Raw genomic sequence first — 141394 nt, 5'->3', positions numbered from 1 at the left:
CTGTTCCAGCAGCTTTTTTCCAGAAAGAGATCTCTATAGGCTTGGAATGAATTTGGGGATGAACCTGCATAGCTTTTCAAGAAGTCCCCATATTGTGTGGGAAAACTCTATTACCAGAGTGGGATAATAGATAATAGTCCTATTACCCAAGGACTCCGAAGCGGAGAGATGAGACCCTGCTCCTCTACTTCTTCACTGCTCCACCTGCTTGTCTATAAATATCAGATGCTCTGATACAGTTTTCTATCATGTTGAATAAAATTGTCCCATGTTTACTTGTTTTCCCCCATGCCTGTGGCACATTCCTGTTTCTTTCTTTATACTTAGATAGCAAGTTGCAATTTTATGGGTCAAAGATGATCTATTGGTAATGGTTATGTATATTGTCAAGTAAACTAGGATCCTTGTGCCTGATTAGAGATAAACAATATGATCAGTCAGTTACACACCTCGGTCTGGCATTACCCAGTTGGGTGTAGACTTTCCCATGAAGCCTTCATGCAAGCAGTAGGTTTTCACTGACTGCAGACATCTGAGCTTTATTTTCTTAAGTAGACAAGTATTCCAGTCCAAAATGAATTTGAAATATCTCTGAAGTGTCATTTAGCAGCCTCCTACTCATGTTATGTACTGCTGTTAATGGCAAGAGAGGATCAGGCCTAGTGTTAGCTCCATGAACCATCCAGTCATTTATCAGCTGTGCCATTTCAGAGCAACATGTCAGCAAAAGAAGGCAAAAATGACTGAAGCGTTAAATATCTCAGTGTACTTTTGCCAGAAAATGATCCCAATTTGAATAACTAAATGCAACATGTCTTAATCAGCTTTGAAATGTCTACCATGCCCAACAGGCATTCTTGTCACTAGCCAATGTGACAGAGGGCTCTGACTCACATTCAGAGAGCAGACAGCTGCAGCAGTTCAAGATGTTATCATTCCCCTCGCCCCCCCATTGCTCGCTACCACGCCTCTGCCTGCGGTTAACACCACAGCAACAGATTTGGCAGAAATGAACATGCACCCGCATTTCACCCAAGCCGCAGCCTCATGCCTTAGCATAAACTCATCTTCATCAGTGACTTAAGCCATGACATCGCGTGAGCAGTGAGGATGGGCACATATCCCTTCTGCCATTTTGGCTACTGTGACATCCAGCAAACAGGGCAGTTGACATCCCAACAGGGCAGTAGGGAATCACGATCAGATTCAGCAGCTGCCCTATTGTACCTCTAATAAACATACACTTTGGGGTATTACTGAGATTATTTAACACAGTTAAAGGTCACGGCTCAAAAGTAACATATTTTGGCTAGAATGTCCAAGGGTAGAATTTCAGATACGTTTCTTGTCCACCTTTCTTACTGCACAGAACAAACTAAAATCAGGCCTGACTTCCAATAATGCATAAGTGAGTCTGACTGGCAAAATTACATAGATAGGATAAAAGATTTCTTTTTCAAAACTCCACTTTGTATTGATTTTCTTCTGGTGTGTTATCAAAAGTCATAACTCACCCAAAATGCTTTCATGCAGTGCCAGTCTACAGGCTCCCAAATTAATTTCCTCATGGGAAATTTTACATCTTTGAGGGTAGTTAATTTATGGCTGCTAAAATGATAGGCATTCTTGGCAGATCTGGATTAGCTTTATGTCATGATTATCGGAGATCTATATTTAACCATACAATAAGGGTGTAATAGCAGCCAGATGAATATAGAAAATGGTCAATAAGGAAGAGAGAGGAGAATTACACCAAGAAAAATTAAAAACAATATCTGTGACATAATTTTCATATATAATTCTATACTCATGTAAACCAAAATGAAACCTTACAATCAAGGCTTTGAAGATGCACAAGTGTTACAAATTAGAGACTAGATATTATTTATAATATCCTGAGGTTTCCATCACACATCTTTTCAGCATCTAGTAGTGGATCAGATCATGTTGTTTTTACTAAGTTATCCCTCAGGCAAAATTCCTGCTGATTAATGACAGAATAAAGAAATTCAGGTTCAGTTTGACAATATATTAAAGAAATGAATGGCCTGCACAACTTATTGTACTGACCTGATGGAATACTATGAAAAAATACATGTCTGGAATACTAAGAGAACCAAGATTTAGGCATAGAACTAGATGTGCTGACTCTTTAATCTTTCCAACCATGCAACACAATTTAAAATGTCTGGGCTGATTTGCCAAGGTTACTTGCAATTAGAGTAATCATTTTTAAAAGAAAATTTGATATTCAAGTCAATAGTGTTCCTTTAAATGGACAAACCCATGCCACCACCCTCAGCCACACACAAACATATGTGTATGTAACTGTTGGAGAACATCATGTGAAGGGGCCACATTTTAGATTAACTCAATCCTCAGCAGTTCCCACTGGCCATCACAGAGCTGTTGGATGCAGTGCAATTCTGTCACTTCACTTTGGTGCTTCAGTGGCAGCTGTAATTTGAAAAAATCGCTCTCATAAATGTCTGAGCTGTTTGGCCAAGTTCCTGGTATCCTTTGCCTATGCAAAACTGCCTTCTCCTCAAACTCTGTTAATCCATTAAAATGTTACCAGAGATCTCCATTGGTCTCACCTTGTCATGCAAGAAGTTTCCAAAATATTTCCTGCTAGATTTTGGCTTTAACTGACATGTGTCACTATCGTTTCATTTGCCCTGAAGCATTCAATGTCTGTCTCAAGTGCAAACCAAGGATCCTGCGCCAAACTCTTGCCATTCACATGCAAAGAATTTTTTTGAGCTCAAAGGAGCAAATCTGGCAGGAAGGCTGGTCTGAAGGGTGATATCACCACTAACCCTGTTTTATTTTCTGCCTAGTGAGAATGAAGAGAAGAAAGCTTTATATAACATACAATATAAATGCAACAGAGGGCATGAGCCTGTCAGGCTATCATTGACATGAGACATGCATACCTGGATCCTGACAAGGATATTTTGTGAGCAAATGCAATAATGAGGCTTTTAAAAGCACACATTTAAGAATGGTGAATGATTTAGTGCTGTGCTTGTACAAGTTGTGATTTAAAAGGCTGGAGGCCTCAATTTGAGCCACTAAAATTCAAAGTGACAGAAACTTACAAAATTTTATTGCTCTGCATTTAATAAAATTTACATTTACAAGCTGTCAGTTTGAAACGCCGAATAACTCGTAGTTTAGAATACTGAACACCAGTTTGGATTGTGCTTGAGGTTCACTACTACCTGCTTACAATGTTTCTCAGATATTCAGAATAATCCTTCAATCCAAGCACTTCTGTTATCTCCATTAATTCAACTCTGGACCCTCAAACATACTGACTTTACAAGAAGGTCAGGGAAGGACATGTATCTCATTGCCGTAAAATAAGGCATAATTAAAAGTTCCCTTTTTACTTGTTTAATGTGCTAATATGAGAACATTAAAGCTGATGTACCATCTACTGCTTGGTTGCTCCAGCTGTCTGGGTTTTTTGTTAATTTACGAACTCAATTATGTAAACTCTTAAACCCACAGCATTGGTGGGTGGTAAGGTAGATGGTTAATGAAGAAACGTAGGGTAGGAAACTCCTTTAATGCCTGTTTTATATGTATCTTGGGTAACATTTTTTGGAGAACAAGGATCAAAGATTGTAACTTTAAGAAACTCTCAAGACAGGAATAAATGTACATGGTTTTAAGGCACCCCTAAAAATTATGAGATGGCTAATATCCCCATGATTCTGTGGTCTGTTCTAAAATGAAAATATTAAACCAAATGTTTGGCTCTGTATAATAAAAACAGATTATCTAATGGTTTCCAGTGAGAAATATGAGAAAGACCATTCATAAAGGCTCCCTAATAGTTATGAATTATAAAGACTTCCTCATTTTCAGTATAAACTGAGACCCCAGTAGAAACTATTAGATATTTATTCACATGCTCTCAAAGGGACTGCACATGGACATTTTTAATTAACATTATTTGCAACACCTTCCTCGAGTTGTTTATTATTAATTTGATGTGTTTTGAAGTCCTTACCAGAGGGTTTTCATCACATACTCTAATTACACCATTCTTATATGACTTTAATACCTTTAAAAGGATACAGTGATTTGCAATCTGTACTTATTTTAATTAAAAAAGAAAACTGTGCTTAAGTAATCTAGGTCTTAACATACCAAAGAAAAGTCAGGAAACATAAAATAAATGTTGGGTCATTCTCTTTTACATGCCACTATGCCTTTGCTTTGAGAGGGGAAAAGAAAGAAAGAAAGAAAACGAGCTAATTTAAAAATAAAGCCACAGTTTGACAGACGTACATTTCCAGACATGTCTCGGTTATTCCCAATTTACCATTCCCTTTTCAACTCCCCCAAATCCTTCTGTGTTTCATAATGAGTATAAAATGGTAGCTATCACCCTCAGTTCACCTTCTGTGGTATAGAAGGAGGTTGTCCCACACTGTGCAGATGTTTATGCCAGTATGTAGTGAACTCCCTTGTCCACGTGCACCTCAGCAGGACAGTTCTCTTCAGGATCAGTTTAGAGTCAAGAGTAAGCCAGGGTAAAAGCTTCCTTGTCTTGCTTTATTTGAATTATTTTCCTTAACATTTCTCTGTCATGCAGTTTTACCTATTGAAGCCACACACCAAAACTGCATGGTTAGCATGGTCAGTCTGCAGATACCTGTTTGAGGTTATACTAGTGGTAGCAAAGATAGAAAATACACAGAAAACTGTTGACATGACCTCATGTTCTTGTCTACAAAGGATAAATAAACTTTGCCAGTTTCTTCCTAGAGAATAGTAAAGATGAAGAAGAGTCCTACTGTAGAGATGTGGGAGATCAGCAAAGCCTGAGTTGGACCATGATGGACAGTCAGACCAGCTCATACTCCAACAGAGATCCAAAAGGCTCAAACTATGCTTACACTCTGTTTAGCTAGAGGCTAATATGTTGAAATTTAACGTCTCAACTAAAATGAAACAGGCACCTGGCACCTCCCTTTCAGAGCATGTGTTAAACTGTCTGCAAACTCAGCTACACTTTTTCTTTGCAAATTACCACCTTGTCACTGAAACTAAGTGACAGAGAGACTGTTTTCGTAAATAATAGCTTAAACTCTAGAACACAAGATGGCAGTGTCAGACACAATGTGCCAGCCCAACAGAGGACTGTAAGCTGGTTCAGCTTGGCCTCCTGAGAGTGCTTGCTAGAAGCAAGCAATGCAAAGGATTTGGTGCTTTCCTTGATACTCACATGGAAGTCTAGCTGTGAAGTTCAAAAGAAAATGCCCTGCATAAGGAACGTAATATAGTAAAGAAACAGCATTCTCTGTAGAACCGGTGTTGCTCCCTTGCAGGTCTCTGAGGTTTGAAATGGTGTGTTAAGACATTAAAATAGTATGTGTCTTCCAAAGTTAGACAGGAAACTGACCTGCTGTTGCTGGAATCTTGTTTTTCTTTTTCTGGGATTATTTTACCAGAGAACAGAGATCTAGGTTGTTAAAAATGTATTTTTTTCAAATTCATACATCACCTATCTCTGTAGCTGTCCTATTTTTTGTCAAAAGCATACAGGAAAGACTATTTTACTAGATCTGAAATGTCCTGGTTTTTCTTTTTGCTTTCTTTGGGAGGCTCAGTACAATAAACATACGAGCATGACCATGAACACATGAGCATATGAAGGGGAGGGTGGAGGAGGAGAGCATACCACCTAGAAAATGTGCCAGAAGCCCCAACTCAAACCTGGCAGAAATCGAAGTATCTGGAGTCCAGACCCCTGCTGCAGTCTCAATGGGGACACAGACTCTGCAGACCCTTTAACGATACCAATATGTCCAAATCTCATTAAGATAATTAACAGTTGCTGTTCTGCTGACTTTGGGGCCTTCTCAAGGGACGTTGTTGATGACTTCCCTAACACTACAGAGCACCTGAGCCCCAGTCTTGCTCCCCTTGAAGGTGATGGGAATATTTCATTGCATGATACAGTACTAACCCTCAACCCCCCCAGTTCCAACCAAGTAAAACTTTCCGAGTTTTTTTGCCTGAAAAGGGACTGATTAGATTTCATGTTTTCCTTATGCTGATTTGAAGGCACAAAGCCTGCTCCTGCAGAACCTTACATGAATAAGGAAGACCTTTGACAAGAAATAGAGGGTCAATCAACACAAACTCGCAAAAAGTATGTTGTAATTAGAACATAATCTCACCCTATTCTTCCCTACACTAAATACAAGGGATTTTGCCACTTCAGAAATCTGCCTGTGCCTGGAGACCTTATTCTGAACCAAACATGAAAGTATCATGTGAGTGTTGAATAGTCAATGCCTAAACTTGGGTGCAGACCCAGGACCTTGTCTTGCTAGATCTGAGTGAGGGGGAGGGAGTCAGGGTGCAGCCATGAGTGGCTGCGGGCCGATGGGTGAGCCAGTCGCTGCTTTACTTCACCCCAGGCAACACTACCATGGCTCCCGTGAGATCGTTTCCCTAAAGGATCCCAGACGTGATCTGTGCTATCGGTGATTGCTACTTGAGAGCAGATTTTGCTGGGGCCGTTCCCATCTGGAGCCCGTGCACCCCCCCGGCAGGCAAAGCAGTTCCGCCCGTCCCGTCCCGTCTCACAGGGGGGAACCAGGGAGATCCGTGACTTGCCCAGAGAAAGCTTCACCCCGGACGCCCCGCACCTCAGCCCAACTTGCAGCCGAGCTCCGCGATCTGGGCAGACCCCCACCCTAGGGCAGCACCCTCCGACGGGGGCTGATGCCTACACGCAGGTGGCTCATCCGAAGAGCCACATGCTGCCCCGGGCTGTGGGCTCGACTCCAGCTAATGCCCTTCTCCCATTGCCCTAAACCCGGCAGAGCGGCGGCGGGAGAGCTGCGTCGTGAAGCGCAGATGGGAGAGCTCAGAGCGGTCCTCGGGCCCTGCAGAAGCAGGGGCCGGTGGGTGAAAGCACCCGGTGGGAGAGGCGAAGTCCCGGGGAGGGGGCCAGCCGTGCGTGCCGGGGGGGGGCGAGTGTACGGAGGGGGCAGCCGGCTCCGCGGCTCGCCGGCGGCGTGTTTCGGTGTTTCTGCGGATCGGCGCGGTCCGGACCAGCCCTCGCTCCTGGCAGTCGCTCGGCACGAGCTGACTTGCAGTGCCGTGTTTTTTGACACGCGACGGGCTGATTTTTTCCTTTCTATCGAACTCCAAGGCTGAGAACGGGACTTGTTCAGTTCTTGGGAAAATCGCAGTAACACCTCAGACGTGCCGTGAAAGGGTACGTAGAAATAAACCTCCTCATCAAAATACCTTTCTGGGATCCGAGAAACCTCAGGCAGGCAATCCCCGCTAGTCTTAAATGGACTATAAATGGAGAAAGCCTTCCTCTTTCTTCGTTAAAAAGACTAATACCAGGGCTGAAGGACCACATTTCCTCCCTTCCAGGTGCCCGAAGCAGGGCTGCTTGCGGGGCCCTTTCGCAGGGCTCCCCCGGCGGGTCGCGCGTTGCTCCGCTCGCAGCCTGGGCGGGGGAGCCGGGCCGGCGGCGCGCAGCGGGGAGGGGCGGCAATCAGCCAGGAGCCGCCCCGCCGATGCCGATACCTTCCCACCAGCCTGGGCTGTCCTCCGACCATAAGTACGTGCCGGGTAGCCCTCCCCTCCTCCAGCACCGTCCGGGAGTTTCGCCTTTGAAGGGGCCTCTCGCCTGTTCGCCGCCCGAGGCTTCGGGCAGCAAGGCTGCTTCTGCGCGGGTGCCGCCGGAACAAGCAGCAAAACAAAACAAACAACTAAACACAAACACTGACCAGGAGCTGTCGGGGTTGGATCTGTTTAAAGCTGGTGCAAGAAGGGGAGATGAAGGGAAGACGTGTCCAAGCCAGCGGGGAAGGGCTGGGTGTGGGGAGCGGCGAGCTGCCGAGCGGGTTGGTAGAGGGGCTCCGGGGACGCGACAGCAAGGCAAGACCCGGGGACCCGCGGCGACCCCCGGGCCTGCTCGGAAGGGGCGAGCCGCAGAGCACCCCGGGGACCCGCAGCCCTCGGCCAGCTCTGCCTGTCCCACTGTAAACACGCGTGTTTCCACGTGGCCTGGGGCTGTGCCTCGCCGCAAATAGGCCTTGTGCTGCCCAGGGAAGCATTGTACCCGAGGGGGAGGAAAATACCACTTCGGCATCTCCCCCCGTTTCCTCCTTCGTTGCCCCTCTGTGCGGTGGGGACTGGGATATCCACGGTCAATTATTCCTGCCAGAGAACATTTTCCATCTAGCTCTTTCAATACTAATGCAGCGGAAATATTCGGGGGCTTAAAAAGAAAGCGATGCAATCCCTGCAGATCTTTGGAAAAGCGACGTTTCTGTCTTTGCAACCCTCGGCGCGGACGCTGCGCCTAGCTGCTGCAGTGCTCCGGTTGGGTGGCCGCTAAAAGAGACACCGCGGACTCATTAAAAAAAAAAAAATCACCCAATCACCCGGTGTAAATTCTCACCCTGTTGCGTCTGGCAAAACGTGCTGCGGAGGGGCCGGAGCCCCCGGACGCGTGTGCCGCCGCCTCGGGGCAGGGCCGCCGCGACGGCCCGCAGCACCGCGGCTCCGCGGGGCAGCGCCGGTGCACGGAGCCGCTGCCCCCTTGCTCCGGTGCGGTGCCGCGGCGGCGGCAGAAAGCCCTCGCAGCGTGTGCGTCAGCTCGCCAGGGAAATGGGCGAGGTGGGTTCCCCGGGAAGTCTGATGTGCCTGATGGAAAGTAGCTCCGTGCCCTTTCGGTTTACTACCGGTCCTCCCCGCCATCCTCTCCTTCCTCGCCCGCTGTAGGACGGTCAGGGCCCTCATCCCCACGTCGAGGAGACGCAGGGCTCGTCGCCTGCGCTGGGAGTCCGCCTCCCTCCGCGCTGCTGGAATACCGGCCTTTCCCGGCTGGCGCTGGGTAACACCCGCGGGAAGGCAGCACAGCCCGCGGGACGCCGCTGACCGACGGACGGACGCGGCTTCCTAGCCGGGGCTTTCTGCGGGGTTTAAACTGGCCGCGCCGTCTGCCAGGCCGGCGCTGAAGGCGAGCCGGGTCCGCGGCGTTGGCTGGGGTCTGGCGTTCAGGGGGGGTGCGCCGGGGCGGCCCCGCGGGCTGTGCCGTGGGGCGTCCCCGAGGGGAGCCTGGTCTGGCCCCGGCCCCGCGGGCTGTGCCGTGGGGCGCCCTCGAGGCGAGCCTGGCCTGGCCTCGGCCCCGGCCCCGGCCCCTGCCCCGGCGGGCGGCCGCTCGCTACGGGGGCCTCCCTGCGGGGCCGGCCCGGGAGCTGCCGTCGGGGGGGAGCTGCCGTGCTGCCGCGGCCTGGGGAAGGGCCGGGCCGGGGCCGGGGGTGGCGACATCCCGGGGGCCGGCCCTCCCTCGGAGCAGCGGGGCTGGCTGCAGATGCCATCAGGGCCTCGCCGCCGAGCCCGGCGCGCTTCAGCCACATATGGTGGGTGGATTTAGGTGTCAAAAGCCGGCGAATTAGAAATGGTAATTGTCCGTCATTATGGGTGAAACGCGATCTATCACAACAACTGGAACATGTCTGGGCGCTAGCAAAAATAATTTGAATGATTAGCGATCATTATGGATGTCAAGCAGCGTCCATTAAGTTGTATGAAGAAATTATCCTTGACGTGCGAAATCAAACTACAAATACACAGGCCTGGCATTGAGGAGCGCCTCCCCGCCGGGCCGCGGCGAGGCCGCAGCAGCGCGCCGGGCGCTGCCAGGGCCGCGCGGCCGCCCCGGCCCGGCGCCCGCGGGAGAGGCGCCGCGGCTCCCCGCGCTCCCGGGGCCAGGGCCGTGCCGCGGCCGGCGGGGCCCCGCTCGCCGCGAGGGTCGGGGCCAAGGCAGGGCAGCGGCGCTTTGCCGGTCAGGGCAGGTTTTGCTCGGAAAGGGAGGCGAGGGGAGCGCGGCGCGACCCGCGCAGCAGGCAGGCACCTTCCAGGGGAGAGAGCGGAGGAGGGAAACGTGGGTCCCGGGCGTGCCCGGGGGGGCTCTGGGCGTGCCCGGGGGGGCTCTGGAGGGTGCCACCTCCCGGGGACACCTCTCCGTCGCCTGCTGCTGCTGCAGTCCCTGGCAGGAGCAGCCGCCCGGAGCCCCGCTCCCTCCGCGGCTCTCGCCACCGCGCCCTCCTCCCAAAACGGCTTCGCCGCCGCTGTGAAAACGAGAATCTTTCCGAGACGAGATCGGTTTACGCGCATTTCCACTTTTGCATAAGTTAAATTTATTTTTTCTCAGATAAAATACTGTTTTTTGTTCTCTTTAAGTCTTTTTCTCTTTACTCTTCTTAAGGCTAGGGTCTGCAGTAGGATTTTTTTCTGCACACTCTCCCTTCGATCCTAACGCTTCTTCAGCAAAATCGTTTGCTCACACCACAGTCAAACCGGATATTTCGGTAACGTTGGGAATTATTTTTGGTAAAACTGGGCTGTTCTGATCTGCCGGGCCACAGCCTGGCACGAACATTCAAGCAGAAATCCCCAGGGTCCTCAGATCCACAGCGCAGACTCCGTTTTTAAAGTGACGCACAAAAGCTTTTTCCTAAGAGTGAGGGAAAACGGCCGTTTCCAGACATTTTTTTTAAAACCCCAGAAATGAGACAAACCTGAGACAAATTAAAGGCACCTTCAGAGACACTTGATAAAACGACAGGCTTCACCCCAGCATAGTAGTGTTTAAAACCAGAAAATGAAGGCATACATTATTTTCTTGTCCCTAGTGCTGGAAAAATATAAAATGTCCGCAGAAATTTCCCGTTTGTGATTATTGTTTATTCTTAACTGCAAAAGGAGAACCACGAATCATCCTTATTTTTTATTGTTAGACATGGCTAAAATATTTCTTTGCCTTGTTCGGTTTTAACTTCTGTGCAGCCGTGCGGAGCAGGGATGCAACACGGTCACGTCGGTGAATCCGTTCAAGACATCACCAAGGGGGAAGCGGTTCCGCGGCTTCTGCCCGGGGCGTTTGGAGCAGGGCTCCCGCCGCCCACCCTGCACTGCCTGAATGCACCCTGCGGCCGCGCTCGTTTTGCCCATGCGTTTGCCAAAAGACAAATCCCCGGCACAACCTGCCCCTCGTTTTCCTCCTGGCTGTCCCACGCCCCGGAGCCCGGCGCAACCTCGCCGTAAAAGCCAGGCGCTGCCGGCACGGAGCCGCACTCCCTCCCCTTCCGCCTTTGAAGCGCGACGCAGCGCAGGTCCAAGGGCGAAGGGTTTCACCCTGCCCGGGAGAAAAGCGGGGCGCCTCGCCGTCGGGAGGCTTCAACGGGGAGCTGAGCAGCGGCGCCGCGCAGGGCTGTCAGGGCGAAATCTCCCGCCAGAGCTAAAAGGCAGCGTGAGCCCTGAAACGGCAGCGAGCTGAAACAGCGCCTTCCCGAGCCACTTGTCAGATTTGCTCTGCCCACAGAGCGATTTGGGAAACGAAAGGGTGACCCGTGCCCCCGGGGAGCAGGCGCCGGGGCAGGCTGCCCCCCCCCGCGGCCACCCGAGCGCCCCTGCTCCCCGCGCTGCCGCCTGGCCCCGAGGAGCTGAAAATCAGCCCCCTGTCTGCTTTTCCAGCCTCTCTCCGGTTTTCCAGCTCCGGTTTTGTGCGCGATGAGAACCCGTTTTATGGCCATTCTCGCTACGTGTGAACCACTGTTTTGGTTTGCAGTCGGCCGTGTATGAAAAGGCTGCGTGTAGCGTTTTCAGCTCGATGTCTCGGGAAAAAAAAGCCTTGTTTGCAATACAGAAGACCTCTATTACAGAGATTTATATTTTATTAATAACTTTGTCCTTAGTCTGGCGGGAAGGACATCAGCCCCGGTCCCGGCGGTCCCTCGCACCCCTTCTGCAGGGGCAGCGAGTCGGGGCAGGAGCCCGGCGCCGGGCAGCGGGTTCCGCAGCAGCGGAGGCATCGCCCCGGCCCTACTCAGAGGCGTTTCTATTTAGCAGAGGATCCGTTGCTGTTTGCCAGCAGGGTCTTTCGGGAGCCCAAGCGTCAGCATCTTTGCTACGGAGTCAGATTTTGAGCGAAAAGCCCCGGGCACACCTGAGAGCCCGACACCAGCGTAACCGGCGGCTCTGCAGCCACCGCTCCCCGGGGTGATTTTCAAGCACGGCAGCAGTGCCCCGACAATTGCAGTGATCGCCAGGATCGCTTGTGGCCAGCTTCGTGGCTGACGCTTCTCCCCCCTGCAGCACGGAGCCGGGGCCCTGCTCGCCGGCCGGGGCAGGAGGCAGCGGTGGCTCTTCCGCCGGCCCCGAGGGCTCCGGGCACTGACGCTGCGCAGCTCCGCAAGAGCAAAGTTGTGCTCTCAGCAGCGCTTTCCCCTGGGTCCCCGGGAGCCGGCTGAGCTCTGGGCCGAGCGGCGCTTGCAGCAGCCCTCGGCCCCGGGGAGCCCCGGGCTGGGCCGGCCCCGGCCCCGGCGGCCTCCCGGGAGGGCCGGGACGTGAGCTCGCCCCGCCGCTCGCCCTGCGGGCCTCCCCCCGGAGAGAGCGGGCGGGTTCACGCGGATTCTGAAAAATGAATAATTCTACAAAAAGTGTTAAAAAAGGACAAGTCCCACCTGCCGGCGAGGTCGCCCCCGCCCCACTCCCGCGTTGCCTCGCAAGGCAGCGGCTGCAGCTCGGCCCGGGGCCGGGCAGACGGGGCCCCTCGGCGCGCAGGGCCCTGCGGACTGCGGGCCCGGCCTCGCCGCCGGCGCCCGGGGGGGGTCGCGGTCCGCCTTGCGGGGCACCGACCCGGCGCAGGCTCCGCGCCCTCCCGCGCCCCCGGAGGAGGGATCCCTGCCGCGGCTGGGCGGACTTGGCACCGGCCGCTGCGGGGCTGCGGCTCTGCCCCGCGTGGGACTCGGCGGGGAAACGGTTAATGGCCTTGTGCGGGTCGGGGATGCTGCTCAGCACAGCAGCCAGCAGCGCGCAGGCAGAGCCCGCTCCGGGGGGCTTCGGGCAGGGGAGGGTTCGCCGGACCGGCAGCGGCAGCAGCCCCGGGGATGTGGCAGGGGCCGAGGGAAGTGCCTCCAGCTGTTTCCATCACCGTGGAAATCAAGATCGGGCCGCCTCGTTGGAGCCACTGCTGCCACGGCCCAGGGCTCTCCCGACCTCCCCCGTCCCGGCAAGGCCGAGCGGCGGGGGCGCGCTGGGTGCCCGCGCCCCGCAGCCCTGGCCCAGGCCGCTGCCCCCCGCCCACCTCCGCTCCCTGCTCCGCGGAGCCCAGGGAGGCCGCGCAGGTGCCGCGCCGGCGGGCGGGCGCGGGACTGGGGGGCGGCCAGCACCTCTGCTCGGCGCGGGGCTGCCGGTGCCCCCGAGCGGCTCTTCTCCCGGGCAAGCGTCGCCGGTCCCCGCCTGAGCAGCCGTGTGTGCGTGCGGGGTGGCGGGGGAAATCTGCTTGGGTTCCCGTTTTATTGCCCTGTGAGCGAGCAGGAGGAATCTAAATATAGGCAGGCTGCTGGCTGCAGAGTTAGCCTCTACGCCTGTGCGAGTGTTTAATACACAAACACAAGCGCCTATGGCGACATATGCAAAGATATACACAATTTACATTATATTTCAACAACCGAATTTCTCCTGGTTGCCGTAGGTCTCTCTCCCTTTCTGTTTTTTTTTTATTTCATTGCAACTGTTTTCTCTTCTTTAAAAATGTAACTTGTCAATGGCCGGATGGAAATTCATTCCCACGGGTTCTGTACGTATCCGAGGTTTGGAAAAGAGACCGGCGTTGGGATATATCGTTAGGAAGATTATTTCCATTTTGCAGCTGTGGACGTGTTGATGAGCTGAGTGTGTGTTCAGAGGGGGTGGGGGGAATGGAGAAAGGATGCTGGAGTCCAGATTTTTCTGTCAATTTAAACGGTGAAAATCCAGAATAATTCCTTTGACCTTGATACAATTACACAGGGTTTACTGGGTATTTTGTCTGGTAAGAAAAGACAAAAAATTCAGAGCGTTTGCTTTGTATTTCAAAATGTAAAGTTATCGATAAAAACAAGAAAAGAAATGCCCCCGTACGCCTGTAAATTTGCACTAAATTTATCAATTTATTTTTTCCGATGTAAAATAGCGACGTTTCCCAGATATTAGATACTGTCAATGTCAAACGAAATCACTCACGGTGTTTAAATATTCGATAGTAAAATAGTCCTAACTTCCCAGTAACTTCACTAGGGCCACCTTTTTCAGCAATTGCTGTCTTGAGTAAAATGCATCTTAGTTTCACAGGATTCAAAGAAAAATAGTTTGACGCTCTATCCTCCGTCTGTGTTATAACCCGAAGAATAAAACCCCGGGGAAGGTCTAATGATCGACGCTTTCTTTTCATATCAGGCCATTTCCTACAGGGCTACGTCCATCAGCAAGCACGAACAAAAATAATAAAACGCGGTGACCAACAGGGAAAAGAAGCCTTCGAAATAATCCTCTCCCTGGATCACGGAGCCCAATGGCACCGAGAGCAACCCCCTTCATCCGGCCTCCCCATCCCTGCCGGGGCCAAACCCTTCGCTGCTGTAAATCGTCCCAGCTCATCGAAGCCATTGAAGGCATCGGCTCTATGTCCCTCGGGTCGCAAGTCTAAACTATTTTGGGATGGACACGGGGGTGCAGGCAGCGAAACAGCCCCGGGGGCAAGAAGAGGAGCAAACAGACCTTTCTGCGGGGCAGCACCTTCACAAGTGCACAGGGGGCTTGGTCCTTTGATCCCAAACTTTCATTTTCCCAGGAGGGAAGCGATGGGAAAGGCGGAAGAAAATAACGAGTGGAAAAAAAAAAAGAAAGAAAAAAAGGTTTCAGGATCAGGCCTAAGAAATGTCATTCCTCCCTGCACCCGCCAAGATCTTCGCTACAAAACACCCTTCCCCCGGCTTCAGATCCACCAGGACCGCTGGATCTTGAGCGCGCTCCTCTCGCGAGGGAATTGCCCACACGCCCGGAGTAATAAAAACAAAAACGAAAACAAAACAAGCCCCGAGATGCCACGAAGACTGGCGGCTTCGGAGGAAAAGCGCTCGCCCCGAGGCCCGCGGCGGGGCCGGGAGCCCCCGGGGCGGCCGCCTCCGCCGGCGCGGAGCCCGCGGGCGGGCACGAAGCGGGCGAGGGGGCTTTGCGCGGAGCCGGGGACGCGGGCGCGGGTCTCGCCCCTGCAGGGCAAAGGGCCGCGGGACAGCCGGGGAGGCCGGGGGCGGGGGGGGCGGGCCAGGCAGCAGCTCGGCGGCCCCCCGCAGAGGGTGCGAGTGCCGCGGCACAAGCCCGAGGTCTGCCGCGGCCGGCGGCGGACGAGGCTTTAACGTGCCGCTGGCGGCAGCGCCTTCCCCCGCTCCACTTCCTTCCGCGGAAAGTCCGCGCGAGTCAGCGAGAGGGGCAGCGCGGGGCGGCGGAGAAGCGGCAGCGGCGGGGCAGCGCGGCCGCCCGCGGGCGGGGACCGCGGAGGGCTCGGTCGGCGCGGGGAAGCGCGGAGCGGGGCCGCGGCCGCGCGGCGGCTCCGGCCGCTGCAGTCGCAGCCGCGCCCGATCCGCCCGAGCTCGGCCGGCACCGCGCTCGCCCCGGCGGCGCTGCCCCCCGCCGCCCCGGCGCGCTGCTGCGCTCGCACGGCGGCCCCGCTCCCGGCGCCGGCAGCACCAGCGGCGGGGCCGTGCGGCCGCCACCGCGCCCGCGGCCCAGGTTTGCTGCAGACTTGAAGGGGATTCAGCTGGCGGCGGGAGGCTGCCCCAAGCGGCTACCGCAGCTCCGTTTGGATGCAAACGGCGTTGGCCGTTGCGCGGAGGACCGGGAAGCCCCAGCGGGGGCGAGGCGCAGCCCCGCGGCAGCGCCCGGGGCCTCCGCGGCGGGAGGCGGCCGCCCGCGGGGCCCAGCCCGGGCCCGGCCTCCGCGGTCAGACTTCGGCAGAGGAGCACTAAGCCGCCGAGCCACGCACATCCCCCGGGAGCTGCCAAGGTTTCAGACCGCTGCGGTCTGTGAAAGCGAACTCAGACCAGGGCAGCCGCTGGGCCGCCTGCCCCGCTCGCCTGCAGCGAACCCCCCCGTGAAAACCCGTTTGCTGTGCCTCTGCCTCCGACCGCATCGCCTCCTCCACCTAACTGAAGGAGCCGTAAAATAAACCCACGGCTCCCTCTCCCCGGCAGAAGGAGGAACCTTCTACATCCCCAACACACATTAGCAAATGACTCCTAACACCACCGGCCTGCACGTCCAGCCCGAATCCCCCCCCTTCCCGCGGAGCCCAGCACACCGGTGCCGCACGGGGTGGACGGGGAGCGGGCGAGACCCGCCGGGGCAGCGCCATGGTCCGAGCTACGGCCTGAATTCAGCTACCAGAGTCGCCGGGGAAATCCGTGTCAGCTCTTAGAAACGACACAAGCGACAGAGCTAGGTGTTAAACTAAAGTTTATAAATTAAAAAAAAAAAGTACAGCGGGTAGCTTACAAACATTCACAATTCATTTGAAGTAAATAATCTAATTGAGTGCACAGTGCCATTAAAAGAGAAAAGGAGAAAAAAAAGCGATGAGTTAACTTGAAAAAGAGACTGTAATTACATTGCTGAGCAGATCAGAAATCCCGCCCCGAAGGAGAGGTCTGCAGAAAAACTGTAGAAGGCACTGATGGCATTAAAACTCCCTATTACATCGATTTCTTAAAAAGCCTGACTAGAAATATTCACATTGAATATAAAAATAATAACAACAACAACTTTAATACAACTGGAAAGTGCGAAAAATCTGTAACTCCTCCCTCCCCCAACACGGAAAGATCTCAGGAAAGAGAAAAAGAAGTCTTGAGTTTCGATACAAGTCTCACCCTTTTGTGACATATTTATCCTTTGCCAGGGATCATGGAGTACAGGAATAACATGGGCAACGAGAGCAGGGGGGATCTGAAAGAGCTTCCTTACATTCAGCACCATACAAGGCACACTCAGTCTGCAGCGAGTTGGAAGAGCAAGGACTCGGACATAAAAAATAATCTTCCTTACAATCCGCCGAGGGAGTCCTTGATCTCTTCTTTTGAGCTGCTTTTGGTTTGGGGTTTTTTTTTCTCTCTCTCCTTTTTTTTTCCTCTCTCTCTCTCTCTCTCTCCCACATAAGATCGAGTCTCTACCAATCCGAAGCGAAACGAAAGAGACAAACAAAAGTCTACACCGAATACACCGACAACATGGATACCATGAACGAGTTGTGCCGAATCGCAAGAGTCCTCGGCTGGCGGGCTGGGGAGGGGTGGGAGCCGCGGGGGGGCTGGCCGAGAAGTCCTACGCTGGAGAGGAGAGGGTGAGGAATCATCCAAATAATATTAATAATAAAAATAACAATAAAATAATAATAAATACTGTCCAAGGCACCGAGAGCTGCAGCGGGGGCTCCGGATCTGAGGAGCCGGGGGCACAGAGGGGACACCGGTCTCCTGGCCGCCAGTGCGCGCGGGGGGGCGTGTGCAGGGGGGGCCCGTCACTGGGTGCCGGCGGCTGCGGCGCAGGTGGACAGAGCCCAGCCGGGCAGGCAGTAGTAGGGGTAGTAGTAGGAGGGCTGCAGGGAGAGCAGCGAGGGCGGCCGCAGCACCTCGCCGGGGTGGTACTGTCTCTGGTCGTCGCGCACCAGCACCTTGACGGCCACCTTCTTGGCGGCGGGCGCCGCGGCCAGCAGGTCGGCGGCCATCTGCCGCCGCTTGGTCTTGTAGCGCCGGTTCTGGAACCAGATCTTCACCTGCGTCTCGGTGAGCTTCAGCGAGGCGGCCAGGTCGGCCCGCTCGGGCCCCGACAGGTAGCGCTGGTGGTTGAAGCGCCGCTCCAGCTCGAAGACCTGCGCGTGGGAAAAGGCCGCGCGGGAGCGCTTCTTCCGCGGCTTCGGCGCCGCCGCCTCCTCCTCCCCCGGCAGCAGCTTCCCGCACTTGCCCGCGCCGTCCTCCTCCTCCGGCGGGCTGCGATCTGCGGGCGGGGCGACAGCGCGGCGGTCACGGCGGGCAGGCACCGCACCCCCCGCCCGCGAGCCGCTCCGCGCAGGGGCCGCGCCGGGGCGCGGGGCCCCCGCGGGCCCCTCGCTTCCCCCGAGGGCGACGACGGGCTCTGCCCGCCCCAGCCCTCCCGGCCGCGGCTTCGGCGCGGTTCTCGCTCCCTTCGGCCGAGTCCCGGCCGGCGGCGAAGCGCCCGCGGCAGCCGCGTCCCGCCGCGCCCGCGGAAGCCCCGGCCGCGCGTGGGGGTCCGCGCCGCGCCGCGAGCCCTGCCCGCCCCGCCCCCCCCGGCGCGGAGGGGCCGCCGGGGCCGCCCTACCTGAGACGGCGGCCGACATCTCGCTGTCGCTGAGGGCGGCGGCGTCGCGCTCGGGCGGCTCCTGGCGCGGCGCCCCCGGCGCGGCCTCGGCGGGGCGGGCGCTGCCGCCGGCGCCCTCCTCCTCGGAGCGCCGCTCGCCCTCGGGGTCCTCGCTGAGCGCCGAGTCCGAGTCCCAGCCCGCCGGCGTGCGGGCGGCGGCGGCGCGGGCCGGGGCGGGCGAGGGCAGCCGCGGGCCGTCGGCGGCCGCCGCCGCGCCGCAGAGCCGCCAGCCGCCGGCTCCCCCTGGGGGCGGCGGCCGCGCCGCCGAGTGCCGGGCGCGCTCCTCCTTCTTGTTGAGGATCGCCTGGATGGAGAAGGGCGTCAGGGCGCTCCCGCCGCGCACGGCCATGGGCCCGGCGGCGGCGACGGCCCCTCTCCTCGGGCAGCGGGCGCCGCGCCTTCAGCTGGGCGACCGCATCGCCGCCTGCAGCCGCGGCCGCGCCGGTGCGGGGCCCTTCTCCGCCGCCGGGGGGGCGGGCGCCAGCGGGGGCAGCCTCTGCGCGCCGCTCCCGGCCCGCCCGCCCATAGGGCCAGGGCCGGGGCCGCCGCCGCGCTGCGCTGCCCGCTCCGCCGGGCGCAGCCTCCGCCCCGCTCTGTCCCGCCCCGCCGCCCTCGCGGCGCTTTTTCTGCCGGCCGCGCCGCCAGCGCGCACCTCGCGGCGCCGGCGCCGGCCCGCGCCTCCCCATTGGGCCGGCCGCGCGCACGCCGCGCGCTGATTGGCTCCCCGCCGCGGGGCGACGCGGCTCCGCGGGGCGCGCGGCGGGGAGCGGGGGCGCCTTAACCCCTTGCGCCCCGCGGAGCCGCCCGCGCCCCCGGGGCGCTTCTCCGCCGGGGCGGCGCGTCCCGCCCGGGGGGCCGCGGAGGGGGTTTCGGGGCGAGGCGTGTGCGCGCAGCCCGGCCTGCGGGAAGGGCGCAGCCGGGACGGGAACCTCGCCGGGGAGCGCGGACAGCGCTGCGGGTGGGAGAGCGACTGCTGCGAGCGCCGCGGGGGAGAGCATCGCGGAACGGCCCGTGCCACGGTCCTGCGGGGAGCGTACACCCGCCGGAGCTCGGGCTCTGTGTGCTTCTCGCTTTCACACCGCGGGGAAAAGCTTTCAAGGCTTTGGCCGCTCGCTTTGTAGGTGCAATTCAAAATACCGTCAACTGTTTTCTAAAATGGGCTTCTTACTATTTCATTTGTTCACAGATTATGGTCTTTTTGTATTAGCTACGGTCTTTGGCCAGTGGGACTTTTAACGTCCGTTTTATGATGGCAGCTTCTCCCAGATAAAAGACTGTTCTTTTTCCGAAACGATCCTTTCCCTGCGAGAAAGTGGCTCTGAACAAGAACCTTTTGGAAACTATTGCGTGCACGTGATTTGTATAAATGCAGCTTATTGCGAAAACAACACTGTGCGCCAAGCATCGTGCTTTTCTTTATTTCAAACACTCCTGACATTCTGCTGAAATAGTATCAGCGAGGGAAGGTGTTAAGCAGGTACCTAAAAATGAGATGCCAGCCCTTGACGACCTTGATTTTTCGGGGCCGGGGAGACGAGGCGCCGTAACGAGACAGAGCATCCCAAAACGACACCGCGCACCCCGGGCTCGGCTTTGCTCCGTGGCACAGATACACCTGGTCGTGTACCAGGACACCTAAGTCCTGCCGTCTTAGAGGCACGGATCCGCCTTCAGCGCCTCCTCACCTGATCGAGCGGACATCGGCGGCTGTTTGCCGTCGGCCACGAAGCCACGGTAATTGATTATTAACGACTCTGGCACGAAAGAAACGTTTTCGAACATCATTCTTACCAGAAAAATAAATAAATAAAATAAATGAGCTTGCTTTGATCCACAACATGAAGCCGAAGAGCATCTTTGCTTGATTCAACGAGAACAGGACTTCTCCTTTTGAGCGAGTTCAGCCCGTTTCAGTAACCTTCCCTGGGCTCATTTATGACCCCTTTTTTCCCACCCAGGGTTTCCCCGGGTAGGAATTGGCTCTGCCACGCGGGACGTCGGTGCAACGATCCACTCAGGAAACATCCCCAGGGGATTTTTTTAAAGGGATTGGGGGGGGGGGGGGGAAAGGCACCTGGGGAACCTGCGGGTGGGACGTGTTGGAAGGGTGCCCAGGGTGCCCTGTGCGGGCGTTTTAAGGGGCGCTGGGGAACCGCGACCCGAAATTGGGAGTGTGACCGAGGACGCGCGGGTGGAGCGGGGCAGAGGGAAGGCGGCCGCGCCGCGCTGCGGGGCTGAGCGGGGCCGGGCGGGACCGGCCGCGGCAGCCCCCGCGGCGCCGCGCAGCTTCGGACTATCCTCAGGTGCCGAGCCGGAGCGGGGGCAGGCGGCTCCCTCGGGCTGCGTGGAGAGGAGAGGAGGAGGCAGAGCAGCTCCTTCGGGTGCAGCTTCCCTCCGAGCTGGGGCGCAGGCAGCTTCCAGCCCGCGAAGTCCTTGATTTACAAGGCTCCGCGTCCAAGCCCGTGGAAATACCTGCGGTTAGTTTACAATGGCTGTAATTCTCCTGCGCTGATTTCCCGAGCCTGCCGCGCAGCCCCCCCGTTTGCATCGCCCCTTCTGCCTTCTCGGTGTTAACCTCCCCTCCCAGCACCCCCGCCCCCGCGTCCCGGGGCGAGCTCCGCGCCCTCTTCCCGAGCGGGGAACAAGCGTTTGGAGCAGGAACCGCGGGCGGAGGCGGCCGCGAGCAGCGAGCAGCGAGCAGCGGCGCGGGGAGCCGGCAGGCGCCAGGGCCGCCGGGCCCGGGGCTGCGGCGGCCGCGGCCCGGCTGGGTGGTCCCGGGGCGGGGGGCGCCCGGCCGGCCCCGCGCCGCCCTCGGCCTGGGAGCTCCGCGGCAGGGCCGGAGGGCCAGGGCGCCCGGCGAAGCCTTCGCGGGAGCCCCCGTGGGCGGGCGCGGAGCTGCCCTCCGAGTGCGAGGGAGGAAACTGGACATAAACCCTCCCCGCGGGAGGAGGCCGGAGCGCGGCAGGAGGAGGCAGCGGCTGCCGCGCTGGCCGGGCGGCGTGAGAACAGCGCTCGTCCGCGGGGCGACGGCCCCCGCTCGCCCCCACTCCTGAGACGGGCTCGCCGCTCCCTCTGCCCACCGTAAACATGCGTCTTACAGATGTGAGCGCTAGCAAGACCTGTATTACACCGTAATGGGGAAAACCCACGCCCTGCCATGCCCCGTAACTGCGTCTCCGGGGGGCTCCGCTGGGGACCCCCCGGCGCCCCCTGCAGCACTTCCTCCCACACCCGGCCGAGCAGCCCGGCTCGCCTGCCCGCTCCCTCTGCCTTTTCAGACCGAGAAGTGCGGGGGAAAAAAGCGTCTGGTTTCGCAAGGGAGCGGGCAGCGCCGCCGCGGAGCCCGGGCCGGCCGGGCCGGCAGACGGGCTGCCCCCCCTAGAGGCGCCTCTGCCGCACTGCCCGGCGCCCGGCTGCCGCGGGGACGGGCGTTGAAAGTACCACTTACATACGTGAAGAAGAAGAGAGTTGCAGAACTGTTTAGAAGAGGCTTTGCAAAGAGCACATGCAGTATGATATTGTATAAAGAAAGCTAGATGGTGCCCTGGGTGGGAGCAGCCCAAGCTGGGAAAAGGAGATGTTACAGCCTTCCCTTCAGGGTAGGATTTGCAAATCAATTAGGGATGTGGCCTGCCGTGCCCGGCTGCTGGGCACTCCCAGAGCCAGGCCAGCCAAGGAAGGAGCCCTGCCGCAGTCCCAGCTCTCTGGCCCCTGCAGCCCTCTCTCAGCTCCAAGGGAGGCTGTTTCGCAGCCAAGGGCTGCCCCACACTGAGGCCCTCTGTAGAGGGAGCAGTACCTATGCCATGCCTAACGAAAGGTGAGATTTTTTTTTCCTGTGCAGAGGCTACCTCCCAGACTTGTCCCCAGTTTGTCTCCCGATATGCACACAGATGGAAATCTTTGCAGAGTCTCCTGCGAGGTCCCACAGCGGCTTAGGCAGAAGATGGCAATGGTGCAAACAGCGCTTCCTCCTATATGGATTTTTCATCCTCTGTGACTCTGTCGGTGACAGGAAAGAGCTGGTTCATGGTTTTTTTACCTCAACTGCGCTTCTCTCTGACTGTGCAGCAAAGTAATGTAAAAGTGTTTTGGACAACTCACCAGTTTCACAAGAAAATCTTGGGTCATCTTTTTAGAAGGATTTAACTTTATTTCTTAAATAATAACTGATTTCCAAGTGAATGTCACCTTAGCTACAGACTGGGTCACATCTGTACATCCCTCAAATGACTCCTGAGAACGATTGCTCCTGGCCCTTCGGGGGGCCTCGCGTGGGGAACTGCTGCGACAGTCAGCCTTCAGATTGTTTTTTACGACTGACGCCAGGATCCTGAGATGTCAGCTGTAAGATGTGTCTCCTTCAGTGCGAGGAGGATATACCTCCTGCAGCTATGAAGAATGCTTTAATGATTTTTAGAATCGAACTTCATGTTAAACCTGGGGAACGTGCAAATATAATGCTGACAATGAGAATTTTAATCTTACTGAATTAAGAAAATCTTACTAAATCAGCTCGGTAGGTTTTAATAGCCAGCATGCAATCCCCTTCTCTACTCATATACCTTATATGGGGAAAAACCCATGTTCTTTTAAGGCTGGCAGACTCAAACACAAACATTTCTGTAGAAGTTTACAACCAAACTGAAAGAAACAACTGAATCTTACTCATTGTGTGTGCGTAGGGTGACAACTTGGGCCAGTTTTAGTGCTAAGAGCTGCTGTTTCTGGGAGAAAAAACCCAGATCTCCTTCTTGTTGCTTCATCTTTGGAATAACAAGGGAGGGCCTGGCATGCAGAGTACCAAGAAAGAAAACAAAACTACCAACATTTCATTTTCAGCACTGCACGGCAATATTTCTTCCATATTATTCCTCCCTGCAAGACCCTGAAAAGGAGAAGAAAATACAAATTATCTATTTAAAATCACCAAGCTCCCAATAGAGAGGGGAGATGTATGTTCATTTCTCAGCTTAGTGCCTCAGAGGCTGCTAACTACAGACATACCAAGAGCCTTGTTTCCACTATATTTGGGCAAGACCATCATTTGAAATAAATCTTATTACTATGTTTCCTACTACTCAAATAAATGGCTGCATCTTCCTTACTTTCCGATGTATTTTTCTGTAAGATAGAAATGCAACTTTGGGAAGATTAACCTGACATACTAATAGAAAGCAATACAGCATATTCAAAGTGTCAGATGCATTTTGTAGTCATTAATTAAAGCTTTTCCATTTTTCTGTGAAATAACTATTCTGATATTTAGCTCCTGCACTTAGCTTTTCATCTGTTCCAAGCAATTTCAAAAGGAAAGGGAGTAGACTATTTATTTGCACTCTCTAATAGAAAAAATAGAGACAGAAAAAATACAAACAGATTAAATGACTTTTGCCAAATTCATATATGTGTGAGAATCACCCACACAGACTGGCTCTCAGTCTATCTACTGGTCTATCTACTAGCTCTGAACTCCCTCCTATAATTTGCTAGAACATTTTAATGAACAGTCGCTACATTATAGTACATGCATTTGCCGTGTGCAAGTGCCTGGGCTCCTGAGAGTGCTCGTAATAGAGATTAATCCTTCACTGTTTATTAGGTGCAGTGTCCATGTTTCCTTTACCATTGCTCCTCAATGTATAATTAAGTAATAACCTTTCCTTTTTTCTTTTTTTTAATAGTAGAGTTCACTTTTCACCTATGACAGACTAATTGGGTAATTAAATCAATGGCTATGTTGGGGCAATTGCTTATATGTGTTTATTGCTTCTGACACGTAAGTAAATCTGTCTTCCTCCCAGGGCACTGGAACTGTTTGCATTTATAAGGTGCTTTCAGATATTTGTGTGAAATCCATATCTATTGACAGTAATTCATTTTATGTGATTTTTTTTCTCTCTATTATTCATATCAGAAATAGACACCCATCAAAGGAAGTATCTGAGAATGTTTGGGGTTTATCCATTATAAATTCATGTATAAATTTTATCCCAAAACTTCAGAATTTGGTGTCAATGGCTCATTCATATCACATCCTTTTAGCACTACATAGGAAGTCTAAACTATGGAGAAGGGCAGGAATCAGGGCACAGCATTTTCTGAGCATTTTTTAGGCAGCTTCTTGCATACAGTGCTGACTTTTGTGGCGAAGTGTGACTTTGTGAGAAGCAGATCAGGCTCACGAATCTGAACTCCAGTACTGGGAGCAGGTGCCTCAAACATTATGTGTTGCCGAAATGAGAACTGTGGTACGTAAGTCCTGTTTTGGATCCAGGCCTACATGATTAACTTCCTATGTCTGAAGTGAAATCAGAGGCGTCATTTCATGAGGTAATGGCACAGGGTGGCTTGTCTGGTTAACGACCAGGCTGTTAGTCAGGCCCAAGCCAGAGTTGCCCGTTGGACCACCTCTAGCCCCAAGTGCATTGAATTACTGCCTGGCAGCAAAAATTGTATGACTTAATTCTCTTCTGGAGAGAGAGGTACAATTCCCTAGTAAGTTAACAGCATCTTTTGCTACTACTACTGTCTGTTAAATTCAGGCAAAGGGAAGGACCGCAGGGAGCCCTGGTGCTTCGTGCCTCTTGTGTCCTGGTGCTGCCCTTCGTGAATGGCAGTCGCCCTTCGTTCAGACTCTGCTGGTGGCAGTGGCTGAGTTAAGAGTTCACCTCACTTTGAATTGAGAAGACAGGCAGGTGGGCTGTGTTGGACCAACGGTCCCTCTGGAGTCCCAGACTGTCACCATGCATCTGCAGCACCCAGTCCTAGGAGAAGCACCTACAAGTGAGTGGGTGAATTGTGTTGGGGAAGCGCATCCATCTGTCTACTCACCACCGACAGGGTAGACTGAGCATTGCGCTGTTCGGTGGCTCAGTTCCCAGAAGGGATCCTGACATATCCAAGAGCTTTTTGACGACACTGGTAGAAAACCAGACACTCAACTCTGTACATGCTCGGTGTTATGGACAGTGGGGTCAGTGCCAGCTTGCCTTCTCCAGTTGCCTTACGTGGTCATAGAAGAAGTGACAGGCAGATGAGGAAGGATACTTCTGCAAGACAGAGAACAAGCGCCATCAGGCACCACCAGTCTGGGCCATACTGGTGAGGAATAACTGGGCCATGCTCTCTGCTGCAGCTATGTCACAGCACCAGCCTTGCCACAGTCCCCAAGCATATCCCAATAACCTGAGGTGGAGCAATGAAGCCAGGTTGTTTGAGCATGGAGATCTTGGATCCGGTGTTTGGATTATGAAATTGGGGCAATTAGCAGGTTCGCTGTGTGAGTTGTTTCCACTGGCAATGATTTTGTATGAACAGTGACTGTACATTTCATTCAAACACAGCTTTTACATTAAATCACTAATTCTTTTGGCTGGTGCAATGAGAAGACAAATACTTACATAAACTTTACAAATTAGTGACTCTGCTTTGTCCAGTCCATATGCACAGTTAATTGACTGCCTGAAGATTAACAAACATGACATGAATTGTCTGCAGGCAATACAGATATTGTTCATATTTTCTGTGTGTATCCTAAAGAATAAAGAGAGACTTAAAACATATCAGTTATGGATGACTGCAAATATGCACACTATCTCGTCCTTATGACACTGATTGTCTCTGCTCAAAATGCTCTTCATTTATTACCTCGTGTTGTTGTAGCCTAAATTTAAATTTTCTGCACTATAAGTTGTCTTCTGCTGAACATTTTTGTGATGTGGAGGCACCACAGGCTGAGTGGGTTCTCAGGGTATTACTGTTGTGGAAATAACTATTTCTATAATTTATTAGCCAGACACATTTTGGGGTTTATTTATCAGGAAAAAAAAAAAAAAAAAAACTAAGGCATGTGACAAAGAATAAAAAAAGTGTAAGACAACAGAAGCAGTTTGCATCCTACGCATTACATGAATGAAAGTAAGTGAGACAGTTGAGGAAGAGTCCTCAATATTAAAAAAATCCTGTGACTAAGTGGAAAACTCTTGAGATGAGAGAAGGTCCAGACACGCAGGTAGACAAAATGTCAGCTGTGAATCCCATGGGAAAACAAGGTTCTTCTTTTTCTCTGGGAGGTTTTTGACACCAAAAGGCCACAGAAATCTTCCTGAGAGGGAAATGGCGAAGGCAGGGGGGTTCTGGCTAGAAGGACATTTTAGTAATACTTTCAAGATGGAAAGCTGTGATTTCCTTCAGCATGGATTAGGTTATTGTTGGCAGGAGGCAGAACAAAATGAAAGCTTTCTGCTCTTACTGCTTGGGAAAAAGGATAGCATGTGTTGTGGCATTCTGGTGCTTTATAGTATCGCCTGTTTTTCTTTTTTTAAAGCTGATTTAAAAACTCCCCACTTTTCTCTATATATGCTCAGTATTCCAGTCTCATATAGGCCTATTTTAGATTGCTGCCTGTAGGAAGCATGAAAATCCCATCTTCTGCCGACAGCGCTGCCATCAGCTGTCCTGTCGTATCTCTGGAAGATTTCTGATGCGCCTATAATTCTTTCACATAGTGCATACTTTGTGTAACACATCTGTGTCAATGGAAATCTTTGGAGAAGGGTTTTGCAGTGGAATATGTTCACACAACCCCTATGCTATTTTACATTACATGTGCTCCTTTATCAGGAAATACAGCTCTTGACAAAACACAGTGTTATGCTTTATAGCTCCAAAATACGGACTTCAGTGTGGTCTTCTGCAAATACGTCACAAAGTCCTCTGTAGCCTAACCTCCTTGTATTATTGCAATGATTGTTTGATTGACTGAACGTCCCAAAGAGGAATGCAACATATAGACATCGATCAGCCCTGCCATGTTGATGGTTGTACCTCTGACCTTTCCCATGGTTATCGTGAAGAGAAAAAAAGTCCTCCAACACAGAGTTAATTCAGCTATTTCAGTGGCTCTTCCACAGAAAACTGTAATAAGCTTCTCCAGCCACAAGCTATGTTGACTTTGAAGCACTGAAAACTGTTGACAAATTCTGGAAGAACAGCAGAGCACCGTCTGTGAACACCAGCGCTGACGGGCCTGGAGAGGAGAGCTGAAGGCAGCACAGACTGCGGGAGGCTGCTGCAGAAGGCCTGGCGTGGCAGCACCTTTCGCCTCCCAACTCCAAATGCCTTTTTCCTCTCTCTGCATTTGGCCAGAAGTGCTACTACACCCCTTAGAGCTACTTTCTAATAGTCGGTGACTACAGAGAAGCAGGCCTGGGCAGGTCACGTAACTACTTTGGTATAAAGTAACAGCTGCTTTTATGGAGAGCATATTAAAAGTCAGAATACCTGGATAAGAAGATAATGGGCCAGCAAGATCCTTACAGTGAGGAGAAGACAAGACTACCAGCGGTGGGGCTGAAAAGTAGCTTGTGATCCATGAATCAATGTCACAGCAGGAATCTGTGTATCACTTCATTTCAATAGCAGTAGTCCTTTGGACATTGTTTACAAAGGTGATAATTCTCATGAACATCACAGAGATATAAGCTTGCATTTAACAAATTCCTTTTCAAAAAGTGTTGATTTTGAGCCCCATGGCAAGACCATCTTATGAAAATATCGAGTGGTTATTTGCTGTAGCTAGCTTTGCATATGTAGCTAGCTTTGATGTGCATCCCTTATGCTTTCTAGCAGCTAGGCCTTAAGTGACATGTAGAAATCACGTGCATTTTCTGCAAGATGCAAGGAGAGTGTTTGATGATTTCCTTCAAGGATTGGCTGTACTTTTCCCTGTTGGCTTTCCACATGCTGGCTCAGCTAGTGCTGGGTGTTCACTCCATCTCAGGTCCTGCATGCAGCATCCTGGGAGCTTGAAAGGTGATTCCGGTTGATCAGAATCAAATGCAAGAACTGAAGAGTAAGGATGACTAATGAAAAGGTGGTTATAGTTGCTCTGGTTGATATTTTCACAATTTTTCTTATTGTCTTTGCTCTTAACAGGTAGTAAGAGTAAACATAAAGAAGGCCTCTTAACCTGTGTCTAACCTTATTGGATGCAAGTAAGTCTATGTACCAGGGATTCAGAGCATGTCAGCTGCTTTGCAAAGCTGGCTGACCTAGTCAGCGTTCCCTAAAGCCTCAGTATCTTGCTGAGCCAAATGACTCTGAGTGTCTCTTTTTTCTTTTTTTTCCTTTTAAAGAGCTGAAGCATAGAGGAAGAACTTCTGCCCAGACTTTCCTTAAGCAGTGCAGAACATCTACTGCCTGCTTTATACCTTACCTAAGCACATCATGTTTCTGAATATTGCTCTGTGGTCTATACACTTTTTGATGATCACATGCCTCCTCCTTCGGATACGTCCCCACTCCTGAAGGGTATATGGGTCCAAATATATTCTGCTTATGTGGCATTTGAGATGTGTACTGAAGCCCAGCTACTCTCAGCTCAGGTAACTGGTACAATTGCTGGCTGGAAAGTTGGCAAGAATTGTTCCAGGTATCCAGAGAAGAGCCCAGTCAGGCCAGATGCCTGATTCCGATTTTAATCTTAGAAGAAACGTGCTAGTGTTTGATGAATAATACAGTCTTTGGTTTCTCTTTTGGAATAAAGACTGGCTTCGGTGAAAACACAGAGGCTTGATTTTTGGGAGAGTTATGATGGAACCTTTCACCTGTTTGGACAAGGTTAAAGGGCTTCCGAGGATTTCGGGAAGGAGTTGCAGCACTCTGAGTAATACAATAACAAAGTTGTCCAGCTGAGAGTGGACATGAGTCTCTGTCACCTTAACGGAGGGTCACCATGACCTTTGTCAATGAAGTCAAGGCCAGGAGGTGAGTGTTGTCTACCACTAGCTGTTGTCTGCTACTAGTGCCTCTAAACAGTAGAAGCTAGAGCATGAGTGAGCACTTTTCCTTATTTTGTAAAATATGGATAGAGTTAAGCCTCTTTAAAACTTGCGGGCTTAACAAAGCCCTTCCACTCAGGCTAAACAAGGGAGCAGTTAAATGTCCCTTCTCATAAAAACTGAAAAAATATAGAGGCCATCTACAAAAGTTGTTGATCATGTGAAGAAGACTGACTTCTCGACATGGAAAGAAAAATGGAGCAGAAAGAAGGTGTTTTGAAGAAAGAGAAGAAGGACTAGGGCAGAAGGAGTGATCAGGGCCTGTGTTACCTAAGAGAATGCAACAAATTGATGAATGAGACAAAAAGAAAGGGAGGACAGGAAAGGAAGGGAAAACAGGGAGCTGAGAAGCTCTGAGAGGGAACCTGCTAGAGAGAGCCAGTGGGGACAGGATGGGAGCAAATGAACAATGAGTGGAGAGAGACAGGTCAGATGGGAAGTGAGGACACAGGGAATCAGATGGGCAAAGTACTAAGAACCCGGAGCTGGAAGATGAGGGAACTGGGAAAGTCTGGGCAAGGAAATTGTGACTAGAATGGACAGTTTCTAGTAAACTTCCAAATCTAATTTGTTACACTTGAAAAACCTCTTAAATGCATTGGTCCTCAAAATATTTGTTCTGGTTATAAACACAGATTCGTACTATACAGAATCTAGCATGCCTATATATGCACCTATAAACACAACACTAGATGGATCTAGGCCTATGCATAGTATGTTATATTGTATATTTACATATATAAAGATGTAAACAGACATTCCTGCTGAAGCTGGTGACATTTTGCCTGTAAGTTGTGACCTGTCAGCTGCAGCAGCTCAGGAGCTGGCTTCAGGGCAGGGTGTTGAGGCAGTGGTGGCCTTGGCCTCATTGCAGCCCACCCCTCCTTGCTCCTCCGTGGCGTCCTTGCCTCTGGCGTGAACTTGCCACGGGCACTCTCCAGAGCGGGGTGCCTCCACCCGTGTGTGTGCATGCGCGCGTGTGTGCATGCTCGCACACTGCATTACCTGGCAGGCACAAATTGCCATCTAGTGGCTATGCTAGACATTTGTACATGGAAAAACAAATTTTCCAACCAACCTGAAACCCAGCAACTGTTTTTCTATAGAATTTGTCTCCAAAAGGCCATAAACCACCGAGCTTCTTGCACAGAAACATAGGATGTAATGCATGTAACAGTGAATATACTTCTCTTTCTGTAGCATTTACATGATCTGAACAAAATTTGACCTATCGATCACAGCTTTGCTGGCTTGCAGTCAGACAAGTCATTCGTCTAGGTTTTAGGCTAGGATATAGCATTAGCAGAAGGCTGAGTGTGAAACTCTTGAGGGCTGTGTGTAGCACGACAAGTCTTCTTAGCTTCGAGTTGGGCCACGAGAGGCCTCGCACATGTCCTTCGCAAAGTGGTGAACCTCAGGCACAGGCGCTGCTCCAGGAATCCCCATAGAGACTTCATCCTACTGTATTTGCTGCTGCTGCAACACAAGATCCAGCAAGCCTGCCTTAGAAGTAAAAAAAACACAAAACAACCTGAATGGGACCTCACATCTGCTGGCAATATCTGGCTCTATTACTGGCAAAGCAGCAACACTTCCAAGCAGTTCAACAGGAACAGGATTTTCACCTCAAGCTCATAATGATTCTGGCCCCTGACAGACTATTGGAATATACTTAATGTTTCTCATTATACTGTAGTATATCCACCCTAGCCAGACCCCAACTAGACCAAGAGACAATATTTTAGTTCTTGGGCAAACGTAGAGCAAATCTTGGTCTTAGAGGTATGCTGCACTTTGGCTCCACACTCTCCCTCTCACCTGGTGAACTAAAACTGAGGAGCTGGTTGCTGAAGAACTGTTTTGAGTCAGATACCCTTGAGGGGAAAGACAAGTAATTGAAATGCTTTCCTTTTTTTAAAAGCTGCTGGCCACTTTTCCATTCTTTCCTTTCTTACAAAGAAAAGAGGTGATAAAAGTTGAGAAAAAAAATGAGAAAGGTGTTAAAAAAGAGAACAAAGGAGTGAGAGCTGGGAAAAACCCTGTTCTCACTACCATTATCTTTAAGCAATCCAATTATATCAAGAAATCAAACTGGCAAATCCCGAGAGAAGAGTGAAGTGAATTTAGATGAATCCTGAAGTGAAATTAAAAACCCGCAAGCATTGTAGCATTTTCTTAAAATGGAGACTCCTTTGAAGGAACAGAAGAATTTTCCTTCTTTGTTTCATAGGGTGTCTCAGTACTACACATCCAGTAGTGTAGTAGTGTTTGCTTGCTTGCCTTTGTGTTCACTTACAATGAATTATTTCATTTTGGTTTACTGCCAATATAGTAGATATTCATAGTAGCAAATACTATCTAAGTGTACTTTAAGAATTTAATACTTATTCTCTGATCCTACTGCTGTTGTCAAAAGCAAAACTTCCCTAATTCTGAAAATACATCAATACGAGCAATTTTATTTCAAATTTATAACATTAACTGGGCAGTGTTTTGTTCATGCAAGACAAATGGAGCTAGCACTATGTCCATAACAGTAAAGCTTTGTGAATGTGTTACATGGCACAGCTGCCCCTCTCTTTCCTTGGCTACTCTTGAAGAGGCTCCATGGTCTGTTAGCTCTAGACTAATGTATGTGAACTAATGCATACCTGCAAAAGGCTGACTGCAGCGCAAAAATCTCAAGATTTTATATGAAAAAAGAAATTAAGCAAAAAATTAAAAACATTTTTGGTTTTCAAAGATAGAAAAGCTGCAAAACTAGATTAAGCAAAATGAAAGTCTTCAAGTAGGTAGCAGGTTGATGAAAAGACGTGGTCATATAGAAAGTAAAAAGTACAAATTGCAATGGAGGCATTTAAGATCAGAAAAAAAAGGTTTAAAATCTGATTGAAGGCAAGGGTTAGATGGCATGGGAGATCACCACCCCTGGAGATCTTTAGGAACTGGTTAGACACCATGTTTTGGAATAACCTCGCCCTTATTGCCTGCCAAGAGTTCAGCTACCATGCAGCTGACTTCCAGAAGCGGCAGGGAATAACTTTGATAAACAAGACACCCCCCCCACAACCAATTGCTCCCCAAGCAGAGAGATGCAGCTCGTGGCTGTCTGTCTGTCCAGTGCCCCGCTTAAGTCCTGTTGGAGCAGTGGAGGAGACCTCCCTGCCAAGGATCTTGGGAGCTGGGCTGTGATGGTGGCCAACTCCAGCTGCTCTCTGCACATGATCTTACCACACATCATGCCAGGCCTCATATCGGAGACCGGACCTTAGGCAATCCCATCACTCCTACTGCTGTTCAACCGAGGAGGCCCACAGCTACCTAACAGAGAACAGGAGGTGGAAGAGTGCAACCTCTGAACGCCTTCCCTGGGCCTAAGCAGCTGGTTACGCCTGCTATTGGAGGCTTCTCTCTTCTGCTCTCGCGCTGGGTCCCCATCCCTGCCATGCAAAGGTGCTCTGACTCAGGCAAGAAACTGGCTTCTCTCCACAGAGCAGGTCCAGGAGCACGAGGTCCCAGTTTTACTTTGATTCAAGCTTTCCAGAAAGGATATTTCCTATGTACACAAGACTGAAGCCTGAGGGCAGAATAGAGTTCTAAGTTCAAAATTAGTTGAAAGAAGTTTTAGCATCGGTTTAATTTTTTTTTTAATGGCCTCATATTGCCTGTTTACTTAGCCTGAAAAATCCTGGCTGAATAGAGTTAAATAAGCAATATATTACTGAGCAATTCTTAGCTCTTGTTTATATAAAAAGAGCAGAGTGAAACTATCATTGTCTCAAAAGAAAGTCACATTCCAGATCTCTGCTTGCTTTGGGCACTGAAACAGGAATGACTATTTAATTTTAACATTTGTTAAGTTTATGTACTGGAATTGGTGCTGCAGTATCATAAATTTGATCACTGGCTGATCTGATCTTCTATGTATTCCTTTTTATTCATTCATCTTAATAAATGTTGACATATAAATCATATAGCATGTGTACATCACTATAAAATCTAGAAAATGAAGGAACGTAATTGAAGGGTTAAGTTGTCCAGCTGACAAGAAGACTGATGGCTTTGACATTTTTCTGTTATTCTCAGTTACATCCCCAGTACGTGACACAACATCAGCTCCTGTGCTCACTGCTTATGTGATCAGGCAAAGGAATTGTGTTTAAAAAGTGGCTCGATTTCTGCCCTTTCCTTCCATGTGGTTTTTCAGTGAGGGAGGGCCCAAATTACCCTGAAATACGTGTTAGAACTTTCTACATTATAGCTCTAATTCAATTAGGTCCTATTCCCACTGGCTGATTAAATTAGGTAAGAACTGCACTCTGTGTGTGCCTTAGCTGGAGCCGTATATAAACATTGCTCTTCCATGATAAAAAGCGCCAAATGGAGCTCAACATGACTTCAGCAAAAGTGTCGTCTCCAAACCGAAGTCATGCTTGATAAAAAGGCCTACATTTCCCCAGTGCAAATCATACTTATTTCCAAGGTATTTTGTTATATTAGAGATCACGGCTCTTAGACAGACTTTCTATGTTACAGAGTATCTTAGTTTGCCAATAAGAGATGTCGATGCTGAGGACACAGATGCACATCGACAGTGCGTATGGGCCTTACATCCACCATTAAGTCTCTGGGGAGTCATGTATGTGCCTGCAAACACTAAATAAATGAAAGAAAAGCTAAGCTAACAGCAACCCCAGGGTGACAAATTATAGCTATCATTCCAAGCAAAATCATTCTAATAATTTTGCTGTATTTGCTTTTCATCTCTACTTTCCAGTCTGTGTCTGATTTACTTATCATATCCCATATAGCACAAGTTCCTTCACGCTGTGCCAGTAGAGCTCTAGATCTTAATGCTAGCTGGGATCAGCAAAATAACCTAGAATGTCTCCTGCCTAGTCCCCGCCATTGACTACCTCTCTTGTCATTTCTACATCAAGGCCATGCCTCGAGGTTGCGGGTTTCACAAGTGGTTTGTGAGATGCTGAAAAATGTAGCACATCAAAAAGTCAGGAACGTGCTGCTGCTGCTCCGACCATAACTCTCCTTTTCAAATGTCAGTGTTTCTTGCTGCCAACCCAAAACAAATATCCCAAATAAACAACAAAACCTTACTGTTAGTGATGCTTTCTCTTTTTTTTTTCACACTTTTATCAATAACTTTCACATAAGCTGCTTCCAACATGGGAAAATTGAGCTGCCCTGAACTACACTGCACCTCTAGAAAACAGCAAAAGAAGCATTTCCACAGAGCAGAGACCACAGAGAAACCAGAGGTCTGTGCTTATATAAGGCTATATGTTTACATGTGCTAATATGTTTAATATTGTGATAGCTTCCTCTGAGGTAGATACCCACAAGGATTCACAGCCCTGCGCAGGTATCCTGCACAATGCATGAGGAAGAAGCCAGGAAGAATGGGATTCACACAGGCCAACCAGCTACGTGGGGAGATGGCTAAGCGGGCCAAATAACCCTTCAAAGACTGCTTAACATCTAATTCATGGTTGAAGGAGCTGCCTCACCCTGTTCAAGGTCACAGACATGAAGCCCACCTTCGAGTTAAATGCCTTTCTGACAAACATTGAGGGAGATGGTGGTGAACACATGCCCATAACAACCATTTATTCAATATCCTAAGGAGTGGAACAGTCCTCTGGAGCATTGACAGTGAGAGCTAGTCCCTAGTTCCTACTTCACAAGTACTGACATGTTGTGGGATGTGAAACATCTTAACAGGGGAGATAATAGTACCCACCTTACAATACCCTCAGTCTCACCTTCCTGAGACGTGTGGGATCAAGCCTCCTCACCATGCTCTAATCACAGCATAAAAAAAGAACGGCTTTCCTTCTTTGTTTCTTTGGAAGAAATGTTTGGCCTCTTTAAGGCCAACAAAGGTCTATCCATGGTGAACCCTAAGCAGAGGGAGGTATCATCTTCCAGCACTACATGCTTGTCCTTAAAGAGCTAATCCTAGGTATTTCCCACAGGCCAGCGCTGCCAGCTTCCAACACAGCTTGCTGAGCTTTGTGGATTGCATCTTAGGCACCTGAGTCTCCCAATGCACCATGCAGGAAGCTTAGATGCTACATTTGGATTCCTAACTTCTTTAAGGAGAAAGACAGCTTAAATTCAGATATTTCGACACTAGATCCAGTTTCATCTTTGAATGTAGCCCTAACCTTTACATCAGTTTTAGAAATGGGACTTAAGTTCCTAATTAACCCTGAAAAAATCTTGTCTCAAATCAGAATTTGAAGCATCGCACTGGGGAAAACCCATTGCGTCCCCTGCAAGTCATTCAGCTGCACCCACACTGCTGAAAACTAATCCAGCACATTATAGCTGGTCTAAATTAGCCTGGCTTCAGCTTTCAACAACTGTATGATCTCTTCCTGGTAGATAGTAGACACAAAGGATCTTTTTTTGTTTTGTTTTGAAATTTTGGATTTCCTGATCTAGCAGCCTTTGTGGCTGTGCAACTATTAACACTGGCATGGAAGAAAGCATGGGGAAGAAGAAGAGGGAAGGTGGAAGTTCCCTGGTAGTGGCAGCCTGAACTACTCTGTGAAACCACACCCTAAGATAATCGCACACTCAGTTCCAAAAATCTGTTCTTGCTCTACTAAGTTATGGCTGTTTCAAATCATATTTTTCTTCCCCAGTTGTTTGGCACAAGTGTTATGTTTCTAGCTTTCAAATACAGCTATCTAGAGACTCCCAGAGAGACATTTATTTTTACTGTGTTTTTCTTTTGGACTTTATTCACAAAGCCAGTAAGGCTAAAAAGCTGAGATATGAAAGAGAAAGGGTTTTAAATCAGAAAAGCCTTCAGAGGAATTTTGGTGAAACACCAGAATCTGGAAACAAAGACCAGAATGTGGATAGCTTCCTTGGTGTTTGAACTTTTGCATTTTAGTAGATAAAAATACCCTGCGTGAAGCAAACCCAGAATTCTTGAAAAGCTGATGGAGGTAATGGAGTGTGACGTACATAGCTGGGACAAGGAATCTATTGGAAGAAGCAAGCACCATATCTTTAAGAAGTAGCCAAAACCTGCAGAAGCCTGACATGGGCCATTTGCTCTGAACTGAAACCACAAGCAAGTGAAATAAATGGAGGGCTGTTAAAGTCCTGAAGATAAGATTTTTTGAGCTGGTATTTGAAATGACTGAGTAGGCACTGTTAAGAAACCCCAAGACATCAAGAGCCTGGACACATCAAGAGGTTTTGGTGTATAAATGTGCAACCACCTCACTTTCTTAAGATGGCCACATTAAATCTTAAAACTGAAAATATTTCACATGGAACCACTTTGTCTGATGGGAAGGAAACTAAAACTGACCAGTTAAATTCACTCTTTACAGTATAAATAGGCACAGCTCCAAGGAAATCAGACACTGCTGTGGAAGAAAAGCTAGAGTTCACTCAGCACATCCTGGCTTCAGAGCAGTGATGCTCTCAATATGAAATAAAGTAGAGGTCCTACTACTTCAGAAAGCAGTAACAAAAATCTGGGGTGGCAGATATTCTTTCTCTAGTGCAGAACTCACTACATGTATCAGAACATGAACACTTTAATATTGACACCTGAGCCTGCACTGGACTTGCATCATAGTATGCATCTGCTGATTGCAGGCATCTGATGCAAGCTCATGATGACCAGGACTACTTGCAGCTCTTGACTGCAAAGTTTTATGGGACAAGTTTGAACTGAGTTTCTGGAATGACTGAGAAGGCTCAGAAGTACATACACACTCTGAGTGATCAGGGCAGAGGTACGATTCTGAACACGATAGACTCAGAACGTAAGCTGAGAGAGAAGAAACAGTGGATATGTTTTGGATGGATGTGACAGACTAAAAAAAAATCTAATGAAAATGGGGAGATGGGTTACTAGAAATGCTGATGGAATAGGAAATCAAGGTGCTCACAGAGCTGCCAGTATCAGCAAAAACTTTGCCTCAGCTGCTGAGTGCACCTACTGACTTTGGATCAGGTTCCAGGGGAAATTTCACCAGTTGCATGAGTTACACACTTGCCAGACATCACTGAAGTGAAAATTGTAAATAAACTTTTACTGATGATCCTTTGGTCGATAAAAAAATAAAGTAGATAGTGATAAGTTCTGTATTGTAGATAAACCCTTAAGTTAGAGGGAGGTAAAAGAGATGCAAATAACATTTAAGTATAAGGAACTGGAAAATATGAAGAGAGACAGACAACTAGCCAACAGTCAGCTGGTTAATACCCTCAACTGAAGTTCTTCTGTAAAACTCAGGGGGAACTTGAGTAACATCTTTCACGAGGACGTCTCTGGTTCGTTCACTATTTTAACATCCTTTCCAAAAGTAGCTCTGCTCTTCAGCATGATGGATATAGTATCTTCTCCATGCTCATGACAGGGACAAAGAAGGGAACCCATGTGATTTTATAGTGATTTATTTTTAGTATCCAAACTTGGTGTTTTAAGAGTTGCTTTATACATTAACACCAGTCAGACTACAAGCTTAACTTCTGAAGATGGATGCCTTCTATTATGCCCAAGGGAAAACATGATCCCAACCTGCCTAGGAGTCAGATGCAGTACACTTGAGACTTAGAAACTGAACATTTGATCTCCGAGTTCTGCTTAAATACAATAGATGCCTACTATATCCATAAAGGCTAGCAGTTATCTAGAAGATGACAGGTACCTAAAGCTACTAAGAAATCTAAGCATGGATTTCTAGTGATCTGTCATGGCAGGAATGTCTATTGTGTTGGAATGGAACAAGAAACTGCTATTCTTCTATCATCATTCAGCCACTGAAGCACATAAGTTAAAGTACTTCAGTAATCTCTTAAAAAAAGAAGAAAACCCATTCCACAAAGCAAAGGTGGTTCTCTTGCTGGAAGCAGATTCCTTTAACACCTTTCAGGCTACAGAATAATTTAATGAACAACCAAAGATACATTCCATGGACAACAGGATTTTCCTGACAGTGATTCATCATTATGAGGAAAGACAGTACAATACTTTCTACCAGGTTAATTCTGAGCAACTACTACTGATCTTCAGGGCTGTATTACTCACATCTTCAGACAGCCAACAGTCAAGAGGATCTGGCACTTAGATTACTATTCTCATTAGTAACTGTTGGGGATGACTAAGGAGAAGGAGCTTAGTCCTGACTGTCACCATAAACTACTGAAACAAAGTGGCTGTGAAGAGGGCAAATACGATCTGTATTGTAGGGGGAGAGGTACCACCAGCAGTGAGGGAAGTATAAATGATGATACTGTACAATGTCATGAGGGCCTTCCTTTGGAAACTCCTGGGCAAGCCTACTACTCAATTCAGCAGTAAAAAAATGAAAAATTGGAACAGATACAGAGAAGGGCTCCAAGTATTATCAAGAGTCTGGATAACACACTGATAAAAACAACAAAGAACTCCCACCACCAAACCAACACAGTTCAGCTTGTTTAGCCTTATAGAGCAAATGCTGAGAGGAAACCTACAATTTTAAACTATTTTACCCCCTGCTATTGGGGGTATAGGGGAAAAAGAAAAAGAATCATCTCACCCTATAACTGCATATGAAGAAATAGGTATACGTTACTATTAGTAATATATAGGTATATATTAGTAATACGTTAGCAGAGTTAAGCTGGAAAATAAAAGGAGTTAATTGCCAGAGCAAAGAAGTTTTCTTTTTTAAACTTTTAGTCTAAAGTTTGCTTAGGAAACAGGTTACAGTGTGTGCAACTGTAGAGTGTACTAGACCAGGTAAATGGTTAGATCCTTTCCCCTCTATTTATACACCTGAAGTATAAGCACCTGTAGAACATGTTAAAACTTTAAAGAAATACCAATCATTTAAACCACTGCTTATAGATGCAGCCCCAACTAAATACATCTGTAAAAACAAGTTTCATAACAATACAATTAAAAGATAATAAAATATGGCAACTCAGATTTTTGGCAAACATTTTATAGTTTTTATATAAAAATCTCAGTAAGAAACCAAGCAGAGTATCTGACGGAAACATCTGCCTTACAAGTTCAAAAAAAAAAAAAAAAAAGGGGGGGGGGAAAGGGGGGGGGGGGGAAAAAAAAAGGAAAACTCCAAACCCCCAGAATCCTTTTTAATTATAAACCAGAATATGAACAAAACACTTAAAATAATTTCAGATTGTTTGGCAACTCATCACATCATTACAAGAGACACATCTGATCATAAGAAAAGTTTAACTTTATGTACAACTTCACTTGAACATTTGTTCTTACCAGAGTTAATATACATTAAAAAAAGATTCTGGCAATAATACCAGGTTCTATTAATACCTGTGTATAAAATGTAACATAAAATGCTGAAGCTCTATAGTTAGGACAAGTGACGTTTGACTTCAATGGGTCCCTCTTTGTTGAAAAAGGTGACTACTGAAAGAACAGGTGTTTAGTTGCAAAATAAAACAGTTTGTTTCATTTCAGGGTAGTGTTGGCTGACTGTAAGTAAATATAACCTAATACTATTTATTTCTTGAGGCTGGTAATAAATTCACAAATGAAAATATAATCTAGTAAGATTACATTTTATATTTTATACTTTGTCACAAATGTGAACAGAAAGGAGCCAAATCCCTTTCACTATGCTAAACTACTTAAACGCATGCGAGAAAATATTTTACCAACTGTCTGAGCATATTTTAGAGAACTTCAGGTTTTAGACAACCGTGGGGGAGCAGAGGGAAAGTTTCCTACTGACATCTGCATAGAATGTAAAATATATAATTAAAAAAACCTAAGGTATATACTAAAGTTTACAGACCAATGCTTTCCATAAAATAAATAAAATGTCCATCATTGATTAGATTCATACACAGAGTAAAATACAACCTATTTTTACAAGTTTATATACAAAGTGTATTAGTAGGCCCAGGGGTACCTCATGGGTTGGAAGCATCTGCATTAGCAAGTCACATTGGGAAACCCCAACTTCCAAATCAGTGATAAAATATATAACTACTTTGTTTTTCATTCAGATACAAAGTAAACATTTTTCATCTGAAATAAATGTACATAATATTCTGTATAAACAATAGTTTATAAAGCTGTTTAAAATGTAACTTAAAGGTACTGCATCTATTAACTTAGAACTCTGAAACAAGCACGTGCAAATCCCTTTGCTTTAAAAAGAATAGAAGCACAGATGTTTCTTTCTTTAAACTTTTCCATGGATAGTACTTGCTGGTAAAGATTATCGTTTTGCTTTCTTTATTGGTGTCTCCTCTGTTTTCTGCTGACCTTTTCTGCGTACCAATGTTGGGCTGCCTTCCCCTTTACGCTTGGCAGACTGCACCTTTAACCTAAAAAGCATCATTATTAATTATTTTAATAATGGTGGGACCTGGAAAATGTAAAAAGGGTGACAGACAATTCTGTTCAGAGGATGGAACATAGCTGTCCATCTCTGATGAATCACTTGGACACATTATTTCAAAACTTACCACTAAGACAACATACAGCTGCACAGACTCTAGGGAGACCATGCACACTCCCATCACATCTTAGCAGGGTAGTGCACGCTAATTCAGTATGTTGGAGAATGCTCCAAATGTAGGAGTTGGGACTAGACCCCTTCCTCCTCCTTACTCTCTTGGGATGACTGCTGGATTAGGACAGAATATAATGAATCTTCTTGAGGACACAAGAATAGAAATAATGGTTTAAGTCTCACATGCACAGGAGGGAATAAAGGGCAGATACCATGTACCCTTGTCTCCATTTAGGCATCCACATATGAGCCCATCGCATTTCAGCTGCAACCAAGTACAAGTGTGGCTTAAATGCCTGGCCATTTTCATAACCATAATAATAATAATTTACATCAGGTGAACAGTAACAGCTGATCAGTGCATGCTACATGTCTGTCACTCTTCCTGTAGTTAAGTTTGAAAACATTGCCATGTTTCAGAGTGAAGGACAGCCAAGTGTAAGTTTTTGGCATACAACCACTCTTACAGGTAAACTACATGATGGATAGCAACCGTGTATCACATTTATTACTTGTTTATACAGTGATCTGAACCTCGGAAATTAAAAGTGTACCAGGGAAGGAAAGAAAGGGAAATATTTTCAAAGCTTGATATGAGGACTCTCAAAGCATCTCTTATCAGCTGATCTTGGATATACCTTTGAAGTATCAGAATTATGACATCACATGTTGCTTTAACCCGAACTACAGCTGCTCTCCCCACCATTCAAGAAAGAATCACAGCTCAGGTTAAAGTACTGCATGACAGCATTTTCAGACTCTCCCAAGAGCTTTCCAAGGATGGGGGGAAAAAACCCCAACGCTAGTCTTCCAAATAGGAAAGGGGCAGGGGTGGAACACAAGAAAATCCTTCAAGAGCTTTTATAAGTCACAGAAGAACAGAACAGAGCAAAGCTAGACTGCTGTTGAGATTTTGAAGCAGTACATTATACATAAAGGAGAAAGGATCAATGTAGTGGCATCCAAAACAAATAATGGAAGTGGCTTTAACTTTCATACTTACTGTGTCAATGGAGGAGATTTATTCATTTTTGTATCACTTGGAGATCTTTTCTTTCCTGCTAACTTCTGTTGTTTTCTAGGAGAAACTGAACTTGGACTGCTGCCTTTAGAGGCTGCACGCGTGGTTGGCTTGCTGGGCTGCTTTCTGTAACACAAAAGAATGATGAATATATATAGCAAAATACTTTTACCAAGTCACTTTCTTCACACATTTCACGTGCAGAAAATTAGGACTACACAGTATTTGCAACAAGTCAAAGCTGCCAAAAGGTGAAAAAAAATCCAACACCTGCGTGTTGAGGATTCTTGTGTTCAAGACACAAAATCCAAAGCAGAGCCATGTACTTTCATATCAAACACAGAACCAAAAGGCTACTTTATTAACAATATTTCAATATTTAACGAAATCAAACTCCTAGTTCCAAATCTGCAATAATTCTGGTACACAAATGCCCATATTAAAAATATATGTAGCTTGGATTACCAGCAGAACAACAAGAGCAGCAATGGAGAACAGTTTACTGAAGAACAGAGGATTTGCTTGTTTTATTGTAAAGAAAGAACTCATAATAGCTTCAGTATCCATCAACTCAGAAACATGAAAAACTGGTTACTGGCAATCAACTTCATAGCTTACAAACCAGCCTAGTTAGGTCAGAAAAACTGATAATTCAGCAATGCTGAAGATGAAGAGGCAGCCCCTTCTGCATGGAATTATCCCAGAATACAACTTAAAATGCACAATGTTTGCAGCATTTTAAGATAGAGAAGCTTTGCTGCAGTCAGAACTAGCAAAATAACATTGGAAATCTGAGACATAAAGCTAAGAAATTAAACTATAATTAAAAAAAACAGATGCTTCTACAGGTAGAGTAAAAACACTAGTATCTACACTTCTATTACAGTTATAGAGTTAACAGATATGTAAGATGAAAGGAAGTCACTTTGCCTTTACTACTTTGCAGACAGTAATTCCACAGGATACATTTGGAGAATTTCCAAATACTAAATAATCTAGGTGAGATTCATTCTACTTCAGTATGGCCAGAGAAGGCTAGGCTGACTACTATAATCTGAGGAAGAAAGTCAACTCAATAAACATTGTTTGAGAGAGGAATTTAACTCAGTTGGGCAAGAAAAGTCAAATCCAGAACAGGAATTAGGAAAATACAGTCTAGCTAAATATTGATAAGTATATATATACGTTTTATAGGTTAGTATCAGCTCAACTTGTCTTCACCTCTGAAATCACTGGAATAAAACTTATCTCCCAAGAGAAAAGCAAGCTCATCAGATACATTTAAGGTGAGTGACACACTACTCTCTGAGGGAACAGAAAAAGTATATTCAAGTTCCTCAGCGTAGTGTTAGTCTACCGAAAGATCACTATTACATGCTTTACCAGAACTGGAATCTGCTGCAGAATTTTGACTGCCAATACCTATAGGAATTTCATGCGAGACATGTTGCACAGCCTGCAACCTCCTTGGAATCCAATCTAGGCTCTGACAGAAAAAGGAAAGAGTTGTGACTATTTAAAGTGAAGAGCCTACTTGAATTCCCATTTCAGCAATTTCTTTTTAGACTGTGACAGCAGATCCATCCTAAGGCCTCTTTGCACCAACACAATGGTGTAAGGAAGTCTTAGTGCACGTACAAAATTATTTCTAAGCATGAAGCTTCTTTTGTGGATAGATACTGCCAGTAAAGATAATCTCTCTACAGAAAGTCACAGACAAACAAACCTATAAAGCCAACATGAAACAGATATATTTAAAACCTAGAGTTAGATATATCTAATATATGAACATAAACCTTTATAGATTTATATTTAATCATAAGACTGTATAACTACTTTCTGATTCAACTCTAAAATTATGAAGTTGCTTTAATTAAGTCCCAAAAGGCTAAAATACAGTAAGATGGCCTCAGGAAAGAAATAAACCTGGTGAGCATCCAAAGTCTTCATCTAAATGAAGACTATCATTTGCAGAAACCTAATCAATGAACATAAAACAAAGCCTGGACTCTAATTCTACCCTGGAAGGCAGCAACACAGATTAAGACTTCACAAAGCTGTTACTTTTGCCTGTTTGTTTCTGCAGCTCAAAGGCAAGAGGATGACCCCAATATACTTCAGTTTGCCTACAAAATGGCAGACCTAGGCTAAGGGAGATGAAGAACGGTCTCCCGAAAGCCGGACTATTCTTGGTACCATGCTAATCTTTTGCAGTAAGATTTTTTTCTGAGCTTGCAGGTCACTAAAATATAGATGAAATCCTCCAGCACTACAGATTAATGTATTTAAGTTAGATAACATTTGCAAAAGAAATGGGCATTAGAAATTATATCTCTGCCTTGTTCCAAGCCGAAATACAAAATGGAGACTGACACGGAATCAAGCCAGAGGTCCCCTTTTACCTATCAGAACTGAAATCTCTTTGGTGGAAGTTTTGAGACATCACTAGTATGAAGACTGCCAACAGGATCAATTCTTACCTTCTGACATATTCAAGGGTGTCTTTTGAGACCCTAACAGTTTCACATCTCCCAGTCATCTTGACTCAAGGCAAAACACTGTCCCTCCTGGCTTGTTATATGACAGTATTCACTATCAGAACGAGGCTATCTTCTATAATACTGAAGATCTGAACTCCAGGTCCTAATGGGGCTTTCTATTTTTCATGATCAAAAGAAACAAGAGCATTTTCCCCCTTACTATGAAACCTCCCCTTGTGCCTCTTCATCCGTAGAAGAGCGTTACCAGAATTAGAACCAAAGTTATTTGGAAAGCTCTCACCAGTAATAATAATAATTAAAAACCAAACAAGCAAACAAAAAAAAACCAAAAAACCCAACCCCACCATAACACTCAACTGTGAACTGTTACCAAGCCTTAGCATATTCAAATCAACCATTTTCTTGGATACAAAAGCTGACTGAATGGCCTGGGAAGAACTGGTTTGCGAGAGTGTAACAACTGGAGCAACCAGAATCTATCTGTTCCTTCCCCTCAGCACAGTATTACTTAAATCTGTTGATTCAAGAAAGCCTTCCTGTCATCCCCCAAAGGTCCTGAATTTTTGAGGGACCAAGTAAGATTTTTTACGTAATTCATGTTTATTAGCAATCAATAAAGGCAAGATGTAAACTAGAATGTTTAACTTTCTTAACTGTTACCTAACACTGCTAAGATCCTTTAAAGCACCATTTCTGATTAACCAATCATCTGTACAACAGGAAACCTGTGTTCCTGCTCAATATAGCCACAATTCCTACAATCTAAATGTTTCAGGAACACACAGTCCAAACTACTATAAACCCATTATTATTGCCAATTACCTAGAGGGGAAAATCCAAAGATTTACCGAAGAAATAGGATATACTTATATTGTCTATGAGAAATATTTGTCAATGTACAACTCTTCCCCTCACCTGGAAGAGGGCGTTCTTAAGTTTTACACAGACTACATTTGTAAATTTTGAAATGTTTCTCTGTCTCTGTCCTTTACTCTTTTTCTCACCTACTGCTGAGCAGTGCAAGCACAGTACAGAAAGACACAGCACAATTGCTCAAAAGTGACTCCATAATCACTAAAGTGACTCCACAATCACTAAAGTCATAGTGACTGTTCCATATATCATTGCTCAAACTATGACATAAAGTTGATAATTAAAGAAGATAAGCTTTTCTTAACCACTGAGAAATAAGGCTAAGGCAGCAGGTACACTTGAAACTTATATCTGTTAGTCACCCCTTCTGGCACTCCAATGCAGAATAGTCGATTCAGGTGCTAGTAAGCAGTCTTTGCTGTTCAGCACTTCTCTGCCCCACAGTTCTGCAAAAGCCAACACATCTTATACATTTCCTTGATGTGGAGAAGGAACGTACATTGCATGTGAGAGTTCAGTTGTAAACTCAAACACAACCTTGTACTTGTAGAAAACAGGTATGATTTTTAGTAATTACTTTACAGCTTTGAATGGTTTTTTTTTTTTAAAGCATTATCAAGTGATCTTTTCCTTTAAATTCCTACCCCCCAAAAAAAAAAAAAAAAAAAAAAACACTCACAAGAATTGACAACAATGTGGAAAAAAAACTACCAGCAGTGTCTCTAAGCAGTTACCTTTGAGTCTCTAATCTTGTGGCTGACCTAGTTGTGGCTCCAGAACATGTTTCATCATCTTCGTCACCATCTTCTTCCTCACCTTCTTCCTGCTCTTTTATTTCCTCTTCAGCAGATGTTAATTTCCGACGTTTTCTTTCTGGCTCCAGCATTTCTGTCCATGTAAAATTTTACACATGTGCTATAATTTTCCAAAAGCCCTCCAAAAGTATATGGACACTTCGTTTAGAAAAGGTGTTCTGTTCACAAATCCCATTTTAACTAAGTAATTTTCCATTTCCTTTATGCTTCAAGATTTTTAATTCACACTTGTTTGACTTAATCTAGCTAACACATTCACAATAGTTTACTTATGCAGCTCATAGCCAGAATTCATAGAAAATTCATGAGGGTTTATAGAAGCATCTGGGATGTAGCAATTCTGACATGAGATTACAGCAATTTACACATATTTACATAATATTTACACTAGCTGTAACTCAATGATTTTTCCTCAAGAAAGGAAAATTGAATAAAGCTTATCTTGTTGCTATTAGCATACAGAAAGGCACAGTAAAAATCATCTTATTCTGTTAGTAGTGTAATTTCATGTTTTTACCAGTTTCCTCTAACTGAACCAGAGAACGCCTAGGCTTTCTTCCCCTTTTACGCACAACCATCTCTGCTTTCCCAGCTTCATCTTCCTGAAGAAATAAAATGGAAGCAAGTAAGGCAAGACCAATTAAATTTAAATAGAAGACAGACACTTTTCATTAAATACTGCTTACAAATTTAAAATGCTCTCACTTACATTTGTTGTTTCTTTTGTATTAGATGGCTCTTTACCTAAGGAAAAAAGAAGAATAAAACTTAATTCTGAATTTCAAATCTTTTGCTAATCAGTTTAAAAAAAAAGAGTTCTTTCAAAACTGTCAACTTTTCATAAACATCACAGATGCTCAGAAAACATTTAAAATCTTTATCTAAATTAGAATCTGGCTTTGATGTATTTTGTTGTATACAGAGACCGTACAAGATAATGATTTAATTATTTTTAAATAATAATGTGACTAACACTATTATATTTATTACATTGTTGCATATGTTGTTTTGTTTTAATGGAAAAGCAAAAAAGTCAGTTACTTACCCGTTTTGGTAACTGTCAACCAATTACAGAATCACAGAAATATTTAACTTGGAATGGGCCTCTGGAGGTCATCTAGTCCAACCTCCTTTTCAAGCAGGGCTAAATTCAAAATTGGATCACACTGCTTAAGATCCTGTTCAAACAAATTCTGAGAGTCTCCAAAAGTAGAGATTCTATAGTCCTTCTGGGCAACCTGTTCTAGTGCTTAACTACTTCCATGGTGAAGCAGAAAGATGGCAGTAGCTCAAAAAGGCAAATTAAAAACCTGTCTAATGCTTGGCGTGAAAATTATGCCATGTGACTTCTTCTGTTGAAGTGGCTTAGATTCTCAATTCAGTACTTCTGGCAGACTGGCCTGGGTATTTTAAAATACATTTTATGAACCCTTTCCCCCATGTTACCTCTGCTTGGTCTTTCTCTATGGTGGATGCTTATCACTTCTACCCTGACCAACTCTATGATGAGAAAAAGATTACTTTTAAAAACTTTTGATGTCTGACAACTGGCATTATCTGCAGTACAGTAAAGACAAAACCCCCTAACAACAGAAGGACAGAAACAGCCTAAACAAAAGCAGACATTTGTACTTTTTTCCTCCTGCCATAAAACTGCAGCCTATTTTTGCTATTTGAAAGCTACAAGAACAGACAAAGTCTAAACCATCACTGCTTTTCTACCGGAACATAGAAGGATATGTTGTCAATTCAATGGATCAAAAATAGACCTCAAGGAGTAGAGACATATTCTAAAATTCACACACAATAATCTTTTTGGTCATTAAAATTAAGAGGAAAAAACTTTACATACAATAATAAAACACAAAGAGGTGTAACTAATTCAATAAAGAAGTGCAATAAAATGTAGGGCTGTCCATTGTATAAAGTATTTTACACTAAATCTAATTAACACATAAAAAGCTCATTAATTGTCATGTTCAAAAGATAGGTACTTTAAAATCCTGGTTGGTTTTGGCAAATTTACAGCAAAATATTTTGTGGTTTAAAAATAATGCATGCAAGTATAGCACATGCCTTCTTAAAAGGTACAACACTCTCTTTAGGAAATGAAAATGTAGTACTTTTGCCTCGACATATGAGATATAAAAATAATCATAAATCATAGTCTTCAAAAGTCTTACTAATTTTACAGTAGTAACCACTAATTAGTGTAATATGATTTTAGTTTCAGATTCAGGGTCAGCTGCTTCTACTTATTTAGGAAGAATTTAGCAGAAAAGCCCTTTTCCAGTGCTGAGTATTTACATCAGAGGAAGTATTATGGGAGGATGCTGTGAAAAAAATCAGTTGTCTTTAGCTGCATGAGTTGTACTGAATGAGAAGTTCTCTTTGCCTACCATTCTGTATGCTAATCTGTGCCCAACACAAATCCTTGTGCAGAACAGCCCAAAATTACCAGAATAAGTGAACTGCACAGAGGGATTCCACTTTGTTTTCCTTTCTCTGCCAGGGGTTTTCAAACCCTTTTCTCACATGAATGCTAACAAAGTGTTTCATGAAATATTTCGTTCACTCACTTAGGCTCTTCATAATATCGCTGTGACATAACAGCCTTTTACCTAGAAAACTAAATGTTATGTAAGATACTAAATTAACCTTTAAGTAAACAATCAAGTATCTGTCCTCTTTATTAAAAAGCAACCCAGAATGTACTTTTACACCTTTCTCACATTCTTGTCTGTTCTCTTTGCAGTTGATAGAAACCAAGCACTATGCAATCAGCTAGCCCTCCAGAGACCATAACTTTGAAGCATATGGATTAAAGCTGACATTTAACAAATGCAATGAAAATAGGAAATAGTCCATATGTGCAGTGCAGCCAGAATAACATCTCTGTAGAAGCATAAGCTTTTGCAAACTCCTGAAGGTTTGTTTTCAAGGTTTGTTTTTTCAGATTTTGTTGCATGTTGAATGTTTGTATTTGTTCCTAAACCACTCTTTAACCTTCCTTTCAAGTTTATCTCCTTCCTGAAAGGATTTTAAAATATATGTTATGAATGGCCATAATTAAAAAGCCCACACCCCTAAACAACCAGCACAGATACCGACATCGTACTTGTGGAAAATTCACTATTCAAAATTCACCAACAAAATTTGACCTCTTACAAACCATAGAGGTCTGAACAGAAAAAAAATATAAAAATATCTGATCTTTCTGTTTAATTTTAGCTTAAAGTACCAAAAGTACATTCCTAAGTAAAGTTAAGTTTCATGATCATCTTCTAAGGTTCTTACAGTTGCCATGGAAAGGGAAAGAAATATCCCCTCAAGTGGCTACTAACCTCTTTAGTCTTACATCCACGGATAATAAAATTAACTGAACGAAGCCAGAAAAAAATTTCTATGTGTATTTTAGAATTTTTTAACGTAACTGTGATTTTGATGTTTACTATATGAAAGGAAACAAGCAAAAACAGAGAACAGTCACTAGCAGCCAAGAACCAGTTTGATGGGGTACCCACCTGCTTCTGTGAAGTTCTGCCATGTGCCTATCCACACACTCAATGCATAGGTACATTCTTCAATATATTATTCAGCACTTAAAGATACAGCAGCACTGTTGAAATACATGCTTACCAAGCTGCTACTTTTTTAAATGAAAACCTTAGCAGAAATTAGGGACCAGCCTTCACTGTTTACTCCCATGCTTTCACAAGGTTGTAATACTGACTACCAGAGATGACATTTAGGAAGAACCCATTGGCTTTTCTGGAAAACCCTCTTACATTTCTCCCACCATTTCTTTGACTTGTTAAAGCTGATAATCAATTTGCTTACCTGTTTGAGGAGTTTTTCCTCTACCCACAAAGGTAGGAGACTGCTGCTGAAATTAAAACAAAGATTTTTTTTTTTTTTTAAAGAAAAACTGAATAATCCATCATTATATTAATAAATGCAGAAAACTGCTTCCATTCACATTGGAATATATCTGCAAATCCAAAAAACATGAATATTCTAATCAGAATGCAGAAAGTTTATATCTTCATTCTTGAATTAACAGTAGCTTGCATTTCTTTCTAGTTGTGATAAAAATTTGAAACTTTACTATAACACTAAGTGAAAAGCTGTTTCGGTCAAATGCATTTCTGAAAACAATTCTCAATTATACAAATAAAAATTTAGTACAGTCACTTTATGTAATCATACATACAGATTTGCAGAATTTTGATCAACAGAATTTTGTGTTTACTCAGAATACAGAAAAAGCTGTGTATAATTACACGATCTCCTACGACAACTATAAATATATATATAAAAACAACAACCACCCCCACCAGTTGCTTTCATCACTTAAAGCACTGTACTAGAATGTCTAAGATTCCTTATAATTTCAGATGGAGGGCTGATAAAGCTCCTTCTGGAGCCAGCCTGTAACTGACTGGCAAATCATGTCAAAGTCATCACTAGAGGTAAACGACCTTTGAAATGGTCAAGCTAGAATGAGAATATTCAGTTCCTGTTCTGAGTGTCAAGGTAAATCTATTTCAGAAATGATTTTAAAATTAGTTTTCATTCTTATTTGAAAGAAAGCCAACATTTCAAAATATATTTCATTGAATTAGTACTAAAAATGGATCAGGAAAAAGAGACAGTACTCTGAAAGGGCTGCCTGAAATGCTGCATGGGTGGAACAATTGGAAAGTTGGGATCCAGCAAATAGAGACTAGAATAGCAGCTATCTATAGCCTAGGTAAACTCCCAAGGCTCCCGACAAAGCTGGTTCCTCACCAAGCAAGCACACGGGAAATCTGACTTCCAACACAATTTTTTTCAAACCATCTCTTCTATGCAATAATTTTGATTCTGATATACACAAATTCCTGAGAAAAGAGCATTCTACCAGAATAAGTCCAACTACTTGTATTCCACAAATATGTCTGATGCAGCATTACACTGCATGCACTGTAATCCAACTGGATTGCAAAAACACTTTCAGCAGAATATTTCCTTGGCAGTGAATGCATTTCATGTGGATTAGGAAATTAAGATATCGCTGATATTTAAAAGATAGAGGTATATTTCAGGAGTTATTAATTTGCTACCAGCATGCCTCTGTCTCCTGAATGAACGGCACAAACAGCAATATAGACAACACAACTATATTACACAATATTCTCTTTTACAGATATTATAAGCTATTATGAGCTACTGTTAGGATAGGCCCAGTTGAAAGACAAAATTCTCAATTTCTCTGAACTAAATCACCCTTAATCTTCAGGCCAAAATGACCCTCAGCAAAAATTAAGAGACATGGGCACACAATCAGAATTCCATCCTGCATACAAGTATATTACTAGACCTTGTATCATTTATGTTAAATATGTCGCGCTACATTCACTTCAGTCAAGCTGTTTGCCATGATCAGACTTTATAGCCTATTTTGCTTACAGAGCTCAGTTATATTAGAAGGCACAGAGCTCGGCTATATTAGAAGACACCTTTTATATTTTTCTGTATGCTTAGACTGAACTTAATTTTCAATTTTTCCACACAATGTTTCTGAAATACTGATTGACTGATAAACAGAAAAACAACTCTTGAATTACCATGTTTAAATGCACCCAAAAAATAAAGGCACTTACATTCCCAGTGCTCATATCAGCTTTTGACTCCCCACCTGAGGGAAGAAATATGAATTCAGAACTTGAAAGTTGACTGTTTTCATCATTTGCCCATGTAGGTATTATGAAATACTTACCGCCAGGCTGCACGGCTTCAAGGGGATATTTACGGGGCCTTCCTCTTTTCCGTTTCACTACTATAGGTTGATTTTCCTATGAAAAGGAAAGGACAAAAATACTTGAGTAACTACAGTTGACATTTAGCATGGATTTCCATTTGAACAACATAATACAAAGAATGACAATGACATAATGTAACAGCAGCAGAAGTAGTGCTTGTTAGTTTAAAAATATGGATGAGGCAGGTTTTATAGGAAGAGACACCGATTTTTATGAAATCCATTGATAGAGTTGGGAAAAAAGAAAAGCTATGGAACATACAAACTGCAGCTGGCCTCAGGCACACTGCACGCCTGAGAACATAATGCTTTTTCCCTCCCATCAACCATATCACTTAGTCTAACAAGCGATACTATCTTGTCCTACAAATCCTACTACATTTTTTTCACTCTCACGAGAGCTCCTAACTTTGCATCTTGGAAGTCCCCTTTGCAATGCCATATAATGTAGGCTGCATCTTGTAAGAGCTGAGGAAGTGCTTACTTCAGCATCTTAACGATCCTCTTACTCAGACTGGTGAAGTTCTCTATAGGAACAGGGTCTTTAGTAGAAAATGTCCCTTACTTTCAAATTTAAGCTTTGAAGGCAACCTTTAAGTAATGAAATTGGTCAGATGCTCAGATCACAAAAATCCTCAATAATGGATTCCTTCCTTCTATCTATAAGGAAAGTGGGTTAAGCTCCTCATTCAAAGTTCATTTAAGTCCAATGTGATTTCACTAAGATCCATGGGGGAAAGACTCAAACACTGAGTGAAAAAATGTAGTAATTTACTCTTTAAATTTTAAAAGGTCTTCTCCCATTTCCAAATTAGAGGCAAAAAAGCAAATCATGAAATTCAATGTCTTTATGAGCATGGAGTTGTCCATTTCTGGAGCCAAGCAATAATTTTCATCTCTTTGGGTTCAGTCTTTTACATACACCACTGCAGAATATGCCACAAATGTGACTAAAAGATAATACAAAGAGTTTTAACATTTTTGAGTGGTAATAACTTTTGTAAAGACTTGAGCAGTCAGAGTATCGGAGCTCAGACCTACTGCTGTTCTGAAACTGATACTGCGTGTGTTCTAGACTGATACAGTTTTGGAGCATAAATGTTACTTTTGGAGAAAATGAAGGAAAAAAATGTGATCAACTATGTTTTAAAAACAGAGGCATTTAAAATTACCTGCTTTTATGGGTTTCAGGAGCAATCTTGATACTGACTACTTTGAAACATGAAGCAAAGTAGTTGAAGTACATTTTAAATGAAGCTCTTTACATCAGTGTCTCTCCAGATTACTTTCTAGTACTTTAAATGCAGGAAGAGAGTTACTTCTGGCTCAACAAACAACCCCTGATGGCTTGTATTGTGAGTTTATACTTTATGACAGACAATTACATGAACATTTGGTATTTCACAGTGCCAACAGACAAATTTTCACAGCTACTTTTGTTGTGGTGAAGTTTTTTTTGCTGACAACAGTAATAAAAGGAAGACAAAGTACTTTTTTCACTGTGAACCTGCATTATCTCAGTTAGTTAACTGAAGACCACTCACCTCTACAGAGCTTGCATTTGATTCTAGACTTTGCTTTGCATTTTCAGACATTTCCTGCTTGATGATGAATTCATCTGCACACATAAACAACAATAAAAAAAAAAATCAAATTAAAAGAAACTGTACACCTTTGGTTTAGAGAGTGAAAAAAGTATATGAATCTTGGCACTACTTTAAAAGCATTATTTCATTCAACGGTCCAAAATGCAGCTCCCCTAAAACACCCAAACTAAAAACTTGATTTGCCAATACACTGGATTGCCAGGATACTTCACTGGCATAGTCATGGACTTTGAATTTAAGATAAAAACAGCAGCTTGAAGGCATGACCCATCATAAAATTGCAAGATAAAGACAAACCACTATTTCACACTCTCCCACATTCCATGAAACAGGAAGCTGAAGATACACTCAAAATGTACTGCAAAACAGGTTCAGATTTGTCAAGCAGCCTCACTGAAGAGACAAAACTATTAATAGGGAAACTGATATTAGAAAAGAGGCTTACCCTATTCACATAAAAGCAGACTAATGTCACATCAAAGCCAGTATGTTCAGAACATGCCATCTCTACTTATTTGTTTTAGCGCAATTAACAAATCATCTACAACAGTGCAACATACACTCTTTCCTGACTGGTTTTCCTACAGAAGCAAAAAGTACTGCTTTTAAAGGTGAGCATGTCACAGTTCTTCCAAGGAAGGGCATCTCTTATGTGTGGTCAGAGTTAGAAAGTGACCTTCTTGTCACGTGCCCTGACTGTGCTATTCTCCAGCCAACTGTTTATTTCTGATCGGCTGCCCTACCCAGGCCACATACTGAAGCTACAATAACAAAGTGAACAGGCAGTATCAGTGTACTCGTTCTCTCAGCCAGACTACCACTAGTGGGAACATTAATGTTACTCTCACCATTAAAGGACCTAAGAATAATGCATTATTCGATAGCGATAAAAGCAAAAAGCAACTAGAAAATATACACCAATATTTGACTAGGACAGAGATTCTCATTTTGTTCTCTCAGAATCATTCAAATTAAAAGAAATCAGCATTCAGTACAGATTCAGGAAATTGCCCCCAAAATGCATTTTCATTACCTTTTTCTTCCCCATCACTTTTAGGAGGTGTACATTTTACATCAATTTCTTCGGACACTTCTGCAGTATCACCTGAAATAGCTTCCTGCATTGTTTTGAAACAATAACAAAGAAAAGAGCACCTTAATACAAATTCAAAATCATTGTCAGGTACTTACACTAAAAGAAATACGCACATAGTTGCTTCATTCACCAAGACCTTGCAAATGTCTCTTAAAAACTTTGATGCCGAGTACCTTCATCAAAAATCAATAGGTGAGATAATTCAAAATATCCTGCATTCAGTCCTACAAGGAACATCTATTTTTCCTTGAATTATGTTTTACATGGAAGGGGATCATTGCAAACCCACAACTCAAGTCAAGTCTGATATCCTGTTGCAGATCTCCAATCAGAATGGCCCTGAGGTTGCTAAACTCATAACTATGGTGCAAATTTGCCCTCTGTATCTCGCAGGGATCTGAGTGCTATACAGAGGTTATATACACCACAGATGCCTGCTATTTTTAATTGATTCCCATTGAAAAGTGAACATCATTCTCTAGTCATAGTTGTTTTATATTCAAAGCAATGTAAAAGTAATTTAGTTAACGATGAAAATGCCTCCCAAAATACATTACTATAGAAATAAAAATTTAAGACTTCAGTATTATCTCTGTTACAATTACACACATTAAGAAAAAACAACATACCTTGACGTTATTAGGCTTTGTTTTGGAACACTGACTTTGTTCATCATCTTTTCTAACATCCTGAGCAATCAGCTGGTTGCCTGAAAAAACAAATAGTTTGAATTTTAAAAAGTGCCTCCTGCATTTTTCTGAACTTGATCCTATTTTATATCAGTGCATCATTAGCATGAATCAAAAGATTTTTTTTTAAGTAGCGCCTTATTTACAAAATAGAAGCATTTACATTAACAGAAAGTTATGTCGAACTCTTTTCGAAAAGAAACACAATAGTTATAAAAAAAGAATTCCATGATTCTTTTGTTTGTCAAGCATGACCTTGAAATTGAAATTTGAGGCATACTATATAAAGAAATCAAACATCAACCACAACTGCAGCCCAACTACAAAAAGCAGTTAATGCTATATACAACACAGTAATGAACACCGTATGACTTCTAATTAGTCGCTTCATCAAATCAACATTCTTAGAAGCAGAAAAATGAAAGAAACGACATTATCAATTAGTTTAACGTAATCTTCATCTTTATTGTTCTGATGCTGAAGAGAGTTTTGGCTGCAGTTGAGGGCAGGGCTTGCATAGATATTATATAATAATTATGAGATTGACTATATCAACAGAGTACCCAAATGACCATATTATCTTGGAAAAATTATGACATTGAATGGACTGACTTTTCTCACCTTTTGCTTCTAGGCACAAGAAATATTGCAGTAAAACTAATTACTTTCCAGTCTAACATTAGGAAACATCCAGCCTCAGAGCGTAGTGAAGGCCTAGTTTTCCCTGATGCTCAGTTTTCCTTGGCTTTATATTCCTGCCCAGTGTTTTTATATTTATATAATATACACATATGCAATATAATTATATGAATATATTTATTTGTATACATTTAATTATATTTAATACTTTAAAATAATTAATAATATTATCCTTTTTGTATAGTTATATAAAAATACAAGATTTAAAGACAAAACAGAAAGTTTGTTCATTTATGCTCACAAACAGCAACTACATAATTCTCTTCTTTGCAATAATTAAATTTATTACTATGTCTTTGTCAAATGTTTGAAGTGAAATATTAAAAGTTATTCTGGAAAGAACAGGTTTTTTTCGAGTATGGAATTCCCCCTCCACTCTTTCCTCCAAAGAGTATTTTTTGGCTAAATGGACTGCTTTCAACAAAACTTCGCTTTCCAGCAGAAAAGCTTTAAACAGATTTGTGTAGATATGTACCACTTACATTTTTCTTTATCTACTGTTCCTGCAGATTTAGATTTCATTCCTCTACTTCTATGTTCTTCAGTTATCTGGTGATCCGCGTTTTCCACCTAGGCATAAAATACAAAGAACAGTAACTCTCTACCTTTGTTTTTTCCATAAAGGTTATAGAAACAGAATGGAGAAAGTTTTTCCTACTTGCTACTTTCAAATACAAACATGCATTAAAATGAAAATTAGTAGTTAATACAAAAAAAGAATTTGTTCCTACTATAGGGCAGCATCATGAAAGAACTTTAGACTTCTAGCACTTTCAGAATTTCTAACTGCTATTTTTAATGAAAAAGAAGCACTCAGTTTTAATTAGGCATCCTGCTATATGCTTGAAAAGCAATAGAGCATGGCACTTTTTTAAATCCAAAAATATTTTAAATAGAACACTTTCCTACAGGTAGAAGGAAAATCGGTACCTCACTAGAGCCAGAACTGTGACCAACAAACATTATAACATAGTACAGGTAAAAGTAATTTGTCTTAAGAAAGCAAAACAAAAACAAAACAAAAACCCCAAACCCACACATGTTCTTATTCTTGCTCCACATTCTTGTGAGAGCACAGTGGATTGCATTAAAAGAACAGCTTTCTAGTCATGATCAAAGCCTCAAGTACAGTCCCTCTTTTTCTCCTCTATTCTTGAAGATGACAAAATAACAGTTTTGAAATAGTCATATCATACAACAATACAAGAAGATGTATTTACTAGCAAATTCAAAAGAATAATTAGACATCAACCAACACAGCTGCACAATCTCAACATATACAGGCTCTGCATATACAAGAAATAACATTTTCCTTTAGAGAATATTTAACGTAAATAGAAATGCAAGTAAGAGAAAAGCAGCACAGCTTAGTAAGTAAATTTAAACACAAGAACTTACGCATATAGTTTCTTTTTCTAGAGAAATATTCCTCTGCTGCAAGTCTATTAAAAAAAACAACAAAAAAGCTCAGCAAGAGTCACATATCATCTACTTCACCTTTCTGAAACTATGTAACTTACTTTTGATGTTGCAAATTAGCAGCAGCCAAGCACTTTATCTTCTCCATAATGATATTTAAACAAACAAAAATAAAGAATATGGATTTCTGAAGTGTAGGATAGCTGACAATCATTTAATGGCTAAAATATAGGCAATCATGAGGCTAGGATCTTTGAAATATATGGTAATTTTGGAATTTCAAATACAGGATAGTTCTAGCTTTTGAATGGGTCAGAATTCTATCTATAAATTTGAAATCACTAACTGAGATGCTGGATCACAAGGTAAAATAGAGTAGACTGAAAACTATGCCGTACCACGAGGCTTGGCAGAGAATTAAAGCTTGCCTAATTCTGGTAGCAAGACCTGTAGCTGACATAATGCACGTACAGAAGTTGTCTGATAGCTAGATTCTACTGTATTCTAAGTCTGGCTGTGGTAAAGCAGAGTTTTAGCCTTCCATGTCACAAAAACATAGAAAATAATTATTTATAAATAATAGAAGCTGATGGGTTCTCTCTGCTTTTGGGAAATCGCATACTGTTCAAAGTCATTTCATATGGGTACAAAAAGAGAGAGAGAGAGAGAGAGAGAGAGAGAGAGAGAGAGAGAGAGAGAGAGAGAGAGAGAGAATCCTTTAGAAAGCTGTTCCATAAGAGGGTTTTATGACATCCTTAAAATTTGATCCATAAAGATATTGAATTTGTCTTTTCATCAAAAAAACAAAACAAAACAAAAAAAAAAAGCCACCACCCACCACCACCAAACTACTTAAACATTCCAAGCATACAATAAGAATGTAAGTTTATGATCCAATAAAAACAATCTATATGTTATACAATTTGTAGCTCATTTCTTAAATTTACATGTTTCAAAACCAATTTTTCCACGGCTATACCCTTTGGTTGCCAAACATCTTTCAGTTTTTAAAGCAGTGTCAAATGAAGAGCTAGATCCTACCCACTCAAACAGCAATGATATGTTTACATTCCAAGGAATCTTGGACTACTAAACTACTGTGTCTGCTGTTCATTCTCATGACAGAACACACATCTGTCTTTTAAACAACTTCCTTTTACGTATGTTGAGATATATATATATATTTATATATACACATACACATACATTTATATATTAAAAAAAGAGATTATTGAGTTGTGGGGGAGAAAAAACTCTAAGAGCAACAAAGTGTTATTCTTCAGTGTGTGTCACATCCAACATGATTTATACAATAAATGGATTTTTGTTAAACATTTTACACAAAACAAGATTATCACAGATAATTCAGTCTGGACATCTGAAAAAGTTAATTTTTGTCTGTCTGGGTGACTGAGTGGTCTGAAGTAGCTGAGTTTTTCAGGCACTTCCAAAACTGTAACAAGTTTTTCTTTACAGTAAGGTTTCTTCGATTTGCTGTCCTGAAGATCATATTCTTCAAATCCATTCTCAGAGTTCATATGGTCTTTCTTGTGAGCAAAGCATGTCTCTCATTACTTACATGAGCACACTACAATATTAAACTAGGTATGCGAATTCAACCTACCTCAAGAATAATAAAAGACTCTAAAATTATACCAGTGCTCATAACTCACCGTACTGCTAAGTCCTGTCTTTTGTTTGGTGAACACTTATTTCAGTGTACTTGTCTAAATAATTTACAAGTAAGCTTTACATCTCAGTGTGTCCCTTTCTAGCATTTATGCATTCAGCTGCAACTTTCCATAGGAGGAAATGCATCTTTAAACTCTTTGGACTCTACATACAGCAGTATTGCTGGTACCTCATGGAATTCACTTCAGTTTTGCTTGTTATTCCATTAACTGAATATTAACTCTCATCTGGTACTGCTATAAACATCTTTCTAAAGCATCTGGAGCACAAAATCCATCAAGATGGGAATAAAGCAGGAGTTTGTTCCTGCTTTAACAGGAAAGCCAAACAACCACAACACATTTTAAAGTAATGTATTTTTGGGGAGACAGACTGTTTTTTCCCATTTAAGACTAATTTAGTACCTTTAAAAGGAATTACTGAGCACAGAGACAATCTGACTAATTGAGATTTCTAGTTAGGTGATTACCTACTTATAAGTACTCTTCAAACCTCAGTGACTGGCCAGAAACACTTCCATCTTCTGAAGAGCAAGACCAAAAAAATAAATCTGTCTGAAGACTCTGTGACTTATTCATACAGTACTTACTGTTGTCATATCCTCAAAGGGCCTGTCACAACACCAGAAACAAGGATGTTCTAAGTTTAGAAAGAAGAAAGCCGTTCTCTGGGGAAGTTTCTGTATCTTGTCTGAACACAGAATATACTTCTTTCTACTTATTGATTTTTAGGTAGTATGTTAGCAGTCTGTTTTTTTTTAAAGCACTGAACACTTTTGACCCTTCTTTCAATATATCATATTGAAAGCAAAGGAGGACACCCCCCCCCCCCCAACCAAACCCACATGAGCCCAATAAAAAGTTTTCAAGAAGGTTTCTTGCTGGCTTTGCATCAACCCCTCTAGACATAGTACATATTAAATCTACAAAGAAACTCATGAGTAATAGTCAAAGCAGTATGAAAATGTAGACTGCTATCTACCTTTTTGAAACTCTTCAGTATGAAGTTCCACATATACCTCTTCACTTCTTGGACTTTCAGGCTGTTGTGGCTAAAGAAAAAATGAAAGGAGACAAAAATATTGCAGATATCCAAAATGGAAGCATGTCTCACTGGCCTTCCTCATGTAAAGGTGGTTTGTTGTTGTTGTTGTTGTTGTTGTTGTTGTTTTTTAATACACAATAAAAGCCTTCAAAGTTTTCTAATTAGATGGCAATACAAATATTAATAAAGAACTCTGGCAGAGCTTAGTCACGTTACTGCCAAATAAAGCACTGCCATGAGCTTGACCTTAGAGTTAAAACTGATCCAGTAACAATGGATAAGTTTTACAAGGAGATCTGAAGAGAATCTCAGGAACACAAGGTGCTATTCCAACTCCAAGAGAAGTTCCAATTATGATAATTATTTTAGAAATGATCACATATGCAGAAAAATATACATCTGCAATGCTTAACAAAGTATAGTCAGCTTAGTGACTCCTGCATTTTTTAATCCAGGTTAGGCTGCAGGTATTATGGATGCATGGATAACACACACACTTAGCCTCATGCAGCACAAAAAACAGATCTGGGTGTTGTAAACTGTGATACAGTACCACATGAACATGGCTATACTGACTTCAGGACCAATTTAGGCCGGTGAACAACACAGCCATCTGCATGAGGAACTGAATTTAAGTCGATAAATCCCACCAAACTGAAGCTGACTTTGTTTTCCCTGAAGTGCAATCCCCAGCACCAAAACCATGGTTCAGAATTACTCAATTGGTCTGCCCTGGAGCAGGGGCCAATAATCCTGTCCAGATCCAAAGGTGACCCTTTCAAAGATATTTGGGAGTCTCTGAATCATATTCCCCCTTAAAGTGATCATTATGTGGGTTTGGCAGGATATGCATACGTGGACCACCTCCTGCATCTGAATGAACTAACCCTTCTGGACCTCCTGGCCATTATGGATCACAGCATGGGCACAAATGGACAGGCTCGACTTCAGCTGGGTATTGGCCTCCAGTGCTCTGTATCATCCAGGATGCCCTAGTCTTCTGTTACTACAGATAATGGACTGTAGTTATCGGAGTGCAAAACTACAGTTAGCCTTCTTCAAATGCGTACAGAACGGTCAAATCTGAAGACTAGCATAAAAGTGATACAACAGAATGAACAGCAGTGTATGTTCACTATTTCAAAACACCAAACTGATGACTATCAACTGTGTTAAGCACACATGACTGTCACAAGCAGCATAGTCACAGTATGACTAATTCCAAAAAAAGCAAATTTGGATATTATGGTCATGGAAGGGACGTGGCTGAAAGAGGTAATTGGTTCTACCACTGAATAGCATGGACAGTCCATACAATTTAAACACCAGCTGCTTGGAAAAAGTACAGCTAAATATTCTGAAAAATCATCCTCCAAAAGTTTAAGTTCAAATGCAGTTCTTGTTGCACACAAATCAAAAGGTACAGTAAGAAACCCTAAAAAATGTATAGTTATACAAGAAAGAGTATAATTAAAACTTATAAAATAACATAAATACCTCTTCAGTTCTCAAGTTGGTTTCAAATTCTAGTTCTTCTGCCAAGTTTGGTAATGCTGCATTATTGCCTAATTAAATAAAAATGTTAAAATTGTTATGTTACATTATATTTATCTCATGCTACAGTAGGATGCTATTCCTTAGTAGCATCTCATGTACATGACACGTGAATTTAATCCTTTTCTGTAGGCAATGGATACAGCAGCATACCTCTCTGCAGTATACTAGCTCAAAAAATAACTCGACTTCTGCAGAAACACAAGTAATTCTATATTTTCCTTGAGTATGTAAGTGTTGGAAAATAAAGGCCATCAGAATTTACCACAGCTTGCTTATGTCTTCTGACTATAACAAATGGAATGTATTTTTCCTTGTTTTTCTTTAAAAACACTAACAGGTTTCAAACAGTAAGTTATATCTGCATTAATAAATGCATAGTTAAGAGTTGGTACAAGGAATAATATTTTTAAGCGACAATTATACCTAAAGCTGTATCTAAACACATAACCACTCAAATTACCTGATTTCCATAAAGACTGAAAGCTCAGGAGCTCCTGTTACTGCCAAAGATAGTTGTTCTATAAAATCTTGAACCCCACCCATTTCATCTCATAAGGGAGCAGCAGTATGCTTATAATGTCTGAAAAACAGGCCATGAAGATGGCATTCTCAAATAACTTCCTCAGCCTTTTTAGGCACCTATTTCAGAAACTGAAATGATTAAATGGTTACAATCCACAAAATTACCTAATCTAAAATTACCTAATCTACTATTACCACTGGCATTTACAGAAGCTGCATCAGAAGACAACACGATCTAAGTGTGGTAGTTTACATTTTCATGGCTCGTGTTTGCCTGTGTTGTATAAATACTGAATAACATTCTTCAGGTTTGGTAGTTCAGCATCTTTTCCTGACCTATGCCTAAAATCCCAAATTCTGCAGAGTGAGCTTTCTCATCACAGGTATCAATTGCAAATATGGACCTAAATTCACATTACAGTATTTTAGTGTATTTTTTGAAATGATGGCAATGACAAACACATGAGAGGGAGGAAAAGTTTTAAAAGAAGAGAAGTACTTGACCAGCATAATTCAAATTCCTTTGGTTTAAATGAAGATAAATGGATTTCTCTATTACCTCTTTTACAGTTTATTTTCTCCAAAATCTATAATGAAGTCATAACTTCGAATTCATTATGGCATCTACAGAACTTATTTCATAAACTTGGTGCGTTAATTACTCTGGAGGATCAAAGAGGAGAAAGGCTGAAAGTAGTAGGATGTTCATTACACAGTACTCTAGGGACTAGCAATGCGGAAGTTCATTTCACATTATCTAGAAAAACTGATATGGAAATAAAATGTGGTTAGTGTTCTATACTACTGTAACTTAAGTTTTAGGTTTAAAATAGACACCTAAATCATTGCTTTCTCTAAGTATTCATTTACTAAGTATCACTATCAGATTCTTCTGGTAATATGAAGCAGGACTCTATTTCAAGTGTATCCACAAGATAAAATTCAGTCTAAGAGAGCGAATAAGACCATTAAATAACTCCTCAGAGAAAATCTGTAGTTATGATTAAGGGTGGCCACTCAATTTTCACAACCACTTAGAAGTTACCATTTTAAAATGCTGAAGAGATGTCTAAGTGAAATGCACCCATAATTTTGTTGTCATGCCTACACTCAAAGAAGCACATGCTTAATTAAGCATTTGTCATCAATTCTTAAATAAACTATTAACACTTTTTTGGCAACCTACACATAAATAAATATATTAAAACAGTCTAAGTTATTTCTAACTTTACTCATGGTAAAATATGTTTATTTCTACCAGCTTATAAGCTGAAGAGAAAAAAAGAAAACCTCACCTGATTTAAAGGTTGCATTACTTTTTTGGAAAGTAACTTCAATTCCAGTATCATCTATTTTAACCAAGCTCATCTTGTCATCACTTTCATACAGCTCTTCTACATGCAATGCAGGGAAGTCACTTTTTTCCCCTAATTTTGCTTCTATAGTCACTTCACCATTGTTTGCATTTACAGTAACTGCATTTGCAGAAACTAAGGAAAGAGCCTGTGCCCTAGGCAGTGGAGTCCTTATTTCAGAAAAGTCACTTTCTAAAAGCAAGTTTGAATTGAATTTATAGTTTATATTCCTCAGAGTTTCATTCTCCATTGCTGCTTCTGAAATCACACAAGAGAGTTCTGATACAACATCCTCATGTGAAACATCAGCTTCAGCTTCCTCATCATCTTCATTTTCCTCTGTGGAAGGGCTTGCACTCGCAGCAGTCTCCGTACTAATCTCCACACAAAGGGCTTCATCTACGCTCAGAAGGTTCACTGAATTTTCATCCGTTTCTGTGATTTCACTGTTTACTGTTGTTTGAGATGCTAATGATTCTCCCCTCACAACACTCTCAGAGGTCTCATTTTCTCTACCAATGACAAGCAAAGAATTACTACTTTTTTCTGGGCCTGTAGTTGACAGGATGCATTCAATCTGGTTAGCAGTATTAAAAGTTTCCTCACTTTTGCCTTTTACTTCTGTACTCTCAGCAGCAAGCTGACTTTCTTCTATGACTGCAAAGGTGAAGAGACTATCACATTCTTCCATCGTGCTCAGCGTGATCACTGCCCCTTCCTCTTTACCTCCAACACTTGAAGCAGTGTGTTGATCTTCACTGTTGGTGGCTACCCTAAGCACAGGAGCTCCACATTCTCCCACAAAAATCACAGAACCTTTGCTTTTTGCATCTGCATCAAAAGCCGCTAGTTCAAACTGTTCATCTACAGTTGCACTGGTCTCCACGATCTTACATTCCTCTGATGCATTTGGAGAGATAATGGCATCTTCATCTCCTTCTGCTACGATGAGCTCACTTTCAGCTTGTGGTGCTGCACTAATCAGGACTATCTCACATTCTTCCGTCATACTAGTAGTGATCATAGCAGCTTCATACCTTCCTTCTGTTTCTGAAGCAGTGAGTTTGTTTTCATCTTGCACACCTACGCTAGACATTGGAGCTTCAAAACATTCTGCTGTACTTGTAGAGATCATTACTGTTTCATTTTTCGACTCTGCATCTGAGACATGTTGAACTGCCTCTTCTGCGACTTCACCAGACATGAGGATTACCTGTTCTTCCACAACACTTGTGGAAATCATAGCACACTCATCTTTTTCTTCTTTACCACTAGCAGTTGGGTGACTTTCATCATCATCTCCTCCCACACTGCATGCACTGGGCATAGGAACCTCATATATTTCCATATCTATAGAAACCATAGTATTCTCATTTATTTCTTCTGCTCTCACAGAGGGGAGCTGGCCATCATATTCAACAGCAGCGCTTGACATAGGAGTCTCAAATTCCTCCACAATACTTGTGGAAATCATAGTGCACTCATCTTTTTCTTGCTTACTGCTAAAAACATGCACACTCTCTTTAAATTCTGTAGCTGTACTGGGCATTGGCACCTCTGTGTCTTCAGTGTCTATTAAGACCACAGAGCTTCCTCCACTTTCATTTGCTCTTGCAACAGCGAGTGGACCTTCCTCAGCATCCATGGCTGAATGTAAGGGAGCATCACTTTCTTCCACTGTACTGGTAGAGATAACATCCCCTTTAATTTTTTCTTCCTTGTCAGCAGGAATAAGAGAATTCTCATCTTCCTTTGGAACTGCACTACTTATAGAGCCATCAAGTTCTCTGCTGCGAAAGGACATCATGGCATTCTCATGCTCTTCTACAGCACTGGACTGACTTTTATCTTGCATTGTCATAGCACTAGTCATAGGACCCTCACATTCCTCAGCATCTAATGGAATCAGGCTATGTTCATGTTTTCCTATATGTGCTGTCAGGCCACCATCCTCCGCAGTACTTGCACTGGTTACACTGCTTTCAACAATCCCTTTAGTATTTTTGCCGTTTGTGCCATCATTACCTTCTTCCTCCGCACCTGTCATGCTGTCAACAGTAAGCTTATTTGTATTTGTGCCAGCCACTCCTGATTCAGCTTCCATTTGTTCAGCAACTATGCAGATAATGGAACTTTCGCCTTCTTCTGCACCTATACAAATTACAGCATTCTCACTTTCCATTCCCGTACAAGTAGAAGCATGCTCAATTTCTTCATTTCCTCTTCCAGTACTGGTCACAATACCCTCTCCTTCTTCATCCTCCTCTTTTGAGCCTGTACTAGTCACAAAACCCTCATCATCACAAGGGCCTATACTGATCATAGTGATGCTGGCTTCTTCCTTTGCTCCTGTACTGTCCATTAGACTTTCACATTTTTCAGCATCCAAACAAACTGCAAACTCTTCATTGCTATCTTCTAGGCCTGTGCAGACTACTGAAATTTCAGCATCATCTTCTGGAGTTATGCCTGTGCTGGTCACTGCACTTTCACCATTTATAGTATCCTCACATTTGTCACTACTAGTTCCACTTGTGGCACTGTTGTTCATGTCCATTTCAATACATGCACCCGTTACAGTGCTTTCTCCTTGGGTATCTGTACCAGTCACTGAGCAGATTATAAAGTTATGATTTCTTTCTTCTGCACCTGTGCAAGTCACAGTACCTTCATGTTCTTTCACTTGGCCAGCTCTTCTTGCACTGCTACTAAATTCACCTGAATTGTCGCCACTTGTGGCTCCTTCACCTGTTTCTGTCCCCGCGCTGGTTACGGCACCATCGCTCTCCACTTCACCTAAACAGGATACAGAACTTTCAAATTTGCCAGCATCTCCACAGGTTGAAGTTTTTCGCTTTTCTTCAGAGCCTGCACTAGTTACAGCATCATCTTTTTCTTCCACTCCAGCACTATTCACATTGTCTTCAATTTCTACTCCACTTGCATTGACTGAATCCTTACCACTTTCTTCTGCATCAACCATGCTGCACTCATCATTTTCTCCTTTTGTACTAGTTAGGAAACTTTCACTTTCTGCTAATCCTGCAGTAACAACACCACTACCGCCTTCCTCAGCTGCTGCAACAGTACACTCACCAACATCCGCTCCTGTGATGAAACCACCTCCCTCACTACTTTTTACCCAGATGCCTGTTGTGAAGCCTTCATCAGCTTCTATGCTTGTGCAAATTAATGTCACTTCACTTTCTTCTTCTGAGCAAGTGGTTGTAGCATCACTTTCCTTTTCAGAATGTGATGCACCCTCAGCTCTTCCTTCTCCTGTACTAGTGGCTATTACAGTGCTCTCAATTGTTTCTGTGCTAGTACCTATCACAGTGGCTGCAGTTGTTCGAAGGCTGCTGTGCAAGCTAAGTTTATTACTTCCTGCACTGGTACCTACTGCATTGCTTTCTATTTTATCTTCTACGCCAGTCATGTCATTCCCTTCTTCTCTACTAGCTATAACGGAGTGTTTGACTGCTTCTTCTGGAACTCTTGTGGGCACTAACACAGAGGAAGATTCTATCATATCACCAACATCATGCACATCATTGTTTTTCATGATATCCACCATCGTGCTTCTTTCTCCCTTTGTAGAAGGGTCTATATTCAAGCATCCTCTTTCCTTTCTTTTTAGGTTTGTTAGGACAAGTTCTTTTGCTGTTGCATCTCCACAATCTTCAGTTATGTCAGTCATCAAGCTTTCATCTTTTATTTTAAACTCACTTCTTTGAGGGGTCTCTAACTTAGTTGCTTTGTCATAATCTTCTTGAATACATAAGTCAGCTCTGTCTTCCATTGCCTGTTCATCAGGTAGGGGCACCTCACTATCTTTTTCTATGCTGTCCATAACAGCATTGTTGCCATCATCTTTCATAAAAGAACTTATTGCAGCACTGTCTTGTTCCACGTACACAGCCTGTGCTGCATCATTCTTCAAAATGAAAGCATCTTTAAATAAAGAAGTCCCATCTGAATTATGGCATTCTTCTTTAGACACACTACCCAAGGAATCTGTAAAATCTGAGATATCCATATCCATGGACTTCACATCAGCAGCACCTTGTCTGGAAGAATTAATAGCTAAAGGATCATTATCTACATTGGGATTTAGCACAGTTTTTAAATTCTTTGGTTTTTTGCTGTCATCTGAAGCTTGATCCTTACTGGGAGCATTCAGTAAGATTCTACCACTTGTTTCGTACACAATGCTCATTTGATAAGCCCCTTGTTTATGGGATCCTTGATCCATGGAAGTTTGTTTGGACAAAGCGTCTAAGGCACCAGTGTCTTTATTAGGGATGTCTTCTTGTTTAGCAGTTTTTTCAATTGCAGTCAGAAGCTGAGATTCACAAGCTTCAAGATCTGCCAAGCTGCATTTTAATTCCTTATTTGAAACAGAGAGAGAGATTTTTTCTTTTGTCTCATTTTCAGCATCTGTGGCTTGGAGGGAATTCTGAACATTTTTTCCTTCGATTTTAGATGCTTCCTGTATTTTTGCTTGTTCCACATCAAGTTCCATCGGCTCTCCCTCATGGGCAGAATACGAGTCATCACTGTTTGTACTTGACTTTTGAGTGGCTGGAGTATGGCTGGTTATAGTTGTGCCAGCTGACTGCTTTTCCTCTCCTGCTTGCATATCTTGGTGTGATATACTGCCTTTTCTGTTTTCACACAGTATCTTCTTACTTGATTTCTTATCCATTGTCATTACAATGCCGAACACTTTTTCATGACTGCTATCTGTTTCTTTAATGTCTTTATCCTCCAATTTGCTATTCTCTTCCTTCTTCTTTATTTCCTTGTTACTATGCTTTAAGCTTCTGCTTTTGTGACTTTCAGAGAACTTTCTTTCTAGTTTGGAGTTGCTTGAATCTTTATCGCTCCTGTATTTCTCTTTTATAGATCCTCTTTCTCCTGAATGCAACTTAACTCTGTGACTAAAGTCTTTTTGTGATCCCTGAGTTGACTGCACACCACTTTCAAACTCAAACACAACACCACTTTCCTCAAAATTTTTATCTTCATTTTTGGATTTGTGTTGCTTTTCTGAGTCATTCTCTTCCATACTCTTATCTTTGTCCAGTTTCTGAACTGTCTCTTGTTTTGCTAAGTTTTCCTGTAATTCTGTTTCAGTTGCTTTGAATTGCTTACTATGACTCTTTGACTTGGACTTTAACAAAAGCTTGTCTTCTACAACACTCTTAGATCTTCGTCTATCTTTGTGAACATTATCTTCTTGTTTCAAATTACAATCAGAGTTAGGTGATTCTACTTCATGTTTATCTTCCGAGTAACTTTCACTTCTTCTGTGTGATGCAGAAGCAGGTTGCTTTGAGGCACTTACGGAATCCTTTTGTGGCCTAGGATCACTCAGTGACCTTTTGGACTTGTATTCTGCTCTTGATTTTTCTGTTGAGAGATGTCTGTCTTTTTTATTTTCTTTACGCAGTAGTTCTTCAGCTTTTAAAGTATATTCAGAAATATTTTTTCCATCTTTTCCAGTTACCGATATTTTCCGTTCACTTCTGTGTTTATTTTTTCTTTCGGATTTGTCATCTGAAGAAACTTTCATTTGCTGATTATGCTTCTGAGCACCATCCTCTCCTTTTAAGCCTCTCTCGAGAGGATGGAGTTCAACATCCTCGCTTGATTTATGAATACTGTCTCCTTTATATTTGTGCTTTAAAGAAAGTTTATCTTCCGAAGCAGTTCTCTCCTTTTCATTTTTATCTCTGTAAGATTTGGCTTCTTTTTTGGCAGCATTTCTGACATGCTGAATTTCTGTATCACTATCTTTTTTGGGATGTTTTTCATTTTTAAATATAGATTTCTGCTTCTGTAGTTCTTCAGCATTAACATCTGCTCTATCTGGTTTTTTTGAATCCCTTATTTCACTGTCCTGCTGGGTTCCTTCAACCTGAAGAGTGGTGGACATTTTTCTTTTATGTTCTTTCTCCACTTTAGAATCACTTTTGTTTTCTTCAGTTGAATGCACTGATTCTGAAAGTCTTCTAAGAGGTTTAGATATTTCACTTTTTCCATGATTATGCTTCAGTTCTTTTAAAGAATTTTTTTCACAAGTCTACAAAAGAAAATTGTTCACATAAACAGATGTTACATAGTTCCTTCACTCTGTAACTGAACAGAATTGTTCTCCATCAGTGCAGTATACCAGGGAATCCACTTATTCTAATAAAAACTAATCATATAATATGACTAACAAGAAAATGAAATCTGGGATTTTTACTTCAAATATCTGCCATTGTGGGAAAACCACAAATTTGTGAAAAAACAGAAATTAACCTCAAGCAGTCTGAATTAGAATATCACTTTCACTCTTTTAAAAGTGATTTAAATGGATTTTTAAATGGACCATTGCAACCACATATATTTAACAAATTATTTCAAAGAGTCATTATGCTAGCTGGTTAAAAAAAAAAGGACTTCCAAAAGATAATTCTTGACTTCCAATTGATTTTCCAACTATCACCATTTTTGGTGATAACATTATTGGTAAAAAGTTTCAATCTAAAAATTCTCTTTCCTGTACTGTTCAGGCTACATTCAGTTTTTACTTTCAACTTCTTTCTGTGAAGCAAAATAGGTCAAGCTCATCATATCTCCAGGTATGAGACATGCTTTGCTCTTTTTTCAACCCAACAGGACCTTAAACTAGGTATTGTGTATATATCAGCACCAAATAAGCAGACAATATAAATTGGTTATGTAAACCTACACTAGCACTTCTAAGAATTCAGAAGAGATTCACTAACTCAAATGAAAAAACTAGCAGAAAAAAACTAATTCATAAAAATGAATGCAGTAGCATGCAGTCTGGCATGTGCATATGAACAAGTATTTTTACAGTTAGGAAGAAATACAGCATAAACTTTATTTGCATTAAAGAGTTTTTTGAAATGAATTCTAACATCCTAAGAGATACATACCTCATTTGTCTTTTGCATTTCTTTAGAGTCATCTTCAGATGGCTCGTATTTCTTTTTCCAACTATCTTCAACATGCCTGAAACAGACAGTCAAGGCAAGCAATTAAAAAAAAAATTTGTAAACTTTCAGCTTTTAAACTGAAGGAAAAAAAAAAAAAGAGAGAGAGAGAGAGAGAGAAGTGCATTCTAAGATACAGAAGAAGAATGATCACACAACTTTAAACTATTCAATTTTTCCAAGCTTCTTTTATCTTGGAAAACACTACAAGTGTTACTGTAAAAAAGATAAGAGCCCTCCTTGCCACAGGGAGATACATTCTCCCCTCTGTAGTTCTCTTCTGTACAAGAAGGGTAAAGATACTCTTTTCATCTTTCAGAAACTTGACTCATTTTATAGCTCTGTGTGTGTGTGTGTACACGTGTGCTGACACATACACATGTACGTAAAACATCAATTTAAAGACCAAGCCAACTTGAAGACTGACTGAATTAAGGTTCAAAAAAAAAAAAAAAATAATGGATTAGTTTGAATAGTATCAACCTCTAAAAGTCTTTTTAGTTTATCTCATTAATAAACTCAAGCAACAAAGGTGTAATAAGATGGAAAATGAAAATCTAGCATTAGTTTGGCAAAAGCTTGCAAAAAAGCATGCCTTCACAAAAGGAGATACAAATACTTTTTTTTTTTTTTTTTTAAAAAAAAAAGAACGATTGAAAGGATTCAGGATACAGCTTACTAGACATCTACTAAAAACCCAGCCAGACCAGAAAAATAATAGTTAATGGAAGTACATCACACTAGTTTTTCATATTAGATGCACAAACACCTAACAGCTGCCTGTTCTCCTGCCTTTATTACTGCACTGTGTGAAAAGCCACACAAAGGCTGCTACTGCAGCCTGGCTGAGCTGCAGTACATTAAGCAGCCACTACTTACGCCTCAATTTCATGCTTATTAGCAGCAAAATTGCTCAAATATTTCAAGAGGAAATTGTTAAACAGATAAGGCTACTTACAAAGTTGAGCAGAACCTTTTCAAACTGAAAAAATGAATACGTAAAAACTTTACACCTTATGACCAAACATATGAATACCTTGAATCTCTTTTTCTTTTTCTGCTCAGGGCTACTTTTTTTTCTAAAAATTTCTGTTCTTTAAGTACATCCTTAATGCTGGTACCAGTAGCTTTCGATTCAAGACTTCTTGATGAAGGTTCTTCCAAGTTCAAGCCACTTTTTCCTAAAATAATATAGTACACAAATGGTGAACTATAGAAGCATCTCTTTATATTATTGTTTTAGTTCCAAATGTGAATTGCAAGCAGCACAGAGTACTAGCCTGTAGGGATGGTTGTTGCATTTCAGCAATATAATCATGGGATATACGAAAGAGTGAAGACACTTTCACAAATAAACAATTTGCTTAATCCATTTTTCTGTTACATCCCTAGCAAAACCTTGGGCTACCAATATTTTACCTGTTACTTTTCACTCTTAAAAAAGAGAAAAAGCAAAACCCCATAAAACCATAAAGCTGAACATTATACACCCTATACCTTTAGCATTTTGACTTCCAGTTTTCAGCGACTTTGTCTTTTCTGCAGCTTTCTGTTTACGTTTTTCTTCAAGCCTCTCCCTGTTAATTTGTCTTCTTAGAAGTCTCTCTTCTTTTTCTTTAGCCTGAACAAGGAAAAGACAATTTATTTTTACTGTTAAGCCAAACAAGGAGTATTCTTTGACTATAAAAATACACTTTTAAATCCTGCAGAAATCAGAATGTTTTACCTTGAGGCAAAAAGAAAGAAAAAACAGCCTTTAGAAAGCGCTGTATGAAAGTTAACTGAATTCTCTAACACTTCTGTGAGGTGAAATTATGTGAAGCCCCACAAAGTTTCATTGCTGCTTGACATTGCAGAGAGATGGAGGCTATGAGACTTTCTCAAAGTATATATCCAAGATATGGTGCCCACAATCAGAGTGCACAGTAGTTTACGGGTCTCATTTGCTCACTCACGGTTATTGGGAAGAATAAATGGGGCAAACTATGCTATTATGATAACATGTATTTAGCCAAAGGAGAAAGATATCCAAAAGAACCGCTGGTCCTTCCATGCAGCACAGTGAACATGCTTAAACCTCTCTACCCATTCTCACTGCCAGGAAGAACTACATTTGTAAAGCGACAGTGTATGGAAGTAGCCTGCAGTCAATTCAAGCCTGCTCTACATGAACCACACCAAAACCAGGTAACGGATAGATAAGGGCTACTTTTTCACCCAAATTGTCACTATATATATGTCTACTGAAGACCAGATTTTTCATATGCACAGTAATTCTCAATCTCCACACCAAGTGACTCAATTGAGAAAGAATTCATCTACTGCTGTGATTCTGCAAAGACACTTCACATACTTAGTAAATCCTCTGTGAACACCGGAAGAGTGCTCATTTTAGCGAGGGAAAAAGACTGGGGGGTTAGGGGGGAGAGTGCTTCATGGTTTTCATAGCTAGATGCTTTTAAGTTGCACCCAGCAGAGCACTTCTTTGGAGTGCAGTGCTTCAATTCATACAATACTGGTCAAAGCTGGAAGAAGAGGCAGCTGTAAGACAGAAAATAAAAGCAACACCCCCACACCCCAAAGGAACAGCAAATTATCCCACTTAAACCACCACCAAATAAGAAATGGAATTTCTGTACTGAAAAATTTAAGATGTTAGAATTTGAACAGTAACAATATCCAGACTTACAATGGACTGACGGCGTTGCTCTACGGTTCGTTCGTCATCAGAATCACTGAAGTACTTGGAGTACAAAAAAGGCTTGCGAACATAAGCATGACGAACAGGCTTGGCTTTCCCATCACTCAGCTCGTTACTCTGAGACTTTGTCTTACTATGACTGTTTTTCTCCTCCTCATCTGAAAAAAGTTAGTGAAGTGCAGAGATATGTTGATAAATCACAGCAGAATTTTCAACATACAATTTTAGCCATATGCTAACTTATGATGAGGTAAGCTGTTCTACAATTTAATAATAGAACTCTTTCCTTTAAAAATACAAACAATATAAAAAATTCAAATACCATAAACTTAAATATCATTAGATTATGAAAACCCAAAAGGGATATTCATCCATTTGTGCACATTATTCAGACAAAATGTTGCAAGTTACAAAAAGCAGAATAAACTTGGGTAAAACAAAGGTGTTTACTCTCTTATAATATGTATAAAAAGGCAACATGATTTACAGGTATTTAGCCACTTATTAAGCTAATACTGTATAGGAAGTCAGAATATAATTTCTGCTGTGCATTAAATTAAGCTTCATTCACACACCAAAAGATCAGAACTTAAAAATTAAATAGGTTTACTGAAATATATAAACAAAATATTTTTTCATATTCATACGAGTACCATTCAAGTAAATTAATCTATTTCAATTTTACCAGGATTATTCTAAACAGAGCAAAAATATTTGTGCTCCATACCGTACAATAAATTTGCATCCTTGAAAGACACTTAAGGCTTGTTTTCACTTCACAAATAGTCATACCTGAATGTAAACTGTTATGTTTACAGGTAACATCAAAGCCAGACAACATGCGAATAATTCAGTGCTTCTAAATAATATTCTTAAAGCAGAAAAGTTAAGCTCACAGCATACTAGAGACAATTCATACAAGCTCTAAATCTTATGAAGTGAAAGGTCGCCTTAACTCCAAAAGCCACATATTTCCAAAAGCTATAAAGTTTGAAGTCTGCTCCAGACAAAGAGAACACAAGGAGGCAATCTGCCTGCCAAACAGATTTGGTGCTTCCATTCATGTTCCTTCCACCGTGGTCTGGCAGAATTTGGAAATCTCTGCAATCCAAAAGCTCTAATAGTGGCCTGATCCACAAAGTCAGCAATAACACACTACCGTAAGGCCACGGACAAAGCAGTCCAATGTTAGACCAAATTCATGGGGACATGAGGGTAAAAACCTCAAGACAAAGCCAAAACTCAACATCACGAAGTGTTCCTGTTGCCTGTGATATACTGCAGTATAAATAAGATTTACAATTTTAGAATATATCATGCTATTAAAAAAAAAAAAAAAAAAAAAGATTCAAAATATGTACCGTTACTCAGTTTTGCCAGTTGCACCAGCACTATCAATTCCACATTCAAGTTATTTTGCATAAATAAGCACAATAAAATACACTGCAAAATGTCAAATTTACAACATGATTTACTGAAATGGCAGAAATGTAACATTCATTCTTGTGGTTTTATCATCAGATTTAACAATCTGGTTATTTTACCATCTGATGTGATCTCCCCTTCTTCAGTACTGTCAGAAATTACAGCTTCCTCTTCACTCTCCTCTTCAAAGGAAGAAAGGTCACTGGTATGGACAGAGCTGACAGTGATGTCACTGAGTACATCAACATCTGAATCTACCAAAGTATGTTCTTGCAAAGGAAAAAAAATAGAAAGAAGTTGTAATGCAGTACACTGTATTTGAGAAACTTTTCTTACCAAAACAGAAGAAGCAGAGAAAAATCTATTTATAACATTGAAAAGATATATTGTTAGACTGACTCCTTTTACTCAAAAAAAAAAATTCCCACTGAGGTAGAAGAAAACTAGAAACTTTATACACAAACCAGGATCTGTGGTCATCTGCCTCACTCTGGTGAGCCCTCTCAATCAACGCACACTTGAAGAATCAAGAATGATCAGATTCCTGACGCGAGTTCCTCAGTTAAGCGCAAAAAACTACAAGCTGTTCTGTGGCCAGCCAAAGAAATTTGCCAGGATTAGCACAGCACCTTATTCCAAATATACTTTCAATTCAACTCCTGAATACACTTGTGAAAAACCAGACATATTTTAAGGAAAAGATTCACCCACATCATACCTTCTTTTGTGCTTTCAGTTGTTTTATGTTTATTGCTATTTTTTTCTGGAACTAACTGTTTTGGTGGTTCTGACTCTCTCACTTGCTTTTCTTCTTTTGGCTTTATAGAATCGTCACTTTTCTTTGAATGGTCAGACTTCTTCTCAAGTTTTTCTTTCTTTTCTTTTCTTCTTTCCCCTTTCTCACTGCTGTCTGGTTTCTTGTCACATTTATCTACCAATTTACTCTTTTGATCTTCACTTTCCTGTTGAATTTCCTTACTTGTAGAAGTTAAACTATTAGTATCCTTTGCTGCATTTTTTACTTCTTCACTTTGATAGGGAAGCTCATTTAAATCTTCACACTTTTCGAATGTTTCGGCTCCTTCTCCAGAAAGATCACAAATTGCTTTCTCTCTGTCTGGCAAGTCCTCTGCATTTCGCTCTCTCTCAGTGCTACCATCAACACTCTGCTGAGACAAGAGTCTTTTTGCAACTTTGTCATTGCTCTTGGAATTTGAGTTCTCTGTTGAAGCCCTGGCGGCACTTGCTTCTTGGTTAAGAGATGTTATTGTTTCCAAAATGGACATTGCATCACTAGCTACATTGCCACTAGGAGCAGCAGTAGAGACACCTTGAAGAATAAGAAAAAAAGAGTTTTAGTTCATCTAAGTTTCTGTAACTTTCCAGGAAGGAAATATTTATTTCTATAGAGCTTACATTTGAAAGGAAGTGGCCTTTCAGAGAGGATATGCATCCAGTGAAATTAAAAAGACTGCTTACTCCATCTAAAATAAATACATTTAACCAAAAGGTTTGACCACTTTTGAGTCTAACCATATAGAGATTTTGGATTAAAAAAATAAGGAAAAAACAAGAAGTTGGACTTCTAAAGTGATTTGGCTCTGGTTACCTGAGATTCATTTTGCTCTGTTTCATATGACTGTTCCTGAGATCACTAAAGAAAGCAGGGGTTGTCTATGAAGCATGTTCTGCACAAAACCCTTGCTCAACTTCACCATGCTCCCAAAGGGGAGGATGACTTTGGAAAAGCATGAAATAGAATACTGCAGTAAAAAAAAAAAAAAACCAAAACCAAAAAATCTAGATTTCATTGCTCCAATATCTTTATATATGATCTGGAAGGTGGACTCAGCACATTATATTTTCAAACTTCATGAAGACAATGGAACTATCAAAAATCCTGTATCATTTTCCCATTCTCTTGGAAGGAATTTTGAAGGTGGATGAGAAAGAGTTAACTGGACAAGCACTAAGAATTGCAGCTGGCTTGTTAACCCACTTACTTTAAAGGAAGTGGGCCTCACAGGAAAAGGGCTAGGATTTAAATAAAGGGTCTGGTTACAGCTGGATAGACTGCTCTGGAGCCTCTTAGGAAGGAAAGAACAATTACCTGCAGAAGTGTTTAGAAGCATATACCAGGGAACATAAATGAAAATTTATAAATTCAGTACTTGCTTTATAATAAGCTAGATTCTCTAAATTCGCTTATCTAGAGTAGAACTTAAGCTCTTGAGAGAAGCTTAGCCATTCAAATTTTACCACACATGGTAACCACATTAAGACAGTTAATGTCTTGTAGATAATCTCTTTTGATCTAACAATCCATAAAAAAGTGAAATCATTCTTTTCTTATAGCTATGTCTTATCTGACTCTATAATACTTACAGGGCCAAATCCTGAGATCAACTTTTCTACAGTAAACTGATTCCTTGTAACCTCAGGCAGAAGAGAGAGTTTGGTACATGGTGACATCTCTTGTGCCTTCTACATTTACACATACAGCAAGAGATAAATATTATGGTATGCTGCCTGGAGCTCAGCTTGTTAATACTGATGCTAACCATTTTGTGCTAGCAGCAAACCTAGTCAATGCTTCCCGTCCTGAGTAAAACAAAATTCTGGTAATAGACTGCTTAGTGCAATGGTAGAATACCTTGTACTGTAACAGAAGTATCTGCTTTCTCCTCACTTGGAGCTGTACTAGGGCCTGCCTCCTCTTTGTGATTCAATGTGGCTAAAAATTCATGGACAGCTTTTTCCACCTGAGGTCTGAACGTGTGGTTGATCTTTGGGTCCACAACCTGAGAAATAATTCTGTCAATTCCAGATTCCAACATTCCAGACCTGGAACAAAGTTACATTAATACTTAATAAGGAAATGTCTTTTCAAGAGCATCTTAATGAAATATGCTCATTTAGGTGTGAAGTAAACACTTTTAAAAACTCCCAGTGAAGCATTAACGTTTTCTGAGTATCACTTCAAGTGTGTATTTAGCTAACTACCTCTATTTCAATAGCTCTCACAATGTCTTATGAACGTAAAAGAAAAACATTTCCTCCCCTTCTAACCCCCCTCAAAAAAAATTACGGTAAAGAAACAAAGTGATCCAACCACACAGAATTAAAACAACGAACAGTCTGTTGTTGTAGGCATAGCTAGCTATGTCTATAGCATAACTACAAAAGTTAACTAATTGTAAAAGTGATGTTTGTGGAAGAACTTAAGAAGAAACATGATCTTATTAAATTTGTTTTGTTTCATGGAAATTAATTATAGGAAGCATAAGGGACAGATGCATAGTAGACCAGTCATCACCACCATAAGTTACTTTTTCCCAATACTGTCTGACAGCTCAGAGTTTTGCTGCTTTATACAACTCATCTTCCAATAAAATCAAATAAATCATAAACTATAGATAGAAAGCTATTATTTCCAGTCCCCCTGTACATTCCAGAAAAGATTACATTATCTCTTGTCCCCATTGCTTATTAAAAGAAAGCCCCAAATCCTCTTTACCAATTATCAATGGTATCACTCACTATCAGTGAAAAAATAGTTCTCAAATCCCTTTTTTGATGCAGTTTAGCGTCCAAACAGTTGCTACTCTGAAGAAAGTTCCTAATGTTTCTTATGACTCCACACACTGAGAACAAAAACTAGAGGAACACTCATGAAATAATGTAATGTCAGATAAGTGCTTGATGTCATTTTGACATAACTAAACAGTAGTTCCACAAAGACTCTTCTCTAGCTTGACAGACTTATGTCCAGTTTCTTGTTCTGCTAACTTAAGTTCATACTCTACAAACCTTAACTTGTCAAACCCTATTAACTTTACTTGGCTCAAAATCTGATGATAACAGGAATTGTATTAATTTCTCACTTAAAAAAAAAAAAAGAAAAGTAAAGTCAAATTTTCTAGCTAGGATGTTGCATCCCAAATCAGAAACAAGCTTTCCATCCCTGGAACAACTTGGATCAGACAAAATACTATTTGCAGTCTAACTCAGACTAATGCTGGTGACAAGTTGCTACCTGAAATAATAACACCTTTTAAACATTAAAAAAGAAGTGCTTCTTTATAAGTGTTTTTAAAGAAAGCAAGTGGTTTACACCTGACCTAGAGCCTCAGTCATCTATCACAGTACATGAGTGTGTTCAAACGGAGAAACTCCAAATGCTTCACTTACTTGAGAACCTGCTGCCTAATGTTATTTCTCAGCTGGTTCTTGTTGAGATGAGGACTCCAGGTATGAGTTGCCAAATGATTGGAAACAAAGTTGTCAACACGTTGCCTCAAATTCTGATACGCAGGCTAGAAGAAATAGAGAAGTTAGACGCAAGCTTTGATAAACAGTTATCCTCCCAGAGACGTGGCTGGAAGAGTTAAGAACCTCTCCGAACTCTGCCTCCTGAGCACACTAGCTGCTCCTTCCTTCGGTGAATAAAGCACGCCAAACGTGCCTATGTTATTGAAAACACGCAACAAGAACAGTGGCATTCGTATCACCGCCCTGCCCACGCTCCCCTCTGAAGACCCGGACTCCGGCTCTGCTCCCGGGGAAGCCCAGAAGAGGCTTTAACTCCGGGGGGGGCAAAGGGGAGCCGGGGCCCTCGGCGGGGCCGTGTTGCTCCCCTGTCCTTCCTCCGCCGCCCCCCCCAGGCCAGGCCGGGCCGAGCCGAGCCGGCGCCCTGCGCGCCGGAGCCCGGCAGCGCGGCTGCCCCCGCCGGCCCGGGCCGAGGCCCCGCCGGCCGCCCCCACCTTGGTGTCCACGTCGGCCAGGCAGTCGCGGCGGAACTGGTCGAAGAGCCCCTGGCTCTTGAGGTGGTTGACGATCATGGAGACCAGCTCGGGCTCCGCCGTGCCGCCCCCGCCGGCGGCCCCGGCCCCCGGCAGCGGCGGCTGCTGCTGCGGGGGCGGCGGCGGGGGCGGCGGCGGCGGGGGCTGCGGCTGGGAGTTGCTGGCCATGGCGGGAGCGGCGCGGCGCGGCCCGCAGCGAGCGCGGCTGCCGGCTCTCCCGGCCGGGCCCCAGGCGGGGGCTGGTTACCGAGCAGCGGCCGCGGCAACTCTGACCCCGGAAGCGAAAGGGAACGGAGGGAGGAAGCGAGAGACAACGCGAAGGGAAGCCGGGACGCGGCCGAGAGCGGCGCCATCGGCGCGAGGCGAGCACTGGCGGCCCGCGGGAAGTGGTGTGCGGGCCCTTTAAGGGGACGGAGGGGCGGAGCCGCTCTGGCCCCGCTCCGGCGGCGCCCCAGATCGGGCTGCGGGGCGCAGGGGGGGGCGGCCTGGGCGACCCGCGGCCCCCGCCTGCCTCGCCCGCGGCTCCCCGCACTGCCCGGCCGCCGCTGGGCGGTGCGAGCAGCGCGGAGGCGCCCGCGGAGCCCAGCCGCCCGCGGAGCCCAGCCCGGCGCCGCGCCGCTGCGCGCTTCCCGGCGGTGCCCCCCGTGGCTCCGCCCCTGGGCCGGGGCCCCGCCCCTTCCTGCGCTGGCCGCCATGATGGTGGGGCCGGCGCCGCGCGCTTCCTCCCCGGGGCGAGGGGCGGGGCTGCGCCCCCGCCGCTCCCGCGCGCGGGCGCGGCGCAGCCGCCAGGGCGCGCCCCCGCCGAGCCCAACGGCCGCCGCGGGCGCGCGCGGCGTGGCGGGGCAGGGCCGGGAGGGCGCTGGTTCGCGGCCCGGATGCGGCCGGGGCTCGGACTGCGCCGCGCGCGCCGTTAATTTTGTCGGTTACTTTCAGGCGGCGCCCTGAGGCCGCGGCTCCTCAGCTGCTGCGTCCCGCCCCCGCCTGCGTCCGCGGCGGTTGGTCGCACTGACGGGCTGCGTGGAAACAGCCCCCTGACAGAGATTTTCCCTCAAAGAAGCACAAGCTGCTCTTCTCTGCTAAGAGCTCTTACTGTTTTCTGGGCCCTCCTTGCCCTACTCCAGAGGACACTCCTACCCTTACCTTGTCCCCTGTAACCAAGGGCTCCTGTCACCTATCCAGATCTTTAATTTGCTTAGGCTCTGAGTGGCCTCTGGGGTTGGTGAGGCAAACTGGGTGATACTTGGGCTTGTTTCCTTTAGATTTCGCTGTATCCCCACTTGCTCTTCTAATATGAGTGTTTGCAAGCTGTTTCTTGCGTGCAGCTTGTTATATCTTTCCTCATTTATTTCTCAGTGTTACAGTCACAACATTTTAATATTCTGCATTGAAGTCCCTTCAGTGCCTCTGATTGCTTTTGACACTCTCCTAAATATCTTGTGTTTCCACAGTCTTGGAATTTGAATTGAACGCAGCCTGGTCTAGTAATTCCCAGACTGTCTTGTTATGACTGAAACAGGACCACAGAGTTGGCAAATAATAAATTGGGAAATGGAGAAATTAATTTTGTTTGGGACAAATTAATTTGTACTAATTTCCCATGTTTGGGAAAATAATTTGTAGGGACGATAACTGCATGACAGTGCTGCTTCACTGGGTGTTGTTTGGTCTGCTAGTCTGTTCCTGCCTGGCTGACAGCTCCTTTCCTAACCAGGGTGGGATAAGCATGAAAGGAAGTGTAAAAATGCACTTAAAAATATAAAGACTGGCTTACAGTAAAAGAAAAGGGATTTGGCAGTAATAATGTTTTGATTACACAAATTCTGTGGTGTAATGAGTGGCGTTCCTGTTCAGCTACAAACGTTAGAAATTGCCATCTGCAGCTATAGTAATCATTAAAAATCTTATTGATCATCAGAGCAAGAGTCTCAGGATTGTTACTGCAGACTTAAAAGTAGGTCAGAAGTCTAAAGCTTGCCACTAGTTTTCCTGTTGTAAAATAAGTACTCAGACTGTTAGGAACTGCGCAGGAGGAGCCAAATCTGACAAATATTTAAGAATATTGTGAGATTTTTATCTTTGGAAGCCAGAATAATTAAAAAAATCTGGCCTCTATTTGTGTAGTTTCATATTTTCTACATGGATGTCCAGAAGGAGTAGAGCACCAAGGTTTGAGATGGGTGGGGAATCTGCAGCTTGGAGCCTGATGAAGCCCACTACCAGTATATGCAAATGTGCAGTTTACTGAATCTGTCAGAAAGATCTGTTCATCCCTCAATAAGGAAAAGTTTCTTCACTGCTGACTAAAGATTATGTAACAGTAAGCAAGAAAGCGCAGAAGAGAAGGGTGTCATTTTAGTAAATGCATCTCCTAATTTTAGAAATTGTGTGACTTACCGTGATAGTGGATGAAATTTCCAGAGTTTACAGCAAAATTTGCAAAATTTTTCAAACAGTGTGTTAGGGAAAAGCACTTCCACTCCCTGGTTTTTGGGCAAAAAACCCAAGCATAATGAAAAAAATGGAAAAGCATGCTTCTTTAACACCACAGGTGAGATACCTGCCTCACAGAGCAACGTACCATTCATAAGATGTGTCACAGACAACCTGGAGCATATGTGGCCTTTGTCTCAGACTACATCAGTAAATATGCTGTGAAGGATACCAGGGAGCAGGAAGCAATTAATGCGATTTGGGAATTTAAGGGCTATCAGGGATCAGTTATACCCAATGGTCTGAAACTATTGCAACAAGCAGCCCATATTCTAATTGATTCAAGAGCTGAATGTGGCAGACTGTTCTGTGCTGTGCGTTGTGTACTCTCCCATGCTGCCTGCAACTTGCTGAGTGTTCCCGGCTTGTCAGATCCCTTATTTCTCAAACTCAGTAATCCAGCACTGCATAACTTTAGTCCTAAATACTGTCTGAAAATGGCTTATTTGTTGTTTGGGTCCAACTGTACCTTGTCCTGTGAGAAGATGCTGTATGGGAAACTGGAAGTCTCCTGAAAATAAACAAAATACTGGTTTGAATTAAACTGAAATCCCGTCTCAGTTGTCTATTCATTTTAAGGATGCTTTGCACTCTTATATTAGCTGAGATTTGGTTACAAGAAGTCTTGTGTGCTAATAGAAAGACACAGTATTTATTGATTCCAGTATAGTGTAGCTATGCAAACAATTACAAATGTACGTCTAAATGTTAAACAGCTTGCTTTCTTGAGTGCACAAAAGAACATGGTTTCCTTATATACATAAGTGTAATTTTTTCAATTGTTCCAGACCATTCATACTATACAGTTCTTGAAGTTATTTATTTTGTACGCAGTATTTATCCTTGTAGTTTATTGTAGTTATTACTGTCATTTAATGTAGTCACTTAATGATGCCTGATACCCAGTGCTAGTCAAATGTCTTTATTTGTGAGATAACATTGAGAAAGACTTGTCAGATAATTAAGAGATACAGTTCAAGCTGAAATACTGAAAGACACAAAGGATTTGTTCTTCAGTATTTTATAGTTCTTTCTGAGTTCAGTAATCTCGTTTACCCCTATAGTCCCAGTTAATTTTCCTAGCCTATATTTCTGTTACTATTTCTGTTTCTAGGACTGTCCAGAAAAAAGAATTGTTCCAAGCACACACTTCATGTCTTCGCTTGTGCTTGGACCAATTATTTTTCTGGACGGTCCTAAGAGTACCTCTCCTTAACTTTTGCTTCTTCTATATTCACCTTATTCCTCACATCTTCACTTATGTAAACAGCTGAATTCCATATGGTGTCTATTCGGCTTATGTTTTGCTTTGCTGATTTTTCTGTACTTTGAATTATACTTCTGCCTTTTTCTAAAGTAATTTGGAATTTTTATAGTGTTAATGTCTGTGATCCCTAATCACAGTATGAGAATTTTCAATCATTTATACTCCAGTTTCTAACTATATTGCATTTTAGTTTATTTCGGAACTTTTATTGAAATCTAATTTTTGTTATAAAAAATCAATTATTACTTTTACTAGTTCATATTTTCATATCCTGCAATCCCCACTATGGGAATTTACAAGCCAGTAATGACTACTGTTGCTTTCCCTGTCTTTTAGGGAAACAGCCTATTTACTTAATAAAGTAGACCACTTACCAAATATTTCTCAGTTCCAGATGCAGTTCTTAAAGTCTGGGCAACATTTAAGGTGCTGAATAAATACTAAGATTCAAGACAGACAAAAGGAGGTACACAAGATGTTGTGGGAACTGGAAGTTTATGTGTTTGCAAGCGGAGACTAGACAGTTACATGAAAGAGAGAGTTGTTGAAAGTCATGAAATACACAGAAAGTACACCTGGGCCAGAAGGTACCTGCTCTGTGTGCTGTCAGAGCCTAGGAGAGTGTTTGAATATCTTCTCTTTTACATCCTTCCTGGATGCTTGCTTTTGTCTCTTAGACATAGGACTCTAAGGCAAGGCAGACCCATTGCAGCCCTAGTCGTTTGACAGCAAGGCATGCAGCTTGTGATTTCGGGTTAAGATCTTTTTGTCTCAGGCTTATGGTTGAGTAGTTGTGGGCATCAGTGGAATAATTCAATAGTAATCAAATAATATGTTGGAATTGAATTCCAAAAGATTGATACTAGTGTAAATCAAAATAAAGTACCTGCTCTTTCTTTTTAGACAATGTTTCAGGAATCTTACTCTGCGAATGCCTTCCACAAGTATCAGTTTCATAGTGGTTCCTAGCTGATTTCGTGGGTGTTAATAAAATTAAACTCTCTTGAGGAGAGTTACATCATAACAGAACTGATAAAAGTGGTAACAGAACTTGGCAGGCTAGCTGATGTTTTCTGTTCTTTCAGGAAAACACTTTTTTGTCTTTTTTATCTATCTCAAAACCTTATGTTTACTCAGTATATCCTGATAAGGTATCTAAGTTTATGAAATATCTGAAATTCAGGTGACTGCTGCTTGTATAAACTGTTCACCTAAGATGAGTATGTTCTTTGTCTATGCAGTTAGTTGAGGACAGCTTAGAGGCTTAATTGTAAAGGTGATTATCTGAGACTAAGGAATTCACATCAGAATAAATGACCTTAAATTGCATGTGGGAAAGCTCCATACAGGGTTCTAAAGTGTGAAGCTAAAAATCCTCTACTTTGCGTAGGAGTAAACTCCCAATCTGGGAGTTAAGTTTGGTTTTGCAGAGATATGCCCTTTGTCTGTGATAAAGCTTTATATTGCAAAGTTTTGTGGTCTATGAAGATAAAGGATTGTTGGTTGTGTTGAACTGTGAGGCTGAAAACCTTGCGAGTGAGACATTCCTCTTAAATACCTGTACTCTGTTACAAAAAGGGGCACACAGAAGAGAGCACTATTTACAAGTAATTTGCTTTTTCTAGGGAAAAGTAAAGACTTTTAATCAGGAATGACTGAAATGCTTGAGCAGATTCTTGCATAGTGAAAAATATAAAGCTGCCTAACACCAGCTAAAGAAAGATCTGCCCAGGATAAATTGCTCAGTTCTTCCTCTACGTATATGGTAACATGTCTGTGCCTTGCACCGTCCACATTACCACTGTTGTTTCATTCTGTGAAGGTTATTCTCTTTTCCCATGTAGCCTATGTATTGTTTATTGTGGTACAATAAACCTAGAACCTACAGTGATGAATTGATTTGTTGAATGAATGTGCATCTGCTGATGCATATTTCACATTTGCTTCTCCCTTGTGCATAAACTGTATATTTTGTGATTGTCTGTAGTTAAAGAAAGTGTCTCAGATTTTCTGATGCTTGCTGATGACAATTTTTCCAAAAGGGTAAAATTATTATGCCTGGGAGCAACACCAGTAATCACAGTCTAGTCCACCCTGTTTTGAAACAGCAGAGAAATGCTGAGGTTTTATGCTTCGTTGATAACAGTAAATGTGGTTTCAGCTGAGCTGTGGCATAAAATGCCCTATTTGTAAGACTAAAATGTAGCCAAGACACAGACTATATCGTTAGCTGTGGCATGATCAGCTAGTCGTCCATATCATTATATGGTAATAGTCTTGATATGTGAAATTCTCTTGGATTGCCAAGACCTAAGGATGTGATTTTGTCATCTTTTCTGGATAAAAAAATAGTATAGATAAACTTTAAGTATTTTAATAAAGCATTCTTGATGCGCTCCTTCTGGCTTCAAGACTATGTTTCTTTCCAGGTTCTTACTGGCATTTTTATTTGTTCAAGCATACATATATATGTGTGTATGTGTGTGTGTATGTATATATGTATGTATATATATGTATGTATGTATATATATATTTTTTTCCTTTGGCACTGGCAAGTAGGCCTTATGTAAAAGGTGAAGCTTGATGGCTTAGGTGTATTATCCAGCGGAAGGGCAAATGCAATTTGAGTCAGTGGGAGGTTGCCTGCCCTAAGTGTTTTCCACAGGCGAGCCTTCAGCAAGCTAAATACTTGGCAGAAGTGAAAACAGTTGCTGGATAACAGGTTTTAAAGTGATGAAAGAAAAGCTTTTTTTTAAACTAGCATGTCATGACCTTCGTGCTGACATCTCTAATACTTTTCAGTCACTTCTAAAGAGATTCCTAGAACAAAACTAAAATTACTGGGAGATCCTGCTTCTCACACAGGAACTAAATGGAGTGATTGTTGTCAGTGACAGTTCAGTTCAGTGGAGATAGCACGTTGCAACTCCTCAAAGTGACGAGTCAAAATGAATTACTTAAGTGCTCTTTAAAAATATTATGGTTTTCATGTTCAGTAAGTGATACTTTTTGGTTGTATTTTCTGGGAAGATTAAATGGTTAAAGTATGAAAAAAAAACTTGAAAAGTGTTCTAAGTCACATTTCAACAAACTAAATTTCCTGATTGTTTTTCAGTTCATGTGCAATTAAATGAACTCGTCTATCTAGCTTTAACATGTAAAAGTGATTTAAAAGATACTTCTCATTGTAACTTTATCTGAATAATTAAGATTATTTTCTAATCACCAATGTGACATCTAGTTTACACATGATGCTTTTAAAATATATTATTTTGGAGATACAGCTAGGCCTCTTTTCCCTTTATTCTTGTATTATGTCTCTCTTAAGGCCAAAGAATGAGATCTTGGATCCCCAGGTTCTGTGACAAGGTGAGCAGAGCCTATTTAGTGGATGACATTTAGAAACAAAATAAGATTTCTGTAACAAGTAACTATAACGCACAGAGTTACTCGATTTTTTTTTCTCTAACCAAAAAGAAATCTGTAATGGCAGGTGCAGTCTTGACCTGACTGTGAGAGGAATGCATATCTGTGTGGCCGTTGCCATGTCTCATGATATGGTTATTTGTGCTGCACTTTTCCATGGTAATGAGGGAAGGGAGAGAAGCACTAAAGCTTTCTTACTTCTTCCCTTCACAAGCAATCAATGACTAATTGATGCAATATGGCTAGGATTGTTATTGGCATCTAAGGGATTGGACATCTAATTCCCTCTAACTTGATTGATGATCTCAGTGTATCTTTTTTTTCCCCCTCTTTTTGTGAAATGGAGGTGCCTGTCCACTGGAGAAATACCACTTTATTTCTCCATTCAGATGAAAAATGTTAGAATGAGTGACTGTGCTCCATGTAATAGACTTTTTATTTTGTCGTTTGTTTTTGACTGGAAAATACATGTTTTTGCTATTTGTGTGTAAGGAGACAGAGAAAAACTTAATGGAGACTTGTTCTCTGGAGAGAGCAAAAGAGATTATATGCTCTTTCACTTTTGCCTAAATGTAATTTTAATGGTACGGTAAAATGGTACTGCTTAAACATATGAAAGCATAGTGAGTGGATACACAAAAGCAAGATGCCTTTTATATCAGCATTCTTTGCTGACTGCAGCAAGGTGAAGTCAAGGTGGAGGCATTGCTTAAATAGGATGCATGAAGGCTAAAGTAGAGCTGATGGACCGAATTTTGCTTTAATTATACCTCATGTAGTTCCATTGAAGTCGGCAGGGAGATGGATCAAAGCAGGACTTTGCTGCTAAATAATAGGGTGCTCAAAATTGCTCATGCCATCATTTTTGCAAGCTTGGTTGGAATCCTCAAGAAAAAATTAAAGTTACTGTATCTAGTACAAAAATAGCATTTTCCATGGAAAATATTGAGAAAATTGTTTAGAAAAATAATTTAAAATTAAAATATAAAAATATTAAACATTTACTAAAAGATTAAATATTTCAAATAGGAACTCTGGGCTTTTGACTTGTTCTTTTTTGTTGAGGGTACCACACGTTCAGATGAAAAGGGACTGTGAATCATCTTCCAGCAGTATATTTTAGAAGACGTGAGAGGTGGAGGGAGGGAATGAGACAGGTCATTTTGTTGCTGTTGACCTACTTTCCATGCCTCCTTCACCATATAGCTAGGCAATTAAAAGAGCTGTCTCCTAAGTCACTGGTATGATGGGAGCATGCACAGAAAGTGTTGGCATGAAGCGAGGTGTGGGCAGAACACGCCGCTCGGGGGAGCCAGGCTGTGAACAGGGTCTGAGGGTCTGGGGCATTAGCTGGTGTTTCCCCATTGCCATGGGAGAAGTGATCGTTTGGGGTGCTGACCCCGCTGGCAGCACGCCTGGCCTTCCTTGCCTTGGTTTTCACCAGGCAGGGAGAGAGGAGCAGAGTGTTGTACATGGGAGGCTGGCCCCACTGTAAATGCAGGTGGTATTCCCAGATGGGGAGGCTGCAAGGTTTGCTAGCTCCCCAGGGGAGCAGCCTTAGCCATTACACTTCAAGGCTGCCTGGAGCTCTCAGGACTCATTCTGAAGAAGAATGTGGGACACAGGAAAAAAAAAAGTTCATGAAACAGCACAGAACAGTTTTAAGACTATTCTGGTTTGAAGCGGGACTATGCGCTGAAGCACAGCCCAGCACTAACTGTGACACAGCTTCTGGATCCAGGCTGGCTTGTTTACAGCTGGTTCGAGGCACAGAGGACAAGACTGGTTTGTCTGCAACCTCCTCTGCAAACATTGCCTCAGGTACCTCTAACCTGTTATTTTCCTATTTTACCCCATGGTCTTTGTTGCTGTGTGTTAACTACCACCACCTGACTAACTTTGTTAACTTCAAACATATAGTTGGTTTTGTAAGAATAATTCTTAATAGAGCAGTGTTGCACTACAGCTCATTTATTTTGTAATTAGAAATGTCTTAAATCTATCTCTGCTTGCTGCAGGCCCTTATATCCAGCTATATGGTATGTTTTACATGAAGACACTTTTAATTTGTTCTTCATTATGCACAACACAATACCGACTTAAAAGGCATATTCTTCAGGTATGTAAGGCACTGAAAATTTTGGGTAATGCCCCACTCTCCTGTATATTGTTATGTGACAGCATATCAACAAAAGGAAACCTGATCATTAGAAGTACCTGCTTGCTGGGGGTTCACTGGAACATCTTAGAAGTTCCAACTTCAAGAAAGGCAGGTTTATAAAAACAACTAAAGGCTTAGAAAGCTAAAATACAAACTGTGTGCCGATATCCTTGTCTTTCCTCTGCAACCTAAGCACTCTTGTTCCTCCAGCCTGTGTCGTAAGAATTCTTGGGCAAGAGCTTGCTCTCTATCTCTGCGTCTTTAGCCATCACATAACACCAATGTTTCCAGCTAATGTGAGCAGACACTTTTGCAGCAAAGGAAGTGCTTCTGTATGCTGCAGTGTATTCTGGCCTGATGAAAATGTATGTGCCAGATTCACAGGCCAGGAGATGGGGCACCTACCTTTAGAAACCAGGACAGCTCTCTCTCAGACTGCTGCCCTCAAGTGATACATGCCATGGTCCATTTTGCAGGATTTATCATTGATAATAAAATACTCCAGTCCTGCCATGGCTGCTGGCCTCAAAGAAATAAATCTAAAATGGTTATGATTTTCTCGGTCTGAACGTCAAATATGGATGGAAATCTATTCTTTTGACTTCTCCCTGAGTTTTAATGGCCAGTGCTTTCCCAGGACTGCTTGTTGTCTTTTTTTGAGAAAATATAGACTGAAGTTTTCCAGCATTATGATTGTACCTGCTTCTGTCTCCTAATGTAAAAAGCACCAGCTTCCAGGTCTCTCTTCACTGAGATAGAATGAGTAATTGGCTAAAGCCATATTGGACAAGAATGAGCTAATCATGATAGCAGAAATAAACCTTTTCCAAAGAATAGTGTCTTTTATTGTAAACATTATGGTTAAAATTAATCTGGATCTAGAGAGAAGATATTTTTTCCGTCTAGTGCTTTCTCTTCCTTTTAGTCTAGTCCTTTCTCTTCCTAGGTAGCTGTGGCAATAGAGAACTTTGTCTGTCTTCCGGTACTGCTGCTCAGATTATTAGTGGAAAATAGCAAGAACATAGCATATTTTTATTGAATGCTCTTGATGATCTCCACTGATCTATGGCTTGACTTCATTATTACACTCTGTAGGTTAAGAAGGAAGCCTTTCGTTTCCAAAACACTAATTCCTCTACAGTACTTCAGCTGAAACTGGCTCCCCAGCAAAATCAAAACTCATTTAAATTCTTTGTCCTGATTCATCTGATTCAAAGCTAGCCCAGCCACAGAACTGGGCCCAGTTTCTGGAGAAATCATCTCTCCCTGGGTAAATGTGTCTTCATAAAACAGCTGTGTTCAGCTGAGATCAGGAAACACACCCTTTGGATGACAAAGCTGTCAGAGCCGGATCAGAGGAGAGGCACTGACTCCCTCAGAATGACAGAAAAGCAGAATGACTGCGGATTGCAAACCTTTCTGAACAAGTTCAAAGCTTATTTTTACATAGTTTTGCTTTTACCGGTTGATGCAAAATACTTAAATACGGCCATCTAAGTTATCTTCTCAAAATGATTTTGAATAAAGGAACATTATTGATGCCATTTTCTGTATTTAATTGCAGTGTAATAGAAATACAAGTAGATGTGAGAGAGGTGGGAGCAAAACTTACTCTCCTTTTTCTTGCTTTCTAAAGGGGAGGAGAACCCTGAAGCTGTGTAGCTGTTGAGAGCCTTCAAGGCAAATGAGTCTCTAAGGACTGGTGGTACCACAAAGTCCCTACAGCCAAGCAAATCTGTTAGACTGTCCCACTATCTGTCTACTCATACGAACAGAACAAATCTCTGTACCCTGGTTTGTGTGCCTCTCATGGCATAAGCTCCGGAAGTTTATTCAGCCTTGCATGCTGAGAGACTGCTAAAATCAATTTTATTTAAAAACTAGCACAAAAATCTCCTTGGCAAGATCTGCAAAGTTTTTTGGTCATTTAATAAAAATAATCTTATGTACCTCCTTGTTTCAGCCAAGATTCCAAGTAGTTTTGAGATACAGTTTCATGATTTATTACTTGATGAAAAGAGTCTGAAGAGACATGATGATCACAAATAAGATGTACACACGCTGTCTATAAACTAAAATCCTATACAGCATAACAGAACTTTCTTTACAAGCTTGCAATAAAATAACTCAAGTGAGGAAGGGAGTGAGGAGAGAGATACATGAACTTTCAGAATTCAATAAAAGCTGGTAATATTGAAATTTGTGAAATCGACCATTCCTGAGAAACATATATAGAGCTAGGTTATACCTTGACTCATCTTGCTGCAGTTCCATTAATTTTAGTAGTAGAGTACAGCATGTAAATCAGAGTGGGATTTTATCTTAAACATAGCAGAGGAGGGAAGGACAGATTTGCCGTATGCCAAATTTCTCGCTTTGCCTGGGGGACAAATTCAAATAACTTATTAGACAAGTAATACAAACCTCTGGGGTAGGTGAAAATATTTCTAGATCCTCCTGGGATCTAGAAACATCTAGATCTATACATCCTGGGATGTGTATTATAGATTACACCTCTGATATTAACATAGTCTGAGTAAATAGTTAGGGGGAGACCCTCCCACAGCTGTTTCCTCTATACAGCTATTTTGAAATTCTCTTCCTGTCTCAAAATAGCGAAGTCTTCTGACTTAATATTTCAAAGATCCTTCCTTCCTGCCTGCCTTCTTGCATTCTTTTCTGCCTCTTTCTCTCTCTCTTTTCCCTTTCTCTCTTTTTCTCTTTTTTTTCTTTTTCAATTCTAAGTTTAAGTGCAATTAGAACTTTGTTCTCACAATTATATTTTATTGAAATACTGCTCTGTGTAATTGTGTTGCTATTTGGGATGGTTATTTGCACTAGCATATGAACAAGCTAGGAAAATGTAAATAGTACATTAAATGACCAGGGATTTTGGATAATTTTAAAATATTAATTTTATGCTTTTTTGGATCCTTTTGCTTATGGTCAGACAAAAGAATCTTAAATTATGGATGCTAAAAATATTCAGTGTATTCATCCAGGCTTATTTTCCATTCTCCAAAACCAGCTCCCCACAGACACATTTGTATAAACAAGCATACTAATTAAAATTGCCAGGGAGACATGATCTATTTAGAGTCTCAAAGCACAGTTTTACTTTTAGGCTTCATATTGTGATAGTGCAAAGGAGCAAAGTTTCTCTTCATGGTCTAAATCTAATGAAGTGAAAGTTTCATTTAAGTGTGTGGCATTTGGCTGCATGCTGCTCTTATCTCCACTAACATGCACCTGATTTCCTTTTCTATCTTTCTTTTGTTCATCGTTAAATCTCCAGTGGTCTTTCATGTTTTTTAAAGGACTGCAAAACTCATTAAAACTTTGCAATTGTTTATTTCCTTATGCTCTCTCATTTAACCCTCCCTTCACGGTTCCTTCAGGTTGACATAAAGTATTCAAGCCAAAAAAATTAGGTTTGCTACTGAGGAAAGTGTTCCCACATTCCCTGTAATATGTAGTACGTTCATGTGGTACCTGTGGACATATACTAATCCAGCACTCAGGAGGGTGCTGCCTGCAAAGGAACGTCTCTAGAACAGAAACTCTGCAGAAATCAGAACTGTGCTACCACAGACCTTGTTCAACCTTTCCGGGCCCAAAATTCACCTACAAGGTGAAGTGCTCTGTTTGCGCAGTGATGTCTGACTTCTGCTTTTTGGCTGGATTCTCTGAAGTGGGCAGAATTTTTAGGCCCTCGTCAAAAAATGGATACTGGCCAGCTTGGGATGTGTGTGGCACTGGCTGCAAAATGGGAACTCTGAGACAAACATCAACAGCTTCGGTGGGTGGTAAGTCAGTCGGCTGCGGGGACAGGAGGAAGCAAGAGGGAAGAGTGAATGACTAACACATACCTCTCCAAAACAAATAACTTGCTTAAAGGTTATGAACACAAGCAAGCTGGGATTGGGAAACGTGCAGGTTCAGAACATACGCTTGTGCCTGGAGCACAGGAAAGTACTTTCACTTGGAGTATTACTGCAGTAACATTTTTTAACAAGAATAAATTGTTTTCTGACAGTTTGGAAACTCCTGGTTTTGCTCAACATGCATGTGAAACAGACGGCATCGCAATGCCTAACTCACTCCTCTTTTTGATTTGAGATGTATATTTTATGTTTTGAGATGTATATTTGTATTTTTAGTATAACTGATGTGAACTTGATCCAATTCGCCTTACAATATACAATCTAAAAGCATTTTCCTGAAAGAATTTATTAGTACTCTGTACCTCTCTGCACTCCCAATTGAAGTGCAGGGCAAACCTGGTGGTGATGCTTCAGATTATTAGACAGCTTATTAGACACAAATTTTGGATCCCATGGTTTCATGATACTCCGACTTTGGCAGTGAAGTAGCCTTAAGGAATTAAAGGAGTTTCTGCCAATTCAAGTTGCTTGTTCCTACCTCTGCATCACTACTTTATCTGTGACCATATAACTGTTAGTAGGGCTTTGCTGTATGCCAAATCACTGAACTGAGCCATGTTAAAAATATCTTCCTCCTGCAGAAAAGAGGCCTGTAACAGTTTATTGATTTGGATTACCGTATGGACCTCCAACAGCCAAAATTTCATTGTGCTGCAGGCACAGGGGCAGGGAGATATGGTCAAGAGGCGGGAGAAGAACAGGAGCTTAAGACTGTTAAAAGTTCAGCATAGTTCCTGCAGCATGGTTTAGAGCAGTGGTTAGGTGCTAATGATGTAATTAATACTAGTCCACACAAGAGCTTGTAGGGCCATACAAAAACAGTCTCTCTCCAGACCTATTTAACTTTCTCAGAGGGGGAGTTGCGCTGGGTGCCACAAAACCTCTTAAGGCCCAGGTCCTGTGTCCAGTGGACTCTTGCAATAACCACTGATTGCAGCAGGCTGGAGTCTCAGGTTTATGGAAAACTGTGACATTTTGCTTTTGTTTCGACCCTGAATGAAAAATGCATTTCCAACATCGGAAAAAAGAACATTTTGAAACTACACGTTTGGGTTTATATTTTTATATGTCTCTAGCAGTGCATACTGTGCATGTTGGGTTGAAAGAGTCTATTATATTTCTAAAAGAAAGCAAAGCAAGTATCTCCTTCATTTTGATTGCCTTTATTCTGTCCTGTCAGTATGGAAAGGAATTAACAGCACAAAGTAGCAATCGCCTGATATTCCTGTTAAAGTAAGAAGTTGTTCTCATGAGCTACTTGGAAGTATTCTGCTTTCCTATAGATTTATCCAGAAATTGATTATCTTTGATGTTTAAAAAGATGTGAGCTCTGATCTGAAGCATCTCCTGTGGCTGAAGCCACAGGAGGTCCCTCTTCCATGTGGGTTTTCTGGTAGCTAATAAGGGCTGATATGCTGCATCCCGCCTCTTAGAGTACTAACAGGATCCCTCTCTCCCTTTCTTTGCCATCTATTTCTAGAGGACTTGTAGGAACTCCCTGTCTTTGCAACTTCATCTTTGTCAGCTTTGGCTGAAATGAGCCTGTAAGTTCAGAAATGATTACGGACGCACTTTCAGAGGTGGTTCCCATTGTCTTTTTTCTATATGAAACCAGGCAATACATATCCATGCTGTTCTGAGACATCCTTCACCCCCTATAATGGCTCCACTGCTGCCCTGTCCCTTATAGGTACAGTTTGCATCGCTTTCGTGCCATATATTAGAAGTGAAAGCTCACTGTTGCAAAAATAATCACTGCTGAAATTCAAGTCCTGCCTTGCGTTTGTGACTCCCTTGCACTGGGCGTGCAGCTCATGCTGGTGTTTCCCGGCGGCTCGGGCTGTACCTCGCGCCGTACCTCGCGCCTTTGCAGCCCTCCTCACCACGCTGCGCCGCGGGGAGGCACCGCGCTACTCCGATGCTGAACAGCAACGTGCCCTCCAGCTGCAGCCTAGCACCGCGGGCTGTCCCCACCAGTGACCCCCTACAGGTCCCTCACACTGCCGGGTGACCCGGTGTATCAGCTGTTCCCTGACACCTGCTTGATAGGATCCCATAAGCTGAAGCTGGCAAAACTTCAGATCTGCTGGCTGAATATATTTCTTGCTTTGTCAGGTATTTTCTCCCAAAGATAAAATTTTGTATGGAATGTGGAATTTTGTAAATGTGACTCCTGGTTTGGCTAGGCAAATTAAGAGCAAAAGTGACATCCAGAGTCTATTGAAGTTGATGGCAAAATTCCCACTGATTTCAGTAGGGCCTGGATTGTACTGCAAGTGCTTCTTTCTCTAACCCGTATTGCTACCTTCTATTTTGTCAGCAGGTGGCAATATCTACTTTTCATCTGAACTTCAGAAAAGTTCTGTGCGGAAAACACAAACTCTTTTTATTCAAATAGATGCCTCTACTTTGCAGAGCATATTCTGACTGGGAGCTAAGTAAGTTCTCTTTCCAAATCTCTCTTAACATTTAAGTGCTTACTCAGGCATCAATATATTTTTGAAAGAACAAGTTAAAAAGCCTATCGCTAGATGATAGTTGTTCCTTTCTGCAGCTTTCAATTACATGCAGAAACTCCTACAACGCAAAACCAAAATATATAAATTCATTTGTGTATATCTTATTTTCTACTGTGAACCTTAATTAATATGCCAGTACTCAGACCTCGTAAACTTGCATGTTCTAGCATCCAGACTTAATGTGACTTATTAATATTTCAAACAAATCTTGTAAACAGATGTTATGAACTGTAGATATTATAAATCTCAAGAAAAAAATACCAGTACTTCCATGCCTGTTGTTAAGTGTTTGCCTGGCCTATTAGGTCTAAGCAATCTAATGTCCTTTCCTTGTGGAACAATTGGCCAATAATATACCCAAGGTCAGCAAGTCCTTGAGCTCGCTGCTGTGTAAGTGCCAGTCTTGCAAAGCAGATCTATGTGAGGCTATTTCACTATTGACATCCCCTTCCCTGCCCCATTCTGAGACCTCTTTTGCATACCAAATTGTATAGCAGTGCATAGTTTAACGTGAAAATGAATGAATACTGATTTGTTTGCCTAAGCTCAGTGGGAAATTTGAATTTCTCTTTGAAATCGTGAGAGAAATATATAAGTCTTTTCAGAACAGGTATTTTGATTTTAGCCTGGCAGTCTGAGGGACACAGCAAACTAAAATACCTTGTTGCTTGCTTGCCTATTAGCAGTGACAATAAAAGAAAAGATGTTGTTCATTGTCTAACTGCCATTTGCTCTACAGTATTAATACCTAGAATCTGCTATTTAAATACAGTCAGTGTTCTGAAAGCTTGAGGAAATTTGATGAGGATAATTAGGAAATTAAGTTAGGTTACAGCTAAGTTAAACAATTCCACTAAGGGCACGCAGTCCACCAGAGCAAATGAACCTGCACAGGTTCATTACGTCTGTTGGTTGAAAACAGAATATGAAACATTATTTTTACTCAGTTAAAAAAGTAGTGATGGCCTGGAATTTGTGTACTTATAGGAACAGCTAAAGAAAAAAGTGTAGGTAACTCCATTTTCAAATGTAATTTCAGTCTTTCAAAAAGAGTTGCTATTTTTAAGAACATTGTCTACTTTGTTTATGACCTGCCTCGTCTTTCTACCTACCCCTGGATGTATTTATGCACTCCTCATTATGATATCTGAGTGCCTTATCCGCTGGCAGGCTCTGTAATCTGGGTTTGCCGCAGGCAGGCAGCCGAAGGTTTCCATGCTGAAGCTGAGTCACCCGGGTTTAGACTGAAATAACCGAGTGCCATTAACGATGGGCTCGCTGGAAGCCTGCAGATGCACGGGGCACTGCGTTACCCCCGAGTCCTCTGAACTGTGCCGGGAGCTGCCTTGCAATTTCCATATTGTCCCTTCGGTAATTGTTCCAGGTGCTTGGATACCATGGTGACGACTTCTGTGAAGACAGATAAGTAGGAATGGTTGCTGACTTAAAAGGGGTGGAATATTCAGGCCTAGAAATACTGCTGTTCTGAGGCAGCACTTGGACAACAAATATTTTAAAATACACATTTTGGCAAGGGAGGTTCTGCAGTCTCTGTCCAGTTTGGGCAGAGGGGTTGTGCAGGTTCCATCATTGGAGGTTTTCAAGACCCAACTGGGTAAGGCCCTGAGCAACCTGGTCTGGTCTCACAGCTGACCCTGCTTTGAGCAGAAGGTTGGACTAGAGATGTTGCGAGATCCCTTCCAGCCCGAGCGGCTCTGTGATCCTTGTACATGTATTGCCATGTTGCCTTGAGGCTTGAACCTGGTCAAAGCCCTGTTATGCCTCAGTCGTGGCCCTAAGAATAACACCTCTGCAAGTACTGTCCATTTCTAAGGTGTGTTTCAGAAAACAATTGACCTTCAGTAGCTCTGTGAGCTATTATCTCCTATTACAGCCGGGGAAACTGCGGAGAAGGTGACCTTGTGGGGCCTCCCAGGGGAGGCAAGCACTGAGATCAGAATTTGGTAATGGAGCTGGAGAAGAAACTCTTTTCTCTCCCCAGTTTTTTTTCCTGTTTTGGACTAGAGTGAGACCAGGACATTTCAAAGGAAAGGTAAAGAGAGACACTTTTCCCAGAGCCAGAAATAACCAATAGCCAGTTGGGCAGGACATTTACAGGACATACGAAAGACCAAGTTAACATCCCTAGTCCAATGAGGCACATCACAGATCTCTTGACTTCTGGGTGTTCTCAGACCGCCCAGTACTTTTTTCATGGTGATCAGAAGTTTCTGCAGGGAGGGAAAAACATCTTTGCTTTTTTTCTCTGAAAACAGTGTAGTTCCATTAAAAATTTCCCTTTTAATTAGTTTGGCTTTTTTTGTTAGAAAATGACTTTTATTACATTCCATACTGCTTTTACTTGGGAGAAACCAGCTCTTAATTACGAGCTGAGAGCATTAGACAACATAGTCTCTTTCTTTGGGAATGGCATTGCTTGAACTGGGTGTCAGATGTAGGTGGAAATCACAGTTCACTCGAACTAGCAACTCTGGTTATCAGTAAATGAAATCCAGACACCAGTCTAGCAGATTTGGCATTCAGTTGAATTAATATCCCTTAAACTCAAATCTTGCTCTATTTCTGGTTCGCCTACAGACATTTAATGCTGTAATCACTTCCTCTAAGAGTAAAAGACAAAACATCCCTTTCCTAGTTGGAGTGATTTGCCTGTAATGCAAAACAGAACAACCCCAAAACAACAGCTCTTGTCTTTTACATGTTTCTTTTTAATTTCCTTTTGAATCTACTCTTTGGTGCAAGAACATTTCCTTCAAAAAATAAATAAAATCATCCTTTTCCAGCAATTTGTTCATGCAGTTATATTGTCTTGGTAGTAGATCACATTCAAAATCTAACTGCAGAGTTTTTTTCTGAGGCAATGTCAGGTTCTGCAAAGGTGTTTCACGTGAGTTTGAACTAAATGTGCACTAAATGGTCACGGATTTTTCTCTCATACTTGGACCTAAGAAAGGCAAAATAATAAAAGAGGAATAGATTCTGGTGGACTACTCTGATGCCATTCCTTGATAAGAGTAAATGTTTGCTGTGGTACCAAAGGGAAAAATATTGGCTTCCTGAAGGAACTTTTAAGACAGAAAACATAGCAACAGTCATCAGTACTGGTAAAGGAAGTATCAGAAGAGAGAATCAAATATTAGTCATGGGACTTATCCTGTTTCACGCTTTCATTAATGCTTTCTTCCCAACCCAAGGGAACATGCTGTCTGCCCAGAGTGAGGAGGCACTGTTAATACAAAAGGACTAGGATGTCACATGGAAGTGAGGACTGAAGGAAGAGGAATAGGATGAAATTCATTAGTCCAAAAAGCAATGTCACAGTAGTATGCAGTTCTTCCATACCTAAGGTATATCGTTTCAAAATGCCCGAGGAGGAGAAAGATCTAGGCATGCTGCTTGGGTATCCTGGCTTCTAATCTGTGAATGAATCTGTGAAAAAAAAGTGAAATCTGTGACGCATCAAAAGAGGTGTTTCCAGTGGCAGTAGGGAATCTTCCGGAAGAATTGAATAGTGCAAGGGAATGCGATTGCTCTCTATAACTACGTGGTAATAGGGTGTCGGTGACTGGTTCAAAATACTGCTGTAGGTATCATTTCGTTTAGAAACACTATCATTTGAAAACTCAAGGCTTTTGCAGAAAGCTCCCTAGAGTCAGAGGTCTGTGAAAAGGGGACAGATTTGCTCAGAGACTTGCTACCTGTTCTCTTTCTGGAGCCTGTTCAGGAAACTTTGCAAGATGAACCTTGCGGAGCTTCATGAAAATTCTTGTCCCACAGGAGAGGAACAGTTTGGCTAAGCCTCAGGTTCATTAACTTTTGGGTGACCTTTTCACAGTAGATACATGGCTGTTGCAGAAGCAGGTAATGAAATGTTAATAATTTTGCAAAACCCAGAAAACATTCCATAAATGTGGCCAGAGGCAACAATATGAAATCTGAAAAAAAAAAAAAGATTTTCTACTTCTAACTTATATTTCAGAAAATAAAGCTGAATTAAAAGACAAATCAAATTGTGCTAGATGATGAATATGATTTAAAGAGTACCTGTGTTGTTGGAGGTTTTGTTTTGTACTTAGCATGGGGACACAGTATTTTCATTAAATGGATGAATAATAAACGGATTAACCTGTCAGGGAGGCGAATGGCATACTATGCTCAAATTCTACAGCTATTTTGGGGAAGGTGACAAATGTGTGAGTGGTGATTAGGTTGTTTTTCTTTTAACCCCTTCCTCCCCCTCCAAAAAATCCTGTGTAACTGCAAGCAGAAAAGATAGGTGTTTGCAGGAGGGTGGGAGTAGCAGTGGATGTATATATTATCTTTTAATGGGAACACTTGCTTATAAGTAGGAGGTGACATATCCAGTAACCTCGAATTCCAGGAACACAAGAACAGGAACATGCAGTGCTACAGTGCATCTGATTACGTCCTTGTCGGGACAAGCCTCACAGATCTCATCTCTTTGATAGGGCTTGCTGATGATGTGATGATGTGTGTCTAGCGAGACACGCCAGTGCTCAGTGCAGTCCAAAACTTGCAAATCCAAGGCATGTCTATTTATTCTTATGGCCAGCAATATGCAACAGAACCATCAGCAGATTTGCATTTTCCATCTGTTTGAGCCCAGTGAACCAGAAATCATTAAAATACATTAAATATGATGTAATGTGTGTTTTTAGCTCTGCTGTTTTAAGTATAATAATTATTTCAATTTAAAGAAGTGATACCTCCATCCTATTCTTTGTTTGCAGTGTGATTGGGAAAGGGTTGAAAAATTCTAGTCTGACTCACAAACATTTTTGTATACAAATTCTTAGGAATTAAGGGAAAAAAATACATCTGCCAACCTCTACTCCTATAACAAGAAGTTTTAAAGAGCTATCTTCCATCAGTGAAATTCCATTTAGGGCATCGTAAGTAAGTGTGAAGGTTTTATGGGTTTAGGATTCTCCTGTAGAATTCGGAGGTGTGCTCTGAAATTTGGTGGAATGATACACAGGTCTTTGGGGAATGGATCTTTTGCTGTGAATTCCCCAGAGTTATCATAATAGAAATTTAGTGTTTCCACTACAGTGAAAGGAAACTCTGCTAGCCTGATTATAATCATTCAGGTCACAATCATCAAAATACTGAAATTTCTACCTTTAAAAATTAATCTAAAACATAAAACCATAGTCAGAGATGGGTCTGAGCCATTGTCTCTGGCCTCTGGAGAGACTTGGGCTGAGGCTCTGTTGATCAGCCTTCTTACCACAGGTTTGCAAGCAGGAAACAATGCATTTAACATGGGGAGAGAGGAAAAGGGATTACGAAAATCCCAGTGAACCATCCTAGATTTCCCATTAGTTCATTTAGTTTACTTATCCTAAGTGACTATGTGGGCAATGGCTAAGAAACATTAAAAGTGTCACCTTTTGTGACCAGACCACTTTTGGTTTTCATTTGTAACCTGAATTCATTGTAGAATGAGTTATATAGTGGTAACTGGCCCTTTAAAAAGCTTTCCCTGAAGTGTTCCTCTCCCAGGAACATTTTGGGTTGAATTGGTTACAAAGTGTTAGCAGCCTGGCAAAGGGGAACTTGCAGCTTCCACTACATCCTTCGCAAGCTTTCTTCGTGTTGTACTGAAGGTTCATAAGTTTTATAGCCTCCTAATTCAGAGTTCTAAATTGCTGTGTAAGAATATTGAAAACAAGCTGAACCGCATTCAATCCCCGTGTGAATGTTCTCAGCCATAATTTACTTGCCTTGGATTTTCTTGGTGACGTACAGCAAGGGTAAGTCTACATAGGCGAATTCAATAAATCCAAGCCCCTCTGCCCTCACAAGTGGGCTGTAGGGCAATGTTGGTAGCTTCGGCATTGATCGCACTGCTTTAAGCTTGGTCGAGATGCTTTTTGGATCAGAGCTGGTTTGCGTTCACTCAATTCAAAGCCTAGGCAGAGAACTGCAGGGACTCCATGGTAAACATGGGCCAAGTACTTACTTTAGGCTGTCTTTGCACAGATTGTTAAGCCTTGGTTTGGACCCTGGGCTTTGGTCCAGCAACCTTGCTGAAGCAGTTATTGCATCCTCAGGTACAGGTCTCAGCTGGGAGGAGATAGGTACCTAACATATGATGCAGGTGTAACTTTGAGTATGCTAGAAAACTCCTTCCTGACATGCTGATGTACATTTTTAGGTCTGAAATTTGGTGTTCTCTTTTGTTTTTTTTTTCTTCTTTAAGTCTCGAAAACAATTTTCCATTGCAGCCAAAGAGAGTTTTTAATGAAACTAAATTAAATTCTGACCGTACTGAGTCACTTGCCGGATTAGACCCTAGGCAGGGACCTTGTCTTTAGTACCACAGTATGCAGGCTTTCAACATTTTTTTAATGCTTTGATTGTTTTATGAAAATAATGCCTAGTTACTACAACGATGAGCTCCTTTAGAAATACACATCATTAAACCTGAAAAATTAAGAAAAATATATACAAGAGATGTTAATAGGCTATGTAATACAGGGGTGTTTTATAGATGTTTTGTGATGACGCATGAGATGGCCCATTTTTTGCATGGTGGCAGATATGGTCTACTTCATTTTTAGGACATACCTGGAGATAATCACAACCCTGTTAATGTGTCAGGGCAGGGAAGTGGAACTGAACTGGGTGTAGATGAGTGACTAGAGAATAGAAACTCATTAAAGGCAGTGATGTCCTAATGGACAGGAATTAAAGGAGGCAGAAGAAAATAGTGGGTGGCTGTATAAAAGAAAATCCTACTTGGAAGAGGATTGTGGAGCTCTGCTTTTATAAAGAGATGGGGCTTTTACCAGCCTTATTTGTAGCACAGAATGAGGAGAATTTGCTTTTTACCATCTCATTATCATGGTAAGAATAGAAAAAGTAAAGTTTATTTTCCTTTTGGAAGCTTTCTCTTCACAGCTGAAAATCCATTCTGCGGCTCTCGGCTTTGCTTCCTCTCCCCCTGAATCTCCTGCTCCAGATTGCACCCTAGTTGCCTGACTAAAACTAGAATTAACCACAAATAATGTTAGAGAGAATGGAGTTTTGCTGCGTAGTAAACTTACACAGGCAGTGCCAGATGGCTTTTACAGTCCAGTTTGGCCCATGAGCGTTTGCTCGTGTGAGTGCATGTGTGTATTTAAAAAAAAACAAAACAAAACAAAATCTAGTAGCTGCTGGTAACCGGACCATCTGGTAGCTGTTCTATCCAGTATAATGTCATTTACTTTTTTGCTTTTCAAGCAGGTCTGTTTTTAAATGGCTTATTTTAATCACCAGAAACCACATATGTGCCAGTCAGTCGTCTAGTAGTTCCCAGCACTCGTGCCTCTATGCAGCCTCCTTCTGTCAGCTGGGGTTTTCCCCAAGATGCCACTCACACTGATATCAACTTTGTCTTTTCCCCTAGGCATCTTCCAGCTTTGCATATGTGGTGCATTCTTTCCAGCAGAAAGCAGTTTCTGTCTCTGTTGTTTCCTCTTTGAAAGGAAAATGTCTATTCCTTCCTAAACACAAATATCTTTTAGCAACAATTGTTTGGGCTCATCCTTTCTTAGGATGGGATCTAATCTCATCTATTCTGATGAACGCTTTAAAAATTTAAACAGTGAAACACAAGTTTCTCATAGCTTTCCCTACGTGCAGCTGAACCGGTTACAGAGTGTGCAAGTCTCCAAAGCAGGTGCACAGAAAATCACGCCTAACTGCTTTTATCAGTGGGGAAAAACATTTCAGTAAGTAGTTCGGGAGGAAGGCATAAGGCCGTTGGCTAGACAGTTTCTCCCATATTACCCTTGAGCAAGCACAGGCTTGAGCACCGGAGGCTTCAGTAAGTGCTATTATTTAACTGTTTGTGCTCTTACCTAATAAATTTAACAGGATTCTGGGTCTTGCAGGGAACGTCTAAACTCAGTATGCTTTCCTTTCTGATCCGACTATTTTCTCTATGTTCTTCACATCTCATATAAGCATTTCATGTCCATGAGACATTGTTAAGTCATATTTCCCTTCAGTGGAAGAAAGCTTCCAAAACGGGGCTTCTACTGTGAGCACTTCGTTTTGGCTTTCCCAGACACAGGTAGGGAAGAGGACTCTCAAGTTAGATACCTGCTGCATGTCTTCAGATGCTTTACATCATTATTCTTATTTCTAAAAAGCACAGCAGATTTCAGATTCTGCTTATCCCTGAAAAAATACACTGTTGTAGGAAATTTTGTTAACATGGCTCAGGATAATACATATTTTCTTCTTCCTTTCCATCTACCTGTAATTTTTATTAGCAAAATACTGTGAAAGGCTTGTGAACACGGCTGTACCTTTGGTATGCTCTCACCCTGCAGTATCCCTGCAGTCACGGCACCGGGCTGTGTGATGCAGAGGTTGTAATGCGCAGTGTAGCTCCTAAGATCTGCTGTCTTGATTTAACAACTCCGCATTACTAGCTACCCATAGGCATGCGTGGGCTATATCAGCCACCCCAGTATACCTTTCTTAAACTATATGATTTCTAAAGGTAAACAGGATGGATGGTTGTTTGAAGTAGAAAACCAAGAAATTGGAAACCTTCATTTTTAGAGAGTCTCTATAGGATAGCAGGTAATAATAATCTGAATTTGATACTCTGCTAATATTTTCCCCATTGTAGTATATATAGTTTCATGCTAATATATTATATGAGTTCTTTAGCTTAGTCAAGGGAAACTGTGTGCCATTTTGACATTTATTCATATAAAATGCATTTCATAACACACATTTTTAATTTGTATTTCCTCTCAAAAGCTAGCATTACTGTGAATATTCTAGTATTGCAAGCAAAACTAAAATACATGGTTGCAGTTCCACATTTTATTTTAAACCATATAATGTTGTATCTTTCTGTGTGAAGACAAAGTTCATGTTGAATGAATGCATGATTAGATAATTATAAGTTGAAAAACATATCCTAGGATGGAACTGTATGAAGTCATTTTTATAAGCAAGATTCTTAACAACAGCTCTCACTGTCATTAAGATACCATGGCGTTACTACGAAATAGAAATGCATTTTTTCTTACTACTCACAGCTTTGTCCAAGACAATCAACTCCGATCAAGAAATTGAATTGGCAACATATTGTATTTATCACGCTGTACCACTATTGAAGCTGAAAATTATAGCTGATTCATTTAGGAAAAGGATTCATGAATATTTTCATTTATGAAAAAATATTCTAGCTGTAGTTCTAAAGAAATGCACATAGGCTGATGCATTTGCTGCTATCTGGAAGAGATTGATGGGTACAGGTCCATTGCTTTGTGTATGTATATAGGTGTTGTCTAGCAATTACATGTACATCCATTTCATCAAAATGTAGTCCTCGTTTTAGATGAGATAACCAGTGGTGTAAGAAGCTACCATTCTAAAAATATGCTTCTACTGCTTTTGTGGTATTTATGAGCAAATTGCTGGTGGTGGATGGCCTTAAAGTATTGTTAATAACAGTCTCAACAGGTAAAATCTAATCTTCAACATCCACTTTGGTAGGCAGAACTTGAAGGAGAAAGATAAAGTTCTTCACTCTGTCTTTTTGCAAAACATGGATGTATGCAGAAAAAAAGTAAAAAGAAGCAAATTTGGATCTTAAATACAGACTGTTACATAAGGTTGCAGTTCTCAAATGAAATAAGAGATGCTGAAATAATAATCATAGCAATATATGTTCATAAAATACAACTTTTTTCCAGAACTCAGAAAGGAAAGCAATATTTGACTGGTATATTGTGTCTGCTACTTCCCTGATGCTGAAAATTTCATTTACATGCACTCAATCCAGAATAAATGCAGCACTATATAACAAATTATCTCTGAGAAATACATAGGAAGCATTATATCTGACACCAATTGCCAAGAAGGGATAACAAACTGTAAAAATTTGGGTTCTCTTTAAAAAAACAGCAGAGTGTGAGCATGCATTGTATACACTATTTAACAGCAAAAGCCCTGAGGACTAAATCTGAGACCTAGCAGCGGGCCCCATGACACTTGTTCACTTGGAGAGTCCCTGAAGGATCAATTCTCTTTTCCATCCTATTTAACAATATTTACAGCCACTGAGGCTGGTTAGACAATAGACAGGTGTCTAACCAGCCTCAGTGGCTGTAAATGTGCCAGCCATATGTAGATGTTGAACAGCTCTAATGAGCTCTAGCATAGCAAAATAGCGGTAAATAATGCTTTCTGCCATCTCCAGTTATCTGGGGGACCATAACTCATCCTCAAAATCATTGGCCAGCTCCCCATGACTCATACTTTTCTCCATTTTCATGTAGACAGGGGCAATCCAATAAACCTGTGCAGAATGGCTTGGCACTCCAGAAGTTCCAGCAAGCATAGAAAGGAGCAGTGTCCTGCCACAGCAACATCATCTGCCATAAGCCCACACAGTCTGTATTTTTTCTCTTCCCCAAACGAACCTATAGAGCTCCAAATAAAATTCAAGGCTTCAGACCTCATGCTCCAGGCTTCCAATGGCTGGGATTCAGCTTACATATAATGTTACCTAAAGCTTTGTGATAAAGACTATGCTCAAGCATTCTACTTCTCTTTAGGCATTACAGAACTTTCCACAGATAAAGGTTAAGTTCGACTGTGTTCAATATAGAGTTTCTTGACAAGCTGTCTAAGATTAGGCTGAACACCCACAGGAAGTGAGGATATCCCAAGCCTACTATCTTCTACCTCAAGTAGTACAAGTCTTTCTTCTTGTCTTCTCTAAGTAACATAACAACATTTAGACATGATGTATAAAGTCCTACCAAAACATAACACTGAACACATATACAGTATGTGTGCACAGTATTTCAGGGGATGGAGTGAGAGAGCAAATGGTGTGTGACTCCCTCAGCTAGGACACTTCTGCTTGGAGCTCACCTAAAACTGTTTGTGCAGTACTATCCCAGCCCTACTTGCAGCAGGACCGGAGGGAGATAGCAAAGGACAATGTGAATAATAAGCAGCATAAGAAAAATCTCTCTTAAGAAGAGAGATTGTGAGGAATTGACTGTACTTACCTTAGAAAGGAGACAACTAAGAAAGGACGTTAAGAGAATAATGAATGGTCTAGAAAAGATGAAGGGAGCTTCTGTGCTTTTCACAGCCGTGCTCAGGTACAGAGCAAATCAGACAGAGAACTCACCTGCATTCCCCAAAGTACTAATCAAAGATCTTGTTTCCTTCCCATGACAGACAAAATATCCACCATTTTGAAAAATGCTTATTGAATGTAGTAAGAACAGGGCCAATAGTATACTCAAAAATAACAGTATGGGAGGATGCACAAGGCAAAGGTGTGGGCAGGCTAATAAGGACTTACCAGTGTGAAACAGCAGTTAGTGTGACACCTGGAATTGCCTCTTTCAGTAATGATGTTTGGTAGCTAGATTTTATTTTACTTTGCAAGTAATTTATCCCCACGCTACTGGTGTCTGTTAACATCTCAGTGTGTCGCTGGAGTCTGTAATCCCTCTCTCTCTTCTACCCATGGCAGCCTCCTTCACTTTAATCTCAGATCTCTTACCCTCCTCAGACTCTTAGTGCACACTCACATTTCCCAACCATATTCCCATGTTTACACAGATCCATGTTTCTAGATTGCCTCCCTGTTCTCTCTCATTTTTCTTCATATAGGACCTCGTGCTCATGTCCCTCTCTAACATCATGTTCCTCCCAGTCTCGCTTCCACTTCTATTTCCCCAAGTTCTGCCTCTCCCACCCATGCTTTATGATTCCTCTTGGCTCCTCATTTGCTCTGCCTCCCCAAACTAGGGCCCTCCTGCATTCCCCCCACCCCGTGTCCCTTTCTAGAGGTGTGTGTCCCTGCAGAGCAAACTGAAGCCCAGTGCATTGCATATATCAGAAAACATGTGAGAAGAACAATAAACTACTGAGGGAAAACTTAGAAAATAGTATGCATTACCTACTCCCTAGAATTGCCCCTGTGCGGACTCTTGGCACACCCCCCAGTATAATGGTGATTCTTCTGATAGCTAAATTACTCTGTATTTACAATGAAGTTTCTATCACAACACAGTTTGCTAACCCGTTGTTAGCCTTCATACAGAAAAGGTTTCATTTTCTGATGATGAAAAGAAGATAGAACAATTTATAATATTTCCATAATGAGGTATCATTCTGTTCCATGCCTTGAGGCAGTTTAAAAGAGGCAGACTATCAATTCTCTTCTGGGAAAATCCTATAGATATTAGTTCAGGGTTTTGTGTAACCATTTTACATAGTCTTTTGAGATTTTTTTCGCTGCTGAATCCCTTGCAGCTTCGTGAGGACCAGGCTTTGCCCAGTTTGCACCTTTCTGTCTTTTCATCAGCATAAAGAAATGAAAAAAATCTAGCCCAAAAGAAATATAAAAGGAAGCTTCCTTTATCCCTTTGTATATAAAAAATACCCTGCTTTAGAAATCTCTTAGTTTTAATCATGCAAGAAAGGGTTGTTCTACCTCAACAGTCACATCCCTATTTCATCCATTCTATGGATGGTTAGAATAAGGGGAGCTGAAATCAAGCATTTCTTCCAGTGAATTACAAGAATGTCTGTTCTGAGCCAGCAAGCTATAAAAATGAGCAAAATGATATAAAAACCTATTAGAGGTAGCAAGAGATAATGATGATAATATCCATAATGTACTGTTTCTGCCACTTCATTCTGCTTTAGAGACTATTGTTGAGAATGATCTGCCTCACCAGGTTCCTGTCTATCCTGCTTCTTGTGTGACTGCAGAAACTCGCCTTCGTTCAGCGTACCATTCACTGACCAGACACAGTAAATCATAACTGCTCTGTTGAACCCAAGATGGCACATGCTGTAGGTAGATTGTACAATGCTATTTATTTCATACAGCATCTGCCAGACAAAGGATCAAAGAGATTAACTGATAGTGGGTCCAGTCCAGGTGCAGACCTGCAGAGCTCTGTATTGTTTGCATCCCCAGAAGAGAAAATGTCCTCTTAAAGCTATTTTGCTTCTTTCCTTAAGTGCTAGAGCCAATTTCCTACCTACCTGATTGTTTCATAGCTGATATTTTCTAAGGGTCTCAGCTCCTTAGAAGCTGGGCTTCTCGTTTTCTCCTGGACAATATGTGTGTTATGTAGCCTGTACATGGTGATTATTGCAAATGAGAGAGGTTTTACAAATGATTTTACATGGATGCGATGTGGACAGTAATACCATAATCCAGGTATGTGTAGCACTTATGCAGAATGTCCAATGCAGTGAAGATAGTGCACATAAGCAGTAAAGCTAAAAAGTGTTGAGCTTTTTCTGCAGGCACTGTAGTCAATCCATGTACCAGAAATTTGCACTTGTCCAGGATTTCCAGATAGCCACAGCTACCACAACTAACTGAATTTGCCAGACATTTCATGAAGCTCTTCTTTTTCTGCCTAGGCTTATGGCAGTCCTATTTTGGGGGGGGGCAGACATCTCTGGAGAGGAGGAGACTGCACAGTCTAAAGATCCCAGCAGACTGACAGCTCTGAAATGGAACTGAATCAGGCAGAAGAGGCTTGCTGAAATACCATCCAGCTTCCAAACAATCAAGGAAAGGGAAGAAATAAAGGAGAGTCTCCCACTTCTTCCCAGTTTTCCTCAAAGGCAAACTTTGGTAATAACTGTAAAGCAAAAAGATCTTCAAGTTCACTCGATCTCTTGGCTAACCAAGTATGAAACCCCTATAGCTGTTAGGCAAAAGGCTGTCAGGACGTGGAGGTTATCAGAGTTTAAGAGCTCAGTGGCAGCACTATACCTACTAAAAGGGCTGGATTAGGGCTGGATTAGGTTGAACAAGTACTTTAGTTCTCTAAGAGGTCATGAAGGTCCTAACTCTCTTTACTAAGATATATTCGTTAGCTAAACTGAGATTACAGAAGACAGTTCCAGGAAAATGATTTTTATATGCTCAGAATGTTTTTTCAGCCCACATTTTGTTGTTTATTGTACATCAGAAGTCCAATAATTTTATCTTACATGTTTGCAAAACCAGGCATAACATTGGTTAAATTTCTGTTTTGCAATAGAGTAACTATTCTAGTAACTTTTGGAGTAACTTGTAAGCAAGAATTTGTAAATGAATGTACACATTTTTGTTGGTGCATTTCTTCTCCCTCAGCTACCCTACATCATGCAGATAGCTCTATGACTAAGCTCATAAATCCTGCAGAGATTTGAGAGAATTTAAAAGAAACCTGGAATGGCCCGAGATGGAATGCCTTGTCATAGGCCATCCTTCATCTACCCATTTAAATACCCTACATTTCTTGGAGGCCCCAAGTAGAACTTGCTTCTCAGGCCTTAGAGATGCTGGTAAATTCAGAGCCAGCCAAAGGCTGCTGAAACTTGGCTGTAGGATTTTAACTGTATGAACCGAAAGACAACATGCGATGTTCTTGTACAGCTTCTGGAGGAGAACTGAACTGTGTGTGCCCAGCACTGTGTGGAAAGAGGAATCAACCTGCCTGCATCCACAAGTAAGTTTTATCCTGGCCTTGGCAATCAGCAGACATGAATCTTAATCCTGCCTTTTTTGGTATTAGCCTACAGGCTGTATGCATATATTTACCATAAATTCATCATTTCTGTTCTCTGTGGCTCTATTTGCTGTTCTTTCTGTTGGCTGTTACATGTATATCTGTATATCTACATTTTTTTCTCTCCAACATTGTAATTTCAAAACTGACACTATATTTGTGTAGAAGCTACTGTAAATATATTAATTAAAAACAAATCTAATCAGCATTAAAACATTTGCCATTCACAGGAGTTCCACCGGAAAGAGTGAGAGGGTGTGTTCTGGGTTCATTGTGGTGTTGTTCAATGCACTCCACAGTCCTGTCCTCAGATGTCTGCAACCCAGCCTCATCTTGGGGTGACACTTGAGTGCTTGCTCTCCCTCTGGGTGCCCTGGCTGTTTCTGAAGGAGACCCTGGGCCTGTGGGCTGGGAGGCAGGCACAGGAACTCCAGTAGGTCTCCGGACAGACCACGGGGTGACCAGGACCACAGGACATGCCATGGATTGTACATGTCTTACAGGACAGACATGCCCAAAGTTGTCTGCTGTCAAAGAGAGAAAGAGACATCTCCAAACCACGAATCGTCAGATCCTAAGGCAGGTGTCTGATCTGCACAGGATAAATTGTCCCCTGGAAGTGTCTCTTTCTTTGTGTTGACAATATGAGGAACATAGGTCCCTTTGAACAGGCATCTAAATTTCAGGCAGCTGAAATTAGATGAGGTGAAACCCACCCTAACTGACCAGATGTATTTTTTATAATGGCCCACTGACAGAATAAAAGAGACAAATGGGAAATGTGTGACTCTGGTGAGATTTTGCTATTGATTTTTATTGCCAGTGGCTATCCTCCGAGTGTCCTGGTTTGATGCTTAGGGTCCTTTTCTGAGAAATGGGTTTTGTAAGCAGCAGGGATTTGAACATATTTCCCTTGATAGCCAATGTGAAAGACCCAATCAGTATGTTGTCTGCTGTGTTTGGGGTACTTCTTGTCAGGATGCATGACCTTGTAGGGCCTCACCAGTGAGAGAAACAAGGAAACTTAATGTGTCAGTCCTGCTGGGAATTAGGTATGAGTTATACGCTGAGCTCTTCATTTTTGAGCATTGTTTTTTTGCCTAGAAGCAAAATGCTGCGTGCGTTGGGGATGTTATTGAGAGCAGATGAAAGGCTTCCGGACTAGGTAAGAACTTTAAAAATTTGCATTTTGGGTGTATACAGCTCTCAGGGGATGTTGCCCTCAGCTGCTTTCTGGGAAGCTCCTCTTCTTTTCAATGGCCAGTTATTCTCAGTCTCTTGTGCTTTCACTCCTTTCCTATGTAACACCTAACATTACTATCTTCTCCCACATCAGGCATGTAGGAGTCCTTATAATAACTTGTTTATATGTTTTGTCACCTGAGAATGAGTACTGACACCGTCTTTTACTACTTACAATCTGAGGCAATAAATCAAGTGCACTGTCACACACAAAAATCATCTTGGTTTTGTCACTGTCTGCTTTCTAGTTCAGCTCTGACTGGATGTTATTTCTGACATTATACCAAGTACAACAATTAGATGCTTGCTACATTGGTAATATTTTAGGATGTAAAAATACCAGTCACTGTTGCTCTGGATAGATGTTAGCCAGCACGTTCAACGTGGAAAGCACAAATGACAACCTATTAGGGTGGAAAGTAGCTACTAGATAGTAAGCACCATGTTTTATTACAGGAGAGGCCAGCTGCTAAAGGATATGCAGACACAAATCAACCTCTAAAACTACTCTCAGTTTGAGAGGATGATCTGATAAAATGTGGGTATTAGAACTGCCATCAGTTGCTATCCTGCTTGCTAAAGGTATTTCAAGAATCAAATCACCATATCTGTGGCCTGTGGGGAGCTCCTGGTACTCTATTTCCCCATGCTAGTCTGCTAATGTCTGCAAGATAGGGCAACATAATGCCACAGTGTCTTTAGCTACTTTTGACACAATTCTTTAATACTGGGAACCCATGCTAGTTACTTTGGTGTGGCTTGTGGGGCGCTGAACAGCTGTAGTGCTTGCCAACATGTAATATCCTACAGAACAGAGGAAATAATTTAATAAAAAATGCAGTCTACATGTACGTACTTTCTTTGTCTGATTGAATCATAGATTAGATGTACCAGTGTATCTATCATAAGCTCGGTGCTCCTTTCATGTGCTCTTTTTTATCAAACATCTGTGGAACAAGATTAATATTTTTAGCTGCTCTTTTATTTTATTTTAGAAGAAATGAATCCTTTCAACACAATTTCTTATAGAATCACACTGTCTAATTTCCCATGTTTGAAGTGGCCTTTTTCCCTACTCCTCTCTAAATGAAATTACTGCAAATTCATTATTCATAGCATCAAGACAGAGACCCAGTTGTAGAAAGTCATGGGGTTTCTTTCTTTGAAAGTCTTTTGAAAATCTCCGGCTCAGCTTAAATCTACCAGTATCTCATGGTAGTATCAGCAACATGGTCCTAGAAAAGTATAGTGTAGGATAACTTGGGAATATTGGGCATATTATCCTTTATGGAAATATTTTTGTGACTAAGATGATACCTTTTTCCTCTGCCATGGTGAACTATTGATTAAAGTTTCTGGAAGCTGCACAAGCTAGATAATCAACTAGCATTAAAATACTTGGCAATAAAGATGATAGTTTTCTGGCATGTATGTGGTTTTTGCAATGACCACCTTTTTTGCTGGAAATAATTTTAGAGATTAATGCTTGTTTTCTGTATGGCTGCAAAGAAGATCCAAACATTGGTTTCAAATGATGAATTATCCTACATTAAACTGAAATGCAGATGTATCAATGTTCTTTAGGTGTCAGTTTCAAACAAATACATTCAGAGCTGTTTGTTTCATAGTGTACACTGACGAAAAGGAAATATCACAAATTTGGGGATTTGTCTCAAGGGCTTGGTTCAGATGAACAACCACAGTCTTTGGATGAGTGATAGGCAAGCTTGTTTTCTTTTAATTTGTTTTCATCTCATAGGAAATACTGGGCGTGTGAATTTTTGTCTCAGACTGGTGTGCCATGTTCATTCTTCTGATAAGACTTTGTGGCAAATGGAGGAGAACCAAATCCCCCAACTACTTAGAAATTAAAGCTATACACTAGTGCAACATCTACAGCATTCTTATATATATTTATATGTATATATGTATGAAGAGAAGAAAAAAAGATTTTCTGTGAGGGTGTTGATGAAAAGTGAAAGAAAGTGCTCCAGATTTTTGGCCAGCATAGAAAGAAAATGTGTCTCTATTTCTTCTTGTAATTATGAAGTTAAGACTGTCTCATACTTGACTGTTTGTTTAAGCTACATATTAGGGTTGTCTGAAGTACTGAGGTTTTGGTTCACTTGCTAAGCCAAAATTAAAAAAGATCTCTATGGCTCAGACTAACTTAGATGACCCACATCCTCGGTGAGCGATCTAACCATGAGGTATCAGCTGAAGCAGGGGCACCACGGCTTCAGCAGGCACTTCAGAAACCCAGTACCATGATTTTTCTGCCTCACAGATCTGGATCAGCATTGCAAACACTTTGGCAATAACTGAAACCACAATTGTTTGTGAATTCAATACTAGCTTGAATTTTCACTTAGTTCTGTTACGTACTGTAAGTGCAGGTAACTGGATCTTTGTAATTTGTAACAAAAACACAAAACTTATTTTTTTTTCTTTGTTGCTTAACCTGGTGGGTCTATGATAATTGTCACTCTTCTTACTTGTAATGTACACAAAGCCAGTAATATTATAATACAAAAAGAATTAAAAGTGTGTTGAGTGCCAAAGAAGTGACTGCTCATTTTTAATAAGCCATCTGTTTCATTTAGAAATTGGCTGTTTATAAATTTCTTTTAGTCTGTAAAATATTGGCTACTTCCAGTAATACTGAGGAAAAAAACACAGGATCCAACTAATAAACTCTGTTCTCTTTCCACTGTGAAAAAATCACAGCAGAATAAAAATTACACTATGAGGTATCATATTAAATATTTGCTGCCAGGTGAAGCTGGGAGAATGGGAGGAGGTGAGTGAGCAGGGGACGGGAGCACCTATTCAGCCTGGTGGATAAGCCTTCCCTTGCACCATCCTGGTGGAAAGCGTCATGTCTGGGGAAAGTTACAGAAAGAGAAGAAGAAGGAAATGGGAATCCGAATGATTTTGGTGATGGTACGTATTTCCCAAGACACAAAGGGAAGATCCAGTACACAGTGTATTCATACAATGAGATTTAAAACACATTAGTGTTTTTTAAAATAGGCATTGGTACTGAAGTAGCTATAAAAGTCTATTCTTAAAGTACCATTTCAGGCGGCAGGGAAGACACAGTAGAAGATCATATTTTGGTAGTTAACAGCTGAGTTTCCATGAGATCCTTGCTTGAGAAAGTGTACTGTGTGTTTTGGAGACCCTTGGTTTGCGTGGATTATGCACAAATGAGAGAGAGGATGCTGGACAAAACAAGAATATTGTTTAAAGGGCAGTACAGGAAGAGCTATGAAGCAAAGAGAGGCCACAAACACGATCCAGTGGCTGACACTGAAGTGCCATGATGCGAGAAGCTGCGAGCAGATTGATCTCCTTATCAAAGTGAAAGCTGAGAGATGGCTTGAAGTGAGGTTGCTTAACACATAACAAAAATGCAATGCGGTTCTTCAGCAAGAGTCTTGCTGAGGCTTTTTCAATCTTGCTGAGAAAGGTGTAACAAGATGGCTGCAAACTGAAGTTAGATAAAATGAATCCTGAAAGAAGATGCAGTTTCTTAGCAGGGAGAAAAGGGATAATTTATCAAGGACTGTGGTAAATTCAGCATCTCTTGATGTGTTTATGGCAAAAGTAAAGCACATCTTTTTAGGAGAATATTTAATCAAGCACTCAGAAGAAGTTATACAACTTGCTTGTGCAAGGGGTTAGGCTGGATGGTTGTGATTATTTTTTCTTGGCTTTGGAGCCAGTGAATATATGAAGTTCCCAATTTATTTTCTTCCATAGAAAGAGAATAAAAACTTCCACATTGTCCCAGTGTATTCATTGCTACTGCCGTTCTACATTTAAGAAATGCCTATAATCAAATCTCTTTATTCACAGGTTCTGACAGTTGTCTGCAGTGGTCAGAATTTCTTCTCTTCGGTACATTTTTGACTGGAAATAGTCTGTTTGGGACTGCGTGCGGGTGGCAGTTATTTGCTCCCAGAAGTTAACATCGTTCTCCATGGCTGGCTTGTGAGCCCCATCCCCACGCTCAGCCTGACAGCCGGTTTTGGGGTCAGGGAGGAATTCGTGCGAGTCGGCCTGGCCTTCCCGTGGAGCAGCGGTGCAGCGCTCCCGCCCTGGCTCCCGCCTCGCTGTGCATCCCACCTCCCGCCCGAGCCGGGCTGCCCTGCCTGCCCCGGGCACTGTCAGCGCGCGGGCAGATGGACTCCACACAGCTGGGCAGCATGGCCCTGCGTTGGCTTGGTCATATCTATGTGCAGCCGCTACGTCTCACCAGTTTGTAGCACGAAGCACGCTGCAAACATCTGGCCACGCTTTGCCAATGAATTCGTTACTCTTGCAGGGCCGTAGGAGAGAGGTAGCACCCCAGCCCGCCCGGCGCGGCATGGCAGCTTTGCCTCTTGGGTGCTGAAGTGCTTTATGCCAGTCCGAGTTAGTGGGCAAAGCATAACGGGTAAATGTTGCTGCTTTGCGACATGGGAAAGCAAGTTAGATGATCTGTTTGTCTGTTCTCGCTGAAGGGCTATGAAGTGACTAGAAAATCATAACCTTAATAGAGGTGTAACTGCCCCATGAAAGAATTTGCAATCCTGGTTCTCCTACAAAATTACTTAAGATGCAGCAAAACTTACACAAAGTAGATTATTCTGTTAACTACTATAGGCTTTTAAAGTATCTTCAATAAAATCCTATTGGTTTCATTCTTATAGTGGAGTTTTCCCTAAAGGGACAGATATTTTATCATGATATTTGCCTTGGACTTTAAAGAATTACAGTTTTAATGTGCCCACTTACTTTTGTCATTCAAAAAGTCAGAAAGCAACCTGATTAAGACATTAGACATTCTGACTTTACTATCCAAACAAATTCACTTGGTTAGCAGAAAATTTGGAATCTGGATTTTACTGGCGGCCAGTAGACTTGTAATCAAGTTAAAAATAAGCAGGATATTGGTTTGAGAAATATAAGGACAAAGTAGTTTGCTCATGACTCTGTACAATTTGTGCCTTCATGTCTTCTGAAGTGAAGGTTTTTTCATTTGTTTTTAAGGAAACTTTTGATAACACTGCTATGTTAGGTGATATCTTTGCTGTTCTGTTGCAGGAGAAGTGGGAAATCACGTTCAAAATTCAGTTACTGCAAAACTTCTGTAGACAGCAAGAAATCAGGCAGTACAGGAAAAAAAAGATTTTGAATGTTATATTAATTTAGAAGCACCGTTGTTATAGACACATTAATTTAAATACTTTCCACAATTCAATTGATTTCTTTGTTGAATGTACATCTTAATAAATCCTGTAGGTTACTGTAGTCCATTAAATGAGATGCAGAACGTGGCCAATTTAATGTTCTCACAGGAACATTGGATGGAATCTTGGCCCCTTGCAGTCAATGGGAGTTGTGCCACTGGCTTCAGCAGCTCCAGGTTTTTCACATCAGTTTTGAATATGCGTGACTAGTGTGCCTGATTTTCAACCTTAATGTTTGGTTTTGCACTTACATTGGGAAAGAACATTTTAAATCCTATCAGGAAGGAAGCCAATGCATGTTCTTAAACCTTTGGTATTATTTCCTTTGGAAGAACTAGACAGAGAATAATATATTTTTTCTTTATCTGATGGCAATATGCTGTACTGAAATGAAAAGCATCAACCTGAATTCAGTTTTATGTTTTATATGTGTGTGTGTGTTTGTGTGTGTGTATAAACTACTGATGTTATTTCTTATCAAATTCAAATACAATTAAATGTGGGTGACAGTCACGATAGGACTTTTTTGTGTAAACCTTTGCCCATTAGAAATTGAAGACTGGTAAAAAGACTCCCACTTCTTCAGTTCCTACTTGGTAAGTGCCTGGAAATTCACAGCAGATGGTATGTACCCCATTCTCCTCTCATTTGCCCCATTCTCTCTTCATCAGTTTAGGTTACAGTAAATCCTGATTATCCAGCTGTGAAAGCAGGATCAGGACCAGCATTTTTGGCAACTTGCTCTTACTCTATAGACAAACGCTCAGCATGAAGGAGTGGTTTGTGGCCCTAATATAGTCTGTGTGAGGTTTGCCACTTACTTTACAGGAATCAGGATGTCACCAAAATGTGTGGTTCTTCCACAGTTAGCTCTGTATGCTTTCTTGTAATGAGTGATTAATGAAATAGCACAGAGAAACACAGAAAATCAAAAAAGCTGTCACTTGCCAATTCTAAAGCAATCTGATGTGCTTAGTGTTTGTAACTTTTGCAGAAGTGGGTTTTGACTGTGTGATTTTTTTACTACTACTGCAACTTCTGTTAGGGAAGAGTAGTGAAATCTATGCCCAGCATACCGTAGGCAAAGTCCTGATATAACAAAATAGAACAGCAGATTTAATTTCCATTTTGTGCGAGAGATATTTAGTATCTTTGCTAAGCTGTAATATGGCACTGTGCTGAAATCCATAAATGCATAACTTTCCTAAACTGCAAATTTATTTATACTGAATTTGCTAGGTTTCCATAAAATTGCTGTAGAAGCTTTGTGGCACCAGAACTCTACATAAATGCAATTTGCAGGTTTGTCACTTTTTCAGCTATATTTTCCATCCTTCTCATCTTTGTGTTATGGAGAGATACTGACTTTGTGGAGTCACTGCAGAAAGTTATAAATGATGTATGAAATGAGAAATCTCTGCTCAGAGCACAGAACTTAATCTATGCTATTTGCTGTGAAAGTCAGCTCAGCTGCAAGGAGAAAAGCCCACCAAATCCAGAAGCTACAGACTAAGAAAACCAAAGCCCACTCTAAGGATTTTTTTCACTTACTTTGTACCTAGGATAAGCAAGGGCATGGTATTGTAGGCTGCAGAAGGTCACAAGGAGGGCAGGCGTTCAGAGTGCAGCTCTGAGCAGGGATCCCTCTGCACAGGCTGTGCTTCAAGGGAAAGGGAAAGCGCGACTGTCTGCCATGGAGTGAGAAACTTCTGTGCCCGCACTCAGACGGGAAGGGGTGATACAGGGGCAGTGACTGTGCTGGAGAAGAGACAACGGGCTTAATTCAGTGCAGTGCATGCACACCCTCTTCCAGTCAGACAATTTTCCTGTTGACTCCAGTGGGAGCAGGACTGCACTTTGAGCACCGCAGCTATTTTCATTATGTAAGTCTATTCCTGCTACCTCCTGTCACACAGCTTTACCCAAGTGTCAGAAAACCTGATCGTGGGAGGACGTCACCGCAGGGCCACTAATGAAACAATTTTATAAAAACCCCTAAGATTTCCCAAGTCGGATTCTTTCTCTCTCAAATTATGTAACGGGCACTGTATTCTTATCAGACCACTGGTCAGCAGAACCTACTTTGCTTAACTTATGCCACCTTGTTGGGCCAGAGGTGACAAAGCAGCATGTGTGGAAACCACAGCAATTGCTGTCATTCTGCAGGATCTAGTCCCTTGGAAAAGTAGGTGCTGGAAGAGGGAAAAATACTCTTGGAAAGATTCAGTGATTTCCCTCTCCTCACCCATAACAGAATTTTTCTGACTCCTACATAAGAGCTTGCATTTTTGGATTTGGGCCAGCGAGGTTTCTGTTGGTCAGTCAAATCTTTCTACAGAAGGTACATCCTGCAGGAGAATTTTTTGTACTTGTTGCCTAAAGCACAGTTTTCTGTGAAAACTACTTCGACAGAAAGGTAAATTAGCCCTACCTATTAATAGGGAGAATCAGTTGTTGCACAATAGCTAGGACAAGCAGTGTGCAAATAACTTAAATGATTCCTAAGAAACAAGCATCTCTGCCAAACAGTTGTAATGGAGAATACAACATACAGGTAACAGCAAGCCTTGGCTTACTATTTATTTCCTTCGCCCTCTCTACCCAAGTGTGGACTTACTGTCCATTGTGGCTAGATGCCCAGAAGGACAGTGAGGGAAACCGCTGCTCCTGTAATCCCGGGGTCATACCCAGGTAAGAAAGCAGAGCAGTGGCCTGAGGCAGCAGTGGTCAAATTCTAATCCTGACTTTGGTAATTAATCTTTCTGTGAAGTCTTCTCTGCTAATGTCCCCAGTACTTACTTCTCTACCTCACAAGGCAAGCTGAATATTAATTGCAATTGTTCTCGCTTATTAGTGACCAAATAAAACAGTGAATGTCGCATGAGAAATATCAGCAGCAGCTTGCTGTGAGCTGTCTGGTGAGCTTCCTTTCCTTCTCACTATCAGCTCTAGCTTCGGTATCTGCTTGGACCCTCTTTGGGGAGGCAGGGATGGTTGTCGGCGGCTGTAGGCTCCATCTTGTAGACACTACGCATCGTGGTGCAGGACCGAGCCCTGCAGAATGAAGTGTTTAAATGTACGCAGAGGGTCAACTTGGAAAGAGCAGAATTTATTTACAGGACAGCACACAGAGCTGCTGCTTATATCCTACGTAAAATAGATGACTTGGCTCTTGGCGAGTGCCACAGGTATTGCTAAAGAGGTGTTTCTTAGCTCATCCATCTCTTGCAAGGTGCAAAGTAACTGCGGCAGCTATATAAAGAGTTTGGGGAAAAAATAGCGACACGTGAGTAATGGGGTAGTAAAACTCAGTTCAGTTACTTGGCACTTGCAAACTCACAGCCAAGTCCTGCAGCCTTAACTTGGGAAAAAAACATCCGGAGAAATCAAGGGGAGTTTTAGCTTACAGAGACTCTTGCCTGGGCTGCCTGCTTTTACTCGATCATAGGTGTTTAGCAGTAAAGTCCCCTTTCTTTGGTTATGTGTGTTGTGCCTAGGGGCAAATATCTCCTCTTAGTGTCATAACTGATACAAAATTAATCAGAAACAATTTAACAGCCAGATAAATCTGCCATATTGTGAACAGCTTATAAAATGTTGAAAAAACTATAATCAACTGCTAAAGCACAACTTAGGGAACTGAAGGGGTTTATAAATAATCACTGCAATAAACGGCTCCCTGTAGTAAGGCACCCTCTTGTTATGTCTAGTGTGTCCCTTTTGGCTTCCCCAGTGCATTACCAAGCATGGATTATGGTCAAATAAATTTAGGATGAATATGACAATCTTAACTAAGTTTCCAAAAATGTGAAAGACATGAGGGACATGAGGGAACAAGTGTGATATATTCAGTTCTGCTAGAATACTCTGATTTCAGCAATGGTTCAGTAGACAGTTTCTCAGGATAAATATATTGACAACATCACTCTGTCAATAAGTACACATATGTTTAGAATAATATGTATCATTATGCAGATATAGTGAAGAATAATCATCGTAGAACTGAATTTGCTTCCTTCCTATTTTTAAAATAGTTTACATTGCAGTTAGCGTGATCACATTTTGAATGGGTTGTATCAGGTGTGGGGAAAATCCAGATTCAGGCAAGCACAGTGTTACAAAATCTTATTCTTAATGTTTACTGACTCTTTTATTAAAACAAGTTAGAATCTTAGCTCCATCTTGGTTTCGTTTCCAATATGATGTTGTTCATGTCTCATTACAACCATGACATTAGCGCCAGGTCTATGTTTTACCTTGTTCTCTCTTTCTAATGTTTATCCTCAGATACGTTTCCAGCTAGTTAGCTCTCCAGTCACTTGTTTGCTAAGACTGCACTCCTTTAGATCCCTATTGTAAAATTTTAACAGATGATGAAAGACAGGATGTAACTGTGCCTTGGAAGAAGTAGGAAAAAAATATGGCAGTAAGACCTAGAACGGCAAAGCGAAGTGAAGCCAGAGAGAGAAGCAGGCCTAGGGCAAGACCTTTCTTAATTAGCGCTAGCGGAGCTGAAGGAGGGAGGGTGGAGGGGCTGGAGCTGCAGCCGCGTTAGTCCCTGCTCTCTGCCTAAACTGCGTCTGCACTAAAACAGTAAAAACCTGACAGCCACACAGAGAGGAGAGGGATGACCAAAGCTAAAAACCTAAACCTGATCAGAAGACATAAAAAAGGTGCAAGGAGTAGCTCCCTAGGCAGGAAGAAAATGAAGCTTTAGGGAGGGAAAGAGAAATGAATGTGAGCAGGGCTAGATGCCAGCCGCAGGCAGAGAAAGAACCCATTGCAGTGTCTGCGAAAAAGAGTAATGCAATTTCCCCAAAGAGCCAGCCTTCAAACAGCTCTCCGGGTTTCCTTAGCGTGGTCAGAGGGACCCTTCTTGATGGGGCAAACAGTCACTGCTGAGATGAAAACGCAGGTTCCCTCAAGGCTGCCCGTGATTACTTGCAGCCTGTTTGTATTCTTCAGGGGAGCACTGACTGCGTTCTCTGTTCTGTTCTTTTCTCAGCCTCCCTGCTGAGCTTTATCTGCTAGACTTTTGTTGACCTCCTACATACTTTGCCTTATGCTCTGGTTTCTCAGCTAATCTTATTTATTGATGTATCAGTTTTTTGGAGAATAGAGTCTGTATGTTTTTTATAGCTGTGCGCACCAGTCTTACATTTCATAGTGGGTACTGCAGTGAACAGCTGTTAACTTTAAATGCTGTTGTCTGTTTGGCAAGTTACAATAATTTTTTTCTTCTGTTTCCTTCTAATAGCCAGAGTGATTAAAATACAGAGGTAAAATCTATCCCAAGTTTCAGTGCAAGGCAGACATACGCATTCTGTGGATAAAGATCACTAATGTTTCCAGTGTTTGCTTGGACTTTTCTTTTTACATTAGAAAAATTTGATTTTGAGCACACGAAGGGAACTGATTGCCATAAAAGCAGGAAAGTATTTATAATATGTTCCTCTTATAAATAAAGCTGTTTTGCCAAATAAAAGACATGGCATGTTGCATTGTTCTGTTCCTTTCATAATCTATGATGCCATACAGCCTTAAAAAAATAAGACTATTATATGGATTTCAGCAGGGTAATTGGAATTGACACATATATTGATTGAATAAATTAAAAAACATGCACAGTTCTGACAATCTTTGCAGATTTGTAAGATTACAGTGGTGATGATTCTATGTCAGCAAAAAAAGTATATAGGAATTTCTAATGAAGCCAAAGCCAGTTCATTAATATACATATGTTTGAAATTGCAGCCCTAACAATTGAGTTCCCTGCACTGAACACTATAATATATATTGTCGTGAACTATATGCCCTCAGATCATTTCTGTGAATTACAAGAAAATTATGGACTGGAGAACATTTTATTATTGTGCTTTTCATCCAGAAATACAGCCTTTCACTGATGAAAATTGAAAACAGTGAAAATTAAAATGTAAATGCATTTATCAAAAGAAGAGGAAAAAATTGAACCCTGAGCTTTAACTGCTTTAGGATTTTACTTCTTCAAAAAGCAATTTTGCTATCTACATCTCAAAAGCATAAGTAGTCAGACTCTGCAGTATCCATTTGGATTCTTACTAATAAGAGACTGGCTGTTTGTTGCTGGGGGTCTGAAGGTTTGTTTTTGTAAGAAGGCACTGAAAACTGGGGGGTTGGGGGGCAGAAGAGGGGGGTGGGGGGGGAGAGAGAGAGAGAGAGAGGGAGAGATTATTATTTTGTGTTTCTCTTCTTTCCTTTCTGTTAAACGTGTTCTTTCTGTTTTTTACAGATTGGTACTACACTAGATAGGATGCAAGTTACTCATGTCTTTGTAGGGAAAAAAGAAAAGACAGAAAAGAAGCAATACACAAAAGAAGCTTATTCACAATGAAATCTAGCAGTTAATAAACTGAATAAAATGCCTATTTTAAGTTTCACTGCTGATGGTTTATTTTTTTCTCTTAGCTTCAGGAAAAGTTGGCATCCTGACTTGACTGATGGGATGTTAACAGCTCCGAAGAAGAAGAAAATCCATATGCCAAAGCAGAGGAAGAATGTTGGATGAAGCATGGAAACAGGTAAGCTGTGCAGCAAGCTGAAACAATATGCGTTGCTGGTGCTGTTGAGTTATATAAAGGAACTAGAGGTTGATTGTATTATCTGAATGGAGACTATGCCCATTTGTGCAGTCCTAAATATATACACAGTCAGAGTAGCTGACTCCCTGTAGCTAAAATCCATCCAAATCTTATGCAAGTGACACAGGTAGAGAATAGATACATCCTTTGTATAGCATTTCCAGCATTCTTATAATCTTTTTCTCTTTCTTTTTCTTAATATTGGAAAAATATTTTTTCCTGGTGGAGATTTTCCAATTTTCTCCACGCTAGAACACAGTCCCAGGCCCTCTGGGTTCATGTGACAAACTGCCTCCTCTCAGACCAGTGTGGTAACAGGACCTCATGACAAAATGCCCACCCTCATGCAAGTACTGAAGAGATGTTGGAGGAACAGATGGTCCCTGCTCTTTCTTCCTTTCCCCTTTACTGGCCTATGCAGATCAGTGGCTGCCCTCACTGCATAGTTGGGTGCAGGTGCAGTAGGAGGTGGTCAAGGAGGGACTTTATGAGCTGTGCTGTTTCTTCCAGGCCTCCTGTTCCTTCCAGTCCAACAGCCAGGTCCTCCTGCCACAAAAGACAAGGAAGAGGATTGGGTGGATTGACTACTCAGACTGGCTCCAGAAGGACCGTGTCCCTGATTACAACCTCTGAGTGATACTATGACACAATATCTCCATGTGATTAGACAGAAAATCCTGGCCTGGACAGTTTTTATAAGTTTAGAGACACTTTGATCAGCTCCTTGCAATAGTTGTTTTTACCTGTTGCCTTCAATATGCTTAAATTATCCTCCATCACTGCAGTGAAGAAGGCCATATCCTGATTTTGATTTACTCTCCTCCTGTAATGTGGTGAAAAGGGGAAGGTGGCCTTGGATGGGGGGAAGGTGGCCTTGGATGGGGAATGGTATTGAACCGAGTGAATTCATTTATGTTTCTGCAGTTTCCTCCTCAGAGTGTCCTTGAGTAAGTCATTAACGCAGGCCCATTAATTTCAGATGCCTCTTCCTTTTCTGTGCTTAGCCTGGAAGTATTCAAACTGGGCATCCAAAATAGAGTAGACTTTTTGAAGCTTTCACTTTACCTAGCTGGAAGATAATTTTCCTTTTTCCTTAATGTTGTTAAATAAGATTGAAATTCTAAGGTAATAAACATAAGAAAAACACACAGTATTATACAAAGTAGAATGGCTATCATAGAGAAATTGCCACTGACCAAAATTTATTGCCGTTTAGGATCTCAAATACTGAAATGGTTGAGAATTTTCTGGGTTAATATGTCAACAGAAAAATCTCAACTAAACGGATTTTTAAATGAATAGCTATTTATGTTGAAAATGTTCATGGCTTTTTTTTCAGAATGAAAGTAGAAAATCCGGTTTCATTTTCTTTCTTTAAAATAATTTACTCAAAATTGTTGTAACTTTTTTTTGCATAAAAAAATCCTTATCATTAGTTCTATTTACTTATCTGATATTTCTTTTTACTTTCAAAGGATAATGACTTCAATACTTCAGATGCTTCAGATCGTGGAATGTCTGGGACTATCAAAACATACAATAAATACAGCAGTCATAATCAGAAACATTTTGCTTTAGCATGTAAGCAATTATTTCTATAAAATCATTGATATTCTTAGGATTTAACAGGCATGGTTGGCAAATTTATTTACATCTTTCCAATGTTTTATGCATTTGTTGTTCCAGCTTCATCTTTGCTATTTCTGTTCCCTTGTCTTTCTTGAATTTATGATTAATGTTTCTTTAGACAGCAAATAGTTATGCAAAGTCATAGCATTTTTGAGAAATAAAATAAGTCAATAAAATGTCAGTATTTACAGCAAGTTTTCTCCGCACGCAAGAGATCTTGTAGGCAAAAGCAATGCTCAGATTAAAATAATAACTGCCCAAGAAGGAAAGAAAAATGGGGCAAGAAATAGGTATTTACAGAAAAATTCCAGTGACTACCTGGATACAATTGATAAAGAGGACAAAAGAACTAACAGCATGGATTTAATGGATCAAGTTTCTCTTCTGCAGTTCATCTCTTCATTAATGGCCCATGAAAACTGAAGACCAGGAGATTTGGACCAAAGAACTGCTAAAGACTTAACCAAGCATTACCCCTTGAAAGACTGTATCATTGATGCTTTAAATTAAAATTTTATTGCCATTGTAAAACATCTGTGAGTTACCCAGGAAAAATAAAATATAGGATTTTCAGAGAGTGGTCATTTTTTTCAGCTAAAGAAGAAATATCCTTCCCCCTGAGGAACTGTGTGAAATGCAACCCTCCATAGGCCTTCCTCAGCTTACGTTCCTGGCCAAAAACTGTTCAATCTTTTTCATCCACATCTGTTTTCTTGTTCCTTTTGTAAGAGATGAAGCAAGCTTTGAGTCATGTCGTAAGTCCCTGCTCTAATGGTATGGAGCTAGAACCATTTTTTAAGGGAATCAAGATAATCCTTTTCCAACTTGTCTGGGACAAAGATGGTGCTCCTCCTGCATCCTACATATAACATCCTTGCCATGGGAGAAATATCCTCTGCACCAGACAGGTCCCACATACCTTTTCTGCACCTGAAATGCAAATACCTTGCAACCCAAATATCAGCATGAGTCACAGTGGTTTTGGCCAGTGGTTTTTGAGTAGTAACTTAAATGAGTAACGAGTGGCTTAGTGAATATTTAGTGAATTAATGGCTTGGTGTTTGGGAGTGGGAGGACCCAAGTAGGTATCTGTGGAGGGAATCAACTGCCCATTCAATGACCAAATATATCTTGTGAGAAACAGAAGGTAATAGTTTAATGAAGAAAGATTCTGAAGCTTGGATTTCCATGTGATCCATGACCTAGGAGCATACCAGCCCAGCTTCAAAGTACTGGTGTGCAAGGGAAATATCTTAGTAGATTCCAGATGCTGTGGCACAGCTTAGCTCCAAAGAACTACTTCAGCTGAATAAAATTGCCCTCATAGGCACAAAACCACAAGACCTACTGTTTCTGAATAACAGAAGTACTCTCAGCAGAGAAATTTGGTCACCTATAATGCCCAGGCAGCTTGAGAAACAGCCACTTCTCTGTTGATAGCAGGGAATGTAGCATTTGTACCTCTTCTACTAAGGTGGTTTCCAGGACACAGTGTAAGGGTCTCATCCAAAAAAGATGTAGGTGTCTAAGATGGAATATAGGCGCAGTTAAGGTGCATATATTGAAAACTGTAATTATGAAGTTCTCTACTCAGCCCTGACTTACACATGGAGAGACTTAAACCCCATGGCTTTCTGATATTATTCTTTATTTTACTTTACAGTGAAAACTGGATCACTTGTTCAGAATCTTAGAGACTCCATCTCAGTTTCCTGCCCCACTGGAGATGATTCAAACCCATATCTCTTGCTTTTCTCACAGAAGAGAGGCCCAGATGCTATGGTATAGGCTACAGGAGACAGAGTGGAGTATGAGGAGGCAGAGAGCATCTGTTTTCTCTATGAATGAAGCTGTTTCACTGTGCAAAAAAGCCTTCAAAATTCAAAATAGATCAAAGGGGGACCAAGAGGAAGTATAGTCATATGCAATGTATAATTTCTACTTTGTGTCTTCACCTGGCAGAAGGACATCTGCATACCATCCCTGTTCCTGCACCTACCCACATGCTTTTATGTGGAAAAATCATTGGACAAAATAATAAAAAAATCTAGACCTATGTTCTTTGTTTTCATGTTTTGTTTAACTAGATTGTTTGCAATACAGCTGTGTAGGAGGAGCCCTTATCAGAAGTACGAAGCTTTTCTTGCTGAATAGAAAGATGGAAATGTTCTCAGAAAGCTGCTGTATCAGTCACATGAGCTAGGTTCCAAGCTGACCTGATGTTCCCACAAAACAAAGAGCTGCTTATGAAATAGATCTTAATTGCACAGAAAGCATAAAATCGAAAGCGTTTTTTTTAACAGTGGTGAGAGCTTCCATGGATCTCTGCTACTCTCTACAGAGAAGGAAAATGTATGCAGCCTGAGAGATTACCCAGTAGTCTATACAAAATATGGACCTTCTCAGAAAAAGCTCACAAGGATAATAATTTATAAAATCCCTCCTTCCCATCTCTATCTTGTTCTGTGTCTAGCTGAGGCCTGATTGCACAAACACCCTGGCAAATGCAGCTGAGAAATTCAGGTCTCAGTGCCTTGCTAGTTTTGTGCAAAGATTTTATTCAAGCTCTGCTCTGATTCCTAAATTTGAGCCCTCTGTGCTTTACTGATGTGCATTTACAGCTGGACAATTCCCAATATTGTGAAAAGCAGTATGCAGAGCTTTTCATGAGGTTAGAAAATGAATTCAGAATTTAACAAACCATTGTTTATCTCATTATATGCATCTGCAGAGAGCCAAGAGCAACCTACGCAATGCCACAGTTCTGTGGATTAATTCACAGCTGATGAAAACAGATTGTTCTTAAAAGCAAAAGCTCTATTGTTCAAATGTTCTGTCTTGAGTCTTGATGCACTATGTTACCCACTGCCTGTAGGAGTCACAAGACCTGAGACGGTGCCGTTGCCAATCTAGCCTCAGTGAGCACAGTACCCATTATGCCTCGCTAACAAATTTACTTAAAGGAACATTCACTAGTTGGCTGGCACTTTTTTTTTCCATTTTGTCAAATAGATGAATGTCATGGCAGCCAAGGGCAGATGAAGGTTTGAAATATTACAAGCAGAGGCCTCTTGCTAAGATAATATAAAACCAATTTTTGCTAACATATCTCTGAGGAGGAAATAGGCTGGAGATTATCATGAGGATTTTTTTCTAGCTGTAAAATTTTGTTAAGATACAAGCAAAAAAAAAAAAAATAGAATCAAGCCTAACAAACTTAACTCAGTGCTGAAACTTCAGTCTTTCTTAGGACAATGCTGTTTGAAATTGCCACATCATTCAGTTTAAAGTGATTTGCATACCAAATGCAAAAAAATGATTAACTGGAAACTTCTCCCCCACCCCCGCCTCTGAGACATATGGTGAGACAGCAACAGAAATGATGGATGTAGTGGATGACTGCTTGAACCACTGTGTGAGAGACTATGCTAGGAATAATTCATGTCAAGATACGGTCTTAACTAAAAGACATATTAAAAACAACATCTTGACAGGTTTAATATCTTACATGATACACATAATCCATGACTTCTAAGGCATGTGGTTATCTCAAAACATGATATTTCAGTAGAACTTCAATTTCATAAAAAGATCTCAGGAGATGCTTGATCTAATGTTAAATCAACCTTTCACAAAATAAAGGGAACTTGCAGTGATTCTGAGGTATGGTACAACCTGGTCTTTATCTGATACTGCTTCGAATCAGTAGTGATTCACTGATGAAAGTGGAATAATGGTGATATAAAATATGTGATTTTGATCTGATAAACAGCATAATAGGGCATTTTGGATGAAAATGGATTTCATATAAACAAGGGATTTACCGCTTTGCTGTGCTGAGAACCCACTGATGCCAGAAAGTATCCTAGTGGGTTTATTTTTCCACATGTACAATCTACAACAGACCAGGCATATTTCACATGTATTTCTTTCACTCTATTTTATCAAAGGGTGCATTTTACAATACTGAAAGTGACAAAAAATTAAGCTAGAAGTTTATCAAGTACTGGTATTGTTCACCACCTGTGCTTACCTTTTATGTGAAGAGAATCGATTAAATGACAAAAAGGCATCATGATTATTGTCAAAGATATGAAATGAGGAAAAAAATCTTACACTTTCTGTAGAGACACTGAGACTAATGGATGCTGATCAGGTGGAAGCATCTATTTTCTTCAAATGAGCTAGTATCATGAACTGAAAAGTATGGAAGCTTGTGGATTTATTGCCTTCCCCTCCAAAAAGCCTGTTGGTTCTAATGAGCAATGTTTTTATCCTTCCATAAATTAGGCAAGAGCTGAGATTTACATCCTGATGAAAGCCTAAGATACATTCCTGTAAACTAAGACAGCCATAACATAAGCCCTGCAGTAATATTCAAAATGTCCAGCTCTTTTTTATTGCTGTTGTTTATCCATGCACAATAGTCTTGAAGTAAGAATCTAGATCATAAAATGGCAAATAAAAAAATATTTCCTATCTATAATATGTCTTTCTACCCAGCAAGTGAAGTCCCAACTTCCTGTCTGTTTTTTTGAAATGGTGATTTTTCTGTCAATGGCCATCTTGTCAGCAGCTTCTTATTAATACCTACAATCCTTTCCTCTGAAGGTTTCTGACATATCATGAGAAGCATGTATTTCTGCTCACAAGCAGTTAGACATAGCAACAGAAGGGAACACAGTTTTAGTGGCTCCAAGGGAGACAGTTTGATGGCCAACAGACACAGCTTTGTAGACTATCTGACTTATCTGTAAATCAGCCCTTAACCTAAACTAATTGCTGGAAAAAATATGCAAGACCCCAAAGAGTAATAGATAATAATGTTAATGGAAAGGCAACAGACAATTCAGAAAACTAAACAAATCAATATTGACCAGAAGTGAATTAGTAGCAAACTAAGCACATATTGTGATTACTAGAGTCTGTAGCATGCTCACTGTGATATGAAGGAATAGTTAAAATATTTGGCATCATAAACTTTGCTAAAATCACTTCTCTGCACTTGTACAAGAGAAGAAAATTACTTCCATCCAGTCCTCAGAGGGAACTTAGACATTCAGAAATTAAATATTGGAATCTGCCTTTGTAAAGAAATATCAATGTATCATAACATTTGAGAACCTAATTCAGTCAGACTATCTTTTTGATGCTTCCCTTGGAACTTATTATACAAGAATCCTTGTGTGCTACAGGAGCCCAATGCATGAGAAAAATGAAGGTATGGAGAGGTCCAGATTCTCAGTTGCTGTATAGCATTGGCTTGAAGTCCATGGAATGAATTACTTACATTACCTAAGTGTCTGGCCCTAATTAGCTGCAGAGCAACCTGGGGAGATGATTATGTTGCATGTAGAGGCAAGCACAGAAAAAGGAAAAAGAACCATGGAGAGTAAAGAAGAAAATATTAGTATGTTAATTGAAATTTTGCTGGTGGGAGGAGGACTTGAATGGCAATCACAGTTTGGTTCATGGGTTGGGGCAATATACAAATCTAGGATTAGTCAAAAATTTGTTTATCTTTGAATTTCACCTTTAAAATAACTAAGGTCATTACTTCTTCCATATGAAATAAATTGAGGGATATTTGGATCAGTAACTTTTCTACTCCACTGTGCAAATTTTGATAATCTTTATTTACTTTTTTCTCCCCCTGAACTGTGCAAAGTGACATGTGGGATGAGATAATTAGATCCCAGTAGTGAATTTTAATTCTTTTCAGGTTACCTTGCTGAGCACATGAGGAAACTGCAGCACTTATAAACTAAGGGGTAATAACCCAAAGCAAAAAAGGAGAATCAGTTCTTTTACAGGGACTCTGTTACATTTGTGTGTAGGACCTCACTAAGCTGAGATGGCCCATAGCATACACTTTCCTACTTTTTAGGCAGATTCAACATATCAGTCAATTTATATGTGAGCTGAACCCAAGCTCAAACAAAATGGAAAACAGAAGCTAAGTCAGCAGCATCAAGCAGTAAGAAAGCACCTTTCCATTTTGTTTCTGTTTCATGTGAGCTTGAAAGGCAGAAGCAAACAGAAAGAAGTTAAGAAGTAACAAAAAATGGTGCAAGAGGAAGGAGTTCTGTGTTTAATGCACTCAGCAGTAGGCTGTAGCCAGAAGATATCTGTAGGTGCAGTGGATGTATTTCTCTGAAATTAGAAAGGTTTGAAAACAATGCTTTGGTTTTCCAGCAGTCCCACAAGATGGGATACAGAGCCGAGATACATCAATAAAAATTGAATTAGATTTACAGCTCTGCCCTATTACCTAATTACAGCATGCTTGGAGATGTATGGTAATTTATCAATAAAGAGAGACCTATTGAACATGTTAGTCATAGGCTTCACGCTGAAGACAATTTTCATTAATCAAGCAACTAGATAGTTACTGTCACTACTTTACTTTTAAAGGAAGGTAAAGTAAGTTTCTTCCATAGAGCTAGTTTGGCTCAGTCCCCAACCAGAATATACATGAGGCGAGAAAAAAACAGTCTTTATTTATATGCAGGCCACGTTTGCAACTTGTGTTAGTCTAGTGACTCTAGCGAGTTTACAGCAGACTGGAAGTTAGCTCTGTGTGTTATATTCTGTATAATGTGAACAACACCAAGCCTTCACATAAAAAGCGTTCTGGAAGTTGCAAATCAAACAGCCAGATGCTCAGGGAACGTGGAATAAAGATTGTCCAGGCATCTTTACTTCAGTCCCTTTGCGCATGTGCTTTATGATACAACTTATAACTACATGACTATATGTAAGGAAGTGCTGTGTGAGAAGAGCATGTGACCACACCATTCCTACCTACATGCCTCAGTAGGCAAGAGGCAGTTTTTCTAGGCAAATTTAATTGTGGCACTTTCTGAGTGCCTAATTTTGCCATCAGTTTTTCTGTTTAAATGCTATTGTATTTTTTTAAAGATTTTTTTCTTCTGTGAACCGAGGACACAAGAGTACAGTCAGTGAAGCCAGACACAATGTGGCTGTGCATCCCCTCTCCACCATATGATATGGATTGTGCATCTGTCAGGGCTTGTGGTGCACTGTGCTCCCTTCCCCCCTTTAATTTCCCCAGAAAATCCAACTTTCAGCAGCCTTTCTTTTCACTGTCCTGTAGGCTGGCCAGTATGCACTTGGACATTACCTCTTGTCTCTCTGCCACAATGTTCCTCCAGATTATTATTTTACTTTGATGGTAGCAATCGCCAAGCATATGGTCTGTGCCAATGATACGGAATTGAAGCAAGCTATGCCAAAACTGAAAGGTGGTAGTGCAGCTGCTGCAAAAAGTGAATGTAGGCATGATATTGTGGAGATTAAATTGTTTGGGACACAAAATTTACAATTGTAATGAGGATTTGTCTTTGACTGTTGTCATATCATCCATCAGCTATTTCTGGCCTTAGGCAATGGCCATGCTGTTAGCCTGTTAATAACTTCAGTCTGCTTCCTTCTACTTTAGTTCATTGCGTTATTTTGCTTCAGTAAGTTTCAGTGGCTAAAAAAATGATGTTAAAAATGGATGTGAAGCTTTTATTTGTGCTTCATACATGGGGATTCACCTGCAAAAGTGCAAAATGCCAACTGTTAATTTATTTTCTTCTTACTTAACTGATTATATAAGGCTTGGCTGAAAAGAAGAATCATTTTTTCCCCTTCAGAGTGTCACCTTTTTTTAAGCCTCAAAAAGTGTTTCTTTCTCAACTCCCTAGTATATGAGATACAACACACTCCATGTTCTTCGGATCCAGCCCTGCCATTTGCTTCCAGATCAAAATCTTGGGATCTTCCTGGTTTCTGAATTTTCCTTCTAATTTATCTATCCCTTATGAATGCAAACTTGCATCCCACCATCTCTTCAACTGCTCATGCTCATGCAGCTCTTTCTCTGAGGCCGACACACTTATTCTACTGGCAGTTCCCGTGTATGTAACAGGCTAGCGATCAAAGCGTTCGTTCGGTGTGTGGGAGGCTGCTGAGGAGGACACCCAGCACCCTGTCCCCTGTGTCAGGGCAGGCAGACCAAACCCCAGCGTCCACTTGGGTTTGGAGAGTGGTAGGGAGGATGGCTGAGTGCCAGCATTGGAGATGAAGAAATCTCTCTCCACCCTCATCCTTTGAAACCACATAAAATAGTTAAACTTTCATTAGGTCAGGGATAGAAAGGCTGCAACAGCATGGTCAGAGGCGCTCACATAAGGGAGAGGAATCCTGGCTACCTGTTCCTCTCTCAAAAGTTTCTTTTTATGCATTTCTTATGAAACAGTCACAAGCACACAATCAGCCCTGCAGCAAGGGTTGGAATGCAAAACCACTTTATTTGGCTTTGTTTGTTTATTTTGCAATAGTAGGATCTCTTTAAGGTATGCATCTGAGCAATTTTTTGATTACAACTTGATTCATTTTTTAGTCTTTTATCATCATCTGCTGGAGGAAAATAGTTGGATAACTGAATGTAAATTTTTCTCTTGAAGATGGCATTTGCTGGGGACAAGTCAATAGCACTGTGAGGCATGACTTTATAGCTGCACAGACAGTTTTACATTTATTAGTTCCTGTTCTTTCCTTCGACATTTATAGCTGAAATCATTTTCCCAATGGCTCTAACAGATCATTCTGCTTCTCCATTAGCTATAATCGTATTATTCTTCTATGGGAAAACCCTGCGTATTTTGCAAGTTTTTAAATTCCTGCCTGTGGAAAGTTGGGCTATTACTGATTGGCAGTGCCTTTGAATTCTGGACTTGGAAAATATCTTATCTAGTGATAGTGATGCTGATTATTGTCTAATATTTTATTTTCAGCTGGAGGACTGTAAACACTCATCAGTAATGACTAATACATAATGTTAGAATCCTAAACACCGACTTCTTCCGCAGAGTCCACAGGACATCTCTAAAAGTAATAGAAATGAAAAGAAAACTCTCCAGATTGTTTCTTCACTTCAGATGCTGAATGTATCCTAGTTTTGCTATTCTAAGCTCTTTTGGATAAGGTCCATCTCCATGTCTCTTTTATGTTATGTATGTTACTTGTTCCTAATAAACAGTAACCAGAATTGTAACAGCTATCACAAAATCTGCAAATTTGTGTATACATACTTCTATCCATGGTCTCTCTTTCATCTTTCAGAATTGATGTGCAAAGTAATGGAAGCTACAGAAGCATAGCAAAAATAGGCTATTTATTCAGGACACTAAATATGAAAGCAGGGTCTTAAATTTGGGCATTCTTTTCTTGAAAGACTTATTACTAGTTTTAAAAGTTTGGCCTTAGCACGTAAAATTTATTTGTGAAGTTTTGTATTTTGCTATTCTTTCTACGGCATTTCCATCTACTTACAAGCCCTGATCAAAGCAAATCCACTCCTATTTAAACAAAAATGTTCTTTTTGTCTTGCTCCCAGGGCTTCTGTATTGCTAATTACTAAGCATGTGAATCAAAGCTGAAGGAGAGCAGTGGAGGTAAGACATTTCTTGGTGTAATCTTTTTACTTTGCAAAGTGTTTGGTCATTCTGCTCTGGAAAACTAATCAAGAATAGAATGGTTTGATCTTTTCAGAATAGAACATTTTGATTTTATGTTTTGATTGTTTTTCACCCTCATTGTTTTAATTTAAAGAAATATCAAGGAATAAAAAGTTACAGTAAACTAGAATTACTGGTTCCAAGGGACTGGTACACCAATATCACCAAGGGGCCCAACAGCTTTCTATCCTGTGTCTGACAGTAGCTACATCAGATATCTAGGGAAAAGATCAACTGATCCACTTCCAGGAAACACTTTGGGACATTTTCTCAGAACATTTTAGCAGCTTCTAGCAGTTTCCCTCTCAGAGACTTGCTGAGGCAGAGCTGGTATCTCTGTGTGGATTCTTCCATGAATGTATCCAATCACATTTTGCACTCACATGAACTTTTAGCATCCACATCTGCAGCAAGTTAAACTCCAGATAAAATGGTTTAATTTTAATTCTAAAAGAACCATTCCATTCGATTTTCTTTCTGAATTTAATTTCTCTCATCTTTTTGGTTTTCATTCTATCTTGGATTAGGATTTTTTTAATGAAAGAGTTTTCTGTACAAGAGAAATCCAGTGCATATCCAGCTCCATTTATGAGATTATATTATTTTCTTGAGGGAAAAAATAGGTAGTCTTATGATTAGAGATAATTTGCTGTAATGCTCTTATTTTGTAGCAATCAATGGGAATAAATATGGAATAAAATAACAGTCAGAAAAAATCCTGTATTATAATCCATGTAATGGAGCAAATGGAAGAAAACGAATGGTTGACTTTGCTGTAAATTTACTATTTCCTTATTTTTAAGCATTATTGTTTGTAAGCTGAATGTTACATTAATGTGAGTTTTTATAGTCTAGTAACTGATATAACTCAAAATTTAATATGGTAGATTTTACAGCTGCCTAATAACCTCAATCTACACTGATATAGAAGAGTCTCAAAAAGGGGCAAAGCTTATATTAAATTCTAATGAGCAGCACTCAGAAGTTCAGAAAAGTTCCACGCCGTTTCAAACTCCTCAGTCTGAAAATGAAGCCAAATACATCACCTAGCAAAGCTCTTTCTTTAAATTGCTGACATTTCCTGATTCTTGAAGCAGCAACCTTCTGTGATTTTATCATTTTCTCTCCGAAGTTAGAAAAGAAATGGAAAAGCATAAAAATATGAAAATAATGAAAAGTAAATTTAACCGAAAGTTTGTGGTTTTACGGCAAATCTTTGGAGAGTTTGTATTTTGCCACAGTGGAACTGTCTCTGCTGTAGAGCTGACATGTGAATGCATTGGCTACTCTATGCAATGAAAATTCTTAACATGCCTCGAATGGCGGCTGATAATGACAAGTAAACAGCTCCAGTTCATAATCTAGCTAATTTTTTTTGGCACAGGACAGGGACTGGATTTGAATTTCAACATATGCCAGGGAGAAAATGCCCATCAGGATACTAGAACGACACACTGCCTGCTGAGATTAAATGATTCAGTGAAGACCTGTAAACTGTGACTCAAAGAGACATGAGATTATCTGTGTAATCACTCAAATTTAAAGAAATAGCAGGACCATTTTCTTTTGGTGCTGTTGGCTTCTCTCCCCCATATATATCTATTGTCCTGTCAGCAAGACCTGTCTCTTTCTATAACTCTTCTTATGGCAGAAATGCATATCTGTCACTGCAACAATATAGCAGAGAGCAGATACCAGCCATTTTACACTGATGTCATATTTGTCCAACTGCTTTGTCCTTAAAACCTACAATCTTGAAATGAGTGACAGCATCAAAAACCTTGCAGAATTCTATCATTACTGAGCCAAGAATTTGATTTTTGTCCAGTCCATTTGCTCCATCTATTTATTTGTTGCACAGCTGAGCAGCATACTGGTCTGGGTTGTGCACAACAGGGCTAGATTCATCCACAATGTGCAAGCCAAGAATATATTTGGGAGGCACATACAGCGTCATCTAACCTGGAGCCTGTCCCCTGCCCTTGAAGGAACTAGTGGGGCAGTAGAACATACCAAATACCCTTGAACTTCCCATGCAATGTTGCTGTTAAGTGCAAGGTATGACAACACAGAATGAATATTTAAAATATCGTGTTCACAGTAGTTGGCATTTTAACCAATAAATGTTTTAGCCCTGTGTCAGTCTGAAACTGGGAATAACATAAAAGCTATGAAATCTCTCTGGGCTAGATGTTGGTTATGGGGCACAGATCCTTAAGTAAGTTAGTTCACATCAAGATTTCAGTATCCTCATGGCTTCCAGGGACCTTTACAGATGGATTTCAACCTCAGTCAAATACCTTAGAATATTTCATCACAGTCATGCACATTTTATCCTTAGTTGTGTTAGTTGTGTAGGGAAGGGTTGGAGATTTTAATTTCCCTCCCTCTGTCTTGAGACAAATATAAGAGATTCCAGGCATTTCAAGAGTCTGAGGATCCTCTGCACCATTCTCTGCTGCTCTCTCCCAGCTCCTTTCTAAAAGACCCAGGACCTCCTCCATTCAAGAAATCCCACCTAGCTTATTTGAAATTCTTCCTGTTTTACAGATGCATCACAGTCTGGTCCACAGTGACATGGTAAGGCTCTGAAGTGCTGCACAAGGATACAAGATGTACTATGCCACACCACCAACTTGTTTAAGTTCGTCTTTGGGTATGTAGATCCATCATTTACACATAGCTGACATGAAGATGTCTGCTAACTGCCACCTAACCCATGAGATGCAAAACATGCTGTGTAGCTGAAGTTCTGCTGATGAGCATATACCAGGCCCCCAAAACTGCACCTGCTAGTGAAATGCTCAGAGCTATATTTCAAAGCTGCAATCCTGAGGCCCCACAGTTGTTTTCTCAGAATAGCTGTTCCCACACACTTTTTAACAGTATGCCCTGAGCTATCAGCTGTTCTCTATGGGTATTCCTCCTATTGGAGATGTTCTGCTAGGTTTGATTCAATTCAGTTCAGTTATAAGTTAAATAATTATTGCTCTGACTGAATCTATACCCTAGTCTAGTAAGTGCACTCTGCTAAGATCTAGGAAGCTGAGGTCTAAGTCACTGATAAATATTTAATGTTGTATGCACAATGAATAGCTCCCACGGGAGGGATCCCCAGCAAAAAGTGACTAAAATCAAATCATCCCAGAGTGTGGTTTGAACCCGGTCCTTTGGCATTATAGGGATGCCCTAACTAGATTATTAGATCCTGAGAGGTGGAACTTCCCTTTCTTTTCTTTTTGCAAATGAGATTGAAGCTGTTAGTTCTAGGTTTATGGATCATAATCCCAAGCAAAAAGAGGAATCTCCACACCTCTCATTAACCAGGTCAGCTGATGGTCAGCGTTCTGCTGTTTTCCTCCGTATTTTACTCCTGGTTGCTGGAGACAACTCCCTGTTTGATAGGTGTCTCTGACAATGCATGTCTCCCACGCAGCAGTGACCAGAACTCAGAGCTGAGGAGTCCTTTGGGCAACACATCACCCAAAGGCAGGGCACAGCAAAGCATAGCAACTGGAGAAAACTTGGGGAACCCTGCTTCCATCTTTGTTCAGGAAAATCCTGATAAATTTGCCGAAGAACTGAGTAAAGAACAAGCAAAGACTTCAGGATCTGGTCCGTTACCAGAGTCTGACAACCAGCATGTATCAATAAAAAGATGAAATTAAAGAAATCCCTTCTTAATGTGCCAGGGAGAACATATGGGAGATATTTCCTGCCAAACACTGCACTAACTTATGAGCATTTATTTGGATATTTGTATTCATTCATATTTAAATTAACTTAAAAGATACCTGTCATGAAATCTAGGTGTCTTTTCACATTGCAAATAGCACAGTAAGGCCCACAGAAATTTAAGCGCTGCGAGAAGGTCTCTATCACCAGCCATCGCTGGAGTTCTGTCCCATCCTTCATCTGCAGGGAACTCTTGCTCTGTCCTCATCAAGCCCAACTAATTTGCAACATACCTAGAAAGAAAGGGTGCCTGGGCTATTTCAGAGCAATATGGGAACAAATGCCAGAATCTTAGAGCAGTCACTCATGGTGTCTTATAAGAACCATGCTAATCACTTGTTGCTATGCACTTGGCTTGCATGGGGAGCAAAGCTTCTTAGGATGTTAAAAGACAAGGGCTACCTCTTTGGCTCAATGTAGCCTAGTAAGTGGCATGAGAAATAGACACCTCTACCTCCACATTTATCATAGCAGGAAAGAAATGGAACAGTGCAATGTTTTTGTGTATGTCTACATTCATGTTTTAAATCTGGCTCAAAAAAGTGCTTTTGAAATTAATTTCCCAGTTGTTCCCACTTCATACACTTTGATTAGCATCACAGAGCAGCCTTGAGGCATAAAAATGGATTCCTTTCAAATGTACCTAAACTGGAAGGTGCCCTCCAGAAGCACCTCTAGCACATTCACGTGCTAGCAATGAACCTACTAGATTAGACTAAGAGTTTGCTTAAGGGAAACACCCAGAAATATGTATTGTGTAGACACTGGGTCCTCAGCAGCAACCACTTTACTCTTCTGTTGTGCTCATAAAGCCATTTCAGACTTCATCTTTCTCCAAACAGCCAGTTCCCTCACCAAGCTCCTTGTGCTACTGTGTGTGTAAGGGCATTATTAATGGCCTGGATTTACTGAAGAAGCTGTGGGCAGTGTCACCTTGCTAATGCCATCTCCTGCAATAGCGATCATTCTTTCAGTCACATATGGTGACAGTGATAATGAAGCTGTGTGTTTTCCTCCCATAGCTCCATTTCCCTGTGCACAACACAATATAACAACCCTTCTGGAAAGGGGTCTGCTGTGGTAGCAAGTTTGTGCTCAGAATTGTCTCATCTTTTCAAAATTCAGCTCCACCTGCTTATTTGCTCTCTGGCCACCTATGGTAGCTAGCGCTACTGGCTGACTACATCCTGTGTGAACTTGCCCATCTTCATCTTTGTGTTAAGTTTGCATGCTTTCAATCAACCCCTTACTTCTGAATTGCTTTTTTCCCTTTTCATGAAGAAAGGGACAAGATAAGAAGGAGCAACTGACTGGTTTCCTTGATACCCTTCTTAATTGTATGGACCCAATTCAAATCCTTTTGTTTTTTTGTTTTTTTGTTTTTTTGCTTTTATCTAGTGCAGGTATTGAATGACTAAAGTTTCATCTTGAAGTGCTGGAACAAATGATTAGAGTGTAATTTAGCTATCAGGCACTCTTAAGGGTCATGGAATAATTAATGCATAACCTGACTGTAATTAGAATTTTGAGTTATTCTATTGATACCTTTTTTTTCTTTGCATATTGCAAAAACTAAAAAGAGGAAAAAAAACCCCTTCTTTTCTGCTGTAAAGCAGCTACATGTACAGAAGTGCCTTTGTGAAGCCAGGGAATATTCTGATCAATCCTAACATGATATGCCATTGACGTAACTAAAGACTGTGAATGCAAGGTGACATCTGGGTGATAATAGCAGAATTTATATTAAATTAGAAGAATATGAATATTAAGAATAATGTGATGAAGAATCCTTAATCAGACTTTTGTGCAATAGATGCACAATTCTGTGATTCAACCATTTGAATAAGCAATGAAAAGTGGGTTAAAAAATAAATTAGAATGAAGATTTTCTTCACTTGCTACTGACATACAAAATTGCAAAATAGCAAATATTATATTATCATAGATTTTTCAAAGACTACATCAGTTTTGGAATGATTGCTGACTGTTACATTTGGGTTGAATTCAAGAGGGGACACTATTTTAGAACCTGATTATCTCTCCTAACTTGCTCTTTATCTCAGTGGGTAGAATAGAGGTAATAATTAGAGAATTAAGCTTTGCTCACTCAGTCATGAAGTGCACAAATTCACTTGCTGTTTCATATTTATTTTCCAGCTGGAGGAGTTTAATTTATTTTGCTTTCTACTGTGCCCACACCTGACCGACCAAAGCAGCATCACTAGGGTCCCACTGATCTCTGCCATTTAACCCGTATATCTCTTTCTATTGCTTTGCAAAGCAAACAGCTTTCCTTTGAGGCTTGTGCCAGATTTGTTTAGATATGGCCGAGAGGAGGCTGTGGAGCAGCCAGCCACTGCCATCCCTGTTGACCCCTGAATCTGATAACACATCCATTGGGCGCATTTCTTCTACCTGCCAAAGGTATGAGAACCATGAAGAGGAAGCTTATACTGATGCCTGGGGCTGGTCTGAGTTCAACAACATGTAAATCTTGTTCATATCCCTTTAGCACCGCAATTTCTGCTTGTCAGATTCATAGGTCACAGTCATTCTGCTTTAAAAACCCAACAGCATTGTTTCCAACAAGCAGAAATAATAATATATCATTGAGTGATACTGAAGAATAATAATAATGTGTTCTCTTTTATTATTATTTCCTATCTGAATCCAGATGTTTTCTGTGGTCCCTGTAGGCAAAATGCTGTCTCTGAGAAAGTCCCTGCTGCCTGTCACAACGCAATGTTATCTTGTGAATGGCTCCTTAAATATCTGCAAGGTCAGAGAGATTAAATGTTCTCCCGGGAAACTCAGGAAAAGTAGAATGTCAGCATCACCTTTCGTCCAAGTGTAAAGTTAATGACATTTCCAGTGATATTGATTAGAGCATCTCTGAGTGTCAAAACAGAATGGTGATTTCAATAACTGCACTGAAATGCAAAGGTTGAAGTAGGAGATTGCAAGAGTAGACAGTATTTCATTTCAGAAGAAATTAAAAACTGGGAATCAGGAAATCTCTTTTCTCATAGTGTTTGGGGCTCATATCTGGGGAGCCGAATCTTTCTCTCTCTCCATTTGCACAGGTGAAATTGTGGACTGAGGTAACCATGGGGAATGCTACCACCCTTCCCTTGTGTGAGGTACCTTCTTCGCTTACTTGTCTCCCAGGCTATGGTGCTGGTGCAGTGCACTTCATCCAGCATGCTCCTGTGCTGCTCACTGCATTGTCATAAATGGCACTCCAAGGTGTGTGTGAAAGTCAGCATCTTTTAAGATACCTTCATCTCATTTCAGTTCTTATAGTAAGTCAAGTCACTCCCAATCCCAGAAAGTTGGATCTCTGGCTGTCAAAAGAACTTCTATTACATTACAGTACAGACTTCTTAATATTGTCTACTATAGCTCCTTTTACTGACTCAGGATTATGTATAGAAAGAAGGGTGTCTTTCTCTCGATTATTTAGTACATAGTTTGTTTCATCTCATGCATTTCATACAGAGAGTGTCCCTACAACATATCTTGCATTAAATACAACACCAAAGTGAAGAATAACCAAAGAAGGTAGGAAATGAGGAGACAAGGAGAATGGAGAGTGGACAAGTTTTCGCCTAGTGTAAACTAGCAGTCAGCTGCACGGAAACCAATGGAGCTATCCTGACTCCTGTTGCAGATTCTCCAGCCAAGGATCTGGCCTACTATTTTTTTTTCTGAGGAGATTAGAAAAGTGCTG

The 141394-nt window shown here is 41.9% G+C and overlaps 2 protein-coding genes and 1 long non-coding RNA gene across 9 annotated transcripts; 1 reads left to right on the top strand and 2 right to left on the bottom strand.

The window, feature by feature from the left end:
- Positions 1 to 16315: 16315 nt before the first annotated feature.
- On the bottom strand, positions 16316 to 18906 carry NKX3-2 (NK3 homeobox 2). The gene is made up of 2 exons (XM_064511421.1): positions 18211 to 18906; positions 16316 to 17868 (listed from the first exon to the last, which is right to left on the bottom strand). The coding sequence occupies exons 1-2, from the start codon at positions 18596 to 18598 to the stop codon at positions 17393 to 17395; spliced, it is 864 nt and encodes a 287-aa protein (XP_064367491.1). The 5' UTR covers positions 18599 to 18906; the 3' UTR covers positions 16316 to 17392.
- Positions 18907 to 39209: 20303 nt separating this feature from the next.
- Positions 39210 to 79929, bottom strand: BOD1L1 (biorientation of chromosomes in cell division 1 like 1). 3 transcript variants are annotated; one of them, XM_026121907.2, is made up of 25 exons: positions 79223 to 79929; positions 78651 to 78775; positions 77113 to 77303; positions 75178 to 75789; positions 74579 to 74728; positions 73023 to 73192; positions 71831 to 71954; positions 71370 to 71514; positions 70277 to 70352; positions 63267 to 69411; positions 61390 to 61457; positions 59830 to 59899; positions 57136 to 57179; positions 56220 to 56307; positions 54979 to 55058; positions 54287 to 54371; positions 53191 to 53264; positions 51605 to 51680; positions 51489 to 51523; positions 49684 to 49729; positions 46553 to 46587; positions 46361 to 46445; positions 45763 to 45916; positions 41637 to 41780; positions 39210 to 40445 (listed from the first exon to the last, which is right to left on the bottom strand). In XM_026121907.2, the coding sequence occupies exons 1-25, from the start codon at positions 79427 to 79429 to the stop codon at positions 40337 to 40339; spliced, it is 9138 nt and encodes a 3045-aa protein (XP_025977692.2). In that variant the 5' UTR covers positions 79430 to 79929; the 3' UTR covers positions 39210 to 40336. The 3 variants fall into 3 exon arrangements, with proteins under 3 accessions (XP_025977692.2, XP_025977693.2, XP_025977694.2); XM_026121908.2 differs by having other exon boundaries at positions 49684 to 49726; XM_026121909.2 differs by lacking the exons at positions 39210 to 40445; positions 41637 to 41780; positions 45763 to 45916; ... (8 more) ...; positions 56220 to 56307; positions 57136 to 57179 and adding an exon at positions 57213 to 57777.
- A 15026-nt stretch (positions 79930 to 94955) lies between these two features.
- Positions 94956 to 124975, top strand: LOC112996502 (uncharacterized). Of its 5 annotated transcripts, none has more exons than XR_010389126.1 (5): positions 94956 to 94987; positions 109542 to 109614; positions 110779 to 110839; positions 122601 to 122713; positions 123284 to 124975. It is a non-coding gene; the product is annotated as an uncharacterized LOC112996502 (long non-coding RNA). The 5 variants fall into 5 exon arrangements; XR_010389124.1 differs by lacking the exon at positions 94956 to 94987 and adding an exon at positions 102903 to 102926; XR_010389125.1 differs by lacking the exon at positions 94956 to 94987 and adding an exon at positions 105253 to 108752.
- The last annotated feature ends 16419 nt before the right edge of the window (positions 124976 to 141394 follow it).

This window comes from Dromaius novaehollandiae, chromosome 4 (genome assembly GCF_036370855.1).
Source record: "Dromaius novaehollandiae isolate bDroNov1 chromosome 4, bDroNov1.hap1, whole genome shotgun sequence".
NCBI lineage: Eukaryota > Metazoa > Chordata > Aves > Casuariiformes > Dromaiidae > Dromaius > Dromaius novaehollandiae.
Note: the sequence above shows the minus strand (reverse complement) of the source record. Positions and strands in the feature narration are given on the sequence as shown.

What these genes read in the sequence shown, in the direction of transcription:
- NKX3-2 (XM_064511421.1), bottom strand. Translation starts at nt 18,598, where the DNA reads ATGGCCGTGCGCGGCGGGAGCGCCCTGACGCCCTTCTCCATCCAGGCG. An exon ending in GATGTCGGCCGCCGTCTCAG is followed by an intron (nt 17,869 to 18,210) that starts GTAGGGCGGCCC and finishes CCCCGCCCGCAG; the next exon opens with ATCGCAGCCCGCCGGAGGAG.
- BOD1L1 (XM_026121907.2), bottom strand. Translation starts at nt 79,429, where the DNA reads ATGGCCAGCAACTCCCAGCCGCAGCCCCCGCCGCCGCCGCCCCCGCCG. An exon ending in ATTAGGCAGCAGGTTCTCAA is followed by an intron (nt 77,304 to 78,650) that starts GTAAGTGAAGCA and finishes ACTTTGTTCCAG; the next exon opens with GTCTGGAATGTTGGAATCTG. An exon ending in AGGAAAAACTCCTCAAACAG is followed by an intron (nt 46,588 to 49,683) that starts GTAAGCAAATTG and finishes TTTTTTCCTTAG; the next exon opens with GTAAAGAGCCATCTAATACA.